The 144179-nt window shown below is 36.4% G+C and overlaps 3 protein-coding genes across 4 annotated transcripts in view; 2 read left to right on the top strand and 1 right to left on the bottom strand.

Moving 5' to 3' along the window:
* Nucleotides 1–436: 436 nt before the first annotated feature.
* On the bottom strand, nucleotides 437–91369 carry LOC149078588 (uncharacterized). The gene is made up of 38 exons (XM_089240702.1): nucleotides 91298–91369; nucleotides 87157–87392; nucleotides 83667–83795; nucleotides 80615–80779; nucleotides 79197–79321; nucleotides 76829–76896; nucleotides 72433–72495; nucleotides 69481–69716; nucleotides 68829–68918; nucleotides 65757–65921; nucleotides 64893–64999; nucleotides 60328–60404; nucleotides 58547–58615; nucleotides 56936–57171; nucleotides 56046–56126; nucleotides 54333–54497; nucleotides 53190–53314; nucleotides 51909–51976; nucleotides 50963–51031; nucleotides 50542–50795; nucleotides 48460–48546; nucleotides 45243–45410; nucleotides 44676–44800; nucleotides 42266–42336; nucleotides 41435–41533; nucleotides 38921–39165; nucleotides 37416–37502; nucleotides 37161–37328; nucleotides 35141–35262; nucleotides 33991–34055; nucleotides 32989–33048; nucleotides 31410–31648; nucleotides 24034–24120; nucleotides 21026–21190; nucleotides 19308–19432; nucleotides 18217–18293; nucleotides 2767–2819; nucleotides 437–718 (listed from the first exon to the last, which is right to left on the bottom strand). Exons 2-38 carry the CDS (start codon nucleotides 87301–87303, stop codon nucleotides 572–574), a joined length of 4629 nt encoding a protein of 1542 aa, XP_089096828.1. The 5' UTR covers nucleotides 87304–87392; nucleotides 91298–91369; the 3' UTR covers nucleotides 437–571.
* A 7126-nt stretch (nucleotides 91370–98495) lies between these two features.
* Nucleotides 98496–113615, top strand: LOC149078589 (uncharacterized). The gene is made up of 6 exons (XM_089240498.1): nucleotides 98496–98764; nucleotides 103254–103312; nucleotides 104302–104400; nucleotides 106919–106951; nucleotides 111443–111481; nucleotides 113230–113615. Exons 1-6 carry the CDS (start codon nucleotides 98563–98565, stop codon nucleotides 113545–113547), a joined length of 750 nt encoding a protein of 249 aa, XP_089096624.1. The 5' UTR covers nucleotides 98496–98562; the 3' UTR covers nucleotides 113548–113615.
* Nucleotides 113616–138847: 25232 nt separating this feature from the next.
* Nucleotides 138848–144179, top strand: part of LOC149078590 (transmembrane ascorbate-dependent reductase CYB561-like) — a 20655-nt gene continuing 15323 nt past the window's right edge. Inside the window, exon 1 of one of the 2 annotated variants that reach the window (XM_089240706.1) lies at nucleotides 138848–139100. In XM_089240706.1, coding sequence (XP_089096832.1) covers nucleotides 139085–139100 — 16 coding nt within the window. In that variant the 5' untranslated portion in view covers nucleotides 138848–139084. Of the gene's footprint in view, nucleotides 139101–139125; nucleotides 139259–144179 lie in introns of those variants that run through there. The other variant, XM_089240705.1, reaches the window with a different exon arrangement.

Here is a 144179-nt window from a genome sequence, read left to right on the forward strand (position 1 = left end):
ATATTCGTTAACAATAAATGTTCCGTTACCCTTCCATATGTTACCATAAAATTTTGAGAATTATTCTCGAAACTATTTTGAAAGATGAATGACAGTGAAACCTGTCTGATGCAATGTATGAAACGAAACCTGTCTTAAACGGAAGCAAAATATAGTCTGTTCAGTGATTAGTGCATTGATTTACACCTTCATGAAATGGAAATGTCTAAAACGGAGCATTATTTCAGCCTCTTTGATGTTCCGTTTCATACAGGGGTTTTACTGTATGTATAATTAAAAAACCTTAACTCTTATGAAGACCATTTTTATTCGGCTTTATAATTCCAAACCTATTTAGGTTAATGTTGACTAATTATAAATTGCCGAATATAAAAATAATCTGTTCTTTTAGGAAACACCAAAGAGTGATGCAAATGAACCAAATCAACATGCATATGAGTGAACTAAACACACGCTTTGACTTTATTTCTTATCATAATTCCAATGGAAAAACGCTCTCAAGAATGTTGTAGCGAATGAATAAAACTCAGAAAACCAAATTCAGAACAAGAACAGAACTTACAAAATGATTTCACAGAAAAACCTTAGTGTTTGATTTGGAGAAAAAACTTTCTGCGGCTTTCAGTAAATCTTCAGGCTTTTCCATCAGTACATATCGACAGAATTCAAACAGTAAAGTCCTTATCTCTGGGTGATCATTCAGATACTCGATTTGTTCCTGTAACATATAATAATAAAGAAAAATTTAAACTTCTCATTATATTGAAGTGAAACTTTTGTGACATAAGAGTGAAATTTGGTGAGGGAAAGAAAATGTTACAGAAAGTGGAACGCTTTCTTTTTCGCTCAAACCCAGTTTGATAGAATCACTGATTGTGTGATGAAGTTTTTAGAAGCAGGTGGGTGGCGGTGGGGAATGTCAATAGAGATTCCCCCATGTAAGAAAATAAAGTTGTATGGGGGGAGGGGGGGGGTTGGTTTGGACATTTTGTGTCAAACAAAGACAGTTTGTTACCTTTCCCTACTCCAGTAATGCCACTAAAATCATATAATGTTCCTTTCAGTATGATGGGCGATGCACACAGTTTGGAAGAAAAGAAAACTGGGTTGGGAAGGGGTGTGTGTTCCCACATTATTCCCACAGCCTAGGGGGTTAAACAACCTATAAGTTTCCACTTTTATCGCACAAGTTTCTCAAGCAGATTTTTTTTTAGAATAACATTCTTTACAATAATGTCATACACTGAGTGGCCAATTTATTATGACCACCTGACAGTTTTAAGCAAATGAGCTATGGCGTCACACTGTTGCCACTAGAGGGCTAACCTAGAAATAAAACAGACAATGGTACAGGTGAAATGTTTGTGAAGATATGGGGTAAAAATGTGATTTGACTGACTTTGAACATGGGGTGATTGTAGAAGCTTTCGTGACATAAAACTCACGACCGCATAGCGGCTTGAGGACTGGATATTTATGAGTTTTACAGATTTGGTTTTTTTTTTCTAAAACGATCTCAGAAAATTGTATTTACGATTCGAACGGGCGATTCTTCAAAAAAATCGCATTTGCAATCTCGTGAAAACGAAGCGAATTTACGCGATAAATACGCTGTCTCTGACGTGGGTGGGTAGCCGCGAACGTACCGTAATTTCCGATATATAACCCGCAGGAGGAAAATCCTCAGAAATTGGAAAATTATGTATAATAGCCACTCTCATTCCGAGAAGCAATTTGATATTTTGTCAGTCTCATTCGTGTTTTAGCCCGCTTGAATTGTATATTTTATACCATAAGTTTAGTACTTTCTTTGTACTCGAAAGTAGTGGGTGGAATTACGTACTTTTCGCGATGATGATAGCCGGTGAAGAGGAGGAAAAATAAAATAAATTGGTTCACAGGTTTTCCCTCTGTATTTATTTTCTTAAAACTCGGAAAGTACGCGCCCCACGCATGGGCGGAGATACGGGGGGGGGGGGGACCCAGCGTCAAAGGTGGAGTCGACTGATCTAATGTATAAATGTATATATGAATTGACATCATCATCATCGTGGCGCCCCCCCCCCGACTTCCAAGTCTGTCTCCGCCTATGGCCCCACGTGATGCGTGAATAAAATTTTTATGCACCCTATCCCGAAATTCCGGCGGCATCTCTGCTGAGGGAAGGATTATCATCGAGTAAAGGGTTCAAACAATAGGTTTTTTTTTGCACGTAGGCTCTTGGGAGTGCGCTCAACTAGCAACGCTTCTAGATGAGGTTGTTCAAACCCGTAAACTCCCCACCCACCTCTGCAACCGTACCGAAAATAGCTGAACATTTTTCGCGATTGGCCAACAAAAATTTTCACTTACGACAAATGGCCGATTTGACTATCAAAAGGCCGAATGGACAATCGCGATTTAGCGAACTCGATCTTATTTATTCGACAAATGAAATATTTTGTTGCGATTTGGCGCAATGGCGATCGGCAGCGCGAACCCAAAGAGAGAGAATATGTTCTTTGCCGCCCCCCCCCCCCAACAAAAAAAAAACCCCTGCTCAGGCTAAATATTTGGTGGGGGGGGGGGAAATCCATGGACTAGATACAAGTTTTTGCCAATGATTAATAAAATAGTCAATTTCGCAATAAAATTTGGACATTTGTGTCGCCCCCAAAATAAATTATGCATGCGCTCACAAGCATATAAACCGATAAAATAAACAGTTTTGATGCAGCATTTATTACAAAAACTGAAAGACTATTCAGACAAAACATAATTTCTCACCATCTCCAGAATTTCTCGAAGAACCGTGCTATCATAATGAGTTGGTTCATGCACTGGGAAAAAAACAGAGAGAAAATGTTTGAGTATAATCTTGTAACAAAAACCAAATCAACAAAAGCAATGGCATGAAACAAATCGTACAAATCAAGGATCAGGACATAATGAAATACTATCAGGATCGCGACAAGGGGGAAGGGGGTCCCGATGCCCTGGGTGCAGAGTTTACTCTTTATTCCTCAAAATTCTGAAAAGGACGCAGCATAAAGGATACTTGCCCCGGGTGGGAAAGTCAGTTTTTGTTTCCAGTTGCAGCCCTGAGTTATATATGGTCATAAAATAACTCTGAAATTAGAGGCCTCGGCAGCTAATTGAAATCGAGGCTTGACAAATCCCTAGGCATGGCCTCCACAAGGGCGGGACAATTACCATGATTTTTTGTTTTTTCTCATGCTACATTTCCACTGTAGAAGGGTCCATGGAAAGTCTGAATTGGGGGGGGGGGGAGGCGACAGAGATCCCAGCCTAAGGGCCCTGTCTAGGATGTGGGGGGGGGGGGGCATGTCCTGTGTGCCCATGCGAGAAACATATCTCCATGTAATGCTAAAGGAGAGATTCAAAGATGAATTCGGCACCCTCTGGTCCGAGGCACTCAGACCAGCTGCTCTTCCGTTGATTGTGGCACTTAAACAGATATACAGAGCCGTCTTCACTGCACCATGGGCTCACTACCAATTAACATATTCCGTAGGTTCTCCGAAATCATAGTACATAATCTAATTTTCACGAGGGTTCCCCCCAAGCTGAGTGAGCCCATGCGTTCAGACGGCGCTGCAAATATGCGGTGGCAAAGTTTTGTTTCAGAAACACCTCCCCCCCCCCACACACACACACACAATCTACTACTACTTAACTGTACATGTACCTCGTGCACATTCCTTTGAGGAATTTCTAACGAATCGGTACGTGCTGTATGCTGCATGTATGTATCCGATGTTGAATAGTTTCAAAGATATCTTCGGCGGAAGGTTGAAACATTCACAGAGGCATGTTTATCATTACTATTTCACATTATTTAAAATGTAACTAATGCCAGTGGTATTTAGAACATTCTGTAAGTAGAAATGCAGTCGTACTCGGTTAAAATAACCTCGATTCTAACGACACGTTGGTTATAACGCCGATATTTGGTGATTCTGGCTGATTCTCAGAGAAAATGTTAATGAGAATTACTTATAAAGTCAATAAAACCCATAGACATCGGCTATAATGATGTGTGTGGCCCTACGTATTCGTATTACCAGAGTTGTGCTTGTTTCATGTACTTGCTGCGACACGTGCGCATATTCCGTTGACTTAACAAAAAAAGAAACTTTTTTTCTCTCTGACAATCAGAAGAAATAATTCTAATCCATACATACAGAACCCATGGCCCGTGGGCCAAATGTCGCCCTCGGTGTTAACCCGACCTCAAACCTAATTTTGTAAAAATATTCTAAGCAGAACAATCACCGATCACTTAAATCATCCGCTGTTCAGTTCCATATCACCTGAATGATTCACGGTGCAGGATACAGAATGAACCGAGCACGTCCTGGCTCTACCGCTATTGCAATTTAAGCACAGTGGTCATAAGACCGCGGACGTGCCGAGAAAACCTACTGGTGTATCAGCCACGCGAAGCCAACCCACCACGACAGGGCGCTTCTCACCAACCCCAGGGCCGTCATTTTCCGTCATTTCATCTTTTTCCGGGGGGGGGGGGGCGGCAAAGAACGTGTACTCAATTTATGTGTGTATATGTATACCATTTTTAGTGTATTTTCAAAGCCGGGGGGGTCCCCGACCCCTCAAATGACAGGCCTGTCTCCATCACATTCCCAATTCAACAATAGCCCAGCACCCCCAGGAACGTTAGCGCCACCAACTAAACATCCTCAGCCAAGTCCCACAGCAGCCACCACCACCCAGAAAAGCTTCATTATAAATCAAAACAATAAATAGTTACACACAAAACATATTTACGGACAACTATCTGGATGCTTCACGACACAGGCCTTTACGGCGCATCCGTTTGTGTCAATTCTCAACAGTTCCTCAGATATTCATTGCATTGCGTGTAGGGCCCCTATGGCCAGTGCCGTCTTAACGCATGGGCCTACCCGGGCACGGCTCGGGGGCCTCAAGAAAATAAAGGGCCTCACAAAAATTAAATATGGTTGAAATTTTCGCGAATTTGCCTGGTAGGGCCTCAGAAAAATCACTTGGCCCGGGGGCCCATGATGCTCTTAAGACGGCCCTGCCTATGGCCTGGCTACACATTCATCCTCCGTCTTCACGTACAGGGCCCCTGTAGCCAGTCCAAACGGGTCTCTTCCCTCTTCACGTGCAGGGCCCCATTGGCTTAACTACACGGGTATTCCTCTTCTTCACATGTAAGGAAGCCCCTGTGGCCTGACTACACGGGTATCCAACTTCTCCACTTGTAGGGCCCTTATCCTAACAATTCCTCGAGGGGAAACCGCAAGGGGAAAAGAAGATATTTAGCTCGGCCGGCCCAATAAGGGAAAAGAGGCCATAAGCCCACCGGTTTCTTGTTCATCGTCAAGGTAAGATCTGACGGTATGCCGGTGAGCATATTAGCCTCTTTTCCCAAAAAGGGCCAGCTGAGCTGCGTAGCTTCTTTTCCCTCCTGTATCAAAGGTCAGAATATTTATTCTTACACTACTATATCCTGGAGGTTGTCCGGTGGGTTAAGGTACCTCTTTTCCCGTTAGGGTCGGCTGGGCCATTCGGCCACATTTTACCCAATTACATCCTCTTTCTCTGAATCCTGGCCACTTTCTAAGTCGGTGTAGGAGGCTAACCTGTCTGCTAATCTAGAGGATCGTCTGAGTGTGGTGGCTATGGTCATTGATGTTTGATTATCATCTAGATCATTGTTTCCCAACCTTTTTTGTTCCATCGCCCCCTTCTTCAGAAATATTTTTCTCCTATCGCCCCCCCAACGCAATCTAACCCATAGGATCCTATGTTATACCCGTATCTTCTACCGCCCTCCTGAAACATACCATCGCCCCCCCAGGGGGCGTTAACACCCACGTTGGGAATCTGTAGGGTGGAATCCGGTCTGTTGATATTTTGAATCTACACCGTTTCATGTTGTGCCGCCGGTACCCTGAAGTGCAGTTCCCTGATGAGGGCGCAGCCTGTAGCGTAATGCCACTTTGATCCCAGAACCACACAGTTGCATCTGTCACTTGCTGTTAATTTGAATCTTCAGGTTCTCTGGGAATGGTCCATATCCTCAAACATCGATTCACGGTGCTGCTCCAGAGAACTTCAGCAGTCCGCGGTACATTTTCGGATCACTCAGATGACACGCGACACATTTGCAGATCACTTAAGTGTTCAACAGTGCAGCACTACAACACTTTAGTAGCCTGCGACACATTCCCAACTCACTCAAGTGATCCGGCTTAAGGCCGGGATTACACTATGAAAGTTTGGTAAAAGTCCTTTTATAAAATTTGAAAAATGCAGCCAATAAGGTCGTCGGTTGCATTTTCTAGAATGTAACCAATAACCTTATAGATTAAATTTTTAAAGTTTTATGAAAGGACTTTTATCAAACTTTCATAGTGTAATCCCGGCCTACGGGCCAAATTTATTTTGAAATTCTGTGGCAAAGTTTACATCTTCAGCGGCTTCCCCGTTTCTACTTTTAGCGCCTTAAAAGTCAGCTCAGCTTTTCTACATGTGGGGTTCTGATTGAACGGACAATATATTTTCAGTGGATTATTTGAATTATTATGTTATACAAGTCAAATATTGTTTCCACTTCAGCTATAATTCCATAACGCTTACGAAATGTGCTGAATTCAAGAGAACCAGGCATTCCGGGAGGGGGGGGGGGGACCGGACACCCCCCCCCTGCCGCGGCCTTGGTATAACTGTATTAAGAGAATAGTACCGTACACAGTATAAAGCATGCATGCTCAATCAGTGGACTTCATAGCCATTTGACGTATCCCGCGAACCCAAATCTTATTTTCTAAAAATGAGAATTAAGCGACACATAAAAAAGATTACTTGAGTGACCCGCTGTGCAGTTCCACTCTACTTAGGTGGCCAATGAACACACAAATCTAGAGCACATCAGTGGCACGCGGGGCATTCATAGGTTGCTTAAGTGATCTGCGGCACATTTGCAGATCACTCAAGTCATCCGTGGCACAGCTACATAGCTGTCTGCGACACATTTATAAGATAATTTAAATGACCCGCGGCACATTTACAGATTACATAAGTGACCCCAGACTTTCAAGTCTATTAACGCCCATGGTTGAGGGGGCTAAAAATATTGAGAGAGAAAGTTCAATAAAAATGCTGGTTTTATAGATGTAATGAATTGACGATACAGCTCAATACTTTCGGAGTAAATAACATCGAGGCGAAATCAATATCGATTACTCGGATCAACCGAACTCCACAAGATTCGATTGTTTCGGAAGACAACAAAAGAATGAATAAATGCGGCCGAACATATAAAACCATTGTTAGCAAAACAAAAATGCGTGCCAACAATAATCGAAATTCCAATAGGGGCAACAATAATATGAGCCCGACAAACTTTTCAGTCCCAAAACAAAAAAGCACACTTATTCGATCGATGACAGTCAGGAAAATCTTGTATCCCGTTTTAAAGTAACGAAGAGAAACACAAAAACAAAACGTTCGCCCCTTGTTAAGTAAATTTTCAGCCGTATCAGAGTCATGTTATCTTTCCGCAAAAAACCCGATCCACCAAAGACGATGCTGTCGATATTCCGGAGAATCCACGACAACGTGCCCGAGACAGCCCGAAAGCTGTGGAGAGAAGGCTTTCCCAGGAAGACCGGCACCGCGACCAGCATATGGGTCCAACGAGTGAATCAGGTGCTCGATGCCGCCGTGGCACTGGCCATAGGCCATTCCATCAGAATGTTGCTCCTACAACCACTTCTTGAATGGCTCCTCGGAGACCAGTATTACTTCATCCAGGAGACTGTCTCTTGCGTGAGTACGCTTTCACCAAACTTTTTGAATCACGGCCGCAAAGGGTGCGTCCGCAACGGGCCGTGAAAAATATAAGGGCCATAAAACTGGAGTTTAATTTATTGAGTATTGCATTTTGACTAACAGCTTACGAAAAAGGCCATGGCTTGTAATTGGCAGGGCCGAAACTAGATACCTGGTCAAGCTCGAATTTTAGCACCCCCGTGTAATGTTAAAGAATTGGTTAAAGAGGAAATTCGACTTAAGATCGTCTTAAGAGCATCATGGGCCCCGAGCAAATTGATTTTTCTGAGGCCCCCTAACTGACTAGAAATGACCGTTCGAAATAATTTGACAATTATTGAGAATAATTTCAGAATTGTTAAAAGTGATAATTCATGAAAAAAATTAAGAATTTTTGAAAGAAATGCATTCACAATTAATGAAAACATAATTTCGGAATTACCGGGACAAAATTAATTTGGCCAGCAATGTCTGAAAGGTTGAAGACCCCTGTTATATTCTCGCCTGCCCACCAATACGCACGCGTAACTCTCAAAAATAATAGCACTGAATTTTATTACAACAAGGCCCTTACCGTAAGGGCCTTATGAATTTGAGGGCCCAGGCGAGTCCAAGACTTAAGACGGTGTACGCAGCGTCGAATTTCTGCAGATTCCGATAGAGATTATAGCGATGAGCATTTTTATATGAATCATTGTGTGTGAGGGTTTCCTGAGACTATAACACAGTTTTCCCAAAGTGGGCAATATTCCGCCAATTGGGGCGGGGGGGGGGGGAATAGAAGAGTCCCAGCGCGACCCAACCCGCAAGGGTAAAAGGCTTATATCCCTGGAGGGACAGAGCCTGGGTCGTGACTGGTCTGTCGGGGGTAGAAGAGTCCAGATGGGAGCGATAGAAGCTTTGGGTTAAGTACAGGATCCCATGGGTTAGCTTGAGTTGAGGGGCGACGACAATGGAGCAAAAAGTTTGGGAAAGTATGCACAAGGCCGTCTTGAGAGTATCATGGGCCCCCGGACCAGTTGATTTTTCTGAGGCCCTACCAAACAACTTCGCGAAAATTTCAACCAGATCTAATTTTTGTGAGGCCCCTCTTCGCCTCAAGCGAAGAGGGGCCTCACAAAAAGGGCCACGGGTGGGCCCAAGCCTTAAGACGGCACTGAGTATGCAATAACTCCATATTCAAAGATATTCACCCCCCCCAGTTACATATACGAATCTGTAGAAATCTGGCGCCGCGTATTCATTGGCACACACCCTGTAGTATAATACAACGATAATGGTGGGTCTAAGACGACGGTTTTTATATGCATAAAAAGAAAGCATAATCGCAAATGCTTTTCCTCCTATTCTATCCGAGCAGGTGATATCCTCAACGCTATCGACTTACCTGTATCAGCTGGACTCGTTGAAAACCGTCTTCGACGAGGGGTTCTACGAAACTCTCCTGAACATCGGTGTGATAATGCTGATCACGGGAATTATCTGGGTCATGAGAGACTTCACCGCTCCTTTGCGCGAGTACTTCGGGTAAAATTATTACTTTCATCTAACAATTGTTTTGCTTTCTTGTTTTGCTGGTGAAATATCGTTCGTGTGAGCTATTCAAGAACAGGGCAGCAAGAACTTTCAGCAGAAAACAGTCACTTGCTAATAATATTATCTTCACATCCGGTAGTCTGGGAGCTTCCGATTAAACTACTTCGCTTAGCAATTGACATCAACTGTGTCAAAGAGGACCCCAAGACATTGCTGATGGTGTTTAGATGGCCTTGCCCCTATTCAACGTTCCCTTAAAGCTGTGTGCGGACACGCACGGTGAGAACAGGGTCCTCCTCCAGTCTAAGAGATTTTGTAGGCTTTCAAGCCAGAACTTTTAGCTGCCCAAAATATTGATGCCGTAGTCAATCTACGGTGTATACACAGGGCTGTTTCAACGCACCTCAAGTACATAGGAGGTCTCATGATAACGTTTGCCATTACTGTAACTTTTTAGAGTGAATATTCAAAGGTAGGCAGGTACTTTCAGTCGAGTAGGCGGCTCTGGGCCAATTGTACCACAGGCCACATCAGATGTCTCTGAGAGCCATGGGTTGAGCATATATGCCTTAGGCTATAAACCACTTAGTGCCCCCCCCCCCGTAAATATGTATCCATCTCCACGTCCTTCTTTCCATCACTCACATGCTTCCACACTTTTTTGGTCAATATTTGGGTCACCCATATGCTTACACACTCTCAAAGTCACTGATTTAGATGTACACTGACTTGCACACTTTTTGGTCACTCACATGCTTACATACTCTAGGTCACTCGTATGTTTGCTAACTCTCTAAATCACTTTCATGATCGATCACTGAACTAGTCGCTTGCTCTCTAGGTCTAGATAGATCACTGATTTGGTCGCTCACTAACCTGCTCCCTTGCTCACTAACGGAAGCGTATTCAAGGCCGAAATACAAAAAGCACGCTCTACTTTCAAGCAGATGCAACCAACAAGCTTGTTGGCAACATTCAGATGTGACCAATGAGCTTATTGATTGTACCTGCTCGAAAGTAGCATATGTATTCCCGGCCTTATGGTTTTAACGCCTGCAAACAAAACAAATTTTACCCCTTTTTTTCTGTTGTACTAATTTTCTTGCCTATTCATTATCCAGAATTTTCTGTCTTTCTGAACTTACCACCCTTGGCTATAGCCCACTAAGGGCACCCCCTCCCTCCACCGTAAATACTCCTCAGGCTCTGGGTATACATAAAAAAACTGTGAAGTCGATTTATGGGCCTCCAAGCTAGAGCTCCGTCAGCCTGCTTCTTTGTGATAGACATGGCTACTTAATCGCTCATAAATGTAGTTGTCAATATTCCTATAAGGCCGTAAAAGTTTATAATATATGTAAAAGTTTGATAAAAGTCCTTTTATAAAACTTGAAAAATGCAACCAATAAGCGTATAGGTTATATTCGAGCAAATGTAATCAACAGGCTTATTGGTTATTTTTTAAAGTTTTGTAAAAGATCTTTTATCAAACTTTCATAGCGTAATCCTGGCCTTAGTAACAATTGTCGAAGATTTTCACATTCACCGTAAAAACATGAGCATAAGTTTTTTTGTTCAGTTTCCACATAACAAACATCAATAGGATTATTTCTACTCAAAAATGTTATGATCAAGATCCACTGGTAAAACTATCTAATCTTACACTTTCATTAGTCAGACATGGCAATGAGCGGAATACACTGATAGCTGCAGAAATTGCAAGATATACAGGGTGCATAGGAAAATTCCTTTGTCCTGAAGTAACTTGCGAATTGTTGATCCTAGAAATATATTTCTGATTGGGAAAAGCATTCGGATAACATGAACACCTCAATATGTCATTCATATTGCAAAGGGTTATACAGGGTGCTATGTAAGTATGTAGAAATGTCCTCTCCACTTGATAATATAGGATTCCTTGAAAGACTGGTTATATTTTTGGATATGATTACAAGGAAGAAAATTCACCTCTGCCCCCCCCCCACTCTGCGGAGACACCTATATATGTAAGTCTTGTATAATTCGGCCTTTATCTCACCAACCGTTCGCCATAGGATTAAGGGTTCCAATTTAAAAAATTCTTAAAATGTGTTCAAAAAATCACTCTGCACCAGTTTCGAGAATGAAAATACAGTGTGTCATAACATAAAATATCTAAGTTTTTATATGGACATTCTGTCTTGAAAAACTCAATTAGAAAGTTTTTGCCCTGTCTCCTGAGGCCATCAAAAAATTCCGTTTATAAAAACAATATTCGCTGAGATGTTTAAATTCAAAAATTGAGGAAGAATAGCAAAAACTAACGGATGATGCTCCTTTTTCTCATTTATGCTGTCCTTCCCCAACTTTGCTCCGACTTTTTGATTCAAAAATATCTCCGCGAATATTGCACTTAGAAACTTGGACATTTTTTTAGTTGGCCTCAGAAGAGACAGGGCAACAACTTTCTAACTGAAAGTTAGGAAACACATGAACCGTATAAAAATTTAGATTTTTTTTTATTTCGTTACACACTCTATTTTCACTCTCAAGGTATAGAGTAATTTTTGAATACCTTTTGAGCATTTTTAAAAATTGAAACTATATCTCTACGATGGACGGTTTATGAGATAAAGGCTGAATTAGGACTTGCCACCCTGTGTAGTTATTTAAAAAAAAAAAAACTTTTTATTTGATCATCAGGTCTTAAAAACCCTGAATAGAAAGTTGCTGCCCTGTTTCTCCAAAGCCTAGCAAAAGCAAAAAAAAAAAAAAAAATTATATATATATATCTCCCATGTTTTTAAGCACAATATTCACTGAGATATTTGAATTTGAAAATCACTGAAAATTAAGGAAAGAACAGCATAATGAGCTTACCTGTTAGTTTGTGTTTCTTTTCCTTATTTTCAGTGTTTTCGAATCCAAATGTCTCAGCAAATATTGCATTTACGAAAGTGCAATTTTTTGATGGGCTCAGGAGAGACAGAACAACTTTCTAACTCAGATTTTTGGGACAATGTGCCCATATAAAAAAAGTGAATTTTTTTATTTTAATAACTATACATCCGCTTGCAAATATGAATGATGTATCTGAGATATGCATGTTATTTGGAAAATTTTTCCAATTGAAAGTAAGCCTTTAGGCTCAACAGCTTAGTTATTCCAGGATAAAAGGACTTTTATATGTATAATTTTACATGCATTGTCCTGACTGTAACAGGCCTATTGGTTGTGCTTTTAAAGTTTTGTAAAAGATCTTTTATCAAACTTTCATAGTGTAATCCCGGCCTTAGTACTCCTTGTCCAAGATTTCAACAATGACCGTAAAATACATGAGCATAATTTGTTTGTTCAGTTTCCATATAACAAACATCAATAGGATTATTTCTATTCACAAATGTTATGATCATGATATATTAAAGAACTACTACACCACACATGCACCTCGTCCATATTCCTTCTATTGAATTTCTAATGAGTGCATGTCAGAATGTGCATGCATGTGTTGTGAACGTAACATGAAGTTTGTTTTTATAAGCGCTTACGAACTAGCTGTACCCAGGTTCACATCAAAGCGGTCGAAGAATATAATCGCTCATATGTTTAACTATATTGGTTCACATCACTTGTTTGGTTTTGAACCTTCCCGAAGGAAAAAATTGGACTAGGAATCCACAACTCAAATTTTTAACACAGAGGAACATTAAAATTATTCCAACCAGAGATCAAAAACTTAACCATATTCAATACCGATTTTTCTGGCAACCTCTTGCTTTCTATCACATTAGTCTGATTTCATTGTAAGAAAATATACTTCACTTTTCTTTTACTCATTCATTTTCATGGCTTTTTTTTCCTTCAGGCGAATTTGGGACGAGTTCCAGGAAATGGATCTACGGAATCTGAATGCCGCCATCATACAATGGTCACATAATTTGATGGGACTCGGCGGTGGTGGTAATAATATTGTCGCCGGTGCTGGTGATCAACTGCAGATGGGATTGCACAACATGCAGTTTGAACCAGAAGCTGCCATTATATGAGACTACACGAACCCAAGCAGCGCCATAAATGGGGATCATCATTATTGCCATTTTCAGCGAATACAGAAAAAAATTCACGAAGCCTTTAGCAGAAAAACTGGAAAATTATATATTAGCAGGTGTGCCCTTACATTGATTGTTATGCGTGATCCATACACTCATTATATAGTTTCTTCACATTAAAAAAAAAGTTAAGCAAATAATGTCTCTCTTTTTTCCTACTCTTGAAACAGACAAACACAAGATAGGTATAATCATCCATAGTTGTTATGCAGTAGCATTTGACTTGGCATATATGTTGCAGTAAATATGATAAATCAGTTATTATGTATACTTACCAATCGTCTTAGTGAGTTTGATAAATTTATCACTTTAACTGGTGAATATGCATAATACCCAAGCATCATTAGTAAATTTGATAAATACTAAAAAGTTATCACTTTTACCGAGGATTATGCACAATACCCAAGTGTCATTGGTAAATTTGACAAATACTTGAAATATTTATCGCTTTTATCAGTGATTATGCATAATATCCTAATGCATATGAGTTCTCAAACTTTTTCCACACAGGCTCTCCTTTCCCCAATCAATGCTTATCCGCAACTTCGTCTGTTTGAAAATCCTTTGTCAGGTTGGTGGCACATAGTTTGAAAACCCCTGCCCCAATGTAATTGGTGAATTTGAAAAACTCAAAAACAATTATGAATGAGTTTAGTATGAGTGTTGAATGGGGCTCAGATTTTTATGACCAAAAGACATAAAAACATGACATTATAATTTTTTGTATTATTTTATATATTCTTTTCAGTTAATGCTTTTGAAAGAATAGTAAGTGATAGTAAAGAACAGATAGTAAATGCATCAATTTGCCAAATTAAAAAAAATTCTAATAATTCTTAATTAAACCTATGACTCAAAATTCAAATGAAAACCACACTTACCTAATATGCACAAGCACTATTATTCTTTTAAGACGTTCTAGAATTGCACTAAAATGTGAAATGTATTTTGAACTGTTCAAAAAAGAAAACTCCTATAATTAAGTTTCTTCTAAGAAATATTTGAAGAAACCAGCAAAGATCTTTTAAAAATCAGAAACAAATAGAGCAATGTCTTGAGAAGCCTTGTCATAAAGCTGACGTCTTGTTTCTACTTTCACTAACTCTTACTTTAGCTGAATAGCAATGTTGCTTCATGTTGAATCGCTTTTGTGCTAGAGTTTCTAACATATTTTAAAAAATAAAATGGCATCATACTTGTCTTTTACGGAATCTCCATTAAGCGGAAACATGTGTTCAACAGAAAAAAATCTTGGTCCCGTGATTTTAATACCAAAATACACATTAAACAACCGGCATTAAATGGAATCTGTCTGACACAGAAATGGGAAGAAAAATTGTATACCCTTAATGGAAATTTCCACGCAAACACTACAAGTATTCCCCAAACCAATAGATTTGTGTCCGAAAAAAAAGAAAAAAAAAAGAAGATATATATATATATATATATATATATATCATGGTCCCTTGCGATTCCGTTGAAGACATGTTTTACTGTATTTACTTCAAAAAACAAAACACTCAAGCTATACTGAGCTTTGAAGTTGTAGAGTGACAGGGTGGGGTGGAAGCTAGTACTCAATTACACATGCACCTAGTAAGCATTCCTCTGAGTTAACATTCCTTAGCAATGCAATTGGCACATGTCGGAATGCGGCTTGTTGTACCTAACGTGAAGTTTGCTTTGGCAGAATTTTCCAATTTCAGAAGCAAACTCAGCACGTTTATTTTATCTGTTGTATTATGCATGAATTTAAAGGAGATTTTGCGTGTCTAAATGAACAAGATCTTTTGCATGTACTTGGCATGTCATCCACGGTTCCCCTTCAGAAACAAAGCAAGGGATCACCCCCCAGGAATAAGGTAGTGGCTATAGGAGAAGCAAAAGTCTTTTTCCTTCAAAAAAAAAAAAAAAAAAAAGACTGACTCACAGAAAGTACATTCATTATAGAATGTATTTTAATTTAATTTTGTTGTTTCTTTCATTGCAAAATCAAGTAAATTGGTGTACAAACCAAGCTATAGGTGATAAATGATAAAAAAAAATATGATCAATTGTTTGAAAAGTCCAAAAATATAACAATAGCTTGAAAATGCTCAAAATGTGACGAGTCATAAAAATCCAAGCCATAGTGATGAATATAGCTGAACTGTGATAACAATATAAATAAAAAAAATTTACGATCGTACCCCGATATAATGATAAAATACATGTATGAATTATCATATACAATATGATTCACCATTTTTACCAATACTTGGGTATTACACATAACTGCTGGTAAAAGTAATAATTTTTTTAGTATATATTAAATTTACCAAAAGGCTCTGCAATTATGCATAATAACCAGATTTATCACATTTGTCATAACATATACATATGACGCGGTAGAAAATCGGTTATGATTTTTTTGCAAACGGTAATCATATTTATGCAGGGTTGTATGACATAAAATTTATAAACAGTGTCTAGACTGTGTGTGTGTGGATTGTAAGGCCAAAGAAACCAGAAATTTACTCTGTGTTACAGGGGAGAAAATCTATAAAATTAGATCCAAACACGAATGTTGATGATTCAAAGGCTTTTGGTAGGTCATGATAGGTTCCTAGCTTCTTACAACCCTAAGAATGGGCTACATCTGCTTACCATAAGGTCAGCCATACTTAGTCTAACCATACTTAGACAGGACCTGTTGTATATATGCCTTGTTTTCTCTATCAATATTAGCTTTAATTAAATTTTGTTGGGAAAGAGCCTCTGGTTGCCAAAGGCCTTAGTACAATAAGGAACCTTCAATAACATGCAATTCCATTGGCAGAAATTTGTTGTTTTAATTTTGTCAGTAAACTGGAAAGTTTTTACCAGGGCACTACTAGGAACGAAAATTTATTGTTTCCCAGAGGGTCAGTCCATTTTTTAGCTTCCCCCCCTCCGCATTGAAAAACTGTAAACTTAAACACATCCTTCCAGTGTCGTGGTACAAGAACCCCTCCTTCAGTTGAGGCTCTGTATTTTACTAGCTATTAACGGATAATATCTGTTAGGGGAAAATTTATTTGATCCTATGGTTGTCTGTTATTTTGAGAGCTTCCATTTATAGTTATCAAGGTTAAGAGGATGGGCTACTTAATCAGATGAGAGAGCCTGTCTATCTTTTTATCGGCATGCTGCAACAAACCCATAGACAGAGTAAAAACAGTTGGGAGAGAGGATCCAGGGGGTCAAGGGCCCCTTCCCAAACTTGAGAAAATGACTAATTTTTTTTGGAATTACATGATCAAGTTTACTGCATTATAAGTCCAGCAAACCCCCCATATCCAAGAAGAAATTTTTACGACTTCTGCCCTCTGACTAATGTTTGAAAATCAGAATGTTGGTTTACACTTCACTTCAACCACCTCATTGGAGATATCCACAGACCCAATGTCTATTGCGTTTTTCTTTTTGCACTTCCTTAGAGACTGTTTCTCCAAAATTAATTTACACATCACACAGCTCTTGAGTGGAATGCGGTTGGAGCTCTAACTGTCATTATGACTAATTTATTTATATTGAAAACTTGAAATAGCAGGAAAAATTGTCTTTAATAAGAGACAATCCCATTATATGAAATAGTAACGTTAGCTGTTGAAGGTTTTTGCATTGCAAATCACTTGTAATACACAAGTTTTTTATTTTATACTGTGTATACTTATTTAATGGAAAAAAAAAAGAATATTTTTCACAATAAAAAGCATGCGTATAAAAAAAGTGTCAGTTAAATAAATTGATGGGAGGAAAACCTAAGAAAATTAATAAATAGTATCACTCTACTTTGAATACCATTTTTTTGAATAAAATTTCAAGTATACTGCTCAAAACAATGAAGGAGAAATGCAGTTTTTATTTAATTTGCAATTTTTAAACATTTCCATTGATAAAATATTGTTAAATAAAAAACTGTCAGGTAATCACAATGAGTTAAATATGAATTTAATTAAATTCATCATGAACTAAATTTTAATAAACTTAGATAAATAATACACATCACTTAACTGTTTTGAGCATTGTACTTGGAACCAATACTGATAGCACATATACAATGAGACTTAATGATATACACCTTTACAGTTCATGGGGACTAGATATGCTGTATCTCTGCCGCTCGCAGGCAAAAAACTAGTGGATGAGTTTTGAAATTAAAAATGGATGGCTCTGTTTGTTTCATACACACCACGGAAAAAATTAGGTTCATCGATATATAGGCCAATGTACCTTTAATCATCTCTAATTTTTACTGACAATGCATACCACTAAAACAATACTTATGAGGGAAATAATTCTTTTTTTCTTTTAATGTACTTTGCCTATGAGGGTTTTTGGAGCGAAGTTGATTTAATCTAAAATGAAAAATCTTATATAAGGATACTTTTTTCAGGTCCCTAGAATATTGCTACATAAAGATTTCATTGTGTTTGAAACCAAACAGTTGAATTTTAACAGAAAAAGGTGTGGTGCACATTTTTCGTATGCAAGGAACTGCACAGAATTTTCCACAGCCCATGACACACGTTTTCCATATAATTTGCTAGAAGAACAATGATTTTTCTTCAAACTATTTTCAAAAAAAAATCAACAAGTTATATTCCGGGCAAAAACTTCAGAAATAAGCCATATTTTGACGTTAATATCTCATTAGAAATGAGTTAAAACCAATAAGAAATTTAAATGGGATAAGGTATTCAGAAATAAAATATAATAGAACTAAAATGAGAGGAAAGCATATTACCTACGAATCTCTCACACAATTTAGATGGCACAATTATGGAAACCGGGAAACCATACTGTCTACGGCTAAGAAGATGCCTAGAAAAAATAGTTTCATCAGTTAAAAACCCCTCAAATTTACAATGTTTGAATCAGCGGGGCTGCATCTGCTAGATACTTGGTCAGTTAGGGCAAGCACATATTTTGATGTCCCCATGCAATGTTGAATTAGCAGTTAAAGGTTTAATTCAGTGCCCTTTATCGTCTGATACTTGGGAACCTACCTGCTTAACACCCCTCCCCCCATCCACAGTTGTGGCCTTGAAAATAAGTAACAGTGATTTATGAAAATTCATGAAATGTGGCATTTGATCATTGGAAGAAGAGAGCTAGACAATTGCATAAATACAGACTTAATCCTCGACTCCACACAATTTGATAGCTTTCTCTTGAAGATGCTCATCACTCATGGGAGCAATTCATGGAAGTTTAACTGTTCATTCGGGACAGCCAAGAACCTTGTCATAGTAGAATCAATCCTTAGTTGCCATAAATTTTTGATATATAATGAAACATTAATAAATTCCATCTATTATCATTTCCATTATTTCATAGAATGGATAAAAACCATCTTAATCTGTCCTGTTGTATCACGATTAAGTTATGAACGCAACTACAAAGGTTTCGACAGCTGGCTGATGTGAAGATAAGTACAGGAAAGAAAATTCAACCTGCCTTGAGGGGAATCAAATCGCTGGGTCCTCTTATTGAGAGGATGTAGGTTAGATTTCCCACAAGAGCAGTTGAATTTTTTTCCCCTGCATTTTTATCTTTGCATCAGCCAGTTGTCAAAATCATTGTAGTAATGATGGAGAGCGACATCATTTTTTGATAAGGGGTATACCATTTCCCTAATTACATTTAACATCTTTTGTTATTGAGAAATAGAAAAACGTCTTTTCATGTCTGCCATTATCAACAATAATTAACTAATGCAAAACAGCTTTCCACATGTTCCATCGATAACTTATTTAATACAACGTTTTCAATGATGAAAATGTCAGAAAAATAATGAAAAAGCTGATATTTATTCATATAAATTACCAAACTTACCCATTCTCACTGAGGAAAGTTTCCCATATCACTCTTGTTCCATCACCGCAGATGTTGATATTTTCGAATTTCCAAGCTTTCACATGAACTCCAGAAATTTTAACAGGTCTCAAGCCATGGCAGAGCTGTGAATCAAAAGGAAAATAATTCTGAACACCAAAAAAATTTATTTTTTCACTTATAAAGTTTTTCTTTATTTCTTTCCCTCTTTAATGTTTGATAGAAATGTTTCTTATGCAAGGGTCTGTCCAGAATTTTTTTATATAGAGTCCTGTTTCGTGAAAATACTCTTTATATTTGTGGAAAGTAAATAATTTTGTTGGAAGCGAAACATTCTAGTTACGTTTGCACAAAAAGAAATGAAATTTCAAATTTACAGTTTTGTTAATTTATATTTTGTGAAGGGTCTCGAAAACAGACCAAAATTTCGTCTGAACAAATCCCTGCCTTACGCCTTTGGATAAGATTGCTTTTAATACTTCCTACTGCTTGGAACCAAAAAAAAGTCTACTTGATAATTTTACTTGAATTATCACTTTTCTTTCATGACCTAGATGGTGAGAGTAATACTGTAGCATAGGTGGCAATTATCAGACGAAAAATCTGTAGCTTATCACGTGATGAACTATTTCACATCAAAGAAAACGTCATACAAATAAAAGGGAAAACTGGGGATTTTTTAGGATTGCATAGGGTGACAATATGACCTGTTTTCCCGAGATGTTCTTGTATTTTTTGCCATACCAAAACTATTTAATATTTTTAAATAATAATTATAAACTATTTAATATTTTTTTAACAATGTATACAGTGAATCCCTTAGAATGTTTTCCCTACTTATTAACTCATTTTCTTGGTTCCAACTTCAATAAGTACAGTGAAACCTCGATATAACAATACTCTGTGTATCATTGTAGCGAGATTTCACTGTAGACTCATTGAGATTTTCTGTTTAAAGTATTTTTGCTAGCCCTCTTGGTAGGGCTATTTTTATTTCTTTCGACTATTCTTCTTGAAGAATTAAAAACTTTTTCATGGTATTTTTTTTGGAAAACATAAGCAGGATACACTGTAAATATGTCCCATCTTTTTCTGTATTTTCAATGAAGCCTTCTCAAATTTTTTTATCCTTCACTGAAATCAAGGATTAAAATTATTTTGCCAACTTATAAACAAAAATTATGGCTATATAATATAACTATTGTATCTCATACAATTTATGTCACACTATATTTTTTCCCTGTAGAATTCATTTCAATTCAGAGCGATTTGCAGTAGTGCTTCATTTTCTGCCATTGGTGATTTTTTCAGCAATTTTAGGAATAACTTGCAACTTTGTTTACTTTTGGTAGCAATACAGAAATCTGCAACAATTGCAATTGCAAAGACCGAAAGAGTATTTTCTTTAAGGGTTTTTCATTTCAGCAAAGCACAATTTGAGAATTTTTAGGCATTATTCTATAAAGATACAGAAAATTGGACAAATCCAGTTTCGACCAGAAAATTTTAATCGGGCTGAAAAATTGAAAATCCACAAGTTGAATCAGATGCATTAGCACCTATGCTGTAGGTATACCGCACAGGTTATACTATAAATATAAACCTTGACTAGAAGATGCTACAGACCAAAAGCTTATATGGAATTTTTATTTTCTGCAGGAATGAGAGCAACAAAATTATAATGTGGGTATTCTAAAAAATAAAATAAAAATACTTACATATTTTGTAATGCAAATATTTTGGTATTTGTCAATACATTTGAATTCCACGTCATATGTTATTTTCTTTTTCACCAAAAGTCGCTGGATAAGAACACCTACAGCATCACATACAAAAGGTGATACATCTTTGTGTGGGATAGACATGGGACTAATTTCTGTTACCTGCACAGAAAAATTACATTTTGTCAATTCAATTTCAATGCATGCAGTGAAGATTTGGTACACAAGCGTATTTGTTCTGTGAATATGTGCTTGCTATTCAGAACACTCATATGTCAAATGAAATTTCCCATAAGAGATAATAGACACTCAAATTAGTTTTTCAACTTGCTTACGTCAACCACAATTATTTTTATCTAAGATAAAATTGATAGGTAGCGTCAGATAAGCTGCAGTAGCAATGTTTACAGTCTAACTTGCATAATTGCAATCGTTTTGGAACATTAAAGTACAGTATGCAAAATTTTTTGTTTGTTGTTTGCTACTTTTAGGTGTAATACGGGATATATAAAATGTCTGTTGAAAAGAATCTAAAATTTGTCATATCATTTGGTTCTTTTGAAAATCCCAACTTAGTGCTTTCAGGGCTGCACCCACGATAAACTCCGTCTTAGGGATATTGGGGGGAGGGCAGCATCAAAGGTGGAGTCGACTGATATAATGTATAAATGTGACATCATTATCAGCATCATGCCCCCCCCCCCCAGACTTTCAAGTCTATCTCCACCTATACTTAGGAGAGTCCACTGTAAGTGCCAGAACAGTAAAATAGTTTCAACTATGGACATTCCCGTCGACAATCTAGCTGGAAACTGCCTGGTGCGAGGGCAAAAAAGGTCGCCAGATGCACACTGACACACAAGAAGGTCATATTGTCATGTCATATTCATGGTGAGCTCACCGTGGAATAATCTTCCATGACTTTTTTCTGAAAAGATATTTCTTGCTTTTTTTTTTTGTATCCTTTTTTTTCCAAACAATAAATTTCTGGCAAGAACTTTGTTCCCCATTTAATATTAGCACAGGCTTCAATTTGAAATCTGTGCTTGCGTCAACACACAACAAAAGGGTGACACAGTTTTTAATGGGCATGTGCTATGAATGGCATTACTGCAGTTATTGGCGGCTTAAAAAATAAATGATCCCTCGAAGTTAAACAAGGGCTCCTAAACTATCATAGTTTTCATTAATATGTACATACATACAATTTTTTTTAAATTTGTTCTTTCATCAAAACAACGAAAAGAGCAACAAAAATACTTGTCTCTTGAACTTCTTAAGACAGCCTTGCCTGAAGTGAAAAAATACCATTGAGATATCATGGCATGCAGACGCATAGAAGAGGTAAGACACTGCTAACGTCCAAACAACGGGCTGAGATTCCGCTGGCAAGTTTGGCTCCAAATTGGCAATTTAAAATTCTGGGTGGCTAAGCATCTGGCCCCTTGGTGACCCAAAATGTTTCTGTTCGCCGAAAATTTTCACCATTTCACCATCTCAGAAATTAAAAATAGACCATCAAAAAATCCCATAACGTTCAAACACTGTCACAATAAACACAATAACCCGAAATAACAAAAAAAGGTGCATTAGCCACCATTTATAAGAATCACTGGTTATTAGAACCAAATCTGCAAAACTGTGCAACTGTTTTGCAACTATACTGTTTCAACACAGGGAGATCATTCTTCAGAACGAAGCGCTCATAAGAATCAAAATGGGTGAATCAAATCTGGTTTTTATAAACGTGGTTATTGTAATATCAAAAACCAATCAACACCAACCAAATTCTTTCTGTCAATCTCTTTTTGAAACCATTTTAACGGCAAATTTTCGGCAAGAAACAAAGCTTTGTTTCTCTTCTGTTCTTTGTTTCAGAAACAGACTTCAGTTTAGAACTACAGCAATTTCTTATCAAATTTAAGAACATTTGTTCATGAAAAATGGAAAATGAGCCAAAGATGCATAATTGTAATGAGCACAAACGATATAATGAGCACATTGGTGACAACAAGATTTGAAAATGGTAAAAAAAAATGATAAGGATAGCAAGTTGGCTTGAAAACCATTCTATTCCAATGAAAAAATTTGATAGAGATAAAGCACCAAGGTAAACTATAGGTGGAAATAGTCATAAGTTGCCCTCCAATTTTACTACAATCTCGCTTGCAGAATCAGCCAAACAGCCTGCAAGTAACTGTTAGAACCGTTAGAGAGCCTCTCACCACCCTTCTGAAATGAAATTTTGGTTAATATTAAATACTAGCAAAAGTACCTAGTTCTTCCCAGGCTTTCTTCTATTGCTGGGAGGATTGAAAAACAGACAAACCATTATAAAGGAAGGAACTATAATACTGGTAGCATCAAAAAAGTGACAAACCACTGAAAAAGGCATGTGCATGTCTGAAACGCATTGTTAGGGAACCACAGTAACAGAAGTAAACATTCCGAAAGTGATAGTTGGGGCCCAGGAACCACTGTTGCCCAACGGTTTTTTGACCATTTCGGGCATTTGCCCTGCTCTGACGAATTTTTAAAGTAGCCTATACCTCAATCCCGGTCCTGTTTGGTATATGTGCAAAGGTTGGAGATGATTGGTCTAAAATAGTAGATTTGTATAAAGAACATACATACATACTTTCACATTTATATATAAGATATACATGATTTTTGTTCACCTAGGTAAACTTTATTATGATTATTGTTACTATTGTTTCTTATTACTATTACCAGGGTCGAAACAAGATGCTAAGACAGCCGGGGTAAGCATATATTTCTGCGCCCCTGGTAATGTTGGAGAGATGAAAGAATGAACCCCCCCCCCCCTTCTGGGCTGGCACCCGGGACACCAGACCCCTTCAACAGTTGCGGTTCTGACTATTACTACTCCGTTATTATAATACCAATAACAATAATAATAATATAATAATTGTATTTTTTTTTTCTTCTTACTAACATGATCAAACTTATGAAATGACTATACAATGATCAAAAGTTTCACTTACGGCATGCCTGGAACGCAGTTTTTCTATGTTATAAACTCCATTTTCCAAAGTTACAATTGTCTTTTCTTCCCATGGTTTGTGGGATGACTATAATGAAAGACACTCGTTAAAAATTATATATAAAAAAAAAATCTTCAATTGTGTAAAATTTAGAATACATAAAACAATTTATTCCATTGAATTAGTTTCCTCATGTATTTCTTTGTTTTTTAAACTGACACTTACTAAGTGTTACTTAACTCAACAGTTTCACAACAGAGTAAGAAACATGGTAAGGATATTTGTTTTTCCATTTTGAGAAATTTACTTTAATACTGAGATTTTTTGAATCTCTAGCCCTAAAATAGTAAAGCAGTGCATGAGACGTTATGATAGATATATTAAATTTCTGCATTGATTTATGTCTGTCAATTTAGGCAATATATTCTTAACAAACTTCTAAATATGTTGTAAAAGAGAGCCTCTCAAGACAAAGTACAGTTGTTGGCAGATTTTTCATGGTTTAAATCGAGGTTTGAATTGTCATGTCAGAAACATTCAAATAGTGCATTTCAATATACGTCGATAGGGTACTCTCCCAGGAAATAGAAGAATTAGAAGATGAAGAATACGACACAGAGGGAGAGCAATCGGAGAGAGAAGAAGCTGTCGAAATATGGGAAGAATCTGACTTCAAATAGGATGATCCAGTGAAAGAGTAATCAAGAAACAAAGTCCCAATGATCAGTGTTTAAACTGTGAAGCACCCAACCAAAAGCTGAGGAGCTTTTGAATAATCGAACAACCCCCTCCCCTCATGCTGAAGGACCTGGCACCTGGTCGGACCAATGTGACACAAAGGGCTCACACTAGCCAACAAGCCAACGAGGGAAGACGTGGTCCAGGACCTGGCCTGGACATGGCGGAGGGCTCACCCGAGCCAACAAGCCAATGAGGGAAAACATGGTTCAGGACCTGGCGCTTGGCCACAGAGAGGAACAGGGGCTCGGGCTCAATAAAGCTGGAAAGGACATCAGAAGAGCTCATCGGAGTATATTGTATAATAGAAATATTTAAATCTGTATATACTTTTTTTTTTTTTAATAACGTGTTTTTATATTCAATGTTCATGTATTTTATATTTTATATGCATAATAAAGCACCCGACATCGCCCAGCCCCCTCATCCGGGCAATGGCTAAAATTGACAATGGTCCATAGAGCCTGGGCGGTGCACGGAATGAAATGGCATTTCAATATACAGGACGCATAGGTAACAGGGAAAATGGTATTTTACTGGTGAACCGTTGATTCTAGAGGCATACTTCCAATTAGAAAAAGCATCCAAATAACATGTAGTACTCAGATGTCATACGTCATACATGCAAGGGGTTGTATAGTTACTGAAATAAAAATAGAAACTTTTTTTATATGGACACCCTGTTCTCAAAATCCCAATCAGAAAGTTATTGCTCGTCTCTTCTGATGCCCAAAAAAAAAAAATATATATATATTTTACGTTTCTAAGCGCAATATTTGCTGAGATATATAAATTCAAAGAACAAAGGAAAGTTGGGGAAAAAAACCAGCATTAAATGTGGGTAAAACAGTTCACCCATATTTAATGCTGTTTCTCACCAACTTTCCTAGTTTTTCAAATTTGAATATTGTAACATGACCTGGGATCCTTCAAAAAATTCCTTCATTTCAATTAAATTCTAGTTTAGGTCCCAGGGACCTCTCGGTTACCTCAGAAACCACCCAAGGTACCCGCTGGCATTCCGGCCCGGGCCAGTTATGTTTGCTAAGTCTGGCAGTCAGGGGGTGGGGTCTCCTGGCTGTCGGGTGAGAACGGGACCGGAGATCGGGCTACTGATGTCCCACATAAATTCCGTTTACACCCGTGTGATGGATCCTAGAACTTGTCGTGTTACCTTCCTCTCCCAATCTTAGGGTCCCGCAGATCGCTGGTGGGAATTCTGCAGAGTCGTCGCCTAACTCCATAAAATGAAAATATTAATGTGCAATATCAAATTGTGATAAATGTTTTGCAATGTAATTATACAAGAATGTACAATGTTTTTACCTTCATACCGTCTGTGGGCTGCGGACCACTTCATGGTCAATAATTTCATGAGAATTTCAATGTGCAATAGGCCTATTGTTGTGGACCTTGGCCAGATCTTAAATGTTTACCTTTCCTATGTTGTCAACTTCCATACGTCAAAAGTTGAAAATAGTGTTTTATACTGTATGATATGTAAATGAGTTTTATTGTTCAGTTAAGTTTTTACAGGCTGATTCTGCTGTCTGATTGGTTCTTGGAAAGGTTTTTTTTTAAAAGCCACCACTGTGAAGAGAAAAGAGCAGATCTAAACAAACATACAAACTAAAAACCACTGTTATGATCGACAAACCTGCCGCTATTTAATGAGAACACACGGTTTAAAATAAATGCAAAACAGTTTATTTAAACATGAGTATATGCTCGCCCGGAGCATACAAGGAAAAGACTGACTTAAGCAACACCAATTCTGGTGACATTGGCATTAAACTTTATAAATTTAATGCAAGTGAGTGTGTGTGTGTCAATGTTGTCACAAATTACTTTCACTTGAATTTTGGTAGCACTGCATCAATGTATCGAACAAAGGTTTTCAACTTATATTTTATATGGTTCAAACATAACTCATTACTATTGTCTTCACTCAGATAATACTATATAGAAAATGGTTTGGCCAATACATGACAAGTGCACATGTCATGTTCTGACCAAATCTAATACAAAAAGTTGGCAAATAGCAGGTCCAGATCACTGCTATAGAGAAGGCTGTGATACTGTTGGAGATATCACGAATATACCAATTGAAAGAGGAATTTTTTTATATAGAGTGGTACTTTTAGCTCAAAAAGTCATTTTTTGGAGTTATTATGTTCTGACCAAACACCACAGAATATGGAAGATAATTCTCTTCTGGTACTTTCCTCTTTCTTTTTTGGAAAAATTACAATATAATCATATATTGTATATAGCAATATATATTTTTTAAATTTACACAAATACAACGCCACAACAGGCAAAATGCCCAACGATGTGGCTGAGAAAAAGATGCCCATAAAAAAATGGATGTCATATATTTCAAAAATACAATTAACAAAAAATTGTAAACAATATATACACATGATAAAATATTATACAATGCCCATAAAGAATACTTATGGTTGTCTTATTCTAAGTATAGATAGCTTCTCGATTTATCCCAACATGTTTATTGTATTTATTTTTAAACGTGTCAATTGTGTTACAATTTACAACCTCCGGGGGTAAGCTATTCCATTTATTGACAACCCTATTAGAGAAAAATTCCCTGCGACACCATAACCTTGCATTGTCCCTTACCAATCGATACTGTTGTCCCCTTGTAAAAGCAGTCGATTGGCAGTGTACTAAAAGTTCATGGTCCATACTATCCATTCCATTGAAAATTTTGAACACTTCGATCATATATCCTCGACACCTGAGTTCATCCAATGTAAACATATTCAAAAAATGAAGTCTCTCTTCATAACTCAAGCCCTGTGTGCCAACAAGGACACGCGTAGCTCTTCTCTGCACCCCTTCAACCAAGTCTATGTCCCTCTGTAGGTATGGTCTCCAAAACCTTACAGCATACTCCAGTCCAGGATGAACTAAGCCTCGAAAAAGCGGAAGAATGACTTTAGGAGAACTTGAAGAGACCTTTTTGAAAATGAGACCAAGCATGCTATTCGATTTTTTGACCACCGCTGAACAATGTTCAGAAAACCTAAGCCGCTCTTCAATGAGAATTCCCAAATCGGTGACCCTAGTTGCATCTGGGATAGTGACACCATTCAACTCGTAAGAGAACCGTGGGTTGTTCGAACCAAAATGAGCGACCATGCACTTTTCAACGCTAAACGTCATGCTCCATTCATTTGCCTATGCTGCAATCCTGTTCAAGTTGGTCTGGAGCAACTCCATCATCTGCGAATTTGCTAGTAATCCCATCGATACCCTGATTGAGTTTATAGATAAAAAGTGAAAAAAGTATGGAGCCGAGGACACTTCCTTGAGGAACTCCACTTGTGACGTCTGTCCAACCAGAGAATTCCCTGTTCACCATAGCTCACTGCGACCTATCTCTTAACCATGATTCTATCCAATTCAGCAAGTTGCCCCCAATTACAATCTCGTGTAAACGCTTCGAGAGTTAACCATGTTGGACATGATCGAATGCCTTCTGGAAATCAAGGTAAACAACATCTACTGCCTACAACTGCCATTACCCAAAGCCTTCGTCACGTGATCATAGAAGCAAAGGAGGTTAGTTACACATGACTTCCCCTTCCTGAACCCATGCTGATTATCCGACAATACATTATTCTCGTCTATCCACTTCTCAAACTGCCTTTTGATGATAATTTCCAAAATTTTCGAGAGGGAACTCGTCAAACTCACTGGACGATAATTGGACACAGCTTCTCTACTACCCTTCTTAAATATCGGAACAACATTAGCAAGTTTCCAATCCCTTGGGATGATATCCTCAGCAACACTACTCCTGTATATCTGTGCGACTGGCCCCAACAATTCATTAGCACATTCCCTGAGGACCCTGGGATAGATATCATCTGGTCAATCTAAAATATATGTCTTTCTCTCTCCCAATGTGATTAAAAAAAAAAAAAAAAATATATATATATATATATATATATTTTTTTTTTTTCTGTGAATGGTATGATAGTTAGGATATATATATATATATATATCCTAACTATCATACCATTCACAGAAAGTGAATGAAATTTTGGCATAAGGTATTTTGATGTATGCACTCAAGAATGATATGGAAAATACAGTGTCACTCTAACTGTTACGGTTACAGTGAGAATATTTCGAAAATCTCAAATGGCAACACCAAGTTTTTTGTATTGGAATGTGAAAAACCCTAAATAGCGTTCGAACGACAACCTTAGCATGAAAATCACCGGCGGTAGATAGGCTAAAAGTGAGGACAACCAATAAGGACAGAGAAGCAGCATAAAAAAAAGCATTTTATTGTGTTTCACAAATGTTCCACATGACCTGATTTTTCGTGCTACAGGTGCCATTCCAACGCTATTTAGTGTTTTTCAGTATGGAGATCGCATTCCAATACAAAAAACTTTGTGTTGCCATTTGATATTTTCCAAATTTTCTCACTGTAACCGTAACTGTTAGAGTGACACTGTTGTTTTCCATATCATTCTTGAGCGCATACATCAAAATACCTTATGCCAAAATTTCATTCAGTTTCTGTGAATGGTATGATAGTTAGGGGCCCATATGTCGGGATAGTTTTTTTATAATCACCCCGTATATATAGACTGCTCAAAACAATTAGGGGGAGCAAGCAAAAAAGTGAAGAAAACCGTGCGAGACAGCCACGTATTGGCATACAATGGATAGTACACACGTATCAATGCGGAATACAGAAAAAAGACGTAAAAAAATTTGGAATTAAGCTTTAATTCTTTGAAAATATGGAAAAAACATGAAAAGATGATTTGGGGCAACAATTTGGTTACATGTAAACGATAAAAAAAAGTACTGTTTAGACATGATGCATGCGTTTTAATAGGGCGTGTGGTCTCCTCGAACAGCTAAGACTGCTGCACACCTGTTTGCCATGGATGCGATGAGGCTATCGATCAGACTTTGGGGAATACTGTTCCACTCCTCAAGAAGTGCAATCTGCAAGTCTTGGACAGTAACAGGCGGCCTTGGTCGCGCAGCAATGCATCGTCCGAGCATGTCCCAAACATGCTCGATTGGATTTAGGTCAGGAGAGCACGCTGGCCATTCCATACGCTGTATTGTTTCGGCTTCAAGCATGTTCTCTACCAGATGAGCTCTATGCGGTCGGCATCATCATCCTGGAAAACAAAGGAATCTCTAATGGCTCCAGCGTTAGGGATGACATGAGGTCGCAGTATCTCGTCTGCATACCTTCGGGCCGTCAAAGTGCCATTCCAAATGATATGCAGGTCCGTACGTCTGCCTATGCTGATTCCACCCCATACCATCCAACCAGCTCGTCTGTATTGTGACCTTTCACGAACGAATGTGGGGTTATTTCGAGTGCCCCTGTCCCTCCATACCAGAACACGTCGGGTGTCACACTCCAGACTGAATCGGGACTCGTCTGTAAACAGCACTTGGCTCCAATCATGTTGCTCCCAATCTCGATGTTCAGCAGCCCATCTTCTTCGGGCCGCACGGTGGCGTGGGGTCAACGGAATGCAGACCATTGGCCTACGTGCATAGAGCCCTCCCTCACGAAGCCGATTACGTACTGTTTGGCTGGACACCATTCGTCCTGTTGCCAAGAGCAACCGTCTTTGCAGCTGCGTAGCATTCTCTGTTCTGTTTCGACGGGCTGTTAACCGTATATACCGGTCATCAGTTGCTGTAGTGGCGCATGGCCGACCTTGCCCTGGTCGACGTTTAATATTTCCTGTTTCTTGGAATCGATTCCACAGCCTTGCAACAACACTTCTGGCGACTCCAACAGCGTCCGCGACACTACGTTGTGTTTGCCAGGATTCCAGTCTGCCTATAACATGCCATGCCATGGATTCCGGTAAATCACGTTGTTGAGACATCCTCAAGTCACTTTGTCTCAAAAAAAAATACTGCACGATCGAATTTCACAGTTACGGCAGTAAAACTGACGTTTCTGCAACATCCCGATTTCTGCCCTTATCTCCTTTTTCTGGTTTTTGACGTCATGAACTTTGATTTGCATATGAAGTTTTCTTCTTGCGTTTCCTGCTAGGCTTTAAATTATGGATGATTCATTTTATGTTACTTATAGGTATACATCTTTGCGTAATTTTGTTAAAACCATGTGCTCCCCTAATTGTTTTGAGCAGTGTGTATATATTTAAAATTATAAATACATTGAGTACATGTTCTTTGTCCCGCCCCCCCGGAAAAAGTTTAAATGACAGCCCTGGGGGTCCTTCCCACTGTAAATATAGTAAGACAGGGTACAAGCTGCAACCATAGGGAGTGGCCACAGCCCTTACTATAGTGATTATCTTTATATTGATTCCCACAAGAAACAAATTATATCATGGTCACGATTTGTGTCTTGTGTGAATCAATATAAAGGTAATCTCTACAATGAGAAATGTGGTGCTCTGTTTGGGGGTTCGCCCTCAAACCCCCGTCTTGCAATGTTTGGCCAAAAGAGAAAAAAAACACTAATTGTCTGACTTTAGCCAGACATCTCAACCAGTTTGCAAAATGGCCGGTGAATATATAAATTGGCCAGACTTTGGATTTTGGCTGTAACATACTGTGTATATAACATAAACAGTATTATAACTTACATCACACTGCTCATGAATTATGTACTTCTTGATTTCTAATTGGGTAGTAATCACAGCATGTATGGTCATCATGTATCTCACTTTTTTAATGAACATGAAGCTACACATGCACACAGAGAAGTAATGGTCATTTTCCCCATGCGCAATATCCACCACAGCTGAATAAGCACCAACTAAATGCCCTTTGAAGGTAACATGAGCATAGTCAGAAAACAAGAGGGATTGGAAGTCTGAAAGAGCTGAATAACAGAAAAAAAATTAATTTGCATGACAGCAAGTATTTGCATTTCTATTAGCTCAAACAAAGTTAAACATGAATTTTTTTTCTTCTTCACATACTTGAAAATGTTGTGCTAATAGTCTATTTACATACCAATCAATTTTCCTTCACACGGCACAGTAAACTTTAACTGTGGATGATTTTTTTCTTTCATTTGTGTCTCATAATAATAAATTCAATCAAAGTAAATGATGCAGACTAAATTTAATTAACTTTTATTGACAAAAACAAATAAATTTCTAATTATTGTTAATCAATATTTTATTTTTTCAAGAAAACAATATTATACAAGAAATGGGGAAGAAAATTGCCAAGAAGCCGGTAATTGGCTTATACTGGCAATCACAGCATTATAGAGTAGATATTTACAGAACATTCAGTACAATTATAACAAATAATGATACATATAATAAATGAAAGGGGAGGGAAGAACAGAATACACTGTGCACATAGTTGACGGTGGCAGTCGTGGTGAGAACAATATCTCACACAATGTGCTATATGAATTTCTTAATATAAATTTTTACAAGAATGAAAAAAAAGGTAATAATTTTAAATAAAAAAAAAGCTTGAAGATATTGAAAACAACTATGCTATGAAAAGGTGATTAGAATTAACTTGACAAGAAGGACCTGTGAATTTCAGACAAAGAGAAAAAAAAATTCACATAAGTGAGGTGATGAGGTAAATAGTCTAATAGAATTGTTCTATGTCAGTGATAGAATAAGTACACTGACATAGTCTAAACATCTGATCATCATTAATGTAATTTAAATGTATGCTATCATTTTATTTCTTGCTAATTATATAGCAATTTCTGGCATTAAGAAAAGATGATATAAACAGCTGATTGATATAGAGAAAAATTATCACCAACAAAAAATTTAACTAGGAACTGGCAAAACTGAATTGCAAGAATTTAACATAATTTTAGCAACATTATGAATTTAACATACAATTTGATTAAAATTCTGAAATTATCAGATAAAATATGTCCCTGGCAGTCGAGTGGTTAGCATGCTAGCCTTTGGCTGTGCAGGTCTGAGATCTCATTCAGGCATGAATGTCTACTAACACTAGCAAACTCCCTGGACAGATCACACATCTCTTGAGAATACATGAGGATTACACACTTTATCATTATTACTACTGTCACAAAATGAGACAGAAGAAAGCCACAAACTGTGTAAGTTAAATTATTTATTAGGAATGTGTCACTATGTTATTATTATGCAAAAAAATTCAATATTGCTTTTACAAAATTTAAATGAATAATATCATTGATATATATATACTTACTCACTGAATTTCGGAATTCTGTGGTTCTTTCCCTTGGCAAACTCTGAAATTTCAGATATGCTGAAAATAGAAAAGATTTAACTTGTATATATACCACATCACAAACTCTTTTTAAATTTACTCCTGAATTTAATATATAAACTGAAATCAGGATAAAACTATTTAAGGTCATGAATCAGAGTATTTCTGAGAAAAAATGACCCACCCACTACTGATGACAGAATTACAGTGGAATCTCTATTATATTCAGCTCTCTTTAAAATAATTCTTTTTCCCCTTACACAGACATAAAAATACCATTTCATAATTGTTGAGCATGGTATATTACTACAATATATATTTATTAATCTATAGTCAAGTCTCCTGGTGGCTCCATAAAACTATAGAGCCATATTTTGACTTTGAATTTAAATTTAAAAGTCTAAAGAGGGGATAAATCAAATGAGGTAATGTTACCAAAAAAATGCATACCATCGCTCTGCATCTAATTTTTAATTGTCTGCATTTAAAAGTTAGAAATTTCCAATAGTTAAACTATCTTTCTGTGCATTTTACCTTTTAATTTTGCTTGAATGCATGGCCATAGCCAGAAATTCATTTCCGGGGGGAGTAAGTAATAGACCAATAGACATAAGGATATTATACCATATATATTTATCAGTCATTTCCGAACATTTCAAGTGGTGGCGTGATTCCCTCTATCACTATGGCATTGATTGCATGTATAATGCCTCCATTAAATACAACTCTGTTAGTATGGGATATTCATCATATCATTAATGAACTTACAAATAGACTTCAAATATAAACACCAATAATTCGTTTTATCAAAAGTGAAATAGGGAAGCTGAGAAGGTTTGATGACAGAGAGGTGTGACTCTAAAAATTACTGATTTAATAGTGATATCGATAATTGTTTGCCGACATACATTCTTCCTCAACAATTTTCTAATAATAGCATGAGCTTCACATTTATTATCAGATAATTCAGGTATGACTCACTACTGAACATAGCAGGACAAGAAGCAGAGAATGGCGATCCTATATTATTGCAATACATCAGTGAGCTACAGCAGAAAAAAAAATCAAGACAGTAAACATTGCTATACTGTTAAACATATCAATACAATGCCTTTTAAGCTTTGATACTGCAAAACATACATTTAATGATGTAATGATTCTGCTGCAAATAATGCAATAATCAGAGCTGCAACTTGGAAGTAGCAACTTAGGGTGCAAGTTTAATCCTTTAACCTCTCCTTTAACATTACAAGGAGTGCCAAAATGTGTGTTTGCCGCGGCAGATCAAACAACTAGTTGTGGCCCTGGTATTAACTTGAACAGTCTAGTTTAGCGTTTCTCAAATTGAGCAATATCACCCCCTGAGAGGGGAGGGTTCAGGCTTCGGAATTAGTAAAGGATCCTATATGGGTTGGCTTGAAATAGGGGCGATGAAAAGAAAACATTTCTGAAGGAGGAGGCGATGGAACAAAAGGTTAGGGAAACTATGGTCTAGTTCAGGGGTTCTCAAACTTTTTCCATCCGTGGCGCCCCTTTCCCCTATTCAACTCTTATCCGGGAGCTCCACCGGCTCCTCAGAGCTTATTTGAAAAACCTTTGTCAGGGTCACTGTTCCACTGAGCCTCTGAAAAAGGTTGGAGGCGCGCCACGGTGCACAGTTTGAGAACCTCTGGTCTGGTTGATATAACAGTTCAACCATTTAATTCACTTTGACATTTAAATACTTTATCACATGTTATGTTTGGATTTTTCTGACTTTTTTTGGCTGCTAACAAAAGCAATAATGACATACCCAAATTGATATGAAACGAGGTTACAGTAAAATAATAAACAAGTTTCACATAAACTTTTACACTTAAAAGACAGTAAGTTGGAAGGAAGTTTGCTTTTATCCAGAGCAGTATTTTCTTATCAAAAATTTTACAGATCCAAAGAATGACCAAAAGATTTTATTATTAAGTTTTTAAGTCACAATTACTAATAACTTTTTTCACTGGCACAAAAAATACTTGAAAAAAAAAGAATTAAAACCAATGGTCCTCTATTGAAATAACATTTCAATATCATATATTTAAGCTTAAATGTAAACATATACTTACAGTAAACATTACTGCAAAAGAAAGTTATTTACCCCTGTAAATCAAAATACGAGCAGCAAATTCTAGAACACTTCTTTCTGGGAATAATAGTTGCACAAGCTCCATGAAAAAAGGAGTTCATATCATTACCATATTGATCTCTTCCAAAAGAATTCTGTAAGAGAAAGAGAGAGAGAGAGAAAAAAAAAAAGAGTAAATTTTCTATCCACAAAATCAGAATATACCAAGAAAACTACACATCACTTGATAATACTGAAATATTAGAAAGAAAAGAAAAATTGGAAACAAAAACACAATAGAACTAATCTGACATCCAAACTAAAAGGGACGGGAAGCCTCACCTTATTTTCAATTTTGAAAAAACTATATATGAGTAAACATATTGATGAATACTGAACCTCAAGTAATGAATGTCTCAGCTTATGAAGATATTTTCTACAGTTTTTAGCCTCAGTTAGCAAATATGGATTCCACTAACAAAGATTTTTGTTGATATTTTGGGCATATCGCCCTCAGAATTCATTTATCCAAGTCCAATTAATGTATGTCTGCCTCTGAATCATTTTTTAGATGTATTTCACTTCTTTTTCATAACGTTTTTGAATCATTTTATATAGCATTTAAGATTAAGATAAGAGCAAATGCATTAAAAAAAAAAAAAGGATACTTAGAGTTGAATATTTATAGAGCACAAATTGTAAGGTTCTTAACATCAAACTGAACAGTCTGAATACACGTTCTTTCAGTGCAAGACTCTTAGCATCAAATGGTCCAGATATTGTTGGAGCTTTCCCATATGCATATGGAAGACAGAGAATGGAGCTGACTATATCACATGGGTGGACAACAACAAAAACCAACTGGGTTGTACACATAGTGTAAAATAAAAAGATCTGTTTATCTTTTTGTAAATTCTCCTATATCCAATAATGCCTTTAGTAAGATTTAGATCTCGGTAAGTGTTTCTACTTTTTTTACAGTGCTTTTTGAGTGTTTCATAAACCTTATCTTCGAATTTTGTTCAGTGCCTGGAACGAATTAAACAATTTTGCATAGAAACCTATGGGAAATCGCATTTCGACTAATGAAGATTTCAGTTTACAAATGTGATTTTAGAACAAATTATCTTTGTTAGCTGAGGCATCACTGTATTTATATAAAGCTGTAAAAAAAAGCTAAAATAAGCAGCTTCAAAAGCAATAAAAGTCTCAATCTAAAGCAGGACTGGAACTGGGAAAGGATGCACACATGCCCCAGGTGGCAAATTTTAATTAGTAAAAATATTTTTATTCTATGATTCAAACTCCAAAACACAATGCAAGAAGAAATTGTTGAAACTGGGCTTTTGCAGTGGGGAACAACAAAATGCACACTCTCTCATAAAAATTATAGATATGGCCCTGGTCCAATCACTACACGAAAGTGTGGAGGATGGTCTTCACAGAGTCCAAATGTATTTTGGTGGCCAATTCAGTCTAATTTGTATATTAAATATATTTTATTTGCATATAAATAATATTTTCTAATAAATTTGAGCATTGTAGGCCCACTTATCAAAACACCGTCTATATCATAGTTATCCAAACTTTTTGTTCCATCTTCCCTTATTCAGAATTTTTTTCACTCATCGCCCCCAAATCAAGTGAACCCATAGGATCCTATGTTATACCCATAGCTTCTATCTCCCCCCCGGATCGTTCCATTGCCCATCAGGGGGGCGATATTACCCACTTTGAGAAACACTGGTCTATATGGTAACATTAATGGATAAAAATTACACAATCATGTCACTGCTTCCTGGTGTTGTAGGATGCGCGTCATCACTTTATAATAAAGTTTTTTTTTTCATTTTCTCTGCATAATCCTTCCAAATAATGATTGATGAGCTGTAACAATATAACATAATAACTCAATCATATATAAAAAATGGATTGAAATAGATTTCACTTCTCATAGTTGTTAATTATGAGATGTGTGAACAGCTTATTTTAATATGGAAAAAACTCTTCCTTACTCATTATTGTGATCTAAATACTTTGAGAATTGTCTTACCACAATAACATCACACAGATTTCTGTTAACATCAATGTGCAAAAATTTGAATGTTCCAGTCACAGACTGTACTGCTAGGGTCTTTTGGAATAATAAGCAGCTTGCTTCGGATATGAATGGCAAATTTTCTTTTACCATAACAAAGTAGCTTAGGCTCTCTTCTGCACCCTGTAAAAATTAATCATTCCTGCAATTAAAATCAGATAATTTAGTACAAAAAATAGGAAAAAATAATTTAGAAATCAAAACTAGAACCTTTCGAGGAATGAGTTTTCTATGTACTGCAAATCCACACGGCTGCTTTTCAACAGATATTCTCTTTTCTATAACACAATCAGGTCTCTAATGCCAAGGAAAAGACAAAACAAAGAGTCAACACAGATAAAATAACAAATAAAAACTATATTTATGCACTAGCCAAATTGTTTAAAAGCCAAGCATATTTTTTGCTCAAGAGAAATGGTCACAAATAGTGGGGTTTTTTTTTCAAATTTTACAAATATCCCTTTCCTTTGCTGAAAGACATGCTGTCATGAAATCAGGTGGCTGTCATCTCAGCCACCTCGTTGGGCATTTTGCCTGTTGTGGCAAATTGTATTTGAAATCAGAAAATTTTGTGTCGTTCATAGACTTCAACAATTACATAAAGAAAAATTTTAGGTGATAATGCAGATTTTCTAGTTGCCATGACAACCAGGCACTTGTCAAGTCCTCCTTTATGGCAAGAATATTTATAGCAATAAAAGGTTAAATGAGCATATTATAGATACATACTAGTAAAAATATAATTTTAGTGTTCTGTGTTTGCAAAACATTGTACCAAAATCATGCATTTTTCAGGACAAATAGAGAAAAGTAGATAAAATTTTAGAAAAAAAAAAAAAAAAATTTTAAATAAAATAATTGCAGAAAGAGTATTTTTTTTTCTCTGAAGGTGGCAAAAATCCACGGGTCTTTCCCTGCTCAATAAAAACTGCAAGGAAAAAAATGTTTTTATGGAGATGGTAAGTACATGCTAATCCTCATGTCTGATCTGCAGACTGAAAAGATTGAGCACATTTGATTTATAAGAATGAAGATTTCTTCAATATTAATTTTGTATACTGTGCATTACGTTTTCAATAGGACTATACACTTCTGATCCTGAATGTGTTACCCCTTTTATTTGTGCAATTTCGCCTGATAGACAAATGCTTGGATTGGGGAGGAGCATGAGCAGACATAGGTTCCTTGAAGGAGATGGGGAAGGCAAATATCTACCTCTGCCAATAAAACTTTTCACTGAATAGGAGGGGGAAATGCGTTTAATCCCCCTTTTTACCCTCCTTTGCTGAGGAGTGGCTATAGGTGGCAATAAAGAAATTAAAACAGAAAGTGTTGGAATACATATGGGCTTGACAAATCCTAGGCACCAGGTCACCATGCATAGAAAGTAGAAAAATATGGTATTGCTACATAAAATTTTCTATGTAATTAATAAATTAGAGTACATGGACAGCAAAAAATTTTCAGAACTTGTCAGCATGTCTACTCACATGAAAATGGGTCAATAAGTCCATGAAAAGTTAAAATATTAGATAATTACTTTGGAACATTAGCCTCTAAGAAATATGGCTGGCAGATATATTTTTCCGATTTGCTAAGCCCTTGTGCACAAGGCACCGGTGAAATTCATAGATACAAGATGATAATGCAAATAGAAGGGAAATCTTTTTTCAAGTCTGATGTGAAATTCTAATGAAAGAAGAAATACAAATTACTTTGATAGAGTAAATTTTCACGTGTTCTAAAATTTGCAGGTCAAACGATAACAGGTCAAATGACTGGATGGAGATATAATTTATAGAATCCTTCAAATTGGCTTCCAACTTCAGCAAAAGAGCATGCAAATTTCTATGCTGTACTGTTTTGATAGACAACCTAAGATTTCCAACTTTTTCACACCTGTCACGAAGCAGCTCCAATTCTTCGCTCATATCAACCACTTTTTGTAAGTAGTAAGGATCTGGAACAAATTAAGAACAAAAATTCAATAATTATCTTCATAGGATTCATTAAATTATAATATTTGAAATTTGATAAATATAGATTTAAGATTAAACAGATGAAAAAGTATTGTAGAAAATGAATTCCATTGCAAAACTACTATTCCAAACATTAGCCTCAATCACTTAGAAAGAAGTCAATGTATCCAAATTTCAATGAAAAAATTTTAATCCAGTATAAATCCAAAAGCAAAAAATGTTCCATTATGTTGGTATGACATTTTTTTCGTTTAATGCTGCATGAAATATGCAATGCCGCTGATGACTTTATTCAGCTTCAGATGTTAGTTGAATTTTTGACTGTAGTTTTAGTCATAAATATGAAATATTGAAATATGCTTTACAAAAATGTATTATATTTATTATGTATATACAATACCTTTGTATATACCTACTGTATTGATTTTATTATGTTCCAGTACAGGTTCAGCATTAGGACAATATTCCTGAATGCAATTTTGAGGTGAAGAATTATGGATTTTTTTATTTGAAGGGCAATTGACATTTTATAGAAACAAGTAGGTTGCAATATGAATGTTCAAATTAACTGAAGATATTACCATAATTTTCCAATATATACTTAACAGGACACATATTTAATTTGTATTTTTCTCCAATGAATTTGAACTGTGCACATGTAGGATTTTAGTTAGTTATGGTTCTATTTTTATCCAACAAATGAAGCTAAGGTAACAACAAAAAACAAGGAGGATTTAGTATGTCATGTTGGCAATGGTAGTCTGAGTCAGGGCTATATAATGACTTTTCTTTCTTTCAAACTAAGCACAACTCCGGTCTATATATAATAATGGCATGTGAAATGCTGGAGTCCACACAAGCTGAAGTCAAGTGTGAGGTCATTGCTCAAACAGAACAGAGTGCATTGAGTGCATTCACTTTGATACCCTGTTAACTAAGATAGTTTGCGATTGCTGTAATGTCCACTTAACTGAATTATTTCTAAAATTATCCTTTCGATTATTGTCATTAGTATTTGCATACTATCTATTGGTTTCCTTCATTTAAACATTTAAAACAAGAAAAATTTTGCGTTTGCTTATCAGATATAACTTCCACTGAAAATATTTTCTCGGATCTATTTCAATTGAATCATGTATGTTAGTTAAGTTTTATTAGGTTTATTGAAAGCCAATTTGGAACAGGTATTTTCAATTATCTTTTTAACTTTTTGACACTTAATTTTTTTGTTTTTATTTGAATTAAGTGTAGCTTTTAGAAGCCTAGGACTTCACTATTACTAATACAACGGAAACAAAAACATGGGAAGCAAATATATAAAAAGAATCCTAATGTAAAATATTTGAAATTATTATTTTGAATGCTAATATCAAAAGATGTTATTACTTACCAACTATTTTTTGATTCAATCACTTTCATAGATTATAAAGAGATTATAAAAATACCACATGTGCATACCTGTGTCACTAAAACAACACCGTAAATGAAAGATCATTCACTTAAAACAGTAAAATAAGCAACTACAGTGCAAAAAAATCAATGTGTTTTATGTGCCAATTTCGTCTCCTAAAAAAGTGTTTGAGCACTGACATCATGCAGTAGCTCAGAGACTATGGCCCCTGAGTCAAGGCGACAAACATGACTTCAAAGAGATGAAACCCCTTACTATATAGCCAAGTCGGAGTGGTGTGTGGGGCAAGATGGTGTTTCAGTCACATTTTTGTTTGTGCAAATATCCCACATATATATATGTATTAAAATTAAACACAAAAAGATTCATTCGATTTTAACTATTTTTTGGTGAGAGAATGTTTATCAGGATATTTATTATGTTTCACAGTTTATCATCAAATTAGAACGTTTTATCATGCATATTCAACCTGTTGCTTGTGAACATATGTGCAATGCTGAACAAGTCTGCACAATTAGAATTGAAGAATCTTTGTCTGTCTTCAAAAGTTCACAATGTCAAGATTTAAAGTGATAAGCAAAGAGAGATGTTATTTTCTCAGCTCACAATACATTAGGAAAGATATTTTCTGCATGTTTGCCTTCGAAAAAAAATTGTCTCCTCTGACAATCAAACCAGGGTCCTCTTTAGAGGCACCTAACTTTTTTTTTTTCAAAGGTTCATATCAGCATAACATCCAGAAAAACTCTTTCCTAATAATAAGCAAAATCTTGGTAAAATTAGTAAATCTATTAAAAAATATGACTGTAACTTGATAAGAAAATTTAAATCGAACCAACCAATGTTAGGTACAACTGGAATGTATGGAAGTTGCTGTTCTTCTTTTTGAACTTCCTCTTCAATTTGCTCCAAGACTTTGAGTTTGAAACGTTTCTCTTCTAATATATCAGAATGAAAGCAAACTTTTTGTAACATCACTATTAATAAATAGACAAAAACATTTAACATAATAGTGCAAGATTTGCAGACGGGATATTACCAAATTCACATTCGATCCTTTTTTGTTGTGCTTAATTATTTTATATATTATTATATTATTTTTAAAAAGAGCTACAGACTGGTAATTTGAAGACTATAAGTAGTTCATTAAATTTCCATGTTATGTGAAAGGGAGAAAAAATGTGTTGCCGAGCCAGAACAATGAATGCTCAATTTATATTCTAAGGCTATTTACAAGTTGATCACAATTCAGTTCACCCATTCTGTAGGGGCTTAAATTGCATGAAGAAACTCTTGCATGAGTCTATGAGCACATTTGAAGCTTAATCCTTTAAGCAGCATTGACAAGATAACTCACTTCCTTAAAAACCTCTTATCTAGAAAAACCTCTACCTCACACAGGCAAGCCCAGATATGTTGTAAAGTTGATTCTCAATGGAACACTTTTCCCTACATCCCTATCTTTGCACCTGCTGAAAATCTGTAGAATGCTCTGCGTAAGATATGGAATTTTATAAGGGACTTGGTGACTTTTACTGAACCATGGAAAGGGTTAATGAACTTTAAACTGTGTAAGTAATAGTTCAAAATTTAAAACTCTAAAATTAACTCATCTTCAATTAATTATCAACTCATTATTGTGAATTAATTTTTCAAGGAGAAAAAATTACTTTCTCTTTTCTGAGAAAACAAATGCATGAACTTGACAACAGCATTTTCTTGGAAATGAGTTAGAACACATCTGGAAAGAGAAAGAATGAAAAAAACATAATTCAATAAGGAGACGAAAAACATGTTCACAAATAAAATCATATCTTTGTAACAAAAAACATCATGCTATATTCTATATACAGGATGTTTCAAAAATGATGCATCAAATCTTATGAAAAGGGAGGGGGGAATTCACTTAAACAATTATTTTTTGTCATGGGATTCATGGTTGAGAGTGAAACTGACGATGCTAGAGGGCGCAACCATCAACCATTTTGCTTCCATTAAGTTCATGTTTGTTGCTCTCTTTCAAATTTTTATTTCCTGTTTCTGACCATGCATTCTCAGTAAAAAAAAAGATTGTGTTGGTCTGTTTGACCACATTTTAAGGTACAGTAGAACCCTAATTAACAAATATAAAAAATCCATGGATAACAATTTTATCTGTTAACTCTTTAAGCAGTTTATAAAATTTCTCTGATTCACATTATAACTGCCACATTGGAAAATACAAAACCTTCTACAAATTGTTACCTATTTTATATAACTGCCACATTGGAAAATACAAAACCTTCTACAAATTGTTACCTATTTTCAAGAAGATTTTTTTTCTGATTGCGCTGACAAATACTTCCTCCCCCTCATCAAGAAACCAAGAAAATCGACTCCACCCATCACTTTTATTTCCCTCACTATGATACAAAAACACCTGCCATGAAGTGTGTGGCTTTCTAGGAAGAGCAATACTTTTTCCGTTGGAAAAAATCTCTTTTGTATTTATACTGAGTCTATATATATATATTTACTGTGCTAAAAGGGGGGGGGGGAACCAAGTCTCTCTCTTTCTCTTATCCAACTTTGGACAAAAACTGACTGTCCACTGGCAGCTGATTGACTAGAGGGGGGAATGGAAAACATGTTTTGACTGAAAATAATGTCAACTCGTTTTTAGAACCCGAGATATTTTGGGGTGAGTAAAATAAAGCAGATGAAGTTTGACAAGATGTCTTGGGATTGTGCCGCTGTAAGGGTTAAATAGAGGAAATCGTTCAATTGGGGTCAAATTTATTAGGAACAAACAAAGTATACAAACTTGTAATGCCAAATTTTAAAAGCTACTTACTTTGCGGTTGCTTTCACAACTTATTTCTGACAACAATGGGAAAAAATGGAAAATTAAAAATCATGAATCCATGAAAAAAATTGCTTAATAGAAGTTTGTTTGGTACGTCCAACATTTTAATTAAATTCTGTTGAAATTGTCATTTATTTCGCTAACTGAAAAATGCTTTTGCTTCAAGTGATCTGCCATTCTTTGCTTGTAAAAACAGAGTACAAATTTGAAGTACTTTTATTTATTTATCTGAAACCTAAACATGTGGACAGTACAATGTTTCATGGTGTTGATATACACTAATTGGCCACTGAAACCTTCCCAAGCACACTCTTTATGGCTTTATTGTCTCCTCTATTCAAAAAAGAGCAGATTCTTACTCCCCTTCTTTTTGTTTGTCTCTAAAGAAGAGCTGAAGGTCAAATTCTAGGAAGACTTGTAGTTTTGGGTGATGAAAAATACGAAAAAATTAAGGAAAATTCTTAAAAAAAAAAAAAAATAATAATAAAAAATAATAATAATAAATATAAATAATAATAAATAATAAATAAAAATAAATAATAATAATAATAATGTTATATTGAGGGTCTTTATTTGTTAAATAAGGATTTGAACTTTATTTCTGCCAGAATTGCACAAAAAAATTTGTTAAATCGAGGAATTAGCTGAATTAGAGTTCATTACACCAGGGTCCAACTGTACATGTTATATTTTATTAATATATATTTCTTTTTGTTATGTGTTGCACATATTTATATCTACAAATATTAACATACATCATTAAAAATATTAATAAGAATGTAGTAAACATTAAAATTCACTACAACACAGTGAAATAAGGAAATAGTTTGCGATGAGTAATTGGTTGATGTAGGGCGGGATGTATCTGGTATTATCTGTGAGTAATTGGCCATTGAACAATATATATATCCGTGTATGCTGTATGCATATATATTGTAATCAGACAATGAGATCACACACAAAGATTATATTGTACCCTAAGAAAAAACCTAACACTTCTGCGGGGAAAAATAATTTTAACAAAAAAAAAAGTACAAAAACCCTAAAATGTCCAAATTGCATTATAGTTAACATAATTTTCTTCTTTATTGATATAATGTTATTTGTAATTTTAAACTGTTTCCATGATTAAACTGCATATACAAAAGAAAAAAAATGAACAGAATTAATGAATACTTGCAACTATAAAAAATAGAAAAAACAGTAATAAAAGTAAAGAACCAATAAATATATACCCAGACATGGAAAATGTCTTCTGCACTTTGATTGTTGATTCATATTTCGAACTTACAATATAATCAATGCAGAATGTGTCATGCAAATGTGCCCCAATACGCATGAATGATATGCCTTTCGGAATCTGCCAAAAAAAAAGAAAAGAAAAAGATAAGCTTAATGTTTTGCATATAATTTTTCTAAAATCTGGAAAGAATTAGATTAACCATGAGTTCATTTAAAAAGCAGATATAAGAGTGGAATGAAAATTTTGCAAAGGATAAGTACTCTTTCAATGAGACATAATATATTCAAGAGAAAATGGTCTGAAAATCAATGGTGAGAGAGTGAATAAACACTATGCTCAATAATTAGTTTACAGATATTGAAACATGCTTAACCATAGCAGCTATGATGAGCTGCTTTTTCTTTGAAGCTGCTTTCATTTGAAGTATTCAAGAGAATGCAACACTTACAACAAACTATTGCACATAGGAACATAAAACGAATTTAGTCACAAAAGCAAATTTATATACATAAAGAATAATATTTACAATGAAAAAAAAGAAGAAAAAGAAGCCACATACAAACTCAACCCCGCTCACAAAACCAGACGCATCAAAGCTGATAAATTTCAAAGAGTCGCAGACTTTCCTGATGACCATAAGTCTTTGTATTATTACAGCAGAAGCTTCACAAATGAAAAGTGACTTAGCAGGAACAACCCACCTTTTTGATAGCTGACATGTTCGTACCTGAATAATACAGAAAAAATTTAGTTTGTTGTATAAATTTTTATGACATTTAAAATCAAGTAAAGTGATACAGATTTCCTGACACAAGGAAATTGATATAAAAAAGTCAATTCACATATCTCAATGAATAAATGAAACTGAAATCAATATAGAAATATGCAAATACAGCGAAAACCAATGTAACAACAATATACTCTCTGTAATGATAAGATTTTTCATTTATATAACCATATTACTCTTTGATCTCTATGCAATTTTCATAGTGTCAATATATTTCATCTATAATGATAACTCCTTTATAACAAAACGTTTCTAAGGTCCCTTAAGTATCATTATATAGGTGTTTCACTGTATATCTGAAAACACCTGAAGCATATGGTGCCCTTATCAAAGTTAAAAAAATATATGTCTGTTGATCACAAAACTACTAGATGAAATGTCCAAAAAGGATACTTTTATTAAAGGGAGAAATATTAAAAACATATTTATTAAGGAATCATTATTGCAAGATAAGTTACAAGCCATACTAATTTTTCTTTAAGATTCTCATTGAAAGAAACACACAATATTGCATCAATTTCTAATAGAAAATATAAGGATTAAAACTTTTTAATTCAGTCTTTATTGTGATATAGAGGGGGAAGAAGTACTAAAATACAAACTTTATTTTCTTGAAATAATAAAATCAACATTAGATACTTTGGTTTATATATCATGTGTTATTTTTTAACCCTTTAAGCATTGACAAGCCCAGATATTTTATAAAGATAATTTCTAAATAGAAAACTTTTCCCTGTACCCCCTTAGTTTGCACTCATTAAAAATCGGGAGAGAACCTACTTAATTAAAAAAGATATGACATTTTTTGAAGGAGGGGTTTAGTGATTCCTAATTGCAACTTTACTTATTTTTTATTATTAGATTTTGGCAACATTTATACATTAATGGGACAAAAATTGTTTGAATATCTGCAAAATACAGTTAATGCTCATTATAACTACCCTCACCCCACTGTTCCATCGAAATTCGATGCCATATTAGGTGACTGTTATGTTGAAAAGAAAACATCATTTGATCATTTTTTGTCGCACCACAGTCATTTTCTGCACACAAGGGCTAATTAGACCAAAACTTATAATTTATTGCAGGTCAGATTCCAAACAGCAGGCTTGTTTTTTATACTCATCGAGAGGTTGGTGCACTAAATCCTCTATGGGGAACTCCCTGCGGTAGCAATTTTTTTGCTGAGGTTATGTCAAGCATTGGAGAGCATATTACAACGAGCATTGAATATATATAGTAGAACCTTGATAACTTCACACCCCAAAAGTATAGATAAGCATGTTGACTTAAGCGAATGCTAAGTTAGCGAGGTTTCATTTGATCTCTCCCCCGCAATTTTCAAACATCATTTATACCATGTACACACTTATAAATAACTGAACTATTTCCATTCCATCTCATCTGCAATTTTTTTTTTCAAATTATCTGCAATTTTTAATGAAAAGTTCCAAATAATTCTGAATTATGGTGAAAAAAGTATATGATTATTTGCAAATGAGCAGTGCAATTGCTGAAAGTTAGGAAAACTTTCATTTTTTAACTTTTGCCTAAAAAGATTTTTTAGCTTATTCATCCATCACTTGCTAAAAAATTTCAGATATCATATGCCCTTATCTGTGACTTTCCTAGTCCACAGGTTGTTATCAGGCTCCAAAAAATAGAAAGTGACCCTTTGCTAAGGTATGAGCATGTACTTTCAACCAACAAAAAACAATGAAACAAAAAATGGTTGAAATATATAAGGGAAAATTTATTACCTGGTTAATCCATTAGAAATTTCGAAAAATTAGCTGTGATAGCAAACCGCAAATTGCAGTCAACTTGAGCAGGATTTAGCTGTTTTGTGTCAAGTTAAGCACATGCAGTCATCCCCCATATCTGTGGGGGTTACATTCTGGAGGGCAACTGCAAATAACCGAAACCATAGGTTTTTTTAAAATATCCTGTTTATTGAACATCATGAGAAGAGAAGGGTGATGCAGAGATAGAAGGGAATATAAAAGAGGGTGCAGTGATTGTTAACTGCTTTCTGAAAGAACATTTTGATTTCCATTTGCCGTTTCTTCTTCTTCATGCCATTAAGTATGTTGACAAGGCTTCCTCTCTACTCTCTCTACCAATCTTTTTCCATGTAAAGAAAATATCATAAAGGGATGTGTGTCATGAAAATAATGTAATGCTGATTTGAACTTGCGAAGCCCTTCAAATTTTATGAACAAAACACGTGAATGATGATTGCTGAGTGTTGACAAAAAAATTTCCCAATAAAGGAGGGAAAAACAACGAATATGGTAGGGGGGAAGGGGGTGGCGACTGTAAATAAATTTCCAGATACACCCATCCTTCAGGAATGCTTCAATATCTCTCTGAGATCTGAAGTGGGGTGTGTCCAGTCCACCATTATTTAATGTGTTTAGTTAAAAAGGTTTCTCTCCATTGAATTTACTATTATTTCAACCATGAGAATAATAATTGTCAAGTTATCGAGGTTCTGCTGTATTACATTCCCAGCAGAGTATTGAAACACAAATCCTACAAGCAGTACTACTACTTAATCGTACATGCACCTCGTACATATTCATCTGTGAAATTTCTAACAAATCAGAACATGTTGGAATGTGTGTTCTGAGTGTATGTGCGGGTCCCTAACGTATTTACGTTGTTGAGTTCCGCTTGTCTAGTGTTCATGCTGCCATCTGACTCCATTTTCTGAAGTAAAGAAGGAAATGTTTGAATTTTCATGTTATGTCAGCATAGGTGTTGTAGGTCTGTCTGCTTTCTATGGAGAGACTTTTTCAAATGGAAGACCGGCTTGCATTCGCACCTAGAAGCTGAAAAACTGCAGTAAACCACCTTCAGCCAACCACTAGTGTGCCATCAACAGGGTTCGAACCTGGATCCTCAGGATGAGAAATAACAGAGTACAAGCAGTACTGGTGAACTTGATTTCGCGAAAACATAAAATTCATGAAACACATCAACTTACATTATTGCATGATTCCAAATACTGAAAATGATATGATTCAAATTCCCTATTGAATATCAAGCACGATTCAAATTTGGTGGATGGAGTCTGCAATAAAGAAAAAAAAAGGATAATTAACAACATTTCACATGATTGGATTGTATTTTCTTAAACAATACAATATTGAAAAGTAACGTACAACTAATGGATTTTAGAGCACTTGTACAGTTGGTCTTCACACATATATAGAAAATCTACTATTTTATAAATACAATATTAATCTTTGGTCCTAATGCACTTATCACAGTGCTAATATATTCTACCTATGATGGTAATTCTTTTATAATGACACATTTCCCCAGTCCATTGAGTATTGTTATATAGGATTTTTACTGTATATTTCTATGCAATACAATTTTAAGAGCACAACCAAATTTTTGTTAATTTATTTCCCATTGGAAATTGCTTCTCCATAATTTATTTTTGATGTAATATACATTTTTTAACCAATGATTTAATGAACTGATTTTGCTATATGAACTTGACTGCATTGATAAATTATCTATTAAATTTTTCTTGTAGCCAAGTTTTCCGCCAATGAACATAATACCCTTCAATATTACTTCTATTTTTCTGCAGCAGCTGCAGAGCACCTGGGAAGTGCATACAGACTCTGCAAAGTACAAGTTATGAACAATTGCATTACACAATCATTATTGTCAATGCCTCATTTCCAAAACAAAAAATATATTAGATCTGACTTGAGGCTACACTTCCCAGCGATCAGTCTTGTTCTGCCCATGATGTATTGGCCGCCGGAACCAATAAGTATTAGTGTGCCCAACGAGGCTAGGTGACAGTATGGTTTAGCCAATTATCATCCCAATATGGGTGAAATTATTCAGCCACTTCAATATATATTAATGCTTATATGCCGTAGAATGAAGGACAATTTACATTGCATAGTAGTGATCTAATACAGTGATCCCTCACTATGTGTGCCAGTGGAGTGGAACAAGAAAAAAAAAGATGTATAAGTGATATGGATGCATAAGTGAAAACAAGGAAAAGGGCACTTAAATCACTTTACAAGTTTATATGATTGGAAGAAAGTTGCACCAGTTTCTGAAGTTGTATTCACAAAGAATTTCCAACACATTTACAGCTTTTCCAAATGTGTTGTGGGAATTTTTTTTTTTTAATTATCTTCCGTATTGATCTCTTCATTGTTGTCATCATACATTTCCTTCGTGATATTCTGTAGTTCTTATTATCATCTAGCAATCATGTTTTCATTTACCCATTCTGAAATGTAGCAAAGCTAAACAAGCTAGAATGCCTAAGCGAACTCGACATGTAGTCTCTAGCAAAAGCAAAAATGTTTCACCTTTCTAAAACACTTGCTATTGATTGCAACATCTTATCCTTATCACCACTCCCTAATCACATCCATTCTACTAGGTTCAACCCCTTCAGTTTAGTGGGAGAGCACTCATGGAGCGGAATGGTTTATTGATACTGATAAGTCTTACTGGACAGAGTGATGATGGATACCAGAATCCCACCTCAGGTATATAGAATGCAAAAGAATGTCTAAAAAAAAATGATTCCGAAGAAAAATCACTCTGATTGTTCTCATTCATAAACCTCCATGTAGTCCAAGAAAGGAAAATAATACCCACTTCAGCAAAAATATAAGAAATATAGTTAGCCATAATAGCTTTTTCATGAAAAATCTTTTTAGACTCTTTGTACAAGCTTTTTTTTTTGGGGGGGGGGGGGAAGCAAAGTAACCAGAATTTTTTGCGAATATCCAAGAGAAAATTCACCTGTATTCTGAAGAATTATGGTTTAATCATTAATTTTACTCCTTCAGTATAGCTCCATGTAGTCACACTAAGGGATGAATCACTCACAGAGGAATAATATTCTTTCAAACCATGAACAATGAAACTATAAATTATTGTTTTAACTATGTTTAATCATAATGGACCCTATTACATGAATAGAAAGCACACAGACAATCTTAATTTTGAATTAAGTGAAAGAGAAAATTTATAACTGAAATGGGGGGAAAATCTAAGAGGAAGGAATGTTAATTACTATTCTGGTTTCAGTCTTTTGGAAATGAATTATTTCCATGTCATGGAAGTCTATGTATCCACTGATACATGTAGAACACACATGGCTATCCATGTCAGATATCTGACTTATTTGAACGAGAAGCACATCTGAACCATTGTGAAAAATTTGATCAATGCTCGCAACATATCGCCCAATTTCAATTATTCCTTCATCACCCTCAATGACAATCGATAAACTCTCTGCAAATAGGAGTTTTTCAATTTCTTCAAAACCTAAAAAGAAAAAAAAATCATGGTTATCATAACTAAAGAGCGACAAACAACAATATTAAACTAATATAATTATTTTGCAACAAATACTTGTACTTATTTTAGTCAAGAGTATAATGACAATATCAAATCACTAGGATCAATTACTGTAACTATTAAAATATGCTCACTAATATTCCTTGAAAAAACTGGATCGTGGCGTTGAACTACAAGTGGAATAAGCAGGTTAGATGTATGAGCTAAAAATAAGAAAATGACCTGTAAATATTAGTCTTGCATATGGATAATTTTCAGAAATCCAAAATTTCATACTGATAAAATATGCAAGCAACTCTAATAAAGGAACTATGTACAAGAGTTTTAAAACTTATGTCAATTTCCTAAAGTTAAATAGATACAACAAGACCGAATTATGAGTAACTTGGTTGACAAGTGCTTTGCAAGATGAGCAAAAAATTTTAACAAATTTTGATTAAATTAATGAGCACTGTCTTGCAAGACATTCAAACATTTTAGAATTTTCTAACAGATTTTGACTTGATAAACAAGATCTTTTTTGCACTACGAGCAGTCATATGATACCTAGATGAGCATTAGTCTATATGAGACTTTGTGTATTTGCCTTGTCTGTTCAGTGCCACGTGATCACAACTGGAAAGTAGTTAAGACATCACTGACTTCAGGAGAGGCATTCATAGTGCAAGCCCATGAAAGAGACAAATGTCTATTGAGAGCCCATGTCTCATTCTATTGTTTTGTGTGTTAATACAAGTGGAAACTCACTAGTTAGGATTTCACAAGTGAAATCCCTAGCTTTTATGAAAATAGTTAGCCTTCAATATGAAATCAGTAAAAATATAATAATTTAAAATAAATTTGAATTTTTTGTTAGAAAAATATTGTGGCTGGTGGTAGAAAGACATTTGTGGAATAAATGATTTGAGTTTACATTACATCCTATGGGGAAGTTATGATAAGTAACAGAAGTTATACAATAACGAGCCCTTTCACAGAACAAACTATGTCGTAATCTGAAGTTCCACTATATTCATAACTTATTTAAGCTTTGTATTAGTAACAAGTAAAAATTCAGTTAAATCTGTATTTTTTACTTACTTTCAGTATCTACCCTTTTCATATGCATCTCTACAGGGTGGTCTTTTTGGTTCTTTTCTACACATTGACTAGGAAGAAAAAAAAAATGCTGGCAAAAAACTCAAATGTAGAACAACTAAAAATAATTTCTTGAATGACAAAAGTTGAAAAACTTTAACTTAAAGTTTAATTTTTTCTACTGCAAAATAATTCTGCTACAACAAGTTGAACCATAACTTTACTTGGAAATCACTAAGATAAGGTGTATGGAGAGTTTTTCTTTGCTTAGCCAGAGATTCGTGTTCACGTAACCTTTCATATTTGGAATATGCAGGCCAATGAACGCCAGAACTTTGCTACTGGACTTATCCCGTTGCCGAGATCTCTTCCAGCCCAGCTTCGTGGCAGAGTCTGGAACAGGAATATGCAGGCCAGGTACCCCTTTGCCAATAAGATGAAAGCCCACAGATTTTTTATAGAATAATATTCAGCATATAATAATACAAAAATAATAAGTAAATTGAATTGTTTACTCATCCAAGCTCACAGAAACCCCCCCCCCCCCCAAAAAAAAACAAAAAAAACCTGTCAGAGGACCCCTAGTGAAGAATAACTTTCTTTCTTACTTTCGAACCGAGCAAAACTCTGGTCTATCACCACGAGTAATTTACTACCAATGGAGTTGTGCTAGAAGTGTGTAAGTGTACCCAACAATCAGAGTGCATATGTAGCATTGTGTGTGAAGTTTTTGGTGCTGCCATCTATATTTCAAATTGTGAATGAAGTGCAACAATATTTGTGCTGATGTAGGTCTGTTGCTCTCTGTGGCGAGACTTTTTAACAGGGAGATTGGCTCGCACTTGCACCTCGAAGTTGAGAACCACAGAAAACTAACTTCAGTCGACCACCACTGCAGTGGCAGTACGTTTCGAATCTGGGTCCTCGTGATGCAAGTCTGTCACTATGACCACTTGACCATCACAGAGGCAGGTGAGGCAACACTGCACTAAGCCAACCCATATAGGATATTATGCTGTACCTGTTGTAACATTATTTTCTCTAACTCTATTGCTCTTCCTCCCCCAGAAGGAATAATAACGCCAACTTTGGGAAACACTGGTCTAGATGCAGCATGAAGAAAATATCAAATAATAAGCACTTTGAAAACACATATTGAAATGTGTAATGCCATAAATGTTTCCATTTTCAAATTGCCAACACCATGATAAGATTGAGTATCAAGCATAAATTATGTTTTGTGTTACACATTTTTGTATGAAAAATAGGTTGCACACAACTTACCCAATTTTCGTGAAGAATAAGTCCCATTTATGCAAATTTGAACCAGTCCCCTGTAAGTTTTTCTCCAAGTGTATAACTTCAAAATTTTTACGATTTGCTGACCTCCAACTTTTCCCCACAAAATGCTTTAAAAGAAAAGTGAGTACAGGTAAAAGAGTATTGAAAAAAAATGCATATAGCACAAAAATAGAACATAGTAAAACAAATACTGGTTTTTTTTAAAAAATTCTTTTGAACACACTTCCCGAAAATTACAGCAGTCGCGTTTGTCAAGATAAACTGGGTACTATTTTTTCCCAATGTGAAGCATCTATGAGTTTTTATATACTACGAGCAATTTGTATGCTAGATAAATTATTTAACTGCCTTTTCAACTGAATTTTCCTCAAACACATGACTTGATATCCAGGTCCATAGCCAGATCGGGGGGGGGGGGGAACTACTTGCATTTCGGGATGGGACCAAAGTGATAGAACAATATATTTGGCCATCATTTCCCCCCTTTTCAGTCATTTCACATTTTGAGGGGGCAAACAAGCCACCCCCAAGTCCCTCCCCTCTCGCTACAGCCTTGCTGATATCAATAAGCTGAAAATAAAACATTTACTTATGTACAGGGCCATCTTAGGAGCATCATGGGGCTCTCAGGCAAGTGATTTTTCTAAGCCCCTAGGCTAGGGAAAACTATTAGTTAAATGTGCTTACTCTGAAAAATTTAAACCAGACCTCATTTTCATGAGGGGCCTCTCCTGTGGTGAAGCACTAAAAGATTGAGGGGACATGTTTACAAAAAAAGTCTGATTTAAAGAACATTTAGGCCCGGCATTGCTGAAATAAGAGGGTTTTAAGGGGAAGTGAGGTATCTTGTAGTTACAGAATATAAGGCATCAACTTGATGCCTCATATTCTTGTCAGTGCTTGAGATACCTTGGTCACGAGGCAAGATATTCTGTCAATGCTTTTGTAAGGGACACCAATACCTGTAAACAGTAATATTTTCATTGTAATTAAAAAACACCTTTAATTTTATTCAGAAGCAAAAATGTCTCAAAAGCAATCTAAATTAGACTACTAGGCTATAAGGGTAAACAATGAGAAGAAGAATTACAGAAACCTAATACGATAAGTCTGTATAAAACTTACATATCTTAGTTTAGATTGGGATAGATCTGCATTTATAGTACTAAACTCCAGTGACTCTTTCACACATTTGCGAACAATGAGGCGCTCAAGCAGCACTGCTGAGGCTTCACATATAAAACAAGCATCTTCAGGTAAATCAACATACTTTGTTTCCTTGGGTTTGCGCTAAAATGATTAGAATGAGATGTGAGAAATATTTTATAACAAATCAGATTACCATACTATAATGAAGATGCCATTCTTTCAAAACCAACAATGGAAAATTAATCAATTTTTTAATATAAGCTACCGTATTTCCCCCCCCCCCCATTAACTAGTATGCCTGGAAACATAGGACAATAGCATACCAGGAAATTTGAATCACAGATCCTAAAATTTTTTTACATATCTTTATTGTAACAATCTATTGAACGGCTGAACGCATTGTATGATTCTTATTAGATCTCGCTTTTCCAAGCATGGAACGGACCAGATGTGGAAATTATCAAATCTGGTGTCCCTTGAGTTTGGCAGCATGCTGACTAATGCAGGGAATATAGTAAGCAGATGTGTAATGGAATCACTAATTACAGTTTTTTAAGTCCTTGGAAAATCCAATCAATGACACTATTAGATTCAATGAAATTTGTTTGATTGGTTGTACATCAATCAGTATGGTTACAATCAGTACATCAATATAATGGTTAGAGCTTGGATTATGTGCATATGCATTTGCATATTTTGGACTTAAGTTTTAATGCATATAAAATTGAAGAATTTTCAGAATAAGTGTATATTGTTGAAGTTTTGCAAGAGTTCAATCACATTTTTATAATTTTTTGAAAGATTAATCCTTATAATATATGCATAAAATCAGTTTTTTCCTACACAATGAACAATGATCTGTAACTAAGTGTTTACATACTATGAAAACTTGAGCATTTACGATCTTCACATCAGAATAAATTAGGACCCCACACATACACTTTGAGCCTATTGCACTAACCATACGAAAGATGAAAAGTCAATGTAATAATTAATTTGAAAAATACAATGAAGGTACACTGAATATCGTAACTATAATTATGTGCATGTCATTCTTTGTCATTTGTGATGAATGAGAATAGATTCCTGCTTTCCAGCAAAATCCAGACAAGAAGGAGATCTAAGGAATGTCTTCCCACTTCCCAAAATGTGAAGACATTCTTTACTGATGAAAATAAGTTTTCCTACTAAAACTTTTCAAGAAGTGTTTCTTCTAAGCATTTTCAAAAAGTTTTCCTATTAAACATTTTCAAGAAGTTTTTCTTTTAAGCATTTTCAAAAAGTTTTCCTCCTAAACAAGATTTGTTAAGACTACTTACTTAACAGTGCATGCACATCATACACATTACTCTGCAGAATTTCTAATGAATCAGTACAGCTCAGAATGCATGTTCTGAGTGTATGTGAGGCCCTTAATGTATTTATGTTGCCAGAATTATATGTGGTTTGTGTTCTAGCTGGTGCTGCCATGTGTCTTCTATATTTTGTGAAGATGGTAAATATTTGAATTTTTATGCTACCTAAGTATAATGCTAGTCTGTCTGCCCTCAATTTGTAAGAATTGAAGAAAACAACATTCCAAGTATAAGAAACTTGACAGGACAGTAAAAAACTTGGTTTATTATATTTGGTGGAGGCCGAGTTTGACTGTATAATGTGCAAAAGTAAACAATATAAATGAAAGCATACCAAATAGCTTCTGGTAATTTTATAATTTCCCCACAAGCTTTCTATAATAGTTTCTCTGTAGAATACATGCTTTCCATTAACCTGAAATAAATAAATTTGATAATGAGATTTCTTCTAATTATTATTATGTGAAAAATTAATAATCTGTCATAAAGTGAGCTATAAATGAATTGAACAAGATATAGCTGGAATTTTCAATCTTTCCAAAGTTGTTAGCACTGTGTCTATCATCAGAAGAACATCCACACAGCAAATCTGGTACATGCTCAAACTCAAATCACCACAATGCTAATCCAATGTAACAGGAATAGGTTGGTAAATGGGGCTTTTGATCAATGAGTTTCAAATACACCACTGCAATAGCAATCAACAGGTTAAAGAGGTCAGGAATGCAATATTTGTCATAACATTTGAAAATATTACATATGCAGATAGGCCAGGAAAAGTTTCATGCAGGTGAAAATTTGTAAATGTCACACTTACAAATGACTTCAGTAGTAACAATAGTGCCATACGACTTCAGTAGTAACAATAGTGTCATACGACTTCGGTAGTAACAATAGTGTCATACGACTTCGGTAGTAACAATAGTGTCATACGACTTCAGTAGTAACAAAATTTCAGAGAAAGAGAAATCAGAGATTTCAAGACAAAAAAAAGTTTCATTATAATATACTACAACATTTAGTGAAAAATTTAGATCTTATTATTTTGAATTTGATTCAAATTATTATTTTAATATTTTAAAACATTTTCAAGCAACGAAAAATTCATCCATTGAATACTTTGTCTATGAAACACTTTTATCTGAAAAACCATATGAATACTGTACTAGAGAATTCATGTTGAATCAAAAATTACGATAAAAATGCTTCAGACTGCATATTTACTTTTGCATCTTCTTGCATAATCTGCTCCAAAGTTTTGAGTAATTGATCTAGTTTTGCCACAATACGAGTAGAACATTTCTTTTCTCCTTTCGATATTTCACAGTGAATTTCAACTATCAAAATACCTTCTGTGCTCAGTTTATTCTGAATGTCAACAGACAGCTGTCCAATCACATCTTTACCTATTCGAATATCCACTTTGTCTGAGAATAACACAAGTTCCAAGTCACTGGGACCTTAAATATTCAGAAGGAAAAACATAAAATGATCAGATTGAGAATTTCTTTTCTTCTAATATTGGCAAGCACTTGAACCATCAAATGATTTTCAGGAATTTATTCATTTCGAATGAAACTCAGAAAATTGTTATTCCATACTCTTTGAAAGTAAAAAAATTCAAGGACTATTCAAGCAATTTTCCAGTCAAAATTTTAAAATTCAAAAACATTCATATTGCGTATGATAAAAACTTTGATTTAAAAAAAAATGAAATTACTTTCATTTTAAATTTATATTCAACATTTACTCATTTTTAATTTCCAGCTTGAAATGCTAATTTATTAAAGATATATAATTTTTTTAAGCAATTATAATTCTTATTTCAACTTGTAGACAATGTCAAGTTCTGAACTGGGGGGGGGGGGGGGGAAGAGGTCTTACGTTTAAAAAAAAAGTCATTGTAATTTAGAATGCAAATGACATTTAAGCAGAAATCATTTTATGTTTGAAACAGTATTGAAATTTGCCTTGAATAAAAAATTCCTGACACATTCCCATATCTTCATGTAATTTTTGCCATCTCAACTTTTCATGCGAATGTCCCATTATTTTCCATATATTTTCAGCAGAGCCTATTGAAATTTTTATTCTTTACTGAAATTAAGTATTAAAATTATTTTCCCAATTTTATGAATTATGGTAACTATGACTTTTAAATATTTTAATGTTAACATTCCCCCCCCCCCATAGAATACATTTAAATCTACTGCTTCAATGCAATGGTGCTTCATTTTCTGCCTTTGGTGTTTTTTTGGGAATTTTAGCAATAATTGCCAACTTTGCTTACCTTTGGCATTATTTTGGTGACAATTGGAGCGATTCCCCATATTTTTATCAAGGAAATATGATCAGCCCGCATATATGCCACTTACATTCCTTAAGTCAATAGTTTAAAATATTCTGAAACAATATCTTAAGCGCAGTATTTTACTGCCAGATTTCAGGCAATATCCTTTTAAGCATAGAAATACCTCAGGTATGGGTGATCATATGTCCTGTTTTGAACATTGTCTCGTAATCATTGTATCATTATTGCTCTAAACATTTTCGCTCTAGAGGTTTAGAGAGGGGATTTAGTTGAAGGGAGACAAAAATTAATGGAAGAAATTCACACACAAAAAAATTTTCAAGCACTTGAAAATAATAATTATTTTTTTTTCAAGGCCTGTATGAACCCTGTATTCCATAACATTCAATGAAAATGTTGTGATTTACTTCTGTTATATAATCACTTCAGAAAGCAATTAATCTAAAAGAGGGGAAAATTCAATAAGCATAAAATTAATACTCCAAATTTGATGACATAAATATTACTAAGTAATTAATAATTACTTATGGAATGTAAGAATTCTGTCTCGTTAGGATATTGCTTCAAATAGGCCATGACATCCCGCACCACATCTGAAAAAATAGAGAAATTTTCAAATTATTTATGTCAGAGGTATTCAACCTTTTCTAGTTGCGAGCACTGCCTGTACCCATCATCAAAAGAAGAGCAGTTCTTACAGCAAAATTGGCATATAAATGCATGAAATCAAGATGGATTCAATCCTTGAATGCAATTTTTGTACAAGATATTTAACTGAAACGTTGATTAAGTGCTCGCGAGCACAAAATCAGCAAATGAGCACTGAGCACTCTGGGTGTTTCTAGGAGCACTGTGGTGCTTGGGAACAGCAAGCTGTAGATGACTGATTTAGGCACTAAGCAACTTAGATGGCACAGTAAATATATTATGGATTATTGAAGTATTCAAATTCAGTTAAATAGAACAAAAAAATATTCCCAACCCCTCTATATCGGTAGTAAATTGCTATATAGCAGTATGACTGGAGATGGAGTACGGTGAAAAAGAAGGAAAATTCTAACAGCTAAAGAAATATGCAATTCTGAAAAATGACACCTTTCTAAGGATGAAATTGAGAAATCATTCAAGACATTTTCCAGAGAGAAAAATAAATAGAGGTGATTGATACCCAGAAAAATCCCTTTCTGAAAACAAAAAGCTCTTTATTTATGGATATGTTTGGAAAGCTTAACTTCAAGCTGAAAAATCTATATACATATAATTGAATTTTTGTCTGTTTGTGTGTGTCTGTCCTCTATACAAATCTAAAATTTTAGATCTGTCGTTGCCAAATTTTGCATATATACCAAAATGAGACCCGACTTGAACAAAAGGCTACGTTAAAAGTTCGTCAAAGCTGGGCAAATGCCCAAAATGGATAAAAAACTGTCAAGCAACAATGGTTTCTGGGTCTCAATAATCACTTTTGAAATGTTTTTTGACTACTGTGGTTCCCTAGCAATGCGTTTCAGATGCGCATATGCCTTTACAATGGTTTGTCACTTCTTTAATGCTGCCAGTATTATAGTTTATTCCTTTATAATGGATTGTGACTTTTCAATCCTCCCAGTAATTGAAGAAAACCCGGGCAGTGCTGGGTATCATAGCTAGTAAAGTAGTAAAAAAAAAAAAAGAGCGGGCTGTGTGTGCACAACATTACTGCTAGTTATGATAGGTATATGTATTTTGCCCTTTGTTACAATATACATAAGATGACCAGCCTGGTACAAAACTTGAATCCATTTATATCAATGAATATTATTAGCTTACTTTCAACAAGATAAAGTCTGAAAATACATAACTATTAGTTATATGCAAACTTCATTATATCCGTACCAGCTTGAAAAATGAGGTTCAAACAAAATAAAACATTTTTCATTCATGATACACATTTTGATTAATCTGAGCATTCTTTAAATGCATAGATTAAAATAATATATGTTAATAAAGATTAAACATTTTATAAAAATCTCATGTGATTAAATAAATCAACAAAAAATATGTGTCAATCGTGGCATTTTTTTCTTGACATTTATGTGGCCTGTGGCACATTCACAGATCACTTAAGTGACCCGTGACACAGTTCCAGAACACTTAAGCGATCTGTGACACATTTTGAGATCCCTTGAGGGACATGTGGTACAGTTTTAGAGCACTTAAGCGGCACCCAGTGAAGTTCTACATCACTCAAGTTACCCACAGCCCATTTATTATCACTGACAAATTGTTTCATCTTAAGCTTATATAAAAGATGAAAGTAAGTTACGTTTTTGGAAAACATGAGACTTCTTGCAGTAGACTGATGACGTCAAAGATCCATAAAGAGTACTTCTGATTAAATATCTAAAGAAAATCACGGATTTGGTTAGAGTCCAGAAAATAAAATAAACTTAGGAGAGAAGAAAAAACATGATAAACACATCAGTAATTAACTTAACAACTACATGAATAAAATTTTTTTGTTCAAACACAGAGAGTTGAAAACTCTATACAAGGCAATCCAAAATTCATCAGCCAAATTTTAAGAAGGGATATAAGACTCAGATAAAATCATTTTCGACCATAGAAATGTGTGGTTGAATCACAATAGCAAATGCTATGTGACAGAGGTTGCGTTAAGATAGCACAGAACAGCACTTCACCAGTAACTAATACCATGTCATGTGATGTGCACCACCGAAGGTACAGGGGATGTAATGTGGCAGGTCTCATTGTGGTCCCCAGCACTCATAGACTCGATCGAAAAAAAATTTTAGAAAATTTTTTTTGCAATTTTTTTTTTCAAACAAGAAGTTCCATTCCCCCTCCCCCTCAGGAAGGTTCTGCATAGCCCCCCCCCCAAGCAGAATATAATTCTGTGTCAGTCTTTCAACGCAGAATAGAGAAATCACATCTATATATACTGTTCATAAAACATAAGTTTCCTTTCATGGATGCTATCAGTGATTGATAATCTTGGGTACATAAACTCTTAAAAGCTTTATATAGCTTAAAGTTTTAAATTTTTTTCTGAAGACACATTTAATCAGAGGAAACAATTAAAAACTTCAAAATACAAAGCTGTGGACGAAAAAACTTGTGTTTACAGCATGGCTGTTAATGGAATACAATAACGATTATACAGGAATTTCGGCAACCAAGGTCATGCCTGATGAATGATTGCCGATAAACGCTATGAAAACAAAGTCACGTCTTTGCCAGTTGCTTAAATGCGGTCACCAAGCCTTTTTTTTATGGCTGCTCAATGGAAATGACCACGGCTGTCCTCTATGGGCTCACGACAACGTAAAAGCTCCAGAGAAATTTTAACAAATCTGGAGAGCGGGACGAAGGGTGAAAAATCTGGTCTCCACCTAAATCCAGAGAGTTGGCAGGTCTGGGCATTGTCTACACAATTCCCAATGAAACCTTCAGTGAGTTTATCGCAAAAATTGATGGCATTAAAGTATCCTCAATTTATTTCATTAGAGCACTTGCATCACAAAAAAAAAAAAAAAAAAAAAAAAAAAAAAAAAAAAAAAAAAAAAATATTCAACTACACATTCCATGATGAAAAAACTTGTTTAGCAGTGCTCTATCACCCCTTAAAGTTTATCCCATGAATTCGGAATCACCTTGCATGGCCCCCACATCCTGTAGCGGGGCCCCTAGGCTGGGATCTTTTGCGGGCCCCTGGGTCAGACTTTTAATGGGCCCCTTCTGTAGTTAATATGTAGCGTGAAAAAGTAAAAAAATTATGATAACCGTCCCGGGCCCCAGGGCTAGAGCCCTGTCAGCCCCCCCTATGTGGGGGCCATGTCACCTTGTATATAAAAGCGGATCAATTGAAACATGATGGCCTAGGCTCCCATTGTGATTGAAAATTGCAGTCATTGTTTTTCATTAAGACTTTATTTTCTTCCTTTATATTAGACCCTGTAAGGGTTTTTTCCCCCTTCCAACTTAAACTGTATTTTAAGTACTCATATAATTGTGGCATGATATAGAAAAAATTGAGAGTTCTAGGGTGAGGCAATTTTATCAATCTTGGTGGTGAGAGATATAGCTGATTGTTTGTCAGAGCCATCTTTAATAAAATACAGACTTGATAGGTTCAAATAGAGCACAAGATATATGAAGGTTTTTAATAGCAGGTTGATGTGAAGATACATTTAGGAGAGAGAAAATTTAACTGCTCTTGTGCGGGAACTTACTTCAACTGCACTTTTCTCTCTTTCCTAAATATATCTCCGCATCAGCCAGTCAGCTGTTAAAAACCTTTGTGCGCTTATGGAGAGTGATATCATCCTCATATAAGTTGCTATCTGGTGGCAGTGTCAGCAATTGTGAGCTCTGGCCTGAATTAGGACCGACCATATATATATATGGCTCCATAAAGTGCACATGAGCTCTAAGGAAAGATTGAGATATTTGTTGCCTTTGTAGTCTGGCGCGCTCATTTGGTAAGTGAAAGGAAGTGAGTTCCCCACAAGGGTGGTTGAATTTTCTCTTTCCTAAAATATATTTGGATCAGTCAAATGTTAAAAACCTTTACATCGATAGCGGAGAGTGACATCATCCTAGGAGGTATGTCCATTGAGTGATTCACAAGATCCCAACAGGGCCAAGATTTTTCATTGTTGCATAAGCAGGGTAAGGGTGCAATTGAAGCTAATGCACACATCATAATAATTTTCCAGGTTATGGTTTCAATTGCCCTTCCCAGTTTCAGTAAGGTATCATATTTTTTTTTACATTTAACATGAAACCAACCATCAGCCACTTTACCAATAGGGGTACTTTTAAATGGAAGTACAAAGCAACTCAAACTATTCTGTCAACTTTATTGCCGCTGTGGAGGTCGAGTGGTCATAGTGACGGACTCGTGTCGCAAGGATCCGGGTTCGAACCCCACCGGCGTCACAGTGGTGGTTGGCTGAAGTTTGTTTTCTGTGGTTCCCAACTTCAAGGCGCGCATGCAAGCCGATCTCCCCATTAAAAAGTCTCGCCACAGAGAGCAACAGGCCTACAATGTTACAAATATTCAATCATTACACTTCCCTCACAATTTGAAGTATAGATGGAAACACTGAAATATCAGACACAACACTAGCTACACACTCAGACTGTTAAGTGCACTCACTTTGTTCCAGACTCTGCCACGAAGCGGAGGGGCTGGAAGAGATCTCGGCAACGGGATAAGTCCGGTGGCAGAGCCCCTGGCATTCATTCATTGCCAACCTTTATTTTGCTTGTTCAAGCATATGGACTGCCCAAATAGATTAAGCCTTTAATCCTCTTTCCCTACCCAGATCATGATATGTAGTATGACTAACCACACAATGCTGCTATTTCTTGGTCTCCCCCCCCGCCCCATCACCTTGACCATGTGTGCGTGTCACCTGAAAAACCCAAATACAGGGTGTATAGGAAAGTCCCTTTACTTTGGAATAACTTGTGAACCATTGATACTAGAAGCATACGTCAAATTGGCAAAAGTATCCAAATAATAAGCATACCTCAGCTACGTCATTCTTATTGTAAGGGGTGGTATAGTTATTAAAATAAATATTAAAAACATTATATGGACACCCTGTGTTCAAAAACCCAATTTGAAAGTTGTTGCTTTGTGCCTTTTGAGAGCAAAAAAAAAAAAGATTTAATATTTTTAAATGCAATAACAGCCGAGATATTTGGATTTGAAAATAGTTGGTTCCCTTATACATGGGTCATTTTTCTTAGGAGAAAATATCGCCCCTCCCCCCCCCCCCCATTTTAACAAACCACATAGCTAGATGACTTTGGTACTGCATGCATCCGCAGCATTATTGGATTACTTTAGATGCTGTTACTTGTCAATAGTGATCTTTTTTAGCTATGTTCAAACTCACAGAACCGATGATGTTAAAGCCAAAACAAGAAAATGAAAAACGTTATTGACTTTGATACCTGGTGGACGGACGTCGATTTTACAGCTGTTCGATGTAAGCATCAACAAGACTTTTGAAGATTATTAAAGATGCCTTACAGAAACCTGACATTGGCCTAGTGTGGCAGTGGGCTCATGAGGAGTGAAAATGTTTCCACAGAAATCATCATCAAAATCCTTTAGAAAGTGTTGTATCAGTAAAGCGAGGGATGGAACTGAAGACAATACTGTCTTTGAAAGTGACGATGGCAATGACAGACAGTTAAAGATGAAAATGCTACACCATATTGACTTTCAATGAAGAACTTGGAGAATCAAAAGAAATAAATAAATTTAATTGAAAATTAAATCAATGAATAATTTTTTTCCCCCTCTTAAATTTGATTTTTTGGGGGTCAGCTTATACACAGGTTTTCAGTTTATTGTGATTTTGATGGTTCTACTGTGAGAAGGATAGACTTATACAAAGTATGCTTCTAGGATCAACAGTTAACGAGTCATTCCAGGATAAAGAAAAACTCCTGTGCACTCTGTATATCAATAACTTAAACAATTCATCTATTCAAATACTACAACATACTATAGCACATCAAACCAACACCATCTACAGCAGAAGGTTGACGTCACTGAAGAAGGTCATCTCAACTATAGCCATTGGATACAGCAGGCTTAAGCATGTGTCGTCGTTACCCTATTTTTGTAGTATATCTCCAATGGCCATAGGTGGGATGACCTTCTTCAGTGATGTCACGGGCTTTGCCTGGAGACCTTCTGCTATAGATGGTATTGATCAAACAACCACAGAGAATAAAAGATTTCAGCTAATCAAAAGTTATCTACCTTGAAAAAATCATTTTAAACTTGAAATAAAATACAAGAGCTATTTAATTACTGGTAAAATATAATCACAAGGTAAAACATACCCATTTCTGTTAAAACAATTTTTCCATACTGACACAGTTCCCAATGCTGGGATGATCGAGCATTCAACTTCATACGAATCTTCTAGATAATCTTCTTTTGTAGGAGACTTAGATTTAAAGTAGGGGAAATAAAGAAAAAATATTAAAAAATGAATGAAAATAAAGCATCTATAAAGGAGATCATACTCATTGTTCATCTTTGAGCAAAGAACAGGTTTGTTACTCCAACTGATGTCTCAGAAATTATTGAGAAAAAGTAGAATAGCGATTGGCTATCTCGATAATAGCTGTAGTCACATTTTTGTTCAAAGATGACAGATGAGTACATCTGACATTTCAAGCAGCTCTAATAAAACTGAAGATGACACTATTGTTCATTTTGGTGTTTCAGTTTTTTATGTTGCTATAAATTGTATAATTGCCAATATATCAACATTTGGTCCTATTTGATAATAATCATAGTAGTAGTGACACTTGTAGATATGGTAGTACATAATACCAAAAGATATACAGAAGTTAATAAAGATGGCTTTTGCCTAGTAAGTTCAAGTAAGATGGGTATTTTTCAATGCTCAAAACTAGATAATAGCTTTAGATATTTAGAAAAAAAAATTACTTAAATAATTTGATAAAAATGATTTTTTTAGGATGAAAATGTTTATTTATGAAATACATTTTAAAAAAATAAGAGAGAGAAAAAAACTACTGGAGCATGGATTTTTTTTTTTTGTCATACAAAACTGACTGTAAATTGTGTGTCCTGATCTGATTGGCCTACCTGAAGTTCATAAAATGGCAACAAAACAAAAAACTACCTACCAAAATTAACAAAAGATCTATAAGTAACTCAAAAAGTCAACTCACAAAAATTAAAGTAGCCAATTCATGCTCTTCTGATAGAGAAACAAAATGAAGCTGCTTGTCATATTGTGTTTTAGCGAGAATTCTTTGAATCAGAACTATGGTTGCTTTTGACAAGAATCCATAAAAATCTTGTTCAGCAATATGAGTTGTATTTCGCTTGATTTCCTTGAAAAAATAAAATTATATTTTATAAAACTTCAATGAAATACATAAAATATGACAGCTCTAAATGATTGTGAGGGGGATCACCATATTTTATATTTATGCCTGCACCACCAGGAGATAGTTGGGGAAACAGGATAAGCTCATCATGTGACGACAGTCCAGAGAATATTCTTGATGAAATTAGTAGACTTCTCCATGTCAATCAATGATATTTATATTCAATCATTTCATATTTGCTAACTATGAACGTCGGTGAAAGAATCCATAGACACACATTATGTATAATATAAACATTTACTACACATAATAAAGTAAAGCGGGATTAACAAAGATACAAACGTGCGTACAGTACGACGGCCAAATAGCAACTGACAAATAGTCCACATTACCGCATGAGGGCGCTGTGTTCAATAAGGAAATTGCATTCCATAACATCAACACTCCCCCTGAATGCAAATTTCGATTGCTTACAAAAAATTATATTTCAGAAACATTACGTACACCAAGCAATTTCAGACAGTTGGCATGTTTATATTGTGAGACCTTTGGTTAAAATATCACCTCCCATCTTAGTCATGGGCACATATTCTAATGATATAATATTTTCATTTAAAGCATCTCTAACAAAATGATGCAGAATATCAATATGCTTAGTATGACTATGATACACAGAGTTTTCAGCTAATTTTAAGGAACTACGATTATCAGTAAATATTTTAGTTTCACATATATCATGTATTCCTAACTCTGAAATCACTTTTGTGAATAAATGGCTTCCTTAACTCCTTCTGTGAGTACCATGTATTCTGTTTCAGTTGAACTTAAAGCAACAGTCTTTTGCTTACGGGATTCCCACAAAATTACAGTTCCACTAAGTACAAAACAATATCCAGTATAAGATTTACGATCATTATTATCATTTCCCCAATCTGCATCTGTATAACCATATAAATAATCATTGCAACATTCAAAAATTAAGCCATAATTAATTGTTTTCTTCAAATATCTCAAAACACGTTTTGCAGCAATACAGTGAGAATTATTAAAACATGTTAAATATTGACTTAGGTTACTGACTGCATGAGCAATATCTGGTCTAGTACAAACAGCTAAATACATCAAAGCCCCAACTAATTCTCTGTAGGGAAAATCAATTTCTTCATTACCATCAGACTTTTTGAGTTTTGTGCTAATGTCTATTGGAGTTGAAACAGGATTACAATCAGCCATGTTAAAACGATCTAAAAGATCTCTAATGTAACTAGATTGACTCATTGAAATTTTTCCATTTTTCTGATTGAACTCTACACCAAGACAATGTTTGACTAGTCCCATGTATTTAACAGATAATTCCCTTTTCAAATGCTCATTCAATTCAAAAATTGTATCACAACCTTGAGAAAATACTAGAATATCATCCACATATACAGACTTACCTTTACGTGACATAAAATATACACAAGGATCTGTAACGGTATTATCAAAACCAAAACATTTCAAAATTTGATCAAGTTTCAAGAACCAGCGTCGGCCAGACTGTTTCAAATCATATAATGTTTTGACCAATTTACATACTTTGTTACCACTTGATAACTCGTTCAACATATTTTTAGCTTTCACAACTAAATCATGATCCTTTTCAGCATAAACAATATCACATAATATGTCACTTAAATATTTAGGACATTCCATAAAAATATTTTCTTCAAGAATACCATTTAGAAATGCAGTTGTAATATTAAAATGATGCACATTTATATTCATTTTTACAGCTAGAGCCATTAACAATCTGATAGAGCTTTGGCGAGCAACAGGTGCAAACGTTTCGCCAAAATCTATACCATGTTTTTGATTAAAACCTTGAGCAACTAGCCTAGCTTTTCTACGATTTAAAGACCCATCAGCATTATACTTATTTGATAACACAAATCTACTACCTATTATATTACAGTTCTCAGGTCGATCAACTATTACCCATGTATCATTTTTTAAAATACATTTCAGTTCCTCAGCTAATGCATTTTTCCATTGTCTTGAGTTCGAAGAAGATAGCGCTGAGTCAACGGGTATCTCGGCTGTCTGAGCTGTATCACAATCCACTGTTTGATACTGCTTCCGAGGGCGTCCTCTTGAACCGGTATGAATCATCTTTGGTCCTCCTCTGCCACACCTCGTTGAACTGCTGGTCACAGTCCTATCAGCACTTGTATATCCATTGGCATCTTCAGATCCTTCGCAAACACCATCATCGGGGTTGACCTGGAATAGCGGTACTTCAATTTCACGATTTTCGGATTTTGACTGATTTCCGGGTTCGAAGTCCTCGAATCGCCCACCAGCGATGTCTTTAAGAGTCTCCAAAAACTTGACACTCCCAGATATTTCCATTCGTTTTTCATCAGTTAGCCAAATACGAAAAGCCTTTGATTCTTCAGAGTATCCAACGAATACACCTGGTTTCGCACGAGCTTCAAATTTACCCCTACTTTTATTATTATTCCAAACATATGCTTTGCAGCCGAATACTTTGAAATAGCTCACATTAGGAATTCAGCCATTCCAAATGGCATCTTGTAATCAAGAGTACTTGAAGGACATCTGTTTCTGATATAATTTGTCGTTAATATGGCTTCAGCCCAAAAAGAAGTAGGCAACTTCGATTGAATCAAAGAACATCGAGCCATGTCTAACAGCGTACGATTTTTCCTCTCAGAAACTCCATTTTGCTCAGGAGTATTTTTAACACTTAATCTCCTAATAATTCCTTTACTCTTCATTACTTTTTTTTAAATTTTAACTTTTGATATAATGACCACCCAATACCAGTTTTTCATGGAATCTTAGAATCGCTATAATAAGCAGCGACTGTAGTAAATTTATGATTCAAAATCACAAAACTTCACCAACCTCATCTGCTTGAGACGATACACTGACTACTGCATGACTAAATCTGTCAGCTGAAATAGTGATAGTATTTTTTGTGTAATGGTTCATTTTCTGAAAATAAAGAAACAATAGTAAGCAGAAAAAAAAAAAAGTATTTGAAAGAGTATGATGGACATTAAATGTAATTGCTATGTTTGTTAATAGAAATACAAGGTTTAACAGAAGCACTATTTCTTCAGAAATTTAGCTGAGTTTAAGTGACTAACTATAGCTTAATTACTATTATAGGCATTCATAAATGCCAAAAGTTGGAAAGAGCAGGAAATAGGAGAGGGGGGGATTCAAAAAATGGCAATTCTCTGGATAACTTCATGACATGGTCATGTTTTTGCAGACAAAACCTCAAAATATAAGAGTGAGAAACATGATACATACAGGCCAACTATGTGTCTTTCCCAGTTTAATAAATTTGGTGGGAAAAAAACATGGCACTATGTTCAAGTGATCCCTCTCAAAAAAATAAAGGAAAAAGAAGACACCAAACCAGCCAGTTAAATGCCTGAAACCCTTTCCTTTGTCCTACGGGTTACAGTATCCTTGTAGACATCTATGTGTATTATAGTGTTTCATCTAATCAGTTTTTTTTAAATGATCAAATGAAGAAAAAACCCACCTGCGTATATTCATGTTCAATGTATTCTAGTGTTTCTAAATGCATGTTCAAGTATGAAACAATAGATGATGAAACCACTCCATCTGGCTTCTGCACTAATGAATCCATCTGAACCATTAAGCACTTATCATCTCTATAATAAGACTTCTCAACAGAAATTGTAGAACTTCCTTCGGCATTATCAAGGAAAAAAGTGCTGGACTCGTTAAAGATTACGCTTTTTATTGTCTTTTTATCTAGATAAACAGGAAAAAATATGAGTAAACATTATTAAGTTTTTAAAATTGTTATATTTGCGTAAACATTGTTAAAATTTTCAATTTAAATAAAGAATGTACTTTTCATAATCTTATTTCTGCAGCTCTTAAAAAAATGACACCTACAAGGAATCAAGTACCCAAATTTTGTATTGAAATAACAAATAACATTAAAAGGTATACTTTCTAAACTACAAAAAAATTGGCATAATGTTTTTTGACAGTATTTGCCATGCATATTCAAATACAGAGTGGATACTATTGACTGCCTAATGATTATACGTGATAAATTGTGAAAAACTAACATGAAAAACTGCTCTCTGGTTTTCGATGACCCATAAGGGTTATAATTCTCTAAAAATTGATTATGTCACTGCATAATCTTTCCGAATTCACTGAATGGCCACAAATGTATAACTTGACATTTTGATAAGAATGCTATAACCGTCCCACAGACCCGTCACACACAGAAATCAAGAAATCTATAGATGTAGAAACCAGATTTTTCCCCTTGTTTTGAAATTTGCATATGATCGTTATAACCTAAAATGTTTTTGCTTTGAGATCAAGCTGTTCAACTTCTGTGTGCATTTGAATTTGTCTCATGTTTAAATGAATAAAGTATCATTAACAATTTTGTGACGAGACTTTTTTTCCAGTTCCAAGTTTCTGAACATTTTTGCATGTTGTGGCAGCTTTTAGTTGTGATTTTGCAACACAATTAACTTGATTAAAACAATAAGCTTTCAAATGATATCAATCACAGTTACAAATTGTTGTGATGAGACCGAGACCTGACAAATACAGTTTGAATTTTTTATGGCATTTAATTTATGTTATGAGTATACGTGTGAAACAATATTCAAAACCATATTAAGAACAACAAACAGTGAAGAGATGGCTTTTATTTTGAAAATTGAGAGCTAAGGAAGGAGGATGATTTCTCGAGAAAAAAAAAATTTAATAAATGAAACATGAGCATAAAAGTGGTGGCGAGATCCTGAAGTCTGTCCTAAGAAGTGCCCAAGGCAGCCACTCCCTTATAAATGCATCCTTGAATGAAACCTCATCTGAAAAATGACCAAGTTCTGCGTGAATCATGAAGACTGGAATAAATTTTGAAGTTGTTAAAATATTTCTTGTAAAAAAAAGAAAAATTTATAAGACAACATAAGTTCATAAAAGACAAAATTTCAGTGCAATAAAAACTAATTGCAGTCACAAGGAAATCAAAAATCATCGTTGAAACATGTAGAAATTGGTATGAAATGTCATGAATTAATAATCAATAGAAAAGTTCTAAAATCACAAGTTCCAAACCACTCTAATTATTTTGAATATGTCAATTCATAAAATAATTAGTTTGATTAAAAGTTTCTGATTGAATCACTGTTATTATTTTTCTGTTTCCATTAGTCACACCTCCATCAAGCTATCACTTTTATAGACTTCATTGAAACTTTCTGTACGTAACAGTTTTGATGAAATTTCAAAACAGTTAAAAAAATATTGCTCTGTTTTATTGATCAACACATCGTCTAATTGAAATAACATTGTAAAAAAAATTCTCTTGCAATGAACCCATACACACTGCATTATGGGTGTTGGCGGGTCGGGTGGCTTTGTGTGTGGTCGGGGGTAGCGTGTTGGTTGGGGCCCTTGTCGCGAGGCGTTCCACGTTTTTCTTGATGGGGGTGGTGTCCCCGTCTTGCGGCGGGTTCTCTCTCGCGTCCGCGGTGGAGGTTGGGGGTCTCCCTTCGCGGGGCGTGTTGGGGCACTGACGACCTCGCCGGCGGGGCCTTGTTGCGGGTGTCGGGCTGAGGGCGGGTCGCACCCGCGGTGCTGTCCTGGCTTTGTCCAGGGGTGATGTTGTGCCCTGGGATTGGGGGTTTGGGTGTGGTTGTGCTGCTTGGGGGGTTGGCGGGATGTTGGTCAGAACCGGGTGTGCTTTCCCGGCCGGCTTGCCAGTTTGAGTTTTTTTCACGATCTCACGATCAATGAGCTTATATCGCAAAAGCGACAGAGCCTGGGCATGCTCAGTTCTATACTATACTATGCACTGCATTATCTCAAAAAATTTGACTTGGCAGTGAATGAAAGAAAATGATCACATTTTGACAAAAAAGTTTGTTGATTTTGGGAAAAATAAAATTTCAAATAGATTTTATTTGGCTAACACTTTACAAATCTAGTGATAAATTTGCCAATATAGTGGTTGAATGTATTATGTAATAACAGGGTTATAACATTACTCTTCATGAAAAGGAAAAAGCATCAATTGTGAAAGAAGACGATCAAACTTGGCTTCTAACAGGATTGAATATATAGCTCAGTTCATTTACAAAAAGCGACAACCCCTTTGCTGAAGGAAAAATTTATTTTTGTTAAATGTTTGGGGCGTAACTCACTGTCACAAAAATTCAAAACATTATCTCTCTCTAAATATTCGTCTGATTCTAAAATGGAAGGAACTTTTCCATATATTAGTTTTTTACAAGGAATCCCAAGTGTGATCATTGGGCGGTCGACAGTATACACCCTGTATATGTAGGGCCATAGAGGGTTAAAAGATAAGTAATATTTAGCTATAATAAACTCATAGATAGATACATAATAAAATGCAGCACACCCACACAAACAGGTTTCATAATATTAAACATATAACTTGAAGGCATCAACTTCTTAAGTGATGTACCTAAGTCAAACATGAATCGAATTCCTTCCTTCTTTTTCAAGTTCAGTGCAAAAGGTGAATGAACTGAAAAACAAAAGATTTTATTAAGAAATACATTTTTTAAAAGCAAATTAACTCATGAAATAGATTTAATTTAATAAGCATAACACAGTATACATAATTAAATCAAAAATCACAATGCCACATGATCATGCATGCTCAAACATATTACTTTGTGAAATCGCCATAATTTCTTTTAAATAACTCACACTTAGACACCACTCAAAAAAATAGAAAGCCTATCATTCTTCCTTGTGCGTGTACTATTCAGTTGCCTTGTAATGTCACTGTTCTTTCTACAACAGTCAAGACAATGCACAAAGGAAAACAGATTATAAGAGTGGGAAAGGAAGAGAATACATTTTCTTCACTATGGAAATAATAAATTAGATGTATAATATGAAATTTTAAAATGAATAGTTAGTGAACCCACATCTTGGTGGCGCAGGAAAGCTTTAACACTAGAAAGATTGGTCAGGTGACAAACCTAGAAAGATTGGTCAGGTGACAAACCTAGAAAGATTGGTCAGGTGACAAACCTAGAAAGATTGGTCAGGTGACAAACCTAGAAAGATGGCAGGGATTTATGCGACCCTATAATTTTTCCCTGCAATTTTTGAACATTTCAAAGCAAGATATAATATTTTTAAAGATTTTCAAAGACAGAATAGTTATAACACAAACAATTAAGGGTGAAACCATTGATCTATTAACCTGTTTTTATTATTATTCAGTTTTTGAAATATTCTGTGTAAACGACCTCTTTTGATATGCGTCAGTGTGGCTGAAACTTGAGACTGGGATTTGTATTTCCTTTATTCCTGATAAGGTTTCAGTGTTACACATCACTTCTAAGTTTTAAATAGGATCAATGAGTGTGATTTAGCTTTTTTTCCGAAGTTGGAAGCACCTGATGATGTTTCCGAAAACTTTCACTAAGCTTGTTGATTTCAATATGAAAAATTCACACAATTTCAGTTATGTGAAATCAGTATCCGTAAGCAGGGTTGGTAAAAAAACCGGGTTTTTTTGGTTTAAACCAGGTTTTTTTGGTTTAAACCGGCTTTTTTGGTTTAAATAGTATTGACATTAAAAACAATAAAATTTCTGAAAAATCATTCAAACTTCTAATAATTAAAATAAAATGTTTATTAATGTAATTAACACTATTCCCATATTAATTAATCAATAAATATTTCTTACATTTTAACAAAAACCAACTTTTGCAATTTAATTATTTTTTGCTTAACTCAATGGATTACTTTGTGTTGCAAAAAATTCTTTAAATATTAGTAACCATTTATATATATACAGATGTTTTCTCCAGTTACTTTCAGTATGCTTAATTAGGAAGCTATTTTGCAAAAACTATAATAAAAATTAGGTGAATACAATGTATTTAATGAAGCATAAATAATGCAGATTAATTAGTGATGATTTATGATGTACAGAGTGATTATAATTAAGCTTCTGATTTCAAAACACTGTAAAAAAAGAATGATTGTCAGAATGACTTGAAAATTGACATGAATATTCCTGAAAAAATTAAATTTTTTTTTACAATAACATGATCCTCACGTATTCCCAAGGGATCAGCGTGATCCGTCCAGGGAATTTTATTTGATAAAGGGGAAAAAATACTTAAAATTGTAAAATTAATGACATCATCCAACATGTGGGAAATTTGCTCGCAGAATGGAAACGATAAGCAGTCATGGCAAAATGATAACTTAATTATAGCATTGCATGATTTCATAATTCATGGAAACATCACAAAAAGTGAAGTAATTGAACAAATAACTACAACTTACTAAAGTAATGTTAAATATGTTGTCCACCGTGTTCTAGCTATGAGGTGAAAGCACAAAAATTCTTGTTCAACAACAGATCAGAGTATGCCATGGTCATGATGTGAAAATGTGCTTGCAGTTCACCTTTAATAAACCAAACGTGCTGCCACATTAATATGCCTGAGGAACTTCTAACGTGTAGCAGATGCGCTGGAGCTTGCAATTCACCAAAGTTTGAAATCCGACCACTGTTCATAAAATTTTGAGGTACCCACCACAGCCAGAAGTTGCAAGGGTTAAGGTCAAGTGAACTGATGGCTAGCGAGGTGTCATGCCATCCTGTTATTGTCAAAATGGATCTTCAGCAGCTGCTTTACTGGTATTGCAATGTGCATCTTGATAGAAGTTGTTCTATCCACACACTGATGCTGTAGAAGTGCCGAAATGATGTGGTTGCGCAAAATAGATCATACTGCTGGCCAAGTACAGCATCGTCTACTTGCACATTTCACACTTTTTTTCTTTTACGAAAGAAATTTCCATTGCTTCAGGAGTATCCATGCAAATTTTCAAGTCATTCTGACCACAGTACTTATTGTATAGTTTTGGAATAAAAACTTTAATTATAATCACCCTATATATAGCTGATTATTTTTCATAAATCTGTTACTACTATACAGTAGAACCTTGATTAACTGGGCTTAACAGTGTGTGTGTGTGTGAAAGTATAAAAAAAACAACTATTGAATATTAAGACTGGGAGATATACAGTAGGAGATGTGCTACTTCTTATAGGAAAGAAAATGGAAATGTATGTGAGGTAATGTAACAACTAGTACACTAGTCTTTGTTCTTTAAGGACAGCTGGTGTCTTTATTGGATTATAGGACCACCTGCCCCTAGCATGATGGTGTCACTACTGTTGCTGCTTCTTTGTGAAGGGAAAAAGAAACCCTGTGAGATAATACACCACTATATTTAGATGTGTGATGCATTCTTTATTCATGAATTTGCTTAAGATAGAGCATCAGAATGTAGTCAAAGGTTAGAAAATATGGTAAGAATGAGAAATTTTGGCTTCTGTATATAACTTTAAATAACTAAGATACTTCATATGTGAAAAAATATATATATTCAGGCCACTTTTATGAGCCAGTTTTTGAAAAAAACCACTTACACCATCTTATGCCATTTGAAGATATACCATCAAAATGTACCCCAAGAATATAAAATGTGGTAAAAATGAAAAATTTTGGCTAATAATGAACCAATATGATATTTTTCTAGTACAAAATTATATTTAGACCACTTTTATTTAATTTTTTGAAAAAAACCGAACTGGTTTTTTTAAAAAAACCACTTGGTTAAAACCAAGGTTTAAACCAAACAACCCTGTCCGTAAGTAATGAGATTTCTTGTAAAATATTTAAGAATTTTTGGCATCTTATTGATGAGGAAAGGCCCTGCGGTATTTCATACATTTTCACCTGCAACAGCTTATTCGCAACCGATAGACGGGATATCATTGAGATCTCAGATATTTATGGAAATCAGTTGACATTTGGGTGTGGTTATGGGTTTTTTGTGGCTTTAATGTGGTTAGCGTTTATTGTTTCCAGCAGTGTTTTATTTTACATCAGCTGAGGAACTGTTGGATGTATAATTTCATTCTGATTCACACATTCAATGCTGTTGCTTACTTCACAAATGTTTTGCCTGGGGTAGTTTTCATTTTTCTCTGAATTTTCATCATCAGCACCACTGTTTCTGGATTTTTCTCACACAATCTTTGTCACCATCAAAAATTCTTCATTGAATGTGCGTCTTTTTCCCATTTCTACAGCAATCATAAGCACGTGGATAATTCTACTTCGCTGTATTAGATGCAGAAGAGACTATCAAAAGAATTTTGACCTTACAAAATCAATTGTATTATACTGTGAACATGTTCTAAAATATATGGGAAGGTTAGTGTGATTCCCTTCCGTCTTTCTAGGTATATCAACTATGCATTTCTAGGTATCAATGAGCTTTCCCAGGTTTGTATCTCTATTGTTAAGAAAGATAATGAAAAACTTTTGATGTACAGTAAGAACATGATAATTCAGGTAAAGTTGAGAAATTTTTAAGCCTTTCGTTTATTTTTTTTTATTCTTGAGATATGGGAACAGAAAGAGCTTGCAGGGTAACACAGACCCTGTCCATCTTTCTAGTGTTTTAAGGCTTTCAAAATCTTTCTGAAATGCAATTAAATATGGCAAAAAAAGGCTCCAAAGCAAAATAAAAACTTTCAAATGTGATCTTAACAAAGAAAAATAGTTGGAAAAGTGCAAATTACAATATGTAAACATTGTTCTTTCTCTCTGTACCACATTTTCGAGAGCTTATATTTCAAATCAGTTTGCAAAACCAGGGTTCCAAGAAAATAATCTATGCATTTTTATAGTAAAAAAAAATCACCTGATTATACCATGTTTGGCAAAAGGTGAATTATTACTTTGTTATTACAGTTCCCGTTTCCAAAGTGGTAGGGAGACATTAACATTACAAGAAAGATTTAAATTTACCTTTCTCATTTGGTTCTGGGAATACAAAATAAACTGGAGAATTATCTTGATTATGAAACATGAGGCGACTGAAAAGATAAGAAAAGCACAAATTAAATAACAAAAAGAAACCTGGAGAAGTCAAGAATATTAACAAAATATTAGAACATGAAAATGTCATGTTAATTTTTTTCAATAATTAGATCATATAAACTCCAGTTGAAAACTGAGGAACAAACCTAAAAGAAATAGAAAACCAAAAAGAAATTTAATAAAATCCATAGCAGCAGCGACTTTTGCATCAAGGCAATATAATTAATATTTAAAAAACAAACAAGGGGAAAAAAAAGTTATAGTAGAATCTTGATACTAAAAATTCTGTTTTCCAAAAGAAACATCATTCACAAAAGAAATATGATTGGCCCATTAGAATTCTTTCTAATAGTATAAGATTCTCAAATAGTATAGTTATTCTTCTTAAATTTAATTTTATAGAAAACTATGAAGAATTTAAAACTAAGCTTTGAACGTTACTATTTTAGTGTTCCAAATTTTTTCTAAAAAACGCTGGGATTAAAAAAAACCAATATATTTTGTTTATAAAAATTGCAAATATTACAAGCAATAATAGGCTCTGCTTTCTGAGATACTGAAATTGGAGTTATTGAAGACATCTGTTATTTCTTTGAAGGAAAAGCATCTCACACTGCACTGTTTCGCAGAGCCCATTTTTTTTTATCCATGCAAAATCTATTAATCTTTATGTAAATTGATTCATATAAAGTCCACAAATGCATAATCCATGGAAAATGCATATGATTTTTTTACAATAATTTACCATCACAAAGATGTTCGAAATGAGTGCTAAAAAGAAAGTTTCCTAGGAAAATAAAGTGTTTTCAATTTTAATGCATACAGTGGAGACACTGTATGCAATATGCAAGGAATTAATTCACGAGAAGAAAAAAAATATACAGGGTGTTTGTAATTAAACTGACACTACTGATCATCTGTAGCTCGATCCAACAACTTAAATAGCACTAAACTTGGTGGGAGGATGATGAGTAATATTGACATGGGAATAATGACTCTGTGAAAAAAAATATGTAATTCCAAATGTCACGATAGGAGACATGTGGCATAGTTCGGTGTAAAAAGGAGCAGACTTCACTTCAAACTATGGCAGACAGATGGCAGCATCAGCAAGAGCATGAAACAACCACAACTCTGACAACATAAATATGTTAGAGCCACACATACACACAACAGATTTTTGCATGTACAGATTTGTTAGAAATTCCGCAGAGGAATGTATATGAGGTTCATGTACAGTTATGTAGTAGTGTCATAAAAAGGAATTATAAAGACTAAATAAATGAATGACCAAGATGAAACTGCCATGACACGTCATGCTTTATTCATCACATTCACCTCCCCATCGAGGACATTGACTACCTGCAATGTGACCACCACATTTTGCATGCTCTGCACGACAACCCCAGCTGCTGTTAGTACCCAGAATTGGCTCTCCTGTGTGTTGTTGATGATTGTAGTGGCAACACCTATAATTGTCCGTTCAGATGACGGTTTCAGTCCTCTTTCAAGCCAAACTGTAAGCAAGCCTGCCTTTTTCATGCCTTTTAAAGCATGAATTGATAGAGGGTGCGGCGGCTCACCAAAGACTGTGGCCAACGGTCGCCAAGTGCGGGGACTGCGCGAGAGAATTTTTTGTGACTAGACAGACCTGAAGATAACGCTGATTCAACATGTTATGTTCTCGATGATACAATAAAAGTGGACAGTAACAACCATTCCATTAACAATCACAAATATCAATTATCTCGGGGAGTGTGCGGCGGCTCACCAAAGACTGTGGCCAACGGTCGCCAAGTGCGGGGACTGCGCGAGAGAATTTTTTGTGACTAGACAGACCTGAAGATAACGCTGATTCAACATGTTATGTTCTCGATGATACAATAAAAGTGGACAGTAACAAGGGCATGTAAATAGGTTGCGTGGGTTTTTAAACTCAAGAAGATTTGACGCTTCATTGCACTGATGAAAAATAAAGCAATTTCACAATTAACACGTGGCGTGGCGACATAAGATGCAAGTTGAGCTGAGCTTGTCTGCGAAATGTCTTTCAGATCTTTACACATGGTCTTTAGAACCTGGATTACTGGTAATGTTGTCACTTATGAGAATTTGCATTTTGAATTCCTACCTGATCTTTAAAATTTTCAGCAATATAGACTTCAAAAGTGAAGTATTTTCCCCTACTAGCAATGTTTAAAACTACAATTGCTGTTGAATCAAGCTACAGAGGACTCTGAGTAGTATCAATTTAATTATCAACACCCTGCATATTTAAATACATAAATGAGCATACCCATCTCTGTCATAGTACGACACCCAACTGGTAATATGATCCTCTGAATAAATCATTTGTCCCTGGATCAGATGAACTTTGTAATCTAAGCCTTGTAAAAATCGAAGTGAAAGGCCTTTAGGAGTCTAGGGAAGAAAAATAGCTATCTTAGTCACTACTGATGAAATACATAATAAATAAATACATTAAAAAGTAAATTACAAAAAAAAACAACAAACCTACAGATAAATGCAGGGAATGCTGGACTTTTTTTAAAGCCAGAATGGTTTGGAATAAGTTCAAGTAAACTTTTAGTAATTTAATACTCCCTAAAGACAGGGCCGGACTCGATCATTTAGCGCCCCGGGGCGAAAACAGTTTTGCCGCCCATCTCAATATTACAAAAGATAAAATGTTCACTACCACTACTATACATGTGTGTTAATAAATCAACATATTTTTCATCAATAGAAATCAACAGAATATAAATTTCTGGATTTTCAAAGCATTCATAGTAAAATGTTATGCATACATACAGTCAATTCGCGATAGGTCAAATTCCTATAAGTCAGCTATCTGTTTAAGTCGAAGTTTTCACTTGGCCCTAGAACTTTTTCATATTATAGTGCTAAAATTTTCCCTTAACTCAAAGTTTTCTTCTTTTAAGTCAAAGTTTTCAGGAATGAAAGGAATTTTAAAAATAGCATTTAGCCTCCGAGTTAGAAACCACGGGTGTCGCATGTGTAGATATTTTTGGTGATCAAAATGTACCAAGTACAAATCATTTGTGGGAATTGGACGATTCCATCATGGATGGATACAATCGACTCAATGAAGAAGCAAATGTAGATACGTTCCTCAACATTGATGATATGGACGATGACTGATTTGCGATGATGATGTCTGATGTGGACATTGTTAATTTGCTGCACCAGAAAGATGATAATTCGGGGACAAAGATGATTCTTGTTTTCCTCCTCTTCCTCCTTTGAACAAAAAATTTTGTGGCTATTGAGTTTATTTCTAAGTATTCTCATTCAAAAACTAAATACGGTTGGATAAAAATTTTTCACCTTTTGGGAATTTCTTTATCTCCAGTAGTTTCACATGAGATTTACGAATGCAATATTCATAAATAGCACTGTTTATTTTAATAAATCCTTCTTTTCTCCACTCTGAACTCAGAATTTCTGATAAGTCGACCCAACGATAAGTTTTTTGGTGGCAGCTGCACATTATCGAGAATATATTTCGTAAGTATCTCAAAATCCTTTGTTGTGGTCATTGAAAACGATACTGATTTTTCCTAACCCGTAAAAACCCAGTGACTATTTTTTACAGATGATGATAACTTTGGTTCAAAACCTTGTTCGTTATTACCAGAGTGAATAACAAACATCATTCAAAAATTAAATAATGCACACATCATTATTACTCACATAAATTACTCTGCGCACGTTGAAATCATGATCAAAGCAAAATAACTCCAGTGCTTTATCTTCCTCTTTCTTTGCAAAAATACGAAGCAGAACTGCTCCAGAAGCTTCACTAACAAATGTTTTTGATTCCGTCTCGGGAACTCTGTTATGCATTATATTTTTATCCTGAAACAGTGAAACTTGACAAATTTTTTTATGTAAATATACAGTGAAGTAAAAATATTTCTTCCAAAAAAAATTGCTATAAATAAAAATATGTTCTACAGGGTTATCAAAATTTAACTTTCCTCAACTGTCTAGGATGTTCTACAAGTCTAAATAACACAAAATGTGAGCTATCGACATGTAAAATGATGCTTCTACTATTCAGTAAACTAGTGGTGTCCCAATGATGAGTAATAAGATTTCTCTTGGTGCCCAGGAATGACTTGTTAACTGTTACGTAGCATGAATGTCAGAACACTGCCACAATAGCTACCTTGTTGCTGAGATCTCTTCTAGCCTGGTTTTGTAGAAAAACCTATGATATGTAACAGTGATAATAACGACTGTTATGTGTTATTTAGGCAACTGGAACATGTTATAGAACCCTTAGAGATGGGAAAAGTATAATTCAGATTACTCTGTTATATCAGGATAGTCAACCTTTGGCACACAAAGGTTCTCCACAAAAATTTTTCAAAATATATCTTAGAACTTTTATGGATACCTGTACACTATTTACGTTACAATATACAGTAGAGGTCTGTTATAACAACAGCTCAAAATAACAGAAAAAATATTATAACAGACTTCTCATTATAAGTGAAAGTTTTTTTGCAACATTAGCTCTTTGACAATCATTTGTCATATCAAGATTATTGTTATAAGCCATACTCGTTATTAGAGATGTAAAATTCTTGAGAATAATCTTTCTCAAGAATTGGTACTACTGTCTCTGGTAGGACTACTATTATAAATAACTTAAGAATATTCTTATAAGTTCTTGATGAGAATATTCTCCTGTTATTTATAATATAGTTACATATAATATCCTTGAGAATATTCTCTGGAAGGACTACTTTCATAAATTGCAGAGGAATATTCTTAAAGTAAATAATAAGAATTATTCTGAAGTTAATAATAGTCTTTCCAGAGAATATTCTCTCAATGAGAATATTCTTCCGCTACCAAAATCTATCCAGAGAGTATTATCAAGAATATACAATAACATGTATTATAATAAATAATCTCAATAAATAACTTGAGAATAATTATTTTCAATAAGAATATTCTCTAGTAATTTATAATAGTAGTCCTTTGAGAGAATATTCTCAAGAATATTCTCTATCCCTGTCTGTCTTCCTGTCAAGAAGATATGTATATTGAAGTTGTAGACCACAATATTAAAGTTTAAAAGCAAGAAAATTAAACCAACATGGCTGAATTGCATAACTTTTAAAGAAATGTGAGTGATACAGAATTTAAGTGTATGTGCATTAAAGAAAACAACAGTTCTGTATCTTCTTTCAATGAAGGTATGATTGTATAAGAATAGCTTCCTTTATCAATCAACTGTGATTTAATTTCTTTTGTTGTGAACTTTTATCTAATTTTAAAATAATTTTTTAAGATTTTAATCTAAAGGTTTCTAAAATGTTTATAACCAAACTTAAAACCTCAACTTAAAACAACTTAAATGTTTCAGGCAATGAAAACTGATTTATATTTCACAATATAAACAAAATTAGTAAAAAAAATTTAATTATTTAAAAGAAAAATGAATATTCTTGATTATTCTTCAATTTTTACATCCAGGAGAATATTCAATATTCTCGGAATATTCTCGTTCTCTGAGAATATTTTCCGGAGAATATTCTCACCTCGTATCTCTACTCGTTATAATGGACTTTTACTGAATATAAATAACAGAATTTATTACTTTAAAAAACACTGAAAATTATATACAGTGATATCTTGGCTAAAAATGCAAAGATTTTTCCATGGTCCTTCTATTTTGGCTCAAATACAAACTGGCTAACAAACATTTTCTTGAATACGGAATCACCCACAACATGACATAGCCATATTTTTGCACCAATCATTACCAGAATTATTACTCTGGAGTCCTATTTATTTATGTCCGTCCCAAAATCATTTTCCAGTGTTTCATCTAACAAAGATTTTTGGCTGACAGATGTCATTCTGGAAGAATTATCTTGGTTAGCTGAGGCATGACTGTATAACAATACCCTCTAAACAATAATCACCTATGTAACAATATTTCTCCCTAGTCTCAAAACACTTTTCACAGTGATAATGTACTCCATCTATAACTGCAATCCTTTATAAGTTTCTCTATTCTCTTGAATACTGTTTTTTAGGAATTACATTATATTTAAACCTTTTTCCCGAAAGTGAAAAAATAAGCATTTACATCGGATGGCATCATAGTCGAATGATACTTAAAAAAAGGATTGTATCTAGTTTGGCTCGAATACAGATTCAGCTAACGAACATTTTCTTGGATGTAGAATTCACTGGCAACATGACATAGTCATGTTTTTGCGGCAATCATTACCAGAACTACTGTTACTCTAGAGCTCTACGTGGTCTCGGTATTGAAATTTAGAGTGACATAACTTGGAAGTTTGCCACTCTAAATATTTCAGTATTGTGGGGGGGGGGGGGGGGGAGACAAAAATATGAGACCTTTATATTTATCACACAAATAACTGGTTCTTAACAATTTCAAAAGTAAAATTCTTAGACAAAATAGTAAGCCAATATATAGGGTGGGCTAAAACTCTGCCGCAGAAATGAGGAAGGTACACATTAAGACTAACAATTTTAGCAATGTAATCTAGGGCTGCAAGTAGCATTTCTGATCCCCCTAATAAGTTGATTGTGAGCTTTGTTCCCATTGCAAAAATTTTTTTGTCTTGATGTGTGCTATCACCTTTAACATTTTAGCGAGATGGAGTTCTGGCACACCCTGTATAATCCCATGACAAAAATAAAGAAAATAAAATGAAAATAATTAATGGTAAAGAGAGACATTTGAAAAGCTAACCTCTTTTGTAAAAACCTCTCCATCATCCTTTACAAATGTCTCTTTTTTCAAAGTTGTCACTTTGACATAATATGTACCCCCGATTTCACGATATAAAGTCGACTTCACTTCAGTGTCAGTGTTTCCGATCTGAATGAAAAAGAAAAAAAATAGATGTTATCAAATTACTTTGATTTGTGAAAATTAAAACTAAACTAAAAAAGAAGACAAGTTTTTGAGTTTTGAAAAAATTCTATATTAGCACATGCGAGTAAAAAAATTTGCCGCTGAAATTGAGTTTTTTTTTTTTAAATTCATCAATGACATTACAAAAAAATCATTTTAACAATTTTCAGACAATTCTTTTTAAATTCGACATCAAATCATGTACTTAAACATTCAAATTGAAACACAAAAAGAACAAAGAAATGCAAAAGAATACGCAACCTTCTTTGAGTTATCTTAGCATCAATTGTGCTATCAAAGAAGAAAAGCACAAATACGACTTTAATGCATGATTGAACTCAAAACAGCATAACGGGAATACTTAAAAGTAACTTGGGCAGTTGGTTGTATAAACAATGAGCACAAAATTGGGTACAAGCATTCAGAGGCACAACTTGTGGGGGGGGGGGAGAGAGGAACAGGTAGGTCCGGCTGGTCTGGGAGGTGCCGAATTCAGGGTTGGTTTTTGACGTCAAAAACCTAAATTTGCCGAATGCCTTTTGATAATGTTTTGAACACAATAGGTATATAACATGATGGAAAACTTACTTTTTTGCATGTCACAATGTTTTATTTTCAAACATTAATTTATCACAATAATTAAAACAAAATATTAATTATAATTTGCAATTTTGAATTTTTCAACATAAGAGTCCAGGACATAGATAAATAAACCATAAAATTATATTTTATAACTTTATCTTGTGTTCAATTTGCTAAGCGAAATAGAGCTGTTTATTCAAAATACATATGATAGGGCATCAGGGTTAGGTTTTTGACCCCAGAAACTTAACTTGGTATTAAAACAGTCAAAAACTTACTGTCAATGATGTCATATAGTTTTTGTTAACCTGATAGATATGTTAAATAACAAAACACTTACTTTTATGTACATTAAAGGGTTTTATATTCAGAATTATAATTACTGAGGAAAAATACCTATTTTGATATTTTAAATTTTCTGATCTGCCCAAACTTTTATTCCATGGAAAAATTCTCACGCAGCAATGTTAATACACTAATTAAACTCATTTATTTCCCCTAAAAATTTCTTAGCTCAGTGTGTATAAATTCACAGAGTTTTAAAGTGTATTTTCAACCAAAGCAGAGCTGATAGGACTTCATACAAAAAGCATTTTTTTGCATGTTTAAATATAGCTTCAATTGGAAAACCATTGCATTATATAAATGCTAGTAAATGTACCATATCGTAGTACCAAAGTAAGAATAACTAAGTTTAACTAAGGATAAGGAGTTTCTTAAGCATCATATACAAGCTAGAATTGTCAAATTAAATGCCATTCTAGTCCTACAATTTAGTATTTTGATCTCTAGATATATTTCAGTGTTATGCACAATAAGAGTATCGTTTTAAGCATCACAGTGGTTATCTAGATAATTCAATAATACCAGAAATCACCATTACATTTATGATGTAATAAACCTTTTTTTAAACACTTATCTGTTGTAAAAAGAGTACAGCAGATGGTTTATATCAATGCACACATATATAAGCAGTTGAAGAAATTTTGGAAGGTCAAGAATCATCTTGAATCAGAGAATGCCAAATCATTCCATAGTTTTTCCTTAAGTGTTTATGCTATGATTTATTCAAATTGTATTTTTTATAAGAAAAAAAAACATATATTGTCCGAAATAATTCTGTAGAGAGTAGAAAATTATTTTAGAATCATATTAAATATTTATTCTTTGCATAACATAGTCACTTTAAACATTACATGCATTTAATGTGTGTATTTCCAATGGGAATTTTTATATTGAAAAGCAATATTTGAGGTTTTTGATAGTTTTTGACAAAGGTTTTTGGCGTGGCGGTTTAAACTGTCAAAAACCTGCCAACCCTGGCTGAATTGACCCTTTGACTGCCCTTTCCTTATTACAATGGAAAATATGGCTGTTATTGAGCATATATTTAGGCTATGGAGGACCAATGCTCTCAGAAACGTTCTGTGTTAAGTCAATTTCAGGGTGTTCCCCCTGATGAGAGCCCTAGACATTGGCTATAACTTTTTGAATTTTTGAATTCCTATTTGAATTTTTCATTCCTTTTTGAATTTTCAGATTTTTGCTATATCTTTCCAGTTCACTTAATTTGTTTGCAGTATCTCATTTAAAATATAAAACTTTTACAATAGATATATATATATCAGGGATGGGAAGTGACTAAGTCCATTTTGGAGCAGCCTTGGAGCAGCAAAATTCAGGATTCTGAGCAGTTTTGAAGCAGCAAATTCAGGATTTGGAGCAGTTTTGGAGCAGCAAATTCAGGATTTGGAGCAGTTTTGGAGCAGCAAATTCGGTATTCGGAGCAGATATTTATAAATTGGAGCAGTGAAATTAACAAGGATATTTTTATTAACCCTCACAGAGCGGCTGTCATAAAATTTTTTGCACCCGTCTATTTAAGATGATTTTTGCTTGCTGAGGGCACTATTTGCTGCTTGGAACAGCAGCACTTCAAATGAGCTAAAAATTTTTTATAAGTTTTTGATATTTTTATACTTGGAAAGAAATTGTTGCAAAATGGGAGAGAATTTCGTAAGAATCAACTCTATGTTTGGCGATTCAGCACTCATTATCTGGCGAGATTGGCGATTCAGCACTGATTATCTGGCGATATTGGCGATCTAACGCTCGTTATTTGGCGATATTGACGATTTAACGCTTGTTATTCGACAACATTGGCGATTTAACGCTCGTTATTCGGCAACATTGGCGATATTAGGCAAAGTTTCTAAACTGACATTCGTAATTTGGCGGACATGCACTTTTTACTCGCGGAATGAAAATTTTTTTCACGAAACATCGGGATTTAGCACAATGACAATCGACTACAGTAATTTCTGCTGCTTCCAGTGACGACTTTTTTTTTAAACGGAAACACTCGAATTTGCATTTTAAAGCTGAAAGGCATAGCAAACCATCTTCAATTCCACGATCACAGACAATATTGGGGTTTCGTGATGGAAAGCCCGATCGGGGGCGATAGTTTAAGTATAGTGGAATAAAACACGCTCTTCTCGTAAAGAAACGTTTCGTGGCTAGCAGGAACAAAAATTTTTTGGCGTCCTTTCCGAAATTCTGGGCATACTGAAGCAAAATTCGCTATTTGGAGCAGAAAAATGCGAAAATATGCTATTGGAGCAGGATGGCGCAATATATTAGTTTTGGCGCAGTGCGGTGCGATTGGCGCAGAGTTCCCACCCCTGATATATATATATTATATGATGAAATTATTTATTATGAGAAAACAATTACTGCTTACCCTCAAAAGCTCATACTTCTCTTGGTTAATGGTGGACAAATCCTTGTCTAAATCTGCTGCGATTCTTGTTTCTGCGAAACCTTCATCAGTCAGAACTTGCAAATGCAGTATAAAATGAAATAGTGTATCAGATTTAGGATCTTGCATCAAGGCGGCATTAAAATTTCCGAGGTTCTCATTTTCACACAGCACAAACAATCTATCCTCAAAACATGCTTGTTTGACATCTTGCAATGCTACATGGAAAAAAAATAGAGAAATGTAGTCATATATAAGATTTTGGGGCTTGAAAATTATTTTTGTCCACGAGATACAGTAACATAAGAGTAAAAATACTTCAAATTTTACAGTAAAATCTTGTTTATGAACAAACTCATCAAAATTATTTTCGAACAAACCTACATTTGATTATTTTGTTCTGCAGAGGTTTTTCCCCCTTCACGACAAAACATGTTGTCGCAGGCCAAAGGTGCTGACATGAAGGAAGCACTGTATGGGTACAGAAGGTTAAAAACTGCCCATTATCCTGTACATACAATACTCGTGCACATTCCCAGCTTTAAGGCACAAATATGGGAAGATCTCCCTGTTAAAGTCTCGTCACAGAGAGCAACAGGCCCACAATGGTAAAAATCTTTAATTCTTAAACACTTTACTCATAGTTTGAAAAACTGATGACAGCACAATAGAAGCAGAACTAAGCAGAAACAAACTTACGTTAGGTTCACAACACGACACCCACATTCCAATATGTACAAATTCATTAGAAGTTCTGCAAAGGAATATGGATGAGGTGCATGTGTGGTTTAGTAGTAGTACTCAAGCACATATGAGAATGGGGGCATGTTATGTTTTATATTTATTAATTGTTGAGGGGGGACTCTTACGCGAAGATATACTTGAAAGTCTCAGGGAGAGGGGCATGATGACGTCAGTTCACACATACATTATATCATTACACACATATATACATTAGTCAGCTCTGCCTGCAATGCTTCGACCTTTGAAGACCGGACACAGCCAGAAGGGTGTATCCGGAAAGTTTTATTATAAAAAAAACAAAACATTATCGCCTCATACAAAGGCAACCAAAAAAAAGAAAAAGAAAAAAAAAATATATATGAAGACAATAATTTTGCCTCTGATGCTGCGGGGGGCCATTGCCCCCACCTTGTATCTCTGCTTATGGGGGGGGGGGGAGGGGCCTCCAATGGCTTGAGTCCCCAGGTTCAAGCACGTCAAGAACCTATGCCTGAGACCTCTGAAATCCATAACGTTGCCATAAATAATTTTGAAAGATGTCAATTACTGCCCCTAAACCATAAAAATTAAAATAAAGTTATGAACAACTGATGATTGTAAGGCCCCCCTCACACAGGGAAACTAAAATCGAGCTCGAGTTGCTTCAACTTGAGAGTTGAGTTAACTAGAACGAGTCGAGTTGCCCGTTATCCCTCACATGGCGCTACTAAAAAATATTCAAAGCTCGGGAAACTGAGTAAAAACAGCACAGTCTATAGTTTTCCTTCTTATCTTCCTGTACTATTTTGTTAACTGGGTTAGGAAAAATCGAAACAAAGAAATAAGAAAAATAATTTCTATTATACGTGAAATTGCTACAGAATTTCAGCTCACAGGTAAATACAAAAATGAATTATTTAAATGGATATCATTTTGAAATGACAATAAAATAGTAAAAATTATGTAATTTTTTAGTATAATTTCATGTTTCATTTGAAAAAAAATTCTCAATAAAGTGTCTCTGTTTTTCCTCTATAAATGTGCCTTTCAGTACCTATTGGATTTAATATATATTTTCATTGTTTATTAGTTAAAATATTGTCACGCAGAATTTTAATTAGTTTCATGCAGGGTTGTTTGGTTTAAACCATGGTTTAAACCTTGGTTTTAACCAAGTGGTTTTTTTCAAAAAACCACTTTGGTTTTTTTCAAAAAATCAGATAAAAGTGGCCTAAATATTATTTTTTTCCCTGAAAAATATCATATTTGTTCATTATTAGCCAAAATGTTTCATATTTACCTCCTTTTATATCCTTGGGGTACATTCTGACGGTATATCTTTAAATGACATAAGATTTTATAAGTGGTTTTTTTCAAAAAGTCTCATAAAAGTGGCCAGAATATATATATATTTTTCATATGAAGTATCTTAGTCATTTAAAGTTATATATAAAAGCCAAAACTTCTCATTCTTACAACATTTTCTAACCTTTGGCTACATTCTGATGCTCTATCTTTAGCAAATTCATGAATAAGGATTGCATCACACATCTAAATATAGTGGTGTATTATCTCACAGGGTTTCTTTTTCCCTTCACAAAGAAGCAGCAACAGTAGTGACACCATCATGCTAGGGGCAGGTGGTCCTATAATCCAATAAAGACACCAGCTGTCCTTAAAGGACAAAGACTAGTGTACTAGTTGTCACATTACCTCACATACATTTTCATTCCCATAAGAAGTAGCACATCTACTGTATATCTCCCAGTCTTAATATTCAATAGTTGTTTTTTTATACTTTCACACACACACTGTTAAGCCCAGTTAATCAAGGTTCTACTGTATAGTAGTAACAGATTTATAAAAAATAATCAGCTATATACAGGGTGATTATAATTTAAGTTTTGATTCCAAAACTATACAATAAGTACTGATCGAAATGACCTGAAAATTTGCATGGATACTCCTGAAGCAATGGACGTTTCTTTCGAAAAAGAAAAAAGTGCAAAATGTGCAAGTAGATGATGCTGTACTTGGCCAGCAGTATAATCTATTTTGTGCAACCACATCATTTCGGCACTTCCACAGCATCAGTGTGTGGATAGAACTTCTATCAAGATGCACATTGCAATACCAGCAAAGCAGCTGCTGAAGACCCATTTTGACAGGATGCACCTTAACCAATTACTTCATTTTTTTTTGTGATGTTTCCGTGAATTATGGACTCGTGCAATGCTATAATTAAGTTATAATTTTGCCTTGACTGGCTATCATTTCCATTCTGCGAGCAAATTTCCCACTTTTTGCAAAATAGCTTCGTAATTAAGTATACTGAAAGTAACTGGAGAAAAACCTTTATATATTATATGATTAATAATAACATTAAAAGAATTTTCAAACACATAGTAATCCATTGAGTTAAGCAAAAAATAATTAAATGGCAAAAGTTGGTTTTTGTTAAAATTTAATAAATATTTATTGATTAATTAGCATGGGAATTGTGTTAATTACATTAATAAACATTTTATTTTTGTTAATTATTGGAAGTTTGAATGATTTTTCAGAAATTTCACTGTTTTCAATGTTAATACTATTTAAAACAAAAAAACCTGGTTTAAACCAAAAAAACCCGGTTTTTTGGTTTTTTTCAAAAAACCGGTTTTTTTACCAACCCTGGTTTCATGGGATGAGAGAAACGATGAAAGCTACGGTTCCGAGAGGCAAAAAATAAACTATAGGCAAAACTAGAGATAAACAACATGAATGGTTGTTTGTTTCAGGGAATGATTTTCCCTGAATATTCCCACACACAGATGTGCGTGTATGTGACCTAGATTACAGACATTCCAAGCAAGGGGGAAAATCAGGGACCATCCCTATGGAACACATGCGTTTAGGTACATGTGAAAGTAGACAGTATTTTGAAATTTTCTGGAGGTTCTTGTCCAGGGCCGTCTTAAGAGCATCATGCCCCCCAGCCATGTTTTATTTTCTGAGACCCTACTTGGAAAATTCATTTGGTTATTCCTGAAATCAAGGAAAAGTATAGTAGACTGCTGAGGGAAATGCAAGGGTCGGGGACAACCGAAAAGATAGGCTCTAGTGAAAATTCCAGTATGCATTGGCGGCAATAAAAATTTGGCAATTTTCGCCAAATAAATCGCCAACAGGGGATTACATTGTAGCTGTTCTGATGTAAGAACTGATTCATTAATTTACAAAACAGTCTTTCAAAGCATCGGATCAGTAGTCCATAAAAAAAAGTAACAACAAGAAATTTGTGATGAAACTCAAGAGATAAATACTGAGATTTAAGTAACAGTGAAAAAAAATATTAATATGCGTTTAGAAGTTTTAATAAAATGATCACTTTTTTAGAACTATTATAAATTATACATACGTAATTTGCAAAGAAATAAAAATTGCAATACAATCAAATCAAACTTGGCGGCGGCATCAGGACGGCTGTAACCTGAAAAGTTCTTCGCGTCGCGGTCACGGGTGCCTGACTTGATTGTAAAAACTTTTTTTTTTTCCTCTCCTTCTTTTTCATTATTTTAAAGAAAAATAGCGGAAAAAAAAAACAAATTGAAACCAAAAATAAAATTATTTTTATTTTTATGATTTTTTTTTAAAAGTTGCTCACGTTGGAAAAAAAAAAATTTGTCTTCATGTGTTTGACTTCTTTAAATGAAGTCGATCGCTATCGATGAGGTCAACTTGCCTTTGAAGCTTGAAGCTCCTGCCTTGGAAAACCACAGAAAACTAACTAAGAGCCGAGCACCATCATACTGCTTGCGGGGATTGAACCAGAGGCCTTCACGTATGTCCAATTTCATGTCCGCCAGCATTACGCAGTTGCGAGGAAAAATCTCGTAACGGCTAGCAATGGCCACGGCCGCCTGGTTGGCGACTATTGGTCTGGACGTTTCAAGATTACGAAATAAAAGGCACAACTCCAACAACTTAGATACGTCAGAGGCATCACACTCAGAAACACACATTTCGGCGTGCACTGATCCGTTAGAAATCCTGCAGAGGAATGTGTGTACGAGTTGCATGTACGGTTAAGTAGTAGTAGCCTAGCCGCTTCTCAGGTTCGATTCCCGTTGGCAGCATAGTTGTGGTCTGCTGAAGTTCGATTCCTATAATTCCTGCTTCGAGTTGCGAATGCGAGCCGATTCCCTTATTAAATGGTCCTGCCACAAGAAGCAAAAGACCTACAATACAATTATTAAATCATTACACTTCACTCAAAATTTACAACACAGCTGGCGGTACTAAAATTTGCTGCTGCGCGTAGGAGCATTTTAAAGTCATTCCATGCTCAGGGCAAAGTGATTTTTCTGAGCACCCCTCTCCTGGCGAGACATGTTCACTTTCAGAAATTTTAACCAGACCTAATTTTTACGAGGCCCACCTCAGCACTTGAGGTCCTCGGCCGTGCCCCTTTGGGCGGCACTGGCTGTGCGTTCGTGTCTCCATCTTGCTGAACTCATCGCGAGAATCGAAGTTCGATTTCCCGTTGGCGACACAGTGGCGGTCGGCGGAAGTTGGCTTTTTCTGCGGTTTCTCAACTTCAAAGAGCGGATGCGAGCTGGTCCCTCCATTTCAAAAGTTTATCCTCAGAGAGCAGGCTGATCTAACATCATACTAACATAACACGAAAATTCAAGCATTTACCATCTTCATATCGAAATATAGAAGACAGATAGTAGCACTAGAAAGAACATGAAACAAGTACGGCTCTGACAACATGACACGTTAGGAGGGTCACACATACACTCAGAAAACCCATTCCGGCAAGTACCGATGCGTTAGAAATTGCGCAGAAGAATGTGTACTATGTGAATATAGGGTTAGTTAGTAATAATATCACTGAAATCCCCCCTCCCCAACAATAGATATGCACCTTGGGCGCTTAGGTACACACGAACACTTATGGCACAACTCATCTACAGTAACGGTAGTAAATTGCGGAGTTGTGCTCGGTTTAAAGGAAAAAGGGAAAGTCTAGAAGCGCGCTTAGAGAAGGCTCAGTATGCACCCGATATGGATTGGCGGCGAATATTAATCAAGGTGTGAGGTGTAATCAATCGTCATGATATAGCTGAAGTCGAAACAGAAATCCAACTCCAAACAGTTTTGGAGTTGGTTGACAAAGTATTCCCTTTCTATCCTTGGAAAATCGTTCCGCTTGGTAATCTTTACTTGCCCTATCGCCAGTGCCACAAGGAGGGAGGGGGGAAGGAGAGCAGGCGGATTAGGACCATAAGTGGATTTCTCCCCCAGAACGGAGGTGGAGAGCGAGAAAATCTTCAGACACACACACCATTACTTCCGGGTTGTTTTGATGTGATTCTATCATAGGCGCCGAAATCTGGATGCTGAGGCTATTTGAGGGCCCCCTCCCCCATCCCGCTCCATTAAATTTTATGATGGTTGATCCCCCCGTATACGATGTAATTCATATACGATGCAATGCATCTCCCCCGCATGTGCTTGAGTCCCGTATATATGGGACGATTTACAACTTTCTGCCCCACCCCTTTTTTATTTAGAGAAAGTCTTGGCCCGAAGTCCTGTCAAAAACCATGGTTCGTGTCCATATGTGTCTCATCTTATATGCCGTATGTTGATCATTTTTGTCGCAACACGGTCATTTTCTGCACACGAGGGCTAATTAGATCGGGACCTACAATTTATTGCCGATTCCGAACGGCAGTCTTTTTTATGCTTATCGAGAGGCTGGAGAATGGAGAAACCGCGAGACACCCAGGCTCTGTCGCAAGAAGCAACGTAAGCTCTTCGCCCCCCCCCAGAAGGGGGGAGGTCCAGGGCATCTCCGAGGCATCATCGAGAGGCTGGTGCGCTAACCCCCTCGGTGTGGGGATCCCTACTGCAGCTATTTTTTTTCTGTGGTCATGTCGTCGTTTCTATTGTACCCCCCTCCCCCCCCCCGCTTTAGGAAAGTTTTTGACAAAGGCGAACCGGGTATCGAGCTCGCGATACCTCTAAGCATCCTTTGGTACTTTAGGCGAGTATCTTATCGACTTGGGCTACCGTGCCCTATGTGTAATAGGGCGTAAAGCCCATGTTCTTTCTCACATGAAACATCTGTAAATCTATGGCAATCACCAGGTCCGTAACTAGGGGGGGGGGGGCAGTGGACGAGACTGGTACCCCCAGGCGCTAAACCACAGGGGAGACGACGACGCCTAATTCATCCTTTAACACTGTTCCTTCTACTTCTACATTACACCGGCTCGATTACCTGTAAGAGGCATAGCAGCGAATCCGTCCGGAATCGGTTTGAAGCTGTAAGTGAAGTTCTGAATCAGAACTTTGTTCAAGAAATTGCTTTCAAATAGTGGTACTTACTCAACGATTGTAGGAATTCCATTTTTTTCGCTTCTTCTTCTTCTTTCACCAAATTCCTTGCATAACGTCTGTCTTTTTTTAAATACCTTCCCGTTTTATAAACATTTTTCGTTTTTCCTAAATTTTCAATGAACGGCCGAAACCCTAAATTTTGAAACCTTGGTAACGCCTAGATGCGGGGAAAGAAAAAAAATAGACTTCAATAAAATAGCGAGCATCAATTGGAGAACTATCACCTATAAACGTATCTCGCACATAATTATTAATTATTTTTTCTCACTGTTGTCTTGAAATGTTAGTATCGGCACAGGGCCTGTTTCTCATTGGTTCAAGCCATGGGCAAATATGAATTTTTTTGGGTCTCCTCCCCCTTTATATGGAGTGTTCTTTGAGACAGAGGCATACGCTGGGTGAGTGGGGTGGGGGGGGGCATGTAGACTGCGACTAAAATACAAAAGGCAGCAAATTTTAGGGTGAAGAGCACATGCCCGTTTGCCTGTGCGATAAACAAACCTGAGTATCGGAAGATGTTTTTGGCTTAGACCACTGTTTCCCAAATTTTTTTTCCATCGCCCCATTCATCAGAAATGATTTTCTCTCATCGTCCCCCTACTCAAATGAACCCATAGGATCATATATTAATACTGTTGCTTCTACCATTCCATCGCTCACCAGGGAGCGATATTGCCTACTTTGGGATACACTAGCTTGGGCCAAGAGTACTCAACCTTTTGAAGAGTGTGGGCCACTTCATTGGTTTGAATACGTGTCGCGGACCCGCATAAATGATCTGTAAATGTGCCGTGGGCCACAGAAGTTATTTGTAAATGTGCCACTGGTCACATAAGTTATTTGTAAATATGCCACGAGCCACTTAAGTGGTCTAGAATGATGTGTTGCAGGTCACTTAAGTGGTCCAAGAATGTGTTGCTTGTCAAATAAGGGGGTCTGGGAATGCGTTGCTTGTCCCTTAAGGGGTCTGGGAATGTGTTGCTTGTCCCTTAAGGGGTCTGGGAATGTGTTGCTTGTGACTTATTGCTACGACTTAATCGTACATGCACCTCGCGCATATTCTTCTATGAAATTCCTAATGAATCGGTACATGCCGGAATGTGCGTTATGAGTGTATGTGTCACCTAAGTCGCCTTGATAAGGATTTTACATAGCTGATGACTTTATTTATATTAGGCTAATTTATTAGGATTTTTAGGCTAATTTATACATGGTTTTACATATACATTTAGTTATTTAGAGTGGCTATATGTCATCACCCTAACATATTTATGTCGTCATGTGGTTATTTCGTGTTCTTACTGGCGCTGCCATCATGGCCCCCTCAAGGAGTGGGCTGACAAGGCTCCAGCCCTGGGGCCCGGGAGGATTTAAATCATTTTTTTGTTTTTTCACGCTATAAATTCATCATAAAGGGGGGGGGCCTCATAAAAGTCTGGTCCGGGGGCCCGTAAAAGATCCCAGCCTAGGGGCCCTGCTTCAGGATGTGGGGGCCATGGCTGACATCTCCATATTTTGCAGTAAAGACGGTAAACGCTTGGATTTTCATGTTATGTCAGTATCACGTGCAGTAAGGGGGGGGGGGAATGCCCAGAATAATCTAATAAAGAACTACTACTTGAAAGAATTGAACAGGCAAACATTAATGTTGATAGTTTGCCATACGTGTCAGGCATGGATCTAGGACGATGTGTCAGTAGAGGTGGATTGTGTATGTTCGTTGGATCATCCCGTATTTTACGAAACAGACAAATTTCCCCATGTTATTTGCTCTTGGAAGGGAGATCGTCCCTATCGCCCCCTATGGATCCCTGCCTGAGCGAAGGCAGACATCTTTAGCTGCGAATGGACTAGAGGCAGGCATCTTCAGCTGCGAACGAAGCCGAGGTAGATATCTCCAGCTGTGAATGGAGCGGAGGCAGATATCTTCAGATACTAATAGAGTGGAGGCAGGCGTCTTCATATGTGGATGGAGCCGAGGCCGATATCTTCGGCTTCGAATGGAGTGAGGGCAGACATTTTAAGCTGTGAATTGAGCGGAGGCCGATATCTTCAGCTGCGAATGGAGTGATGGCAGGTGAATCCACAGGGTGATATGTCGAGAAAACGACTTGTTGGTAGGTGCATTGGATCATACCGCATTTTACGGGACAGAAAAATTTTCCCATATTAATTTGGCTTTTGGGAAGGGCGATCGTTCCTATCGCTCCCTTCTGGGTCCGCGCTTGTGGCGCACCTCTAGAAGCCACGATACACACTTTGAACTACTGGGTACGTAAAACTACAGCAACTATGAATGAACACAATGCTTGAAAAAAAAGAAGAAAATTTTTTTTTCTTTGTCTCTTCTATGAAATTAGGTTTTTTGTGGACTTGCGTTTCTCTGTAGGTACACTCTTATTATACGTACATACATTAATACAGTAAAGCACCCCCTTAACGGACCCCCCCCCCCCGCAAGATGCGGTCACCCTTCTTTTACTGCCAAATAAAAATTTCCTTCTTATATAATAAAAGTATGCATTTAAAACCCTTGATTAACGGTCACCGCTCTTTTACGTACGAGTTTTATTTGTCCCACCGGTGTCCACAAAAAAGAGGTTTCACTGTATTTTGATTTGATAGAAGTATTTCGTTCTGATTGATTGCGATTTTCAACCATGGAATATTAACCACTTTACGATCAAAGGACGTAATATTGCGTCCAAACGCCAGTGGAATGATTTCAAACAAGAGATCACTGTTTTCTTTCCTCTCGCCTGATCATCCCGAAGCTTTGTTGCAACCTTGCAATTTTTTTTCCGTTTTGGTTTTTGTGTACCCTGATAGTGATTTTTTTCCCTCACATATGATATATATTTCTTATAAGAGTGAAAGAACAGGTAGGGTGAGTTAGCCTCACCTTATCTACTCTTTCATTTTTTTTTCTTCACTTTTTCCGAACGTGTGGTTATGTTAGTGGACAAGGTTACTAAATACAAATACAAATACAACACCACAACATGCAAATTGCCCAACGAGGGGGCTGACTTAAGAACATCATGGATCCCCGAGCAATTTTTTGGAGGCCCTACCTACTACTGCTACACCACACATGCACCCCCCCCCCCCGCGGAGCCCCCAACGAATCGGTACATGCGGGAATGTGCGTGCACGTGTAGTGAAACCTGACGTGAAGTTTTTTTGATACTATATTTATTGCCGATTCGTCAAATAGAGAGCATCCGAATTTCTTGTCAATTTGCTTGTAAGCGAAGGGGTTTTTTAACATGGTTTTTTAGAATGCATAAACTCAGAATTTTTTTGTGCCATTCTGCAATCAGATAGAATGCAACTATCTGAAATAAGATCAATGAATTAAAATACGATCAATAAATTAAAAAAATTATGTGATTAAAATCTTATACGGGGATTTAGTATGGGTTTAGTTACTTTATTTGCAGCAATATTCGGAAATATAATCGAATGATTTATTTCACATTACTGCACTACAACTTCCGTTGTAGTCGGTTAAAGAGAAAGAAAAGCAAGTACCGTAATTTCATCCACCAATAGATTTTGATAAACGCATGTTTCAAAACTCGTACACCCAACCGGAAGAGAAGATAATTGAAAGAAGAATTACAAAGTATTCAATGATCAGAATTTAACCATTGAAATGTGGATTATGAAATTATTTATTAATGATTTTAAATTAATAAGAAAGGGAAGTTTTTTTTTCTCTCCTTCCGATCTTTCTTTTCCTACTCGATATTTGATTTTCTGGTTTTCTTCTGCACTCTAGTTCTTTGGTAGAAATTTTGAAGGTCTTTTTTGCGAATTTCAAGTTTTACGAGTGCTGACTAATCCTTATCCGTTGCTGATGAACTAGCCGTGAATCACGGAAACTGATTATTAAACAAAAAACTCTGATCATATAACTTAATAACTTACTTATTTGGGGAAAAAGTGAAGTTTAAGTTCTGTCCTTTTTTTTTTCATTCCCTCTTCCGTTAACGATCTACGTATTCAGAAGGAATCGATATATACGGCATTTTACAGGCGACTGATCAGGCACGTGCGTTACATTCAAATCTATTTGATAGCAGAAGTTAGCCAATTACGATTGGTATAGTATGTCAATGGGAAGTTATTATAAGCGCAACTGTGTGTCAATTATATATTCCCTCTGTATGACGTCACGCAGTTTTATTTGGAGACCGTATATAAGCCGATCTTTAAAAAAGTGGTCTATGAGTGGGAAGCTTTTTACGGTTCACATATTATAGAAAAATGAAAGGAAGGAGTTTGGGTCTCGCAGTTATTTTGTTTGGATTATCATGCGCCGTTGCTCAAAATTTATTGCCAGGATCTCTCCCTGCACCCCCATCGCCACCGTCTGTACCGTCAGCGGCAATGACTTGTCAAGAAAATTCACAACTCGTTACTCTATCACCACAGATGTTAACTGATACAGTTATGAATTTGGCTCAATGTAAGTTTCCTCTCTGTCATTAACTTTTTCTATTCTCTGATTGTATAATATGACTCGATTAACTTTGTGCCGAACTATAGGTGCTAGTGGCTTTCAACCATAACACTAAAAAAGCATAACATATTCAGGGCCGTCTTAAGAGCATCGTTGGTCCCCGGGCCGTGTGATATTTCTGAGGCCTTGGCAAATTCTTGCAAATTTGTACCGTCTCATTTTTTGAGGCCTCTTTTCTCTTTAGGCTTTTGAACATATTATCTTATTATAAAATAAATATTCCTTGCTTCTCATTCGAATACGGGCAGCGTCCCCTTTTCATTCCCGTTGATAATTAATTCAGAAATTCCCGACTTTTGAAATTTTTCTTCTTTTTTTTGGGAATGGGGAGATGTGTTGGAAAGAAGGTATCATTAAAAAAAATATATTAATTTATTTTTTTTGGTAGATTTTGAAATTTAGGTAGTTCAGACAACTTTTATTCATCAAAACAAAAAATAATTTTATTCATCAAAACAAAAAATAATTTTATGCAGATAAAAATGTTGTAGTATATGAAAATAGCTCTACCTCAATGCTGAATACCAATCCGTAAAAAATTCAAAAACCTGTTTAACGCGGAATATTACGAATTCACCTCAATGCAAGTTTCCTGTCTGTAATTAATTTTTTCTATTTGCTGATCGTATGAGTTGAAATCGCGTTAATTTTGGGCCAATTTATAGATAGTATCTACTATAGATATGCTGGTGACTTTCACCAGTAAGGGGCCGTTCAAGTATTACTTAAGCAAATTTTTAGTCATTTTTGACCCCCCCCCCCTTGTCAGCAAAAGTCAGCGAAACGCTGACCTCCTCTCCCCTCTTGTCAGCAAAATTTCGCCATCAGTTCTGCCCCTCTGAATCCTAACTCATATTTTCATAGTGTGGTCAATGACGTAAGCATTATCCAAACCCCCCCTCCCCCCTTGTCATCAAAAGTCAGCAAATCGGAAACCCCCTTCCCCCCCCCCCCATCGATGATGACGTAATACTTGAATGATCCCTGAAGGAAATACATTAAGTGCAAATACACACAAGTGCAAGCTTATTAAAATATAAATAGTGATATCTCGGCTTGTGAATTTTTTGTCTAATGAAGATTTTTTTCAACGTTTTTCTGCCTCGGCTAACGAGCACTTTTTAGGTATGGGCTCATGCGCTAACATAAAACAGCAACTTCGTGAACAAAATATTCCTAAATAAAAACGTTCTGATGGAGTAAAAATATATCAAATCAATATTCTTCTTTGAAAGGGAGGGTGGTCCCATAGTGGGTGCACTTGTTTACATGTTTTTCTATGGGTTTTGGAAAAATGTCTGCTCTTCAAAGTATTAGTTGAGCTATTTAGCACATATATATATATATCATATAACGAATTAAAATTCTACGTAAAATTCACTAAAAATAATTTGAAGAAAAATTTTATTCAATCAAGTATCACAAATGTGTTTTTGCGCATTTTTATATATATAGGAGAAAACACGAAAATTGATAAATTAATATATTTATTCTGAATCCGAAACAAAAACGCATTTATTGAAAATCCAAGAAATGCTTTCCACATTCCTTAGTTTTTAAAATCGTGATTCTCTGCGTTATGTCGCTTACATGTTGTTAGGTTGCGTAGCACAAAGATAAGTTTTTCCTACCTTTTTATTTATACGTTGCAGCGAAATATTCTAGTGAACTAACAGCCCCGAGTTCATACGTTTGGGACCAAAGGAGTAGTACGCACAGGAGAAAACATAAGGGGTCCGTGCCCTTCTCAAGACGATCAAAAATTAAAAATATTTCCAAACATTTCAATAAAAAATTAAAATATCGAAAGAAAATACCTTTGTTCCCGTATGTTATCTTTATCAATATCTATTAATTTAAAATTCTTTTTGAAGTTAGTAGCTCAAAATTTCTCTTTGAGAGATTCCTTGTGCTCCCCGAACCCAATGTGCCCCCCCCCCCCCCAAAGGTCGATCTTGCGTACGCCAATGTTCGTGACCACGGCGCAGGGCATTGCGATGTGGTAGGTCTTCTCATGGTGCAACCTGGTATAATGCGAATTCGACCACAAGTCCATTACACCGCTTGATCATTGTTTGGCGCAGCATAACCTTGATGGTCTCCTTGCACCTCCAATCCAATCCGATCACCGCCTTTTACTATTGCGATTCAACAGTACATTTTATCATCAAGAATACTTGTTTAGGAGTCTTATATCACCTCTTAAAATTTGACCCAAGAATTTAGAACCACCCTGTATTTTACATGTGAGAAAGACATCAATGAATTAGAACTACTTACGCTACCTATCAAGTAAAACTGTTACAATTCCTCGATTGAAATTATTAACTGGATTTTGATTAACGTGCCATATAAAAAAAGCAATATGATATGATATTAGTTAATATTTTATAAGCAATAATATTAATTAAATTGTCAAATTTATGTGGAAATTTTAACAGTTGTTATTTGTGCGTGGTAAAACAACGTTAGTAAAACTAGTAAAGTATAGCTATCGTCGATTATCTACGATTACAATCGAAAGCAACATGAAAATTGTTACTTATGAAATATTAACCAATATCATGTAAATTAATCAAAATCCGGTTATTAATTTCAATCGAAGAATTGTAACAGTTTTATTTGATAGGTGGCGGAAGGGGTTCTAGTTCATTGATGCATCTCCCACATGTAAGTATAATACTGTACTGTATAATTATTTTCAATATTTTCTAGAAGGCATATTTTGCTGATGAAATTTTATTTTTACTCGCTTATTGGTTATGGACAAAAGTGCCTGAGAAAGGCACCATTTTTTCATGGTGAATAAGTTTACAAAATATGTCCGTTTAGAGTCAGAGAGTGCTTCTACGTACACAGAGTTTTTTTTGCTGCGCAGAAAAAATTCCCTATATTGTATAAAGCAGCACGTTATTTTATGATTTCGCATAGACATGGAAATTCTGTGAGCAAAGAAACAGGTCTGTGTAGGTGTAATAAAAGGGAATGTGCCCCCATCTGGAAAAAAAATTAAAGGGCACATTTTTCATGTAATAACGTTTTTCCTTTTTTATTGCGAGCATCTCGGTGCTCATCATTCCCCCCACACGATCTCGGAGCTGAGCCCCCCCCCCCCCCAAGATTGAGTTCTTCTGGATCCTCCTCTATAGTGAATTTATAGTGTACAAAAACAAACAGTAAAACAATGAGCTTTGTCCCGGGCCCCCGTGCTAGAGCCCTGCCAGCCTTACACTTGTAAGGATCATAATGCTCACTTAAATCATTGAGGATAGATGCTTGATTTCATACTCAGGAGATAATTCACGGTCAACTCCTCAGATGAACATAGTGAGTGAGTCCATTCATGAGTCCCAACCATGAGTTCAACCGGGCACGGCACGGAGACCCATGGGCTCCACATCCCACAGTAGGCCGAGATCTTTGGTGGGGCCCCCCAGTTCACTCTTCACGGGCCGCCTCTAATATAAATGTGTAGTGTGAAAAACAGAAATAGAATTACATCTGATAAGAATTATATCGGGCCGGCCCACGGGTAGGAGCCCTGCCCGACCAACTGTTTTTGTGGGGATCTCAGTCCTGCATGGAATAGGAGCTTCAACGATAAGATCTGGCAAAATGATTTATGGTAAAAAATATGTAAATCAAGAGGTGCTGCCTAGATCCTCTTTCATTTTGCCCTGGGCCCAACGATTTTGTTGGGGAAGCATTAGGGACACGCTTTTTTTTGGATTAAATGTACAAAAATTTGTTTCAGTTCTGTAAAACAGCCTCATTATCATCAAAGGTTCCGCGGACCAGCCTTATAACTATCAAGGATTCCACGAGAAACTTTGAGAAACTTTATCCTGGTGTAGAGAACAGATATAGGTATGCAGAAATGGGCAGTCAGAACATTCTGGAACCAAACAGCAGGACAATAGAGATTCCTCCATTATGGTGTTGGTTGAAAACGCGTTTAACCCCTTAAATGCTCAAATTTTTTTATTAAAAATTTATTTATTTGTATCGAAAGCCGGAAAAATTAAAAAAACATCTGTTTCGAGTTGTACGTCTTATACAGGGCATTCTTGAAGACGTGCAAAGCTTCGGAAATCGCACATAAAATAAATACATTGAAATAATACTACTTTCTAAATACATAACTGCCTTCTTTGTGATTCAATCTATAGTAAAAAAAAAATTCGGATATCAAACTTCAAGGTAAGAAAAAAGAAATGCAAACGAAACTTTAACAAATTAATGAAATGCAAAGACTTCACCTTATGTTGAAAGGTGATTCTGAATTTTTATTTTCAAATTGGTTGCGATAATGAACGTTTAAAGAACCCGTTCCGCATGTGCTAAGCTACGCATTTAAGAATTCACGCTGCTCATTCCTAAAATTAAAATCTCTTAAAGAATTTTACAGTTTACATTTTCCTTTTTATCTTTTCAGCAAAAGACAGAAGGCTGCAAAAAGAATTTTATTTATGCGAAGAGAAAGAACCAAAAAGGGTAAGTTTTACGGATAATAAACTTTTCTATAAGAGGACTGGGAATCGATCAAAATTTTTGTCTGGCTAATCAGAAATATTCAATCAATTAATCGAATTTTAATCGAGTATTTTTCGTGACTATATATAATTTATGCTATGGAAATTTATTGATTTCACGCACGTATTTGGTATATGTCAACAGATATAGGAATAGATTAAGAAATTAAGGCTGCCACTTAAAGCAAATTACAGTAATACTCGTAAGCATAACATATATTTTGTGAAAACCTGGAATTTCTTCATTTGGATCTTGTTTTTTTTTAATCGATTATTTTAGGTTAGTCACTGATTTCGAAACTACTTTTGATCATACTGTTAAGTGTTTCCCTTAAAATTCCTTCCAATCGGTGCTTGTGAGGAAAGGAACTGATACTTCCAAGAATACGAACAACTACTGTTCATGGTGAAGACAATAAATTTTGGTCTTGCTTTCTAAAACTCCCATCAAACTGAATGTGAAACTGTTATGATCGCAAATTTTCGTTGAATGGGCTTGTATTTCTCAATATCGAAAAATTTGATCAGAATATTGATTTAAATATGGCCACTTATCGAAAGTGTTATATAAAGGTACAATAATTTAGGACATTTAATCTGTTTCGTTGAATAAATCAAGTCAAATTATTATTAACTGTTTATTCAAATTTAAATCGAACGTTAATCGGGTTGATCGATTAGATTACTTCATCTAAACTTTTTAACTGCGATTAACAATTGATCCATTTACCGGCCCGATTAATCGAGTAATCGGATCAGCCCTAATCTTTTCTATTGAGTCTTCATCATCACGGTGTATCGATTCGATGAAGAAAAAAAAAACAAAAAAACTTAAATTCAAAAAAAAATTTGCGCGAAATATATTGCATAAGTGTCTATTCTCTTGATTTTCAGGCTAAGATCAAAGTTCGTTATTATATTATGTTAAAATATTTTTTCTTCTTTTAATAGGTGGTTCTTGCTCTTCGACCATGCCAAGTTCAGGCTGGTGGCTATTACCTGTACGAATACTATGATAGTTTAGCTATGAATCCTGGAAGAGTCGATGGGGTAAGATGTTTTCACAGAAACTCGAGTCGTTTTGAATTCTCATCGAATCAAACTGGAATACTATATTCGTAAATAATACATAGGAGGAGATAGACTTAAAAGTCTAGTTGGGGGGTGGGAGAGGTGCACGATGATGATGTCAGTTAATAAACAGAGTATCCTGTAAGTGCTAATACGGCCTTTATCTCATCAACCGTCCGTCGTAGAGGTATAATTCCAGTTTAAGAAATGCTCAAAAGAGTTTTTCAAAAATGACCTTGTACCAGTTTTCAGATTGAAAATGCAGTGTGTAACGAAATAAAAAATCTAAATGTTTACATGGTTCATCTGTTCTATAACTTTCAATTAGAAAGTTGCACTGTCTCTCCTGGGGTAAAAAAAAAAAATCCAAGTTTCAAATATTCGCTGAGATATTTGGATTCAAAAATTGGAGAAAATTTGGGCGTAAAGACCATTCACTGTTCGTTATTCTTTTTTTACTGTTCTTTCATAACTTTTCTTGGATTTTCGAATTCAAATGTCTTAGCGAATATTGTACTCGGAAACATCGGAATTTTTTGTGTTGGCCACAGGAGATACCGGTCGACAACTTTCTAATTGGAAGTTTCTAATTGGAGGACAAGAGGACCGCATAAAAATTTGGATTTTTTTTTTATTTTGCAACGCCTTGTATTTTCTCTCTCAAAACTGGTACGGGATAATTTTTGATCATTCTTTAAATGAGTCATACCCATACGATTCACGGTTGATGACATAAAAGCCGCATTAGCACTTAGAGGACGCATATACATTAGATTAGTCGGCTCGCCTTTGATGCTGGGGAACGGGGCAATGGCTCCTATGCAACTCCTCCCCCCCCCCCTCCACGTATCTCCGCCCATAAAATAATACAATATTTAAAAATCTAATTTTGTTTATCTGAAAAAAAATAAGTAGTTGTGTTTTCTATGGAGAATATAATTCCCTAATATATGTGAAGACATCTGACTGATCAAAATGATGAAAGGAAGAGAACATAACTAAGTTGAGATCTCCTACAGCAGCGGTTCTCAACCTTTTTTGACTCGCGGAGCCCTTTTAAGTAAAAAAATTCTATGGCGGAGCCCCGTTGGCCAATTTTTTAATTATTCATCGAAGTTACTGATTTAGTTTTGCTATTTAAAAGTATTTATAATTATTATTTTTTTAATTTTACTATTTTTTTTTATTTTCCTCGAGCGGCAGCGGAGCCCCTGGAGAGTTCATAAGGAACTCCAAGGGCTCCGCGGAGCACCGGTTGAGAACCGCTGTCTTACAGTATTTCAATGAAAATAGAACATCGGAAAATGTTCCAATTAGAACTTATTAATCTTCTCATTAATTGAATTATATTTTCACCGAAATACACTCGAGCAAAACTAAAAAAAATAGAAACAAAATATTTTCCATTCACGCATTTTCAGTTTTTAATAATATTCAAACGCATAATTTTTACGTAAAGGAATAAAAAATGCGTTTCATAAGAAACATAAACATTCCATTTATACCCTTCACTCAAATCAATTCATTAATACTAAAACGGAACACTAAATATCAATTCATTATGTTGGTAAAGAAATGTTATAACGCGAATTCTAAATTGAGCAATAACAGTAAGCTTCTTTTAAAAACACGGGGCAAAACGGGTAATATATACAGTCGAATCTCGTTTTAACGAATATTGGTTCAGTGCAAATCTCGTTTTAACGAATACTGGTATAGTGAAAATCTCGTTTTAACGAATACTGGTATAGTGAAAATCTCGTTTTAACGAACAGTTTTCTAATCCCCCAGGTACGTTCACATAAGAACAGTGCAAAAACCTGGAATTCTTTTATAAAGAAATTTCGTTATAACGAAGTGATTTCTCTTGGAGTTCGTTATAACGGGATTCGACTGTATACGTATGCGACGGGTCTTTCTTTCTTCCTTTCAAACCGAGCTCAACTCAGGACTATCGCCATCTACGGGCAATTTACTACCTAGTTGAGCTGTGTCGGAAGTGTAAGTGTGTGTGTGCACCTAACAGTCTGAGTGCGTACCTAGTGTTGTGTATGATTTTTCAGTGATGCCATCTACATTTCAGGAGTGAAGTGCGACGACTGAATATTTGTACTGTTTGTAGGCCTGTTGTTCTCTGCGGCGAGACTTTTTAACGGGGAGATCGACTCGCATTTGTCGCCTTGAAGTTGGGAAAAACAGAAAACCAACTTCAGCCGACCGCCACTCTATGGCGACGGTGGAGCTCGCAACCGGGTCCCCGCGTTGCGAGTTCGTCACTACGATTACTCGACCACCACAGTGGCACGCGACGGGTCTGATATAAAAAAAATAATGATAATGGTGATAGAGTTTTTGATTAAATGGTGAGTGGGTTCACCTTATCTGTATCGCGTTTTTATTGGTGAATGAATATACATTGCATTTTTGACTGAATTTGCTAATTTTTATGATGAATTAAGCACCTTTGCTAAATGATTTTTCACTCGTGTATTTCCAGATTTACGTTTGTCTTCGTAATCAAGTGGTTCCGGTAAGTTCAAAACACTTTATTGCAAATGATTTATTTCCAGGTTTATGTTTAATAGGTTATGTAAGTTTTGCTAATTTATAGGGGAGAAAAAATATGCACTGGGCTTGCTTAAAGGAGTTTATAATTAAAAATAATTAAATTTAGTTTATATTTTAATGAGTTTATTTTTGATAAACTTCGTAGGAAATTGTGAAAACGAACTGATATCTAATTTACATTATGTCTGCTTATGCTATAGTCATATTGCGCCCTTGAATGGCAATCAATGACTGGATTTCAATAAAAATCCGATTCCGTTCCAGTGCCGTCTTTATCAAGGTTTTCAACAGCTGGCTGATGCGAAGGGGGAAAAAAGAAAATACGCGGGGAATCGCGAACCCACGTCCTCCCACTTGCCGGGTGAGAGCCCTAGACCACTAGAGTTTAAAGGAAACGGATTGCAATCTTTCCTTTTAGAGCTCGTGTGCACTGAACGGGACCGTTCATAGACGGTCAGACCCAATTCAGGTCAAAGCTCACATTTGCTCATACTTGCCACCAGATGGCGACTTATCCGAGGAGGATGTCACTCTTCGTTATCTATACCAGTGATTCCCAACGTGGGCGATGGAATGTTCCAGGAGGCGGTAGAAGTTACGGGTATAACATCCACATGTTAAGGATCATGTTAGGATCACATGTTAGGATTCACATGTTAGGATCCTATGGGTTGGATTGCGTTGGGGCGATGGGAGAAAAAAATTTCTGACGAAGGGGGAAATTGGGGCAAAAAAGGTTAAGAAACTATGATCTATATCAGTGTTTCTTAACCTTTTTCAGCTCATGGCCCCCTATGAATCACATTTTTTTCTCGTGCCCCCCCCCCGTCCTATCCAGGGCGTCCCCCTCTACCCTCATCCAAGAGTGAGTGCCAGGAGTTAAATTATATGGTAAAAAATGGTCTGTGTAAAATACGGGACGATCCAACGAACCTGCATGATAACTCGACCCTCCCAACACATCAAACGTTGCTATGGCGGCCCTCCATACTTAGCTGGAAACAACAGCTTACGTATGAAAATCATAGTACCAAATCCCATGTAGTGCTGTCCTCCCTCCGTTATAGGCATGAAGACCCGGGTCATGCTCACACAGACCCAAGGGTTAAGATGCCCCTGGGACGGATCTGATGGATTCTGAAAGTAGTAATATTTTTCAACCATGTTTCATTTTTAAAGTTTTACTTCTGATTTTCTCCCGTGGCCCCCTTAGAACATCCCAGGACCGCAAGAGGGCCATATGGCCCCAGGTTGAGAACCACTGATCTATATAGTATAGATCATATAATTTAGGAACCACGTGGGTTCGATTCCCGCAAGGGCATTGAATTTCCTCTCTTTCCCAAATTCATCTTCGTATCAGCCAGCTGTTGAAAACCTTCGTATGGATAGCGAAGAGTGACGCCATCTTCGGACAGTGCCACGACCTCCTATATAATAATCTATACCAACGATATGTTGACATACCAACGTGACAGTGCCGTGTTTACTCGAGCACACTTGAGCATGGTCCGGGAGCCTCAAGTGCGGGGAGGGGGAAAGAATCGTGAAAATCGAATATGCTTAAAACTTTGAGAGTAGCCTACAAAGACGGCGGGTGGTGGGCCTGGGCCCCCAGAAAACGCATTTTACCTGAGGCCCATGACGCTTTTACGACGACCCTGTTCCTAACAGCTACACATATGCACTTTTATCTGGATAGGAATCCGAATCTAAACTTCCTGTAATCTACAGATGTTGAGGTTGGATCGTTAATTACGCGACTGTCAGGTTACTATGATGTAGACCAGGGGTGCACTGCATAGCCTTTACAATCCACGGACAATGTATGCGGTATATGTGTCACTCGCGGACCAGAAACTTGTATATATTGATGGTGACCATATAACCCGTATTTTTCGGGACATTTCCGTAATTTTGGCTGTTTCAACTTTCTTATAAAATGTTCGTTTCCTCCCTTACTTCCAACAAGACTTACTTGAATTTTGTAATCAAGAATTAGATTATACTCTCATGACTTGGAACTATACACTGATAACTATGACTTTATCACATAATTAATTACAGTATACAAATACAAATACAACGCCAAAACAGGCAAAATGCCCAACGAGGTGGCTGAGAAAAAGATGCCCATAAAAATATAGATGTCATATATTAAAATTTTCTGTATAGTTGCAGTAGCCCTATAGTTTCCGTCATTGACAATATTTCAGCATTAGTTGCTTTTGACTACTTTTTTGGCTGCAAATGACAACTTTTTGCAATCGAATACCTTTGAGGTATTCTTTTTCTGTAATTGAATTCTTTTCTGTAATTGACAACTTGCCTTCATTATTTACAAATTACATGGTTTAGACTATTTTTTTGGGTTGTAGTTGGCAACTTTATTTGCATTCGACAATTTTGAAAGATAATTGGAGATTTCCCTTATCGATCCTGCTTTCCCGTATTTTTATGAAGGAAATACGGTTAGTATAGGTATTTATTGTGTTGAGTGTATTGATACGTTCCTACTAGAATAGAACACCTTTCGCGGGCAGGATGGAACCCCTTGGCGGACCGCATTTGGTCCACAGGCCAGAGGTTGTGTGCCCCTGATGTAGACCTCCCTGTATTCGATTGATAAAACAACAGTCAAACTCGATTATAACGGCATCGAAGATCCCGCAAAAATAACGACACACCGAGGACCGAGGTTAACGTTTTCAGGGCGTTTTTCGACCAAAAACTATAATAAGATGCCATTTAATTAATTCAAATCAATTACCATCATGAATATGTTATTTCATTATGATTTGGGTGTCCATATTTTATCGATAAAAATCGATCGAAAAATTGACGTTAAAGCCGAGTTGTCGTAACAACTGAGGTCGTTATAACCGATTTTGAACTATTATTTTGTCAAAAGAAACCATTTCATCATTCAGAAGAAGTGTGATCGAGAACCGAACTTTAGTTTAAATTTATTGATTTCTCAAAACAATATATTTATAGTATTTTTAAATATACAGTCGAATCCCGTTATAACGAATACCGTTATAGCGAAAATCTCGTTTTAACGAACACTTCTTATCCCTCAGATAAGTTTACATAGGAATAATGCAGAAAACCTAAAATTCCTTTATAACGAAATTTCGTTTTAACGAAGTGATTTCTTCGGTCTTTTGGAGTTCGTTATAACGGAATTCAGCTGTATATATAAACTGAAGAGCCAAAAAAACTGGTACAGGCATGCGTATGCAAATAGAAAGATATGGAACCAATCAGATTACGGTGCTGCGGTCGGCAACGCCTATATAACACAACAAGTGTCTGGCATAGTTGTTAGATCGGTTACTGCTGCTACAATGGCAGGTTATCGAGATTTAAGTGAGTTTGAACGTGGTGTTATAGTCGGCGCACGAGAGATGGGACATAGCATCTCCGAAGTAACGATGAAATTTGGATTTTCACGTACGACCATTTCACGAGTGTACCGTGAATATCGGGAATCCGGTAAAAAATTAAATCTACGACATTCGCTGCGGCCGGGAAAAGATCATGCAAGAACGGGACCGACGAGAATCATTAAACGTGACAGACGTGCAACCCTTCCGCAAATTGCTGCAGATTTCAATGCTGGGCCATAAACAAGTGTCAGCGTGCGAACCATTCAACGAAACATCATCGATATGGGCTTTCGGAGCCGAAGGCCCACTCGTGTACCCTTGATGACTGCACGACACAAAGCTTTACGCCTCGCCTGGGCCCGACAACACCGACATTGGACTGTTGAGGACTGGAAACACGTTGCCTGGTCTGACGAGTCTCGGTTCCAATTGCTTCGAGCTGATGGACGGGTACGGGTATGGAGACAACCTCATGAATCCATGGACCCTACATGTCAACAGGGGACTGTTCAAGCTGGTGGAGGCTCTGTGATGGTATGGGGCGTGTGCAGTTGGCGTGATATGGGACCCCTGATACGTCTAGATACGACTCTGACAGGTGACAGGTACGTAAGCATCCTGTCTGATCACCTGCACCCATTCATGTCCATTGTGCATTCCGACGGACTTGGACAATTTCAGCAGGACAATGCGACACCCCAGACATCCAGAATTGCTACAAAGTGGCTCCAGGAACACTCTTCTGACTTTAGACACTTCCGCTGGCCACCAAAATCCCCAGACATGAACATTATTGAACATATCTGGGATGCCCTGCAACGTGCTGTTCAGAAGAGATCTCCACCCCCTCTTACTGCTACGGATTTATGGACAGCCCTGCAGCATTCATGGGGTCAATTACCTCCAGCACTACTTCAGACATTAGTCGAGTCCATGCCACGTCGTGTTGCGGCACTTCTGAGGGCTCGCGGGGGCCCTACACGATATTAGGCAGGTGAACCAGTTTTTTTGGCTCTTCAGTGTATATATAAGTGTTTTCATTTATTTTTTTTTTTCGCCAGCTAACCGAGAAAGAACGAAGACAAATGGTTGCATTTGAAGTGAGTTGTTCCTTTTCACACATTATAGACTTCAGTTATATTGGGATAATCTATACTGTTATGCCATCTACATACAGTAGAGTCTCGCTTATCCGATATAAACGGGCCGGCAGAAAGTTGGATAACCGAAAATGTTGGATAACAGGGAGGTGTTAAGAAAAACCTATAACGTCAAACTATGTTATGATTTTACACATTTTACACATTACGAACCTAATAATCATGTTTTAGAAGAAAACAACAGAAAAAATTAACTGAAAAAAAAGAAGAAATTATAGTTACAGAATATTCTGAAGTTAAATACGGTACTTAAAAAGTTCAGTCCTGTGATGATGTGAAACATTTTTTTTTGATAGTAGTCTGCTCTCCTGCGATGCCGTTTCTTCATTACGGCTCACCACCTTTGTAGCATCATTATGTCGGTCCCTGTAGCTTCTTTTTGTTGCTCAACGTATTTAATTTTACGCTCGCAATTTTTGCAGTTCTTGTTGCCGATTGATGCGGTTTTTTTTTTTTTGGTGGGAGTCGGAGAATACGAAATGTCGGAAAAGTGAAGATCGGATAAACGACACTCTACTGTATTCTTTATTGTAAATATAATATAATGAATATTTTTAATAAATGTTATAAATAACTTTTTGATTAGTTTTCGTTGACTATAATTAGTTTATTTTTAAATGATAAAATATGATTTGTTTTCAGAAGTTTACATCACAAAGTAGTTGTCACCTAGTTTCAGAAATCGTTTTAGTTTATTTTTAAACCGTACGCAATCCCCCCCCCCCCCGGTCAATCAACACAAAGGTAATATATTAGCGTCAGATGGAGTGAGAATCGTCGAAATTCCACATAATTCTCTGCGGTTACCCTGGAGGTAGAAAAAATTGGTCGAGAGAAGCAAAACGTCTGAATGCTTGTAGATTTTCCCCAACTGTGTGTCTAGATTTGCTCTTACTAAAATCATGATTTTCCCTCCCTCCAACTTCGAATTATCCAAAATATTCGAAAGAAATCCGAATTAAACAAGAAATAGTTGATAAGGTTGATAATAGTTGATAAACAAGAAATGTTAACACTAAATTGAATAGAAAACTCAACGGGAGTTCGCTAAAGTCCGAATTATCCAAAACTCGAATCAATCACGTTCAAATTATCCAACTTCGACTGTATTTAAGCAAACGCAAAAGGCCCAGAAAAATGACGACAAAAACTTTCTGGAAATATTTTGGAGCAGAATTTGTGAATTCTCACCATGTCTGACCCCGTTTGATACACACATACCATACATTTTTTATTTAAAGTTTTGTTTAAATGGCTTATTCAAATTTATATTGAATTATATTATTGAATATATTGAAATTTATATTCAACATAAATTTGAATCATTATTTCAATACTAATTATTTCCTTCATTTATAATTTATTTCATTCATATAAATAAAACAAATCACTAATCTTAATTTAAACCAATGTAAAATTTTTGTGTCTGTGTATATGTGTGTGTATGTGTATTTGTCATATTCATAGATGATTTCTTTGTCTTGCGTTTTTTCTTTTGTTTATTCACTATTTTTTTGAAATTATGATTAGTTTATAATTATATTATTTACTTTTCGTGTTTGAAAATTAACTCAACAATAATTGTGTCCAGCAGTATGGATCGAAACGATCCTTCAGATGGATTTTCTTTGTTTTGGTGCAATGTACGTTTATTGATGTGATGAATAAAATAGAAATTGGAAATTTAGGATTGTGCCCGTAAGATAGCGAGACAACTCTGCACCAGTTACAACGTGGACGACAAATACCAAAAACGAGTCAAAGATTACGATGACGACGATTACGATATTCGTCAAGGCGGCGATGATCGTCGCCATCGCATGCGAGATGGCGATCGGGAATCCGGTGACCATCGTATAAAGTCTAACCGTGACCAAGATGACGAGGATATGGATGATTATTTTGATCGCCGTCACCGTGTTGGAAAGAGTCGCGGTGGCAGGTCGAGCAGGAGGCCTCAGAAGGAACGGGATATGCTGCTGCTTGGAAATCGCGACGATGACTAGACACTGACAAGCGACTCTGCGCAGAAAAAAGTTTTTCTTATTTTTGGTTCATCTGTACAACATTCATTTCATTTATTCTGTTAAATAAAAATAATTCTGAGAAGTTTCGTGCCATTTCAATTCAGAGGTTCCCAACTTGTGGTACGCGTACTTCTGGGGGGGGGGGGATAGATGGCGGGTCATTCGGGGATGCAAGAAAAATAATTAGCAACAGATATGGGGTCATTCAAGTATTACGTCAGCATCGAGGGGGGGGGTGTTTCGGATTTGCTGACTTTTGGTGACAAGCGGGGGGGGGGGGGTTTGAAGATTGCTTACGTCATCAACCACCCCTTTCTGAAGATATGAAATATTCTAAGCTGCTGACGAAATTTTGCTGACAGGGGGGGAAGGGGGTCAGTTGTTTTGCTGACAGGGGGGGGGGGGGGGTAAAAATGACCGAAAATCTGCTTACGTAATACTTGAATGGCCCTATAAAAACGAGCAAAGTAACAGAAAACTGCAAAACATTAATGGTTTGGCACAATATTTGATGGGTTACGCAATGCTCCTACGCATTCCTAGGGAGACTCATTCAAGCAGGCTTATGTCTAGAAATCAGAAAAATGACTGAGGCATTTCTAGGGGATACGCAGGTACTACTTCAGTTTTGAGGGGGAAAAGCAAACCACTTACGCGTTTGAAGATTCGTGAGCATGTCTAGGGAATCAGCAAGTCTTCTATGCTTGTATTTCTAGGGAGAATGCATATACCATTTGTGGTGTTGTAGAAAGGAAAGTGGCGGATGAAGAGACAAACACTTCCTTCTACAATTCAAAGATATTAAACATTTATTATATCATTAAATTTACAAAACCTACAAGAACTAGTGGACCGCGTGACTGTCTCATATCTTTGAATTGTAGAAGGAAGTGTTTGTCTTCACTCGCCACTTTCCTTCTACAGTGGATTTCTACCTACCTCTGCCCTCTTCTGAATTCCTGCCTCTCTCTTGCCCATTTGTGAATTTCTGACTCTACCTCTGCACTTTTCTGTACTTCTTGACCCTTTTTCTGAGAGTTTCCAACCTTTTCTTTTTTCAATTTCTAAAACCCCAAGATAGGAACCCCAGGCTGGACAGGAACGTCAAAATACGGACGTCTGTCATCCCTATCACAACTGGAATCAAGAGGCTATCTGGATGTTACGCCGAAGGTGAACTTGGGGAAAAAGTGTCGTCCTTTCCATCAAACCCAGCAGGACCTCTTGCATACTACTGTGTGGTATAATGGGTGTGGTATAGTTGCATGTTTTAAGGGAAAAAGGATCGTCCTAAATTGTAAAAGCATGTATGTGCAAACAAAGCAGACCAAATGATATTCATTCTAGGGTCCTTAGGGAATGTAGTAATGAATTGTTGGGTCCAGTCGCACAAATTTACAAGAGCTGCGTTGCTGAGGGCATCGTTCTGAGGGACTGGAAGCTTGCTAATGTGGTTCCGATATTTAAAAAGGTAGTAGAGAAGCCATGTCAAGTTATCGCCCAGTGAGGTTGACGAGCTCCCCTCTCGAAAATTTTGGAAATTATTACCAATAGACAATTGGTGAAGTGGATAGACGCGAATAATGTATTGCCGGAAAATCAGCATATAAGTTCAGGAAGGGGAAGTCATGTGTAACCAACCTCATGACATTTAGTGTTGACAAGTGCATGGTCGCTGATTATGGTTCGAACAATCCACCACGTTTCACTTATGATTTGAGTGGTGTTATTATTCTAGATGCAACTAGGATCACCGATCTCGGTATTCTCACTGAAGAGCGGCTTAGGTTTTCTGAGCAGTGTTCAGCGGTGGTCAAAAAAAGAGACAAAATGCTCGGTTTATTAAGATGGTGTCTTCGCATTTGCCTGAAGTGATTCTTCCACTTTTCTGGGGCTTAGTTCACCCTGGACTGGAGTATGCCGTAAGAGTTGGGAGACCTTACCTACAGAGGGGTATAGACTTGATTGAAGGGTTGCAAAGGAGAGCTATGTGTGCCCCTGTTGGGACACAAAGCTTGAGCTATGAAGAGAGGCTGGATTTTTTTAATATGCTTACATTAGAAGAACGCAGGTGTCGGGGGGGGGGGGAAGGGGGGGGTCATGATGGAATTTTTTAAAATTGTCAACGGGATGGATAGGATGGAATTATTAATATGCCGTCAATCGAGTGTTTGACAAGGGACATCAGTATCGATTGGTAAGGGACAATTCTAGGCTTTGGTTCAACGCAGGGAATTTTTCTCTAATATGGTTGTCAATAAATGGATTGATTGATTGATGACCACTCACGCCCAGAGCAGTTGTGCACGACAACTTCCTCTCTTCACCTCCTAGGAGGCTGGGTCGTGTCGGAGAGCATCTTCTATTTATTCAACAGTTGAAAAAGTTAATAAATGAAATAGCTTACCCCCGGGGTAGCAAATTCTAATACAATTAACACGTTTAAAAATAAATACGATAACATATTGGGGTAAATCGAGAAGCTACCCATACTTAGAATAAGACAACCATAAATATTTTTTATGGGTAGTGTATTATATTTTATCATGTATGTACTGTATATAGTTTTTATTTACATACACGATAAAGGCATACCATAAAGGCACCATATTACATACATGATAGGCATTTTCAATTTTAAATACAAATACGAGGCCACAATAGGCAAAATGGCCAACGAAGTAGCTGTTTCTAATTGGGTTTCTGCATTTTAGAAATATATGACATATCCGTATTTGTTATGGGCATCTTTTTTTCAGCCACTTCATTGGGCACTTTGCCTGTTGTGGCGCTCCACAATGGATTTGCATTTGCTTCTCTGTGGTATAATAGTCAATGTTCTTTCCCGGCATGCAAGAGATACTGGGCTCGATTCCCGGTGGAAAGAGTGACACTTTTTCCCCCCCAGGTTCACCTCGGCATGACATCCAGATAGCCTATTGATTTCACGTATCTTTTTGTCGAGCAAAAGATCATCATCCCTCCCTATAATAACTAATTATCAATTAGGTGAGTAAAACTAATCTGATATACTTTGCAATCAAAAAAGACATTTATACAGCTATTTTCAAGACATAGGATCACATAAGAGACATAGGACATCAGGATCACGGTCAAAAAAAAAAAAAAAAAATCATTAAAAGAAACATTATCATTGAAATGTATAATGATTATTAATTACGGTTACTAATCTGTTATTACAATAGAAAAGTGACGTACTAAACGTGCCCCAGAACGTTCCTGAGCATTTTTTCCATTCGAGATACATTTCTATGCCGGCAGGAAAACAAAAGAAATACATTGTGTCACGACGTTAGGTTAGAGCTCTTTTGATGACGGTATATTACAAAACAACAATCGTTTATCTTAATTGGTTGAAGTCACGTACTTGCCTTAATCACACGACGGGACAATTTAGCGGACGTTGGATGGATTATGGACATACGTAATAATAAGGGAGCACCAACCAACATCATTCCTGGATTATGTCCTACAAGTTATGTCTCGATTATACTACGTACATTGCATTTCATTATATTGTCCCAGTAGCGTCGTCATATTGATAATGCAATCCCACATCAACAGCCCGAAAAATTCTCCCATTTCCGATTAATTTAATTTTTTTGGGGAGAGGAGAGATTTGAAAAAGAAAAACATTTTATGCCAGGCTTGTAATGTTATTTTATACGGCCTTAGCCGCCAGGGCCGTCTAAATAAAAATTTCTTATTCGTTCACAAAAATTTATGCATCTTTTTAAGCACAATTAATTATTTAAAATAGTTTCCGAAGAAATGAAAAAAATGTCAGAATATAAATTTCAAAACTGATTTCAGAATAAATTCAAAAATTATTTCAGAATAAATTCAAAAATTATTTCAGAAGAAATTCAAGAATTATTTAAAAAAAATTCAAGAATTATTTAAAAAAAATTCAAAAATTATTTCAGAGGAAATGAAAAATAATTTTACCGCTCTGTAGAAAGACAATTTTAGAAATTTGTGAAAAAATTTGTTTCCTTCTGAACTTATTCAAGTTCAAACAAAAACATGTAGAGATTGAATAATTGACAATTTTTGATGGAGAAACATGGATTGACAATTGATTGTTGACAGTATAAAAAAATTTTAAGTTTTTTATACGCTCCCCTCAATCATTATTTTATGGGGATACCACAGCCAAATTGCTATTTTATTAGCTGATCATTTCATATTTTATTTTAGAATCAACATTGAACATTGAAAGACCGGGCACACCGCTTCCCATCTCAGAGAGATATCGAAGCTTTCCCGGGGATGGGTGTATCCGGAAATTTATTAATTTATGTGAAAATGACGAACAACAATATACAATAAAGAATCTGGAATAAAAATTTAGAATCAACAACAAATACAGTAAAACCCTCTCTTAATGGACATCCCCTCAGTTCCTGTCACCCCTCGTTTACGGACAAATAATAATTTCCCCTGTGTGTAATAAAAGTATGATTTTCAAACCCCCTGATTAACAGTCACCTCAGTTATACGGATGAATTTTTAGTCTCGCCGGTGTACGCAAAAGAGGGGGGTTTTACTGTATTTTATTTCTTTCTGACACTGCTTGAAACACACCGTTCTTCTTTTACGTACGTTTTTTATTATTCCTTGAGGCTGTAATCGAAACAAATTTAAAGATTACTGTATCTAAGTGTAATAAAATTGGGATAGCTTCGGCTTAACGATAATTTTAATTGCAGTTGCAATGTAAATAAATTTTCAGCGATTATCTCATAATTCTTTTTACTGATCCAATCAAAGGCTGTAATGATGTTTATCAGTGGAAAAGTGCCTTTCGTACATGTACTAAGCAATTTATTTTTTTTGCAATCCTTCTCGTATTTTATATGTTTGCTGGAGGCGGTTCGATTAATGTAGTAGCAACCATGGTTCGTTGATCACAACATGATACCGCATTTTCCTGCGTATCATACGGGAATTATACATTGAAAAAATCAGTCTTAGTGTCGATTTCGAAAAATAGCTCATATGCGGAGCGGATTATATGTCGATGCGTATAAATAAAATTTTTTTGTAGTGACTTCTCTCTCTTCTCTTCTCTTAGAAATGTGATTTATGGGCATTGTGTAATATTTCATCATGTATATATATTGTTTGTAATTTAATTTTTAATTGGGTTGCTGTATTTTTGAAATATGTGACATCCATATTTGTTATGGTCCTCTTTTTCTCAGCCACCTCGTTGGGCATTTTGCCTGTTGTGGCGTTAAATTTGTATTAGTATAGAAAACTTCATGGTTAGAGTTCCTGGAAACGTCAGGTTGGATCATCCGCAATATTTGTGCGAAGTGTGACGTCAATATTATCGCTACAAACAATAGTTGTTCCCTGTGCCGTTTTTTTTTTAATTATTAGCCGTCGCTTCGAAGAGAAAACTGGTTTTGCCGCTCTAAGGCCGCCGGTATTAGGCCGGTATTACACTATAAAAGTTTGATAAAATCCTTTTTATAAAACTTGAAAAATCTCTCCAATAAAGTTAATGGTTACATTCTAGAAAATGCAACCGGTGACCTTATTGGCTGCATTTTTCAAGTTTTATAAAAGGACTTTTACCAAACTTTTATAGTGTAATACCGGCGTTACACTATAAAAGTTTGATAAAAGTTATTTTTTAAAACTTGAATAATGCAACCAATAAAATCATCAGTTGCATTTTCTCGAATGCGACCGATATGCTTATTGGTTGAATTTTTGAAGTTTTATACAAGAGATTTTATCAAACTTGCAGGAAGGAAGACGTCCATCTCTCTCGGTAAGATAAGAGCGCCCTCTGACGATGTGTACATAGCTGAGAGACGCAGACGTCGACGACGTATACGTGGGTGACACCAGACGTGGCCTCCCACACTGATGGTTTTGTTTTATTATTTTGTTTCATATTTTTAACCAAGATCAATGGAATAAACTGTTTTAGTGTCCCGTTAAATGTGTTCATGTGATCATTCCCCCACATTCTTTTATAGTGTAATCCCTGCCTTAGATGCAGAATGATGAGTTAACTCGTTATATTCCAGGCACCTTATTCGTGCGGTAAATGTTTTTATCGTTTGTATTTTGTCAGAAATGAGTACTTTCTGAATGGAGATCAGGTAGGAATACACACATCGATTCGTTTTCCGGTTTCAGCACTTTTTCGTTTACGCTTCGGTGGCGTTCCCGTAATTTACTTTTCCTATCCTTTTGAATGAAGAAAAGAGTGAAACATACAAAAAAAAAGTAGGAATGTGCTCGGCATCTCGGATCTAATTATTGTGTGAAATCAGCTGTGTACTGTGTGTTTATCGCCAGGGCAACATGTCTCTAGATATACAGGAGCGGTAAAGGAATTAGATTTTTTCTTTCGACACATAGTAACAAGGTCTTTTTCCGAGCTTCCTTCTCAATTCTATCTTGTTTCATCATTTTGATTTTTAGTTTAAAAATCGGTCTCGTCTCCAACCATTGGGATTAGGTCTTCAAGACCATGTCTACGCTAATAGAGTGTCTTACATCTCCACATTAGAGTCAAATATTTTACACTCCAATGCTCAACACCCAAAGAAAAAAATTATACATACTTTAATTTGCTTTTTTGAATCAAAAACTTTGCCGTTTTGAATATGGACGTGACTGACTCCCCTATATATATCTGTGTTTATCCTCTTTTTAATGATTGTGGACCAGTGGAATTAACTGAACAATTTACGGACGGCATAAACGGGAGAAATAATCGGTGAATTGCCAAAAATAAATAAATAAATAAATACGTAAAGAGAGGGAAAATTTCTCCACTTTCTGATATATTTCAAATTTGTATTACATAATTGTATACATGCGAGAAACAGAGTTGAGCTGGGACACCTGCAGCCATCTGTCATATAAAAACGAAACTATCTGCTATAATTCCGGAAGTAAAATTGGTTGTTCGTTTAAAACCGGTGTGTAGTATCAGAAACAGTATTTGGAATAACAACATATACTGTTTGCTTTCATGTTGCACATTAGTGTAAATTTTTTCCGCCAACAGTAGCGGTTACTATGTTTTATGTGTAATTAAATGGGTAATTGGATATTTTGCGTTGAGCCTTTTCTTATTTCTTGTGAACGGCAGCAGTGGTTCCAGCGCAACAACAACATCGTGCTCTAACACGAAATCATACGGAATTATGCGATTTCATACGCTATTATACGTAGGAGAAAGAGACTACTACTACTTCACCAAACACCAACTCTGGCCATATCGCTATATTGCAATTTACTGCCATTAGTGAGATGGGTTGGAAGTGAAGGCGCTATCTATTGGTGGTCGCCTCAAGTTCGTTAGGGAAAATATCTTATCTATATCCTCCCTTGGGTTCGAGCCCGGGACCCTGACAACAACCTTCACGACGGTAGACGAACATCTTACCACCATGCCACTCGGGCACAGGAGAAAGAGACCACTGCTACCAATATTAAAAAAACACACACACACACACACACACACACACACACACACACACACACACACACACACACACACACACACACACACACACACACACACACACACACACACCATAACAATCTTCTTCTTGAAGAAAACCCGTGTGCAGTATGAAAATGAACAACATAAAGTATGACACCATATATAGTTCTTTTTTTATGGAGCACACCGGCGTAAAGCTCCACATTAAAGATTAATTTGTTTTCACGTTTGCCGCAGAATTAGTAGTTGGTGAGACAAATATGAAAAGATTTGAACTTGAAACTAACGGGCAACAGAATATTTCGCTGCAGACATCCCTCTATGATGCGCAATTTTTTTTTTGTCTTGTAGATGGTAGCAGTGGCTTCAGTGTAACTCTAATTCAGCATGCTCTATTATTATACGCAAAATTTAAAAACAAAATCGCTGCTCTTTCACCCTTGCTGCCACCCAACGAATAGGAACAAAATTATTTGTTACGATTCTCCAAGTAAAATTTGTTGTTAGTTTCAAACCAGTGTTCAGAAATGAAAATAATGGTAAGACATCATGTGTACTGTTCATTTTCATGTGATGCCCACCAACGTAAATTTTATTCAACATGATACCGGGGTCACTGTGTTTATACACATGCCACAGAACTCTTCAGCTTTTATTTTCCACGTGTCGAAGCAAGCACGAATATAGCTGAAACTAACGGGACACGATATTTTATGGCAGACAACCTTTGTGCAATTTCCCTTGTTTTTTGTGGACGGCTGCAGATGCTACAATGTAATATACTACCTGTATACAATAGTTTCTTTCCCCAACCTTTTTATATTCGTGGGCAGGTGCTCACAAAAACTAGAGAGCTCAGGCAGTTGCCTCTTTTACTTCCAGTATTGAAGACAGGTGGCAGCAGCTCCCGAACACGAAACACACATGAAGGTGTTATATACTCATGACGAAAGTGTTGTAAAATCAATTAATCAAGTGTATTCCTAAAGACGTATTATTTTTTTTCAGCAACTAGGCATCAAAGCGATGAAGATTGAGAAGAAAGGTTTGTTGTCTCCACCAGAAATCGAATCCTAGTCCTCTCGCGATCCCGACAAGCCCATTAACCACCACCATTACTACTGCTTAACTGCACATGCACTTCATACACATTCTTTTGTGAAGTTTCTAACGAGTCGGTACATGTCGGAACGTGATGTGTATATATAGATGTATGAAATCCCCCCCCCCCCCCGCAACGTATTTATGTTGTTAAGAGTCGTGCTTGTCTCTTGTTTTTGTTGTGCTGCCACCTGCCTTTCGTATTTTGAAGTAAATATGGTAAATGCTTGAATTTTCCATGTTATGTAAGTATATTATGTTGAAGGAGAGAATTTTTCATAGCCCTTCCTGGCCAATTCGTATGCCGATAGTCATACTAAAAGGATGTGAATCGGCTAAAAATTCCATTCTGGTCTGATCAGAGAATTTTTCAAATGGGAATTTTTCACTGGCTCGCACTCGCTCATCGAATTCGGAAAACTGCAGAAAACAAACTTCAGCTGAGCACCACTGTGCCGCCAATGGAAGTTCGAGGGCACTAACCAATATACCACAGAAATACAACTATTTTTTTTCCTTATTAATAAAACATAGGTTCCCATCGAGTGGTGGGTACAGTGGAACCTACCCTAACGAACACTCTCCGTTAACGGACAATTTTCTTATCCCCGGTCCCGTGGAATAAGGCTTTAATGTAGTATTTCACTCCCCGTTAGCGGACACTTTGGTTGGTGAACAGCATGGTCCACAAGGACGGGGCTGACAGGGCTATAGCCCTGGGGCCCGAGACAAGTCTCACCCCCTTTTGCTTTTCCACGCTATATATAAATTAACTTTCTTTCTTTCAAACCGAGCGCAACTCAGGTCTATCACCATCTATGGGCGATTTACTACCTAGTGAGCTGTGCCGGAAGTGTAACAGTGTGTACCTAACAGCCTGAGTGTATGACTTTTCAGTGCTGCCATCTACATTTCAGAAGTGAAGTGAGTGATGTGTTATGATTGAATTACATTTGTAATGTTTGTAGGTCTGTTGCTCTCTGTGGCGCGACTTTTTAAAGGAGAGACCGGCTCGCATTCGCGCCTTCTTCGGCCAACCACGACTGTGGGGTTCGAACCCGGGACCTCGCGTTGCGGGTCCGTCACTATAACCACTCGATCACCGCAGCGGCTGCTATAAATTAACTATTGAAGGGCCCGTGGAAAATCTGACCGGGGGGACCCGCAAAAGATCCCAGTTTAGAGATCCTGCTCCAGGATGTGGGGGCCATGGCGGACAGTAAAATTAGCCAAACTCTAGAATTTATAAACCCAGAATTTACCATATTCAACTAAGATTATATTCAATCCCTAGCTCGTGTTGGTAAATATGATAAAATTAATTACACTAAACATAACTATAGTCCAGGATGGTGAGCTCGAATGGTTTTCGCTCGCTGGTTTTGTTTGTTGATACGAGTGAAGAAAGCCAACATTACAAGACAGATGTGTGAAAACATTCATAACATATAATCAATCTTCACACTTATTTCAATTTAATTTATATTGCAAATATGAGTAGTATGTAGGGGTAAAAATATTCAATTGATTTAATGAAGAGAAGAAACAAAAGTTATAAATTTTCCAAATTTATCATTTTTGGGGCCGCAAAAGGGGATAAAAATGTTTTGATTACATTTTCGACTTCAACTTCTTAACAAAGCAATAGCTTAAAATTCAGTCCAAGATAAAGGATCTCTAAGGTTGAGGGCCTGGGTAGATAATCGGTTTCCTAGCCCTTAGAGCCCTAAACCTTCAAGTGCCTGGGGGCGCTCTCACAATTTTTCACTGGGAAGCGCACACTTTTGTCCATACTTATTGTCAAATGACATTTTTTTATGACCACGAAGTAGTTTTACAGTCATTGTCTGACACCAGTGTGAACCTGGCGGGCCAGAGTAACCATGGACACCGGACACCCTAAGGCCGCAATTTTTTTTTGCACCGGGCGGAAAAATGCTTAAGCCCGTCCCTGGGTTTTTACAGTGCTCGCGACTGGAAAAAGGTTGAAGACCTCTCAATAGGGGACACACATTTACGATTTTCTGGCAAAACTTAGCAAGATAAGTGATTCAACCAGTTGATGGTTCCAAAAGTGAAAATTTGCACATTCATGTTTCTGGCATAATGTCATGATGATATGCTGAATATGTCCTTACAGGGGCGTAGCCAGAAATTTCGTTCGGGGGGGGGGGACCACTTTCATTTCCGGGGGGGACCAAAGGGACAGAACAATGGATTTGGCCATCTTTTTCCCTTTTTTCGGTCATTTTCTCACATTTCGGGGGGGGGGGGACCAGACCCCCAAGTCCCCCCCCCCCGCTACGCCCTTGTGTCCTTATCATATCCAGGAATTTCCTAATTTTAAATCAGTAATTTTAGAAATCATCACTAGTTTTCGTTTAATCAAATTGTGCATTGTCATGTCAAAAAATTTGATCGAAATATTGATTCAAATATTTTTAAATAGTCACTTATTTTAAATGCTATGCATACGAACATAATTTAAGACATTTAATCGGTTTAGTCAAATAAATCAAGTAAGATTATAAACTGTTAATAAAAATTTTAATTTTGATCGGACTGATCGAGTCGATTAAAACTGAACTAAAATTTTTAACTACGATTAACAAATGATCGGGTCGATTAATCGGACCAGCCATAATAGGAACCAATTGCGACGGAAGCCAAACGTCGTATAAACGATGTTACCCTCTATATCGTACCTTCCCATTAGCGGACAAAATTTTTGGTCCCATGGATGTCCGTTATCGAGAGGTTCTACTGTAGCTAGTCCGAAGTACGGAGTACCTTATTTACAGAAGATATTATACAGATACAGATAGAGCAATGGTTCCCAACCTTTTTTCCTTCCCGCACCCTCTTGGGTAAAACGTTTTTTATCTGTTAGGAAATTCAGGTGGTTTTTTTTTCTGTAATTGATTATATTAATTATCCAATAACTAATTTATATGAATTCTTCTATTTATTGTTCAATGTCTTCTCTCGGCTATAGCTAATGTTTAATTTTGGCTTCATATTTTTGAAAATTAATTTATAAAACACTGAAAGTTACTATTTTTTTAAGAGATTAGGGATTTATAAAAAAAAAAAAGATTTATTGATTAATTTTTCACATATATATTGATTCCAGCTACAACAACTATAAATTAATATTTGTTTGACACGTGTAAATTTTTTTACGTTTTTCCCGAGTCATGTGTGTGTTCACGACAGTATCAAATCGAAGCACAACATACTAATAACACGAGGTACCAATGTAAGCAAATCACTAGATAGTTTAAGTAAATAATGGTATTTTTTCCAAATCGGAAATGAAAAGTACGATCGCTAATCGAAAGAGAAACTTTCATACCGCAAAATTCGTAGGACACATTTTTGCAAGAAAATTATTACGATTCATATTTTTTTTAAAAATCAATTTTTATCATCGTTTTAGTTTTCCAGAATAATCGGTCAATATGCTGTAATTTTTTCCCCCGTCTCGCACCCCCCAAAAATGCTATCCAACACCCGTACGAGTGCGAGAACCCTCGGTTGGGAACTACTGAGATAGTATAATAAAATCATTTCTTTTAATACGTCATTGACGTTTTATATATATATATCCCATCGATTCTCCAGCAAAAAGCCATTACAAAGGGGTTCAACCTTCATATTTATCTGTTAGCAGTCGCCCTGACAACATTTTGTTTATACTTCGCTTGAATTACAAAATGTGATGTATATAAAAGAGCGCGTTTTACGAGAGCTGCGATCAAAATACGACAAGGGTGCTATATATTTCTCCTTTAATTATTTCTTCCCTAGTAGAGGTGTGAATAAACTTCTTAAAAAATATCTTGAAGCACCACGTTGGAGTCGATCCTTCAGGTTGATTCACCCGCTCTGATATTCGGTCGATAAAAGCCACCGCCGTGTCGCATTCAACGATGGATATTTTCGGTAAATGTTCCAACATCTCTCTTCTCAATGATTCTCTATAATTATTTACGTCAGGGGCCTTCAACGCATGACCCCCTGCGGGCCACATTTGGCCCTCGGAGCTTTTTTGTTGTGGCTCGCCGATCATTTTCAGAAAATGGTTGAGAGAAATAATTTCGGAATCTGTGAGCTAAATAATTCGAGAATAAACGAAAGAAATAATTCCGAAACAAATTGATGAAAATTCGGAATTACTCAAAACCGCTGTGTGGTCAAGTGGTCATACAGTAGAATCTACGCTAACAGACACTCCCCCTGATCCCCGGTAATCTGTATATATATACAACTATAATAGGGACATTAATATTGCACTCTCCGTTCGCGGATACACTGGATAGCGGACAGTGAAATCGTGTAAACTCTAATTTATTAATTTTTGGTCATAAACCGATAATTTATCATATTTATCATTCAAGGTGCGAATGCGAGCCGATACCCCCGTTAAAAAGTCTCACCACAGAGAGCAACAAATGACAAATATTCAATCATTACACTTCACTTCTGAAATATAGATGGCACCACTGGAAAGTCAGACACAACACTATATACGCACTCAGACTGTTAGGTACACACACTCACACTTCCGGCACAACTCATTCGGTAGTAAATTGTCCATGGCGATACACCGGAGTTGTGCTCGGTTTGAAAGAAACAATTACCGAAAGAAATAATTCTGGGAGGTGTCGGGTGCTTTACTATGCATGTATAATACACGAATATAAAACATATTTTTAAAAAAAAAAAGTAGATAGAGATTTAGAACGTTACAATTAGAAAAATTCCCAGTATACAAAATTTATGCTTATGGATTTGTAGCTCAAGTGAGCCCTTTGTGGTTTACCGTGGCCAGGCCAGGCCCTTGACCAGATTTACTCTTCTAGGCTTGGTGGCTCGGGTGAGCTCTTCGTGTCTCAGTGGCCAGCCCAGGTGCTTTGCCATATCTCTCTTTGATGGAGAGATGATTCCACTTTTTCAAGTCCTTTTGATAAGAATTTTATTGGCAACCTCCCTTTTCTTTTTTAACTTCAGTAAAAATTTACTGGATGGATGGCACTGAACCGATACTATTCATATGTGCGTAATCAACTCTGCATTTGTTTAATTTTTTGAAAAAACGACATTTTGACAAACGTCAGTGCTCGTGCTTGTACGTGTGTATACAGCGGTGTATCACTGGGTGTTTGACAACCAATGAAAGTTGAATGATTGTGGTGCTTCCTATCACCAAAAAATCTTCAATTACATGATTTTGTCAAACCTAATAATTAGAATTTTACAGAGCTGTCTGCAGGCATGAAAAAAAAATTATCTAAACCAATTTAACCTTTTACGCGGAAATGACGAGATATCTCGCCTCCATAAAAGCCTCTTATTTTAGCACTGACAAGGACGATATTTTGTGAAGTTGATTTCTCAATAGAAAAATTTTCCGTGCACCCTTTAGTTTACACCTGCTGAAAATCGGCAGAAAGACCATTCAATTAAAAAAGATAGGCCATTTTTAAGAGAGTTAGTGATGTATAAGCGCTACTTTTGAAAGGTTAAAAGATTTTCATTTTCAATGAGTGAGTTTATTTTTCCAGACATCCGGTAATTTTTAATTTATTATTTGTGTGCTTTACTAGAATGTATTAACTAGCATGCTTTTACTAGCATGTAAAGCTTTACAAGTGTATGGCACATGGTAAATGGGCACGTGGATAATGAGTAGCTCAGCTAAGAGTTGAGGTGTGTTTTAGGTCTGACATATATTTATTTACGTTGCAAAAGAATAAAATGAATTTATTTCAAGACGTTCAAGTTTTGAGAAATCTTTCGCGATCCCTGTAACTAATATCCTCCACCCCGGAAGTTGCGACCCATTGTTTGGGATTCACTGGTCTAGGGGATCTATGGTGGGCTGTACAGCAAATTTTGCAGCCATTCTCGCACATTATACTAATTTTCTCAGCTGCTTATTCCTCGAATTTGCAGCTTCTCCGAACTTCTGCTATACACTGAAGTGTCAAAAGCCATGGGACACCTCTTAATATTGCTGCACTTCGCCGGGTCAAAGGAGGTCCCACACGATATTAAGAGGTATCCATGACTTCAGTGCTGATATTAAGAGGTGTCCCATGACTTTTGGCACGTCAGTGTATATAATCCCCGTTAAATCCTCCCCTCCCGTAAATATGATGGAACCTCTTCTCGCGCCAAAAATATTGCATGTATACTTTCCCCCAGTGTGGACCAAGAATATTTTATGATTAAGTTGCGGCCCTGAATAAAACCTAGTTATTTTGTAATAACATTTAAGTGAACATTCAAGGTCGTCTCGGGTACGTGTGTTGATTCGACTTTTCAGCTTCCAAAAAAATATTAAACACGTTTTAATGTGAAAGATAAGGACGAGAAATGTTCGCGTATGTGTGTGTGTGTTTTTGGCGTATCTCTCGCCAAACTGTTGGCGACAACATCCGTTTCCGCCAAAAAGGAAGGAAATCCCGTCTCTTCTCCTCCTCCTCCTCATCTTCGCGATCTTCTCTTTTAGCACAAAACAGCGAAAAGGTGCTATTCGCTGTGTGAGCGAGTGTGCATACGTACAGACACAGTTGCGTAAATATCCATCTTGAGAACCACATCTGTGTGCAACCAACAAATCATCCATACGTCACTTGTTCAAACAGGTTCGTAGTCAACAGTTCTTTTTTCTTTTCCTCTCGTGTTTTTCCGTGTTTTCATTTCGTGAACTGGCTCGAATATTATCACCGGCGATGGCTATCTCTTGTCTCTATCACTGAAATCCACATTTGTTATCTTCCAAAGAATATGTTATTAGTTTTTAGCCAATAAGGGGGCGGGGATTTGAAATACTAATAATTATTCATAAAAACTAACTTTGCCTGACGTTATCGCAACATTTTTCCAACACGATGAAACAAAAACTGAATGTGTTTTTCGTGTCTCTAAATCGAGATTTTGTTTGTGATCGTGATACCATATGGTAGTGTTTCCCCAACATTTGTGATGTCGGGGACCCCCCCGTAATGAATATCGATGCACTGCCGTCGGAAACATTTTCGACGCCCCGGAATAAAATCCAAAATGTACTGTTTTTTTTTTATAATTTGCATATATAACAAATTGAATAAATTGCAATTTCACAGCACAAAATGCGTTATAGTGGTAAACGAAAATGATCCTGCGGGCCCCTTACTAAAATCCATCGGTAATCCAATTTAGTAAGTCCTAATCCTGCTCTCATCTCTGTATTTTCATTAGGAGGATTTATTTCTTTCAGAAAGTACTCACACGGAGTCAGCGGACCACAGGTTGAAAAACACTGCCATATGGAATAAATTTCTCAGGGTGGGTGTCGCGTCTAATCAATATTCTTTGACAGTGAAATGGACTCCTGATAGCGCAATTTTATAATAATTTTATTTGTGTTATGTCTACTATGCCATCATTTTTTTTTGTCGAAGAAGCCAGTTTGGAATTTTTTCCCACGGGGGATCCCCCCAGTGTTATCCACGGCATTCCCTCGTCTTCATCCGGGACAGGGACCTTTTTCTGTTTTTTTTCTGAATTTTTTACCCTAAATTTAGTGAATAAAAATTTTATAACTAAGGGTCTTCGGACACATGGGCGAGATTTCGGTGAGCTTTCTTGTGGGGGCATCTCAACATCATGGGGACCCCGGAAAGCTGATGTCCTGAATATGCTCCCTCCCTTCTCTCATATCCTGCAGTAGAGATTTTAGGCTGAGATCTTTGGAGGGACTGTCATGGCCACAATTTTCGTGGTCCCTTCTATAGTAAATTTATAGTGTGAAAGCAAAAAAAAAGTTATCACACGGGCCCCATAAGCCCAAACCTTGCGGGAGGCCATAGTTCTGGGTAGCCCCCCCCCCACTCCTACTTGACTGGAGAAGTAGCAGCTAGCATTTTTACATATTCACTTATCAAAATCATAGCATCCGATCTCTTCATGTACGTCTCCTATGGACATGGAGCCATGTGTTAAAATTAGCCTAGTTCTGTGATCAGCTTTGCTGTATAGATTCTAAAAGTTAGACACCCCCCCCCCCCCCCCCACCATTTCATGTAAAAGCCTTATTCTTTCATAAATAAATTTTCGTCAACAGCTTTTGTGTGCCTCCTCCCTCCCACAATAACATCCTGGAATCACAAATAGGATCATATGGTCCCAGCGTGAGAACCACTGTAATATAGTTGAAATTTTTGTATGTTTCTAGAAATTTAGGCTCCGAAAACCCTCTTTTTTAATGATTTTATTAAAGTACTGATTTTTAAATTTTTTCTTTACTGTGGCCTTGGAAAATTTCTATACAAGACCCACATCCTGTAGGGATGTAGGAGAAATGTACCCATATTGTAATGGGTACATTTAAAGTGTGAACGAAATGGGTGGCATGGACTTAAACTTTCAATTTCGAGGCGCAAATGCGAGCCGGTCTCCAATTTGAAATATTGTCTCCGCAGAAAGGCAGACCTAAATGAACTTTTGTAAAACTTTCAGTGCAAAAGCTCTTTGATAAAACTTGTAAAACGCATCGAATATAACCAATAAGTTTAGTGGTTGTTTTTTTCTTAGTCTTATGAAAGATATTTTATCAAACTTTCATAGTGTAATCACGGCCTTAGCGGAATATTTACGAGTTGCATGTATAGTTAAAACTTGTGATAGAGTAATTTAGCCTGGGCGTTATACCTTAAAATACATAGACATAAAATTGTAATTAGTGGTTTGAACAGTGATCAACCCTTTAAACGGCCAGCATAAATCACTGATCCCCCCCCCCCATTTAAAATACGTTTTTTTTAATTAAGCAAGCTTTGTTCCGATTTTAAACTGGCGCTAATTACGTGGGCGGGTTTAATAGGGGAAATTGTTCCATTGAGAAATCAACTTCATAAAATATCGGGGCTTGTTGCTAAAATAAGAGGCTTTTAATTGGGCCAGATATCTCGTCAATACCGCACGAAGAGTTAACCGATCTGTGTCGTAGCACTTCAGGGGTCACTAAAGTGATTAAATCAGCCAGGGGTGGCCACAAGATGTCAGAAATTCGTCTCATTCGCACGAGTGTGGTCAAACTATTTTTTTTTACCCGGTTAAAGTACAGGATGTCCCATAAATTCGCAAATAGTTTAAAAAATCATAAAAATTGAAGGAATCCGTATGTTTGAACGCGGTTTGGGGAAAAGTTATTCTCATAAAGGGGGATTTTTTTGTTTAGTCCAGAAAAAAGAAATTTGTTAAAAATTTTTGTTGATAGAGAACTCAATATGAAAGCAAATAAATTCTTATCTAATGGAAACCTTATGTAAGCACCAGTAACAGCCTATTTCTTATTTTTCCCGTTACTGTCGCTTTTCATTGTGATGCTGACACACAATGAAAATCATTGGTGGATAAAGCACGTTGGTGAAAACTGACGTTGACGAGTTATCTCGCTTTCCTTAAAAGCCTTTTATTTTAGCAATGACAAACCTAGGTACTTTGTAAAGCTGATTTATCACATTCAACTACCTCCTTTACTTTATACCACCTTTTTATCTCAGCCACGAATCGCCGGCTGAACTTTCCGGGCACAGAAGAGATTGAAGAAAGGTTCGGGATCCAGGCTTCTGTGATTCGCACTGTTGCAGCACCCTCTATCGACAAAAATTCGAACCAATTTTTTTTTTCCACACGAAAAAAAAAAAAATTCTCCTTCGTGACAATAACTTTTCCCGCAAACCGCATTCAAATATAGCAGTTCCTTCCTTCAATTTTTGGATTTTTAAAAAAATTATGAATTTATGGGACACCCTGTACTCTGTGAAGCACAATCCATGATACGTAAATACCTAAAACATAAATCGCAGGTCCACTTCTGAAAGAAATAAATCCCCTAAATGAAAATACACGGAGATAAGAGCAGGATTAGAATTTACTAAAATCCATCGCAAAAATCTTTGTGTAGATTTCTAAACCTTATCACGTTGACGAGTTATCTCGCTTCCCTTAAAAGCCTTTTATTTTAGCAATGACAAGCCTAGGTACTTTGTAAAGCTGATTTCTCACATTCACCTACCTACCTTTACTTTATACCACCTGAAAATAGGAAGAAAGCTCATACTACTTATGAAGTATAGGCTTCATTCGTAAAGATATGGCATTTTACAGGGGCTCTAGTGATTTTCTTACCATTGCCTTTACCGGTAAAGGCAGTGGCGTTTTTACGGGAGGGGGAAGACTTAGCGGGCTACAGCTCAAGGCGGCAAGTTCAGAAAGGTGGCAAATTCGAGGGATGAGTGGCCAAGAAAATTAGTAGAATGGGAGAAAGGCAGAATTTAGTCACTAGGCTAAATTTGTATAAACCCCAATAAATCCGTCTCTACCCCGACAGCAAGGGACTAGGTCAGTGAGTGACCAAAAGAGTGATCTAGAGAGTTTGCAAGCACCTGAGTGAGCAAAAGAGTGACTTACAGCGTAAGCAAGCACGTGAATGACCAAACGAGTGACCTACAGGGTGCGGGACCAGGTCACTAATCTAGAGCGTGTGCAAATATGAGTGACCGACAGTGTGAAAGCATATTAATGACTAAAAGAGTGACGTTAGAGACACGGGTGTACTTTCAAGAGGGGGGAGGGGGGGAGGATTGAATTCGAGTAGTCAAAAGGAAATTAGACTAGAATAGGAGAAGGGTGGCAAAATTCATGTAGCCCACTGGCGGCAAAACCATGAATACGTCTCTAGGTAAAGGCTATATCCGTGATGTAATCGATTAATTTTCTCAGTCCATACTGAATAATCGATGGTGGGGGGAAAAAGTGGCATTGATGAAAGCTGCTTTATTACACTCGCGTATGAAAATGCGGCAAATAGCTGCCAAACCTGTGTAGTATGCTCTCTTCTCTCTCTCTCTCTCTCTCTCTCATTTTCATCCTCATCCTTTCACGATTGAGCGGCGAGGAAAAAACCCAAGCTGCTCGTTGATATTTCGTCCATTTATTTTCCATTACCCGCCCGCCAGCGAAAGATGTTGTTATGGTCGTAATCCATTTTAATGAGAATACCCAGGGAACACGGGCCAGCTGAATTCGGATCACTAATGCCGATTGGACTGGTCGACTTATTGAAGCCGGTTTTTATTGCTGTTGGTCACGAAACTATTTATTACTATTGGTCAAACGTTCAAACCAGAGGCGCATTTATGGTTTTGCCTCTACTCGAATTATGCCACCCTTCCCATTCTACTCAATTTTCTCGACTACTCTTTCCTCGAATTCATTACCCTGTGCTATAACCCGCTTGTCCTCCACTCTTGCAAGTACACCCACTTTCTATGTCACTCTTTTGGTCATTCACATATTCTATAAGAAACTCTTTTAGTCATTCACGTGCTTGCACACGCTCTAGGTCACTGTTTTGGTTGCCCACTGACATGGTTCCTTGCTGGGTCACTGTTTTGATCATTTACTCTTGCTCTAGGTCATTCTTTTGGTCATCACATGCTTGCACGCACTCTAGATCACTGTTTTGGTTATTCACAAGCTTGTACACGCTCTAGGTCACTCACTGATCTGGTCCCTCACTCTACAGGTCACTCTTTTGCACCCTCACGTGCTTGCAAACTCTCTAGGTCACTTTTTTGATCATTCACTGGCCTAGCCTGTAGATGTCTGGGAAAAGGCAGATTTATTGAGGGTTTTACAAATTTTGCCGCATTTCTCCCATTCGACTAATTTTCTTGACTAATCATTCCTCAAATTTGCCGCCCGGGGCTAACACTGGGAGGAAGGAAGCCATCTCGGGGAGACAAGTAGTCATTTAATTCGCAATAAAAGCAAATAAGATTAAATCTTCATTAGCATAATAATTCCTTGATATAGTTGAAAGATCTACATCTTCTACCTAAAAAAAAAAACCTTTTGGAAAAGAAAGATCGAACAGTAAATGCTTTCTATTTCGAAATCTACTTCCATCAATAAATTCATGACGTGAATAAAAGGCACGTACCTGTCTGTGTATTGTGCAAATACGGGTGGAATTTTCAACCGCATCGCTAAGGTTTTTTCCCTATACATAATGTGCAATAATAAAAGAGATACGAAATCGTGGTAAAAGAGGAGCACGTTCTTCAGGACCATGTGTACATGTATCAATGAATTCATCGATTTTTTTTTTTTTTCGTACGGCTTTTCCACCAAATTCATTTCATGATTTCCTTTTCTATGGGGAAAATCGAAGCGGAATAAATATATATAAATTCCTAAGAATTCTTTCATCCTCTCGCCTTTCGAAAAAGAATTGTTTGCCTTTTTATTCTCATTTTTAAACCCTTTTCTTAAGGAAAAGATTGTCCACGCTATTGGAGAGGATTCGGATTACTGTAGTTTCCGGCCTGTAATTCGTAGCGGCGTAATATCTTCAAGTAAAAAATTCATTTACCAGTTAGATAGATAGATAGATAGAACCGCTCACAACCCCGGACTGATGCAAAGCACCTTACTTCCGTTCCCTCAAAAGAGGCAGAGTTGTGTCGGGAAAAGTTAGCAAAGATTTATAGTGGTAGCTCTCCTTGCCCCGTGCTCGCAAGTTTCGAATTACTCGCGTCGTTCTCCCCAGGAAGACAGCCATCAACCAATGCAACATACAAGCCATTTGACAAAAATGGGTGACTGAATCCAATGACTAGGGAGAAAAATTGCACGTGCGCCCAGTGGCACATAAGGGCCGGAGACCGCAGCCTGGGATTCCGAAAGAAATGTGGAAAGGACAAGAAAGAAAAGGAAGAAGCTGGCAAGTTGAAGTGGGAGAGCTTTGAGAATGGTCAAAATACACAATACACAATGTATACAAATTACATATATACAGCGCCTCGACTGTGACGGGAAACGAAGAAACAAAGCCTCCGTCCACAGTGCTGAGCAGTTTTGCCTGTCCTATTGCAGAATATGCAATATACACACACACATACAGAATTCACACAGAGCCTGTACTGCAACGGGAATAATCAAACAGAGCCTCCGTTGACAGTGCTGGGCATTCACATTTGAATTACATGCATATATTATTTACTTTACAAAAATTTCCCTTTTTTATACTATTGGGAATGCACAAAAACATTACTCTATGAAGGTAGTATTGGGTAAAAATATCACCATGAGCTCATACAAATATATATTCAAGGTTACAAATTACTATCATACTATAAAAGTGCGGCGGGAACAATCAAACACAGCCCCTGTTCACAGTGCTGGGTGGCACTGTGAACAGGCCTGATATTCCTGGCTCCTGCAAGGCAATTATGCCAATCTTGTCCTTGATTGCTGTATCTACAAGCAAGTTTATTGCCGCTCTAGTTCGATCTACATTTATTTGTAGTATTTTGAGATTGCCCATTGGAGATGGTGTCGTTGAAGAGCATTGAATTTGCTCTTGTCGACATAATCTTGGGTGTTTTTCCCGTCTGTTATTTTGACCTGTTATCCAGAGTTGGCTATTGCGTCCTTGATGTTATCTTGTATATCAAAAATGTAATATTAAAATAGTTATCTATAATAAGCTACCTGACTTATATGTGTAGGAAAACGATGTGTTATCTTGTTATCAATTTTTCACGTGTAACTTCAACTTGAAATTGTACGCGACTGCCGAACTTATCACCTTTGCAGCCGACGAGTCTGTACATATCAAAGTGATTTGACCTCTATGTTCATCTATTCTAGCACTAGCAATGAGCTCCTGTAGATTGCTGTATTTCAACTGTTCTTCTAAGTCATTCATAACTTGCTTGATGTCCTTTTGGTCAATAGCGTTTAATGTCAGTTTAGATTCATTGATATCGGCATACTTATACACGGTATTACAAGCTCTTGAGGTTAGATTTCTCTGTTCCCAGTTATGAAAGCTTGAAGAACGGAAGGGGATTATTAGTTAGTGGTTCTCGACCGGTGCTCCGCGGATTTCCTGGGGCTCTGTGGGCACCGGTACCTCTTCAGGATGAGGAAAATAAAAAAAAATTGAATTTGAAAAAAAAATATATAAATATTTTAAAATGAAAATAAATCTAACCTTCGTGAATAAATAAAAAATAGTCTAACAGGGTTCCGCCATAGAAATTATGTACCAGAAAGGGATCAGCTAGTCAAAAAAGGTTGAGAACGGCGGAGTTAGATAATTACGATTTTGGTAGACGGCGATTCTTCTATTCGCATCTTGCGTTCTAAACCATCTGTTATTTTCTTTTTATGTTTATGAATTGGCATTATTGTATGACAAATATTTTCCAAAATATCTTATTAACCCTTCAAGCGGTTTTTAAAATTTTCCTGATCCACATTATAACTGCCACAGTGGAAATCACGAAATTGAAATTGCCACCTATTTTCAAGAAGGATAGTCTTTCCCCGATCGCGAGAGCTGAAAATACCCCCTTCCCCACCCCCGCCAACACAAAATAATTAAAAAAAAACATGGTTTTTCTGTTATTTATGCTGCACGCTTAATCGTATAACTATCTGTGGGGGGAAGGAAAAACATTCTTTCTCCCCCTTTTCATTATCAGACTTTGAACAAAAGCTGACGCCTCCCACTGGCAGTTGATTGACAGGACGGAGGGGAGGAAAGGAAAACATGTTATCAGGGGAAGAAAATTTACAAAGGTATTTGGGCTCGTCAATGCCGAAATAAGAAAGTTTGAAGAATCCGAGATATTTCGGGATTACCAAAATAAAGTGGATCAGGTTAGACGAGATATCTCGGGATTGCCGCTATAAGGCTTTAAACACATTTGACCTATTGATCAGAAGCAGCTCAATGAGCACCGCGGTCTTCACCCAGGTTTGTCTTGACCTGTTGAGGGAGTGTTTTTTTTTTTTCATCATCTTCAGTATAAAATGAAATTACTTGATAAATATACGTAGTAACCGCGCGCGCGCGTGAAACATGGCGAAATTTTTTTTTTTTTGCATCCCTGAGAGAGAAGGTGGTTGGTAGTTTAGCGGCGACACCATTGCTCCTGTATAAAACGATAATGATGAAATTTTAAGATGCTAGATTTTCATGAAAAGCATAAATATAGTGATGATTATATGCCATTTCATTGTTAAATAATATTAAAAGATAAAAATATGGCTAGAGCCCGGAAGTTTAGGCACTGAAAATGGTCAAAATAGGCATTCAAAAAAGCATTAAAAATGCTTAAATAGGTGCTAAAAAAACCATTTATAATTTATGGAAAAAATAAAAATAATAAAAATAACTAAAACTAAGGTATTAAGGGTCTCAAAACAAGCTGGAAATTAATTGCATTTAAATCCCCTGTACTGCTTTAATTATGGTTTATAATAACTGCATTATATAATGAAGTTAAACTAATTTCAAGCCCAAAGACAAAGTCAGCAAAACGGAGAAGGCACCAAACTCCCCAAAAATACAAGATTTAGTCTCCCCACTTACAAGCATATCATATTACACCCTAGCAACAAGAAAATGTCATAATTTTTAGCATTATAAGTAGGCGGTGGTTTACCCATGAAACCACCTAAAAAAAAGCTGAAAAAAATATACAGAAATCAATATTCGGTCGGGAATAAGACGGGACCTTTTCATTGGGGGGGGGGGGGGCTTCTACAGTTATTTTATAGTGAAAAAAAATGATGAGGGTAGTCCCGGGCGCTACAGCCCTCAGCCCCACCCTTGTGGGAGTCATGAGTGTTATAAAACAGTCTTCAACCTCAAAATCACAGCCCAGCTTAGGAAAATATTTTTCCTAAAGCCGGAGAGAAATACTGTATACCGTTCGGCCGTCTTAAGAGCATCATGGGCCAAGTAGGTTTTCTGAGGCCCTACCTTGCAAATTCTAGAAAATTTCAACCGGACCACATTTTTGTGAGGCCCCCGGGCCGTGACCGGATGGGTCTCATGCGTTAAGACTGCACTGGTTCGAACTATCCAAAATTCGAATTATTCAATTAATCTATTCTGGATAGATAAACTATAAATTGCGAACTTAATCATCACAAACGTTAACGTAGAATAATAATTATCGATTACATTATTCTGCTGTTCGGGAATCTACAGAATTTCTCGACCATGTTCAAAGCCTGATTTAAGGAAGCAGTTCGTGTGGCCATCCGTTATGAAATTGTTTCCCAAATTTTGCTTATTCTTATGCTATCAAGGGAATATACTTTCATTAACGTATTATTACACAATAGAGTGAACAACATGATCGAGAATATGTACCGCTTGATATCGATTACTCCAGCTGAACAATGTTAAAATAGGCATTAAAGTATCAAAAGAAAAAAGTAGAGAAAAGGAGAATTTTAACTTTTATTAGTGTAAAAATTTGTTGTTCAACAACTTGATGGAAAAAAACAAAGTCGGGAGCTTCTTGTAGAATTTTTCCAAACTAAATTTGCTCATAAAATGTATATCATGATTTTCTTTCCTTTAACCTCGAATTATCCAGAAAAGTCGAATAAAGTTCGAGTCAAACAAGGAATTTTAACATTAAACTAGATAGAAAACTCAAGGGGAGTTCGCAAAAGTTCGAATTATTCAAAATTCGAATTAACAAAGTTCTACTGTATATCTGAAAATTTCTTAAATGTCATTTGAGGTTCGTCCCTTTATAAAAGAAAACTCTTTTACGTAAAACAGATAGAGCTTAGCGCCATCTATTGAGCAGATACGTAACTCGAAACAATCGTAGATGAAATAAAACATTATCTATTAATTTTTTTTTTCTGTGAAATATAATTTACGCATTTCTACAATGGATCTTGTTTGCAGCTAGGCGTATCGTGAAATTACTCAGTACGACAATCTAGCAGTAATGTCTTGATAATTACACGCTTTTAAAAGAGGGCGTGCGTATACTACTCGTGCACGGCATTGTAAACAAGGTTTTTTTTTGGCGAAACATGGCAAGAACAAGCGGTAAGCTGTCCGATTTCATGACGTGTACAATGAGTGAGTGAGTGAGTGTTTTTTTTTGATGGAACCGTCACTGGTTTAATTGGCATTAAATGTGTTTGTGATGGCGGATGAATGGTATGACGTGAGTTCCAGTGAAGAAGAATGTCTCGTGTACGACGGTAGGTGTCTTACATGGATTATTACACGTACCCGAATAATAATTTCGCAGTTTAAGTGAACGTGGTTTAAAAAACATACTATATTGAAACATGACCGTATGCCTCCTTAAAAAAGATTGATTGTTGTGGTGTTACGCCTGTCATTGGTCGCGGATATTCACGAATGAATAATTCCACCGATTCCTTAAAGGTGATTGGTAATAATTGAATGATAAATAACGCACGTTTCGAAGACAAAAGGCGTGGCCTGATGAGATTAATTTAAAAAAAAAAATATGTTTGGGTGTTGAGAAAATTCGAAATTTTTCGGATTTTCGGTTTGACGTGATCTTTGATCTCAGGGTTATGAGGGAAGAATCTAATTATAAGTGCACGTGTCCTTGGGGTTACTATCGATTGCGTGAACGACAATAAATAACACCCTATGGTTGAGAAAAACCACTCAACCACTTTTTGGCGAAGTTCATCCATTTTGGCGTCTTTTGTTTTTTCCCTACCATTGTGAGAGTTATGTAAAGAAAACACTATAAACATTATTTTTCCTCTAATCGGATTGATTAATGCAGGGGCGTAGCCAGAAATTTCGTTCGGGAGGGACCAGACCCCCCACCGCTACGATTAATGACTTCCATTCTGGTCTTGGAACGACTTGGATTGCTATATATTCAGCGAAGAAAGTTTTGAATATTTTTTTCTTTCTGTTCTTCCGATTATTCCCGGACTTGACGAGTGAAGCCAGTCGTGGCAAAAGAATCGAGGTTTTCACGGCACGGTCCCAAAGTTGAGCATGGGGGCCGATTTCACAGAGTCGCCCTTTTACGGGTGTGTGATAGGTGCGGTCGCACCGGGTCCCGCGCTCACAGTAATAATAATTCCTTTCATTAATTCTGGAATTCTGCATTTTCAGCTAGAAAGAAGTAATTCTGGAATTCTGAATTTTCATTAATTTTAGGAATTATTTCTTTCATTTATTCTGAGTATTCATGGGTGCTGGAATTGTTTCTTGAATTTAATCTGAATTTTCATGATTTTCATTTTCTGAATTTTCGATTTCTCTCCCGCAGTACATTCACCCAATATAAAATTCTACACTTTTAGTGAATATAAAAAACACTGGGGGCGCTAAGGACCCCCAAAGTGATCAAGACGCCTCTATCCCCGTTATCATTTTCGCACCGGGCCCCACGTCTGATAAGGGTGGTCCTGCCCGTAAATATATTAGAGTACCGTATGACACATAGATTAAGGCCCATTTAAAGTGAAATGCGAATTGGCTTCAAATCAACAACACTACGCAATTAATTAAAGGGGTCTTTAACCCCCTAGAATTGTACCTTTTCCAAGAGACGTAGTTTCGACCTTACCAGACGCGGAGCCGAAAGAGAAAATGATCTGTGGGCTCCTTCGAGTCGTAACAATTTATATTATCGAACAATAATTCTTGTTTATTTGGAATAATCACTATCGTTTCTGTAGTTGAAACATAGCCACCTTGTTCTCTTGTAAAAAATGTAATTTTTTAATATTCCCATGTATGCGGGGCTCTATGTGGGCGCATCTGTCGCACACTTCTGAGAGCAACTCTGGCCAATTTAATCGAATATCAAAATATATGTACGTAAAATAGCCATGGATATTTGCAGTGCATTTATGGTGTAAAAAAAAAACAAGGGCTTCAGAGCCCTGTCTTCTCCTACCCCACCTTGTGTGAGACATGACGTCAACTGATGACCTCTTGGGACAGTCATCGGTCAGCTATACATACACAATGCAGTCCAATGCCCGAACGAGATATGTTGTAAGGAGAAACAAACTTCTAATTTTCCCTCTGCTTTTCTAACATGGCTGCTTTCATCTGAAACACCACGTCTAACACCACCCGTGATCAAAGCAAAGTTAACTCGTGGCAATACCAAGTTCCCCCATCTCTCAGATCACTTATTCGTGTGTTTAAATGGGGCTGGAAGGGTGGGGGGGGGGAGAGGGTTATTTCCAATGGGAAATTAATACTGAGTTTTGTTCTCACTGCTCAAAACATCCAAGCTTTTCATATTATGGTCTCTGAAATGCACCAATAAACTTAAAACTATGTTGAAATAGGCATTTACGGCCAAAAAAGGCGTTTTTATAGAAAAGCTTGAAAATGGGCAAAAAAAAGGCATTTATGGCATTTTGTTTAAACTTCCGGGCTCTAATAATTATACATGCGTGAGACAGCAAGCACATTCTTGGTAAAACAAGAGCACACACACAGGTATCTTCGCTTTTCTGGATTCTGAGAGAGAAAGAGAACACGTTTAAATTAATTGATAAATCCCTGCCATGTTCTCTTATTCTGCCCTCCTGGATCAGGAGTGTCTGTCACGGGTGCTTGAAATTATCCAGACTTCTGGAGTATTGATTTTCTCATGTTCAGCAGAATAGGAGGCATGCACTGGAGTACAGGCGAGCAAAAACTAACGCCGGTAGAGGAACTGTGAAATTCCATCACGCTATATATGTATGTGTTCATGAAGAATTCGATCTTCCGCATACCGACGGGCTAAAGATGAATGGGGTCCTCAAGAGCCTCTTCCGGGATAACCCTTTTATTTCATCCACTGGCAGTTTGGCTCGACCTTTCAATGACTTATGCAGTTTGGTGAGTTTTTGCTTGGAAAAGAGCGACACTATACATCATATACAATTGAATCATAATTAAGTTTTAAGAAGGGAATAAGTCCAAAAATATCAAGTTTTTGCGAATCAAGTTTTGGTCGTGACCCCTCGAGAATCCTTGGTTTGTACGATTCATTTTGAAAAGACATTGCGGATCAAATTCGGATAGACCCGTAGCTCAAGAATGCTTGGCTGTAAGTAAGTTTATACGACCCTTCTCAGAAGCTCCTGTTACCCAAACTTGGGTCCCAACCCATAAGTTAAAACCCCCGTTTTAGAGCAGTGTTCTTAACCTTTCCGTAAACAATTATTAGTAAAATGCCAAACAATTTCACGGACCTCTCGTGTCCCGTATTACGGGAGCGTATGAGAGCGTGTACAAGCACATGAATGGCCGAAAAAGTGACCTAGAGAGTGAAAGCTTGTGAGTGACCATAAGAATGACCTAGAGCAGTGTTTCCCAAAGTGGGAAATATCGTCCCATATTTATATATATATATATCCCATATATATATATATATATATATATATATATATATATATATATATATATATATATATATATATATATATATATATATATATATATATATATATATATATATATATATATATATATATATATATATATATATATATATATATATATCCCATATTTATATATTATTTATATATATATATATATATATATATCCCATATTTATATATTATTTATATATATATATATATATATATAAATATGGTGGGTGATGGAATGGTCCGGGGGGGGGGGGGATAGAAGCTGTGGGCATAACATAGGATCCTATGGGTTCGCTTGAGTTGGGGACAATGAGAGGAAAAAGTTTGTCTGAAGAATGGGGCGATGGAACGAAAAGTTTGGGAAACCGACCTATGTGTAAATGATCAAAAGTGTCACCCAGCAAGAAAAATTGTCTGTGAGTGACCTAGAGCGTGTGCAAGCATGTGAGGGACCAAAACAGTGTGCAAGCATTTGATTGACCAAAACAATGTGCAAACGTGTGAATGACAAAATAAGTTACTTAAAGAGTGTGTGAGAATGAGTATGATAAAAAAAAAGAGTAACTTCGAAACACAGGTGTACTTGTAGGAGTGGAGAAAGGCCAAGCGGGTTATTGCGCAGGGTGGCGGATTCGAGGAAAAAGTAGTCAAGAAAATTAGACTAGAATGGAGGAAGGGCGGCGAAACCATAAATTCCGCCTTTGCATGGGTGACCAAAATGAGTGACTTTTAAAGAGAGGGGTGCTACGTAAGTGAATGGTTGAAAGAGTGATTTATAGAGAGTAAGGGACCGGGGGGGGGAAGGGTGTGGCATTCATACTTGAAAGGGTTTGCTTCAAATATAAATGAATTTGTATTTCAGAATCTCGCGATGCTAGAGTAGCAAGGAGACTACACAAGAGTCGCCATTCAACTGGTCACGTAGTTACTCTAGTCGCCAAATAGTCCAATGTTCTCGTCTGATTAGCGTCATCGAGATATACACGTACAGTCACTTGGGTACTTGGGGGTAGGCAAGAGCCGCAAAAATAGATCTCGCACAGGTAGAGATTTTGTCTCGAGCCGCCACCTGGAGGGGGGAGAGGAAGTTTACACGCATTTGTTTTTTCAAGTGTATTTTACAACTGACTTAAACTACGACGATTCCCGAAAATCCGCAGATTTTCATCCAACTTCGAATATGGTGTTGCTTTTTCCTCACCCGGGCGAAGAATAAAAATAGATCAGTACATTGGAACTTCTTCGGGAATCGAGTTGATGGTTGACGGCACACACTCTTTTGTTGGCTACCGGAGTTGAAGTGGATTGACGACGTACTCTCGCGTGGGAATCGTAAATTCCATTACGTACATGATGTGCCAACGCCGAACTCGTTCTTGCTACAAAGGAGAAGGGAAAACACATTCTGCGAAACTCCTTTTTTTTATTTATATAAAATGGAGAGAAATGGGATTGAGATGCTTCCTTTGTTCAGTGTGAATTGGATTTTTCTTCGAGGAGGACCAGAGTTCGTTGGGGGGGGGGGGGGCTGGCTGATGCGTGTGTGATTTCTCCGAAAAATCTGTTTATTACCATGTTCACGTTTGGAGTAAACCTTATTGTAGTATACCTGTTAGGTGGTCCGGAAAGTTCCGCTTGTTTTTGGTCGGTGCACGTTGCAGCTGTTGATGTGTCTTCTTTTTAAATTGAAATAAATTTTTTCTTTGTGGCAACACGATTGAGAGCTACTTCTTAACCGTACATG

Source organism: Pholcus phalangioides, unplaced genomic scaffold (assembly GCF_987345545.1).
Source record: "Pholcus phalangioides strain wild (caught in Gottingen) unplaced genomic scaffold, Ppha-v1.0 ptg000013l_1, whole genome shotgun sequence".
In the NCBI taxonomy this organism is placed as follows: Eukaryota; Metazoa; Arthropoda; class Arachnida; order Araneae; family Pholcidae; genus Pholcus; species Pholcus phalangioides.

Excerpts from the sequence above, each read along its gene's own strand:
- LOC149078588 (XM_089240702.1), bottom strand. The coding sequence starts at position 87,303 with ATGCAAGATCCTAAATCTGATACACTATTTCATTTTATACTGCATTTG. Across the intron at positions 56,127-56,935 it reads TTATGCAAGAAGATGCAAAA|GTTAATGGAAAGCATGTATT; the intron begins GTAAATATGCAG and ends TATTTATTTCAG. Across the intron at positions 18,294-19,307 it reads ACTTTCCTCAGTGAGAATGG|GCATCTTCTTAGCCGTAGAC; the intron begins GTAAGTTTGGTA and ends TATTTTTTCTAG.
- LOC149078589 (XM_089240498.1), top strand. The coding sequence starts at position 98,563 with ATGAAAGGAAGGAGTTTGGGTCTCGCAGTTATTTTGTTTGGATTATCA. Across the intron at positions 98,765-103,253 it reads AGTTATGAATTTGGCTCAAT|CAAAAGACAGAAGGCTGCAA; the intron begins GTAAGTTTCCTC and ends TTATCTTTTCAG. Across the intron at positions 106,952-111,442 it reads TTCGTAATCAAGTGGTTCCG|CTAACCGAGAAAGAACGAAG; the intron begins GTAAGTTCAAAA and ends TTTTTTCGCCAG.